Source organism: Rhineura floridana, chromosome 1, assembly GCF_030035675.1.
Source record: "Rhineura floridana isolate rRhiFlo1 chromosome 1, rRhiFlo1.hap2, whole genome shotgun sequence".
In the NCBI taxonomy this organism is placed as follows: Eukaryota; Metazoa; Chordata; class Lepidosauria; order Squamata; family Rhineuridae; genus Rhineura; species Rhineura floridana.
This window is the reverse complement of record NC_084480.1, coordinates 13,549,876-13,694,054: the sequence shown is the minus strand read 5'-3', so window position 1 is coordinate 13,694,054 and position 144,179 is coordinate 13,549,876. Positions and strand designations below refer to the sequence as shown.

The window sequence follows — 144,179 nt, the reverse complement described above, 5'->3', positions numbered from 1 at the left end:
GAACTAGACTGTCTTTCCTATCAACTACATATTTCTATAAATAAAGTAGTTTTTCTTTATTTTCAACCAGGTCTGACATCTCAGTAATTTCTTGTAGGGTAAAAGCCTGCTCTCTGTGTGTGTGTGTGTGTGTGTGTGTGTGTGTGTGTGTGTGTGTGTGTGTGTGTGTGTGTGTGTGTGTGTGTGTGTGTGTGTGTGTGTGTGTGTGTGTGTGTGTGTGTGTGTGTGTGTGTGTGTGTGTGTGTGTGTGTGTGTGTGTGTGTGTGTGTGTGTGTGTGTGTGTGTGTGTGTGTGTGTGTGTGTGTGTGTGTGTGTGTGTGTGTGTGTGTGTGTGTGTGTGTGTGTGTGTGTGTGTGTGTGTGTGTGTGTGTGTGTGTGTGTGTGTGTGTGTGTGTGTGTGTGTGTGTGTGTGTGTGTGTGTGTGTGTGTGTGTGTGTGTGTGTGTGTGTGTGTGTGTGTGTGTGTGTGTGTGTGTGTGTGTGTGTGTGTGTGTGTGTGTGTGTGTGTGTGTTGGAAGGACTGCAGACTTTAACCCCCACACCATTTCTTTTTCAAGCAGGATCTCTACCTTGGAAAAGTTTCCAGGTCAGGACCCAATCCACCAGGAGACTTTTCTCCATACCTTCCATAGGGAATAAGTGGAAGCAGCTGCTAGATAAGGACACCTGCACAGAACTTGCTCAGGAGGGCTTTGCAGGTAGATTCCTACCCCACCATCAACTGGAAGGATCACCCAGCCAGGCTGTGATTCTAGTACACGCATACCTGGAAGCAAGCTCTGGTAACGTGGATGGGGCAGAGGAGACATGCATAGGATTGTGTGGTTAGCATCACAAGATGGTGCTAGACCAGATGGACTGCAGCAGCGCATGCTGACCAATTGACCAGCAAGGGACATTTTGGGACTATGATTCTGATCTAAATACAAAGACGTCGGCAAGTTCTCACCAAAGGACAGGAGAGAGTCCCATGAAAGTTGTGTAAGAGGGTTAGGATCAGTGTTCTACTTACAACCTACAAACAAACTGATCTTGTGCATCTTTACTCAGGAGTAAGCTCCACTATGTTTGGGGCCCCTTACTCCCCAAGCTAAGTGTATATACAGCATTGCTGCCTAAAGCTTAGGCTGCATACAGGCCCATAGTGGGGGGAGGGGACTAGGTAGCCTGTTCCTGCATTTTTCTGCCCCCTGAATTTTTTTCCACAAATATTTATTACAGATTTTTTCTGGGGGGCCCTACTGTTCTGGTTCCCCCCACCTCAAACTTTCAGACTGGCTATGGGCCTGGGCTGCAATCCTGTACATACTTAGGCTGTAACAAACCTTTGCATGCTTACCTGGTAGTAAGGACATAAGAAGAGCCTGCTGGATCAGGCCAACAGCCCACTGAGCCCAGCATCCTGTTGTCCCAGTGGCCACCTGCGCACAAGAGCACTCTTCCCTCCTGCAGTTCCCAGCAACCGGGATTCGAGACCATACCGCCTCCGACTATGGAGACAGAGCACAGCCATCATGGCTAGTAGCCTTTTCTTCCATGAATTTGTCTAATCCTCTTTTAAATCCTTCCAAGTTGGTGGCCATCACTCCCTCTTGCGGGAGCGAATTCCATAGTTTTGACCATGGGCGCTGTGTGAAGAAATGCTTTCCTTTGTCTGTAAGCCTCATTGAACACAGCGGGGACTTGCTTCTGAGTAAACATGCACGGGATTGGGCTCTATGGCTGCAATCAGCCCCGGGTGTCAGCCCCAGTAAAATGAAATAGACTGGTAGGGGATTGGCCTGAAACCTTACATACACACGTTCTCGGGAGAGTCAGTCTCCGCTGAACACAGTGGTGCTTACTTCAGAGTAGGCCAGGCTGTAAATAGGAGTCCAGACGTTTTATCCGGCCAAACCAGGATCGCTGCAAGTGTCCACCGGAACGAAACGCAGGTTTGGCCTAATTTCTAGGCGCTAAAGTTCCACGAGAAAGACGTATTGGGAGCGAGAAACGTCAGAAAAGTGTCGCTTTCTCCCGGTACGTTCTTCTAAATCTCTTTGGTATTTGTTTGCAAATCCTCCTTTCGACTTCTCTGTGTTCAAACAGGGCATCATCATACAGCTTTCTTGGCCACACACACGTTTCAGTGTTTAAGGCTCAACAAACAGGAGCCAAATTAAAGGTGCTTTAAATTTTGTGGGAAATACAATCGGGCAGCAAACGGAATTTCGAACGAGCTGTATTTTAGTCTCAGAGCGAATTCTGCCTCTTACACTTTCTCACGTGTCTACATGCAGGAACGAATAGCGGGTGTCTGGGCTTGATCCTCCCTTTTATTGTCGTGGTATGATGTGTTTTCGAGTGCAACACGGGAAGAAAAAGGCAAATCCCTGCCCCGAGATGTCTACAATCTGTGTGGGGTGCTCAGGTGCAAAGACGGATAAATGTCATTGTACTTTATTTACAATTTGTACAGAAGGAATTGGGCAAATGTATCCTTTCCGGGGAAGGGGGCGCAAAATCACATAGATTTCATCCTTATATACCATTATTAAAGGTGTACAAGACTAATCCATTAATTACATGCACCATTCAGCATCGGGAGGGAGGGAGGGAGGGAAAAAGCAATCATCGCATTGGAAGGGATCCTGGAGATCATCTGCTCCAGCCCCCTGTGATCAGTGCAGGATCTGCAATGCAAGACGCAACCACAGCAACCCTGACAGATGGCTGTCCGGCTTTTAGGAAAGGTAGGGAGCATTTGCCTCATCTAGCTCGGTATTGTCTGCACTGATTGGCAGTGGCTCCCCAGAGTTTCAGGCAGGACTCTGTCCTTCCTGGCCTTACCTGGAGGTGCCATTGGGGGTTGAACTTGGGACCTTCCCCATGCAATGTTGGAAGTGGGGCAAGAGCAACTCCTGTTTTGTTCTTTTGTTTGTGCTCCAGAAGGGAGATAGAGCTAGGGTCCTCCAGATGGGTAGGCTCGTTTACCTTTACCTGTGATGCTCTGACTGACTTCCTTCTGTTACTAGACTGTGACGTCTTTAGGGAAGCTTACCTGCCCCTCCTCCTTGCGCCCTTTCCACTTCCTTTATTCTCTGACTGTCCAGGAGAGAGGAGATATCCCTTTGTCTCTGCTCTCTCCAAGCATGGGGCTAACTCCCGCACCTGGGCGTTACACCTCCAACTTAGCTAGTTAGTTAAAACTAGGTATGCCTTTCAATCTACTATGTATTTCTATAAATAAAGTAGCTTTTCTTAATTTACTAAGTCTCCAGTCTCAGTGATGCTGATACAGGGTAAAAGCCTGCTTTCTGAGGTAAACGCACGCACACGCTGGCGCACTCGCATTTCAACATCTGCTGTTATTCTGTTGCTGTGGCAAGCACACAAATTACACACAGCGCAACAGAAAATACAGAAGGACTGCTTCTGTTTAGTGAAGTTTTAGCCAGCATCATGGCCAACAGCTGTTGGTGATAAGCGCGCGAACACACACTCACCATGAAAGTGCGAGATCCTTTTTCAGCCTACCTAACGTGGCAGTAATACAATGAATCCCATAATTTAATATGCGCTGCGTGGAGAAGCACTTGCTCTTTCGGATCGTTCTCACCTCCAGTCAAGTCGACCGCAGCTCCAGTTTTACCTTTGCCATATCCTCCTCAGGTGGTTTTAAAGGAAGTCGGGCTCATGTAGCCTTCCTCTCACGCCCCATCTACCATGGGATAGTAACACTGGCCTACCTTCCTGGGTTGTTGTAAGGATGGCGGAGATAACGTGATGTGGAGTGCTTTGAAAACTCCGAAGGGCTATCTCAATGCTAAGGGCGTTATCTGTACTGGAAGCCAAAGCCTCCACATGTCTAATCAGAGGGAAGTCCCACCGAGTTCAAGGGGGCTTATTATTCCTAAGTAAATGAGGCTAGAACTGCAGACTTAAAACTCATTCTCTTTTCACGAGGAACCGTCGCGGGGGGGGGGGAGTTGGGGAGGGGTTCTTACAAGAGTCGCTGGGCACCCTTATCAAAAGAGAAATCTAGGAAGTGGGGGCATGTGACTAGGACAGATTTGTCGTGTAGATTTGGCAGTGATTATGATGATGTGTGTATTTGAGTATTATTAGAACCATAGGAAGTTACCTTTTACCGAGTCAGTGTATGGTCAGTTTAGCTCAGTATTACCGACACTGACTGGCAGCGTCTCTCCAGGGTTTCAGACCATACCTGGAAATGTTGGGCATTGCTCCTGGGGCCTAGACACTCTGACACGAAACTATGTCCCTTCCCTGTCAGTGATATCGATGCACAGTTACCTTTAGTGACATAGAAGCAAGGGTGTAGTGGTCCTGGGCCTCGGGGGTCTTTTGGGGAGCAGGGTCCCAGCGGGTTCCCTATGTCTCCAGCTCCAGCATCCCACAAGCCACTCAAGCACGAAAGGGGAGTGTGTTAGCCACAGAGAAGAGTCTTCTAAAATGCTTTCTTGTCCTTTCCTGCTGATTGGAGCCAATCAGAGTGAGAGGAGGTGAGTCAGCCACTGGGAAGACTCTTTTCAGCAGCTAACACTCTCCCCTTTCATGCTTATTGGCTCCTAGGGACGTCTGTTGCGTGGGAGAAGGCATTAACAAGAATCTCATTCTCAACCCCACAGCAAAAAAAAAGAGGAGGCGTCGCTGTGACAATCATGAAGAGAGCCTGCACTTCTGAATTTGCCACTACGCTCCTGCATACAATTCAACTTGACCTGGAAGTCAAAGGCCACCCACCCACTTCGAAGAAGAGCGTGGAGGCGGTATGGGGCTGCGCCCCCTTTGTTCAACAGGCTTGTGGACCCCTACCCCCCTCCGACTCTTGCTGTGGCCGCGGCGCCAATCCCCCGGGGATCTGCGGTTAATGCAACCCCCCCAATCTGCGCCCAGCCAGCTAAGGGCTGTTCTCTTAATGAATTACTAATGAGTTAAAATTGGACAGCAGGCTTAATTAAAGCGTAGAGGCAATGTGTTTACCACATTGTAATTGAACTCATTAGGGCTACGAGGCTTGGTGCGTTGTGTGTTCTTTATTCTTCGGCTTTTTTCCCCCTCGTCTATTTTGTTAGGGGTTCCCCCCCCCCATTCCTTTTTTTAAACAGCCGCCCGTTTCGCTTCGGGTTTTTGCCTCTCCCACTGCAGAGTGGCAAATCATGCACAGAAAGAGTTCGTTGGGAAATGGGGGGGGGAGAGAGAAAGAATATACATCAATTGTTTGAATGAAAAACACGGCGGAGGGGGAAGGGATGAAATTGCAGCCGTTTGTCCAGGTAGCGTCTGGATGTGATCTGAGACGGGGATTTATAGGTGGAATCGGGAATCTATTTCTTTTAAGGGGTTGTGGCTGCCGAAACGAAAGGGCAGGAACAGGACTGGAGAGCTCCAGGTTATGTAAAAAGGAGGGTGCTTATCCTTTAAATTCCCCGCCCAATTCGGGGAAATCCGGGGTACTTCAAGAGGGTTGTAAAAATGAGTTAATTTCAGCCGTCTTGTCAACCGCTGGTTATGAGCGTCTGGTGCATTCTAACCCTGAAGCTGAACAATGAACCGGGTATGAAAAGTATCCCTGTCAGACGAAGGGCGGAGTAAAAACATGTAGCCTTGCGTATGTACCCCAAGTAAGGAAGCGAGGTTAAGCGCCTGTGTAAATGTTCTCGCTGGTGCCACTTCCAAGCCGTTTCTCCTTTACGTTTACATCTCACCTTTTTCCCCGAGGACCTTCGGAGAACCCTACACGAGTTTCCCAACCCAGGTGCATGCATCATTTTATCCTCACAACAACCTTGTGAGGTGGGTTAGGCTGAGAGAGGGGGAGTGACTGGTCCAAACAAGGTCACCTGGTGAGCTTCATGGCTAAGGCTGAGGTCCTAACCACCACTTAACATAGGCATAAGCCCTATTGAATTCCATAGGACTTAGTTCTGTATAGGTAGGGCTAGGATGGCGCTGCCGGTGGAGTCTCTGCAGTCCTAACCAACACCCCAAGCACTGTGCCAGGCTGGCTCTTCTCCTGAGTCTTTCCGGGAGCATAATGTGCTGTGGTGCACAACACATTGTCAAGAAGGGTCTGCTCCCCCGCCTGTACAGCGCGACCCACCGAGTTCAATAGGACTTATTCCTTAGGATAGTATTTTTAAGCACTTTCAAAATGTAGCCTTGAGGTTTCCGAGGAAAGCTTATGGATCGCAGGAATACGAATCAGTTACGCCAAAGAATTTACCCTATTAAAGAGACCAAGTGGATGAAACAGTACTTGGATTTAACCGGTTTAGGAACTGGCCTACCATTGGGGTTCTCAGAAATGCAGCCAGATCCGAGGCATGATGGTGGCAGCGAGGGAGGGGTCAACCTAAGCTCACTTAGTCGGACGTAAGGCCAAAATGGGCTTCACACTTTAGGGAAACACCCGTCTAAAGTTTGAACCCCTTTCATTTCAGCGGGCCTTGCGGGATCCAGTCCTCAGCTCACGAAGAAGGAGGCCCCGCTGCATTCCTGGGTCGTACTTCTGAGCAAACGTGTTCAGGATTGTGTCACCAATCAGCTTCAACTCAACCAGTTCAGTTTCACGGCTGCATGCCTACTTCAGTTCCAAGTAGCTAAAGATGGCGAGGCTCCGGGTTGGGTGCGTGTGGGTGGAGAAGGTTCTTCTAAAAACCTAAGAACGGAAGGCTAAATCGGGGAGGGTGAATTACAGTAGTAATTCTGCAGTCAACCTGTCTAAAGCTGCAGTCCTAATCCCAATTACCTGGGGGGAAGCTCTGTTGAATTCAATAGGACTTCCTTAGACGATGGCTAGGATTGCGTTGTGAGCTGCAGTCCTAAACGCACTAACAGCGCGATCCTATGAACGTCTCCGCTGAGTTTAATGAAACTTAACTCCCAGGGAAGCGTATACTGGATCTCGGCCTAAATATCTCGCAGAGGCTTGCTTCTGTGGAAAAACCAAGGTTAGGATCGCGCTCTAAGGCTGCAATCCTAAACCCGGTTACTGAAGGGGATCTGCACGTTTTACTGGGTGCTGAGGTCCCATTCCACTCTGCGAGGGTAGCTGAGGTGTAAAAAAAGGCAGAGGGTCGCACTACAAGCGATTCCCTCGTCCTGCGGTTTCTTAGAGGCTTACTAAAGTCGAGCCAATTCGCTTGAAGGGCCAGCAGATTCTCCAAGTGCATCCCGATTCAACCAGGAGGGGAGAGAAAGAGGGAAGGGGGGGGAAGAGAGGAGTCTAGTTTGGTTGGCTGGTTCCAGTAGCTGCAGAGCCCTCCAGGAGGCGGCTGCGTGCTGGCTGGCTGGCGGCTGGCTGCCTAGGAGAGGGCAATCGCGTCCCCCCCCCAGCCCACAAGAGGGAGGGCGAGAGCCACGGCCTGCCTCCAAAGTTCCCCTGCAAGAGACGGCTGCAAACTCGCCGCCTGGAAGGGAAGCTCCGTCGAGGCTCCACCGCGCCGCTCGCATGGCCCGCGCGCTGAGAGACGCTTGGCCGGGCCTGGGCAAGCACAGTCCGCGGGGGTGAGGCAGGTAAGCAGCCGCCGCCGCGCGGGGCTTGGCTTCCCTTGGCTCTCTTCGAGTCTCAAGGAAGGGAGAGAAAACAGGCAGTTCGCTTGAAACAGTCTGCTTTTTATGAGATTTTCTTTCAGGCTATTATCTGGCGCGGAGCCACACACGACCTCTTGATTTCACAGCAGGCTAGTAACTGAGGGGTCATCTGCCTCGCTCTATTGGTCTTGGGTGCCTGCCCGTCTTTCCGCCTCTCCTGCCTCGGGATTTTCTTTCTTTAGGCTTCACGGTCTTCCATTGTTGTTGTTCTGTTTCTATATTCACCCAACACCCACCCACACACACACACACTCGCCAACCAACCAAATCACTCGCCAACCAATCGCCCTGCCAACTCCACGCTATTATAATTGTCCTGTAATTTGTTGCTGGCGACGTCTTAATTTGCTGAGGGTGGATCTATTTGATTAAGACAATTAATCTTTGATTACAGGACTCTGATGTCATTTGACAATATAAAGGCTTTCCCGGTGTTTATTTGACGTTGATGCTTCCTCCCTTCCCCCCCCCCCAAAAAAAATTGAGTTTCCTTTCCTGCAAATGAAGCTTGCCGTCATTTAAACTGAACCAAAAACAAAAAGGATGCTTAAGTGGATGGATTTGGATGACTGCTAGGAAAGGCTTGTCTAGGAAGAGAAGGGAAAGGGACGTTATTTGGGCTTAAACTTTTATTTGCAAATGACCATAGAAAGGATCGGATATGCTCCAATAACATCTGGTTTGTCTGTGTGTTTGGGGAGGAGTGGTGTTGGGTTGTCTTTCTATCCCTGAATAATCTGCGTTGCTGAAGCTGGGCCTGGAAGGTAACGGGGAATATTCGTTTCTTCCTGCTGTAGAAAAGATACTGCTTTGAGGTCTGAAATCCTTCAAAAGAAGTCAGCTTTGACTCCAGCAGTCGGTCTGATTTTAATGTATACAACAGTATAGAAATCGGGGCTCACAGTACTTGATAATTGCATTCTCTGGCCTAGAACCGCAGGCACTTGGGGGCTGGCTGTGCTTACTCTGCGGTGAGGAAATAGCCACTGTACATGCCCAGAGGCACTCTTATTAACGTTAGAGAACTAAGCCTCTGCCGGCACAAATTAAGCGTTGAGAAGTTAAGGACAGAGGAGGGAACCAAAAGATTTCTCATTCGTTTCTCGGCTCCTGCTTGGCCTGATTCTCGTCTCAGAGAATGCCAAGGAAAGCAGAAAGACGAGAGTTCCAAAAATCCACGTCGCCTTTTTGTTTGCGTTAAAATTAATTATTGAAAGTAGAGGAGGAGACCCGGAGGCCGCTCGGGTAGGGAGCTGTCCCTTCAGCACCACAAAACTCTGCTGTCCGTTCAGCACCTTCAGGGTAGGCATTCAAAGCGCGTTGAGATTCTACCCCAATCGCAGACACTGGACTGGACTGGACTCTAAACCGTCTCAGAAATGGAAACTATTAATAGTTATCATCTGTATTAGGGATTCCGTAAGAGTTGCTGTAGCAAGCTTGTATGTAACTTATTGTTCTGCCTGATCCGCAAAACCTTTAAGCCCCACTAGTTCCACTTAACTGTGGACGGACGTCTGGCTCCTAAACAGGCTTAAATTGGGAGGCATCCCATTGATTTCTGTAGGATTTATTGTGCTTAAGATCGCTGCCGTAGGGCTGAAAGCGATTTACGGGCTCTTCGGCACAAATCTCTAGCACTCAGGCGGGATTCTTCATAAACCAGCTGGATCTCCAAGGGAAGTATTTCATTTGAGCTTTTCTAGCCCCGTTGGCTTCAGCGGGACCGAAAAAGTAGGTTCAGTTCAAAGCTTTTAAGTTAATTTCTAGGTGATTCTTAGATGAAAGACTACCCTTACACCTTCCGAGGGCGGGGGGGCAGGAGTCTTAAAGAACCGCAATCTCTTGCATTTCCGTGCAGGGAAAATGCGGGATGATACAGAAAGCCTGATCTTACAAGAGAGTTTGTGTAAGGTTTGGGGTTTTTTTGAGCCATGTCATTTGGTATGGTTGTACATCCATATCTGGGACTAACATCTCCCTTTTAAAAATGAAATGAAATTTCTTGAAATGTATTCCCCCCATACAAAAGATTAATTGCCTCACATTTCTCCTCCCCACCCCCCAGTGTTGCAAATTCCCTTTAAGAGAGTTGCTTTAGGCCTTTAACTCTCGCTGCCTCTTTGAAATGCAATTCAGAATCGGTGTGCCTTAGGAGGTTGGATTTGAAAATAGCCCTAACGTCCAGATGAGGTGAGCCAGGGTGCAGTGCAGGTGTGAAAGAGGTAAAGCAAGAGTGGGCAAAAGAAGAAGGTCCTCCCCTTGAGTTCTGGGAGTGGTAACTGGGTGAGAAATGACCTGGTGCGGTCCCCAGAGGCTAAACGTGATTGTTCCAGCTTTGTGACAAGATGTCCGTATTCTTTTCTTGCATCGCACCCCCACCTACGACTCCACTTTCCACCCAATCTAGCTTACATGAATCCACCTCTGAGCCCAATCACGTACACATTTCCTCTCGGGAGTATTCCTAAGTAAGTATGCATAGGACTGCAGCTCCAAAGGGGAACCACAACTATTCTCACCAGGCGTGTTTCCTAAAATGCGCAAACGTGTGCCCCAAGGAGAAGAATGTTGACCTTTCCTGCGGCAGACAGAAAGTCGAAAGATGTGTAGACTATGAAAACCCAAGGCTGCGATCCTAAACATCGCTGGACGCCTTCCGATCTTCAGCGTGTTTAAAATTCTCAAAGGAATGTGTGCGGCACGATGTTAGGATATTACATTTATTCACTTCAACCAGGCGCATAATTCTTTGTAAAATATTACATCCTTCCCTTGTTTTGTAAAACACACACATACACAAAATGCAGGGCGGCTTACAAAATATAATCATTAAAACAAAACAAGCCATACTCCCAAGTGCGGATACAGGATTACAGTGTTTAGTTCCACTCATTGGCATGGGACATACTATAAATGCTTAAGAGGTTGGATCTCTCCCCCCCCCTTGACTGTTCTGTCTTCAAAACGCCTGCGCGGAATTTGATGTGACTTCTGAGCCGGGGAGGTTAATTAACCGTCCTTAAACTTTACAGCATCCGGTAACAGCCTGATCACATACCGGTTAAGCCATGGAGGCTATCTTCGAACCTACCTATGTATTACTGGTTTCCACGGAAGTATATTTGAATAAAAGGATTTGATATTTAAAGAGCTGCTCAGCAACAAAAACACAGCTTACGGTCGTAGGTATGTTTTCGCTGAAATAAATCCCACAGAGTTCAATCAGGCTTAATCCCGCCCCATAAAGCTGCAGCTATAGGGTCTCATAGATATATAGATACACTATATGTGTCCCTAAGGGTACAATGCGCTGGTTAACACGCGCAAAACATTTTGGAGATTAAACTTTAAAAATAGGGAGGGCAAAGGAGCCCGATCCACAGCTTCTGCAAGGCTGAAAACCGATATATCTGAGACCCAGCCTCACTGAACACACTCTGCTTTCAACCAACCTGCATAGAAAAGACGAAATATTTGGATTTAATCCGGTTCACGCTTCGAAGGGCAAGTGGTTTCTTTAGGGTCGAAGTAAGTCCCAAGGGGTCTTAATTTCTTTTAAATATTGCTGTGGTTTATGGGCTGGATTTGACGGCGCTGGCCTTGGCAACCAGGTAAATGGAAACGATTTGGTTAGGGAGCACATCGGCCCTCCCCTTGTTTAGGGATCCAAATACTTCGGGTTAACTGGTTCGTGGATCTGCGTAAGTAGTTGCTTGCGACCTACTGAAGAAGGAGTTGGGTTTTGTTTTTTTCAGCGAAATGGAGGCCTTGCTAGTTTATTCGTCAGAAGAAGTTTTTTTTTTTAAGTGTGTGCTGTGGGAGGGGGTAGAGACTCTCCCCAAAGCAGGAAGCTACTGCAAACGTTTATCAATAATGAATGAATCTCCTGCAATAAAATATGTACATCATTGACTACATGAAAGTTCGTGCTCTGTTGCGAGGGCCGCGGCTCCTCTCGAGCTGAAAGCGCCACCACCAACGTGCGGAATCCTTCATCCGAGAAATCAGGCGAGGGACAGGGTTGAAGTTACCTCCGATGCAGGTAAAACCTCCTTAGGGAAGCATTAGAGAGAGCCATTAGGCCGAATGACAAGCTGATTCCCCAGTCCGGCCCGCCTCTATTTGTTTGTTTGTTTATATCCCGCCCTTCCTCTCAGAAGGAGCCCAGGGTGGCTAATGCTACCCATTTAGACCCCCTCATAGGAGTTCTCCTTTGCCCCATAGGTTTGGAATGTCTACACGTATAACTTAATATTTATATAGTGCCAGCAATATGCTTTGCAATATTTTCAAAGTATAACCTCCCCCCGCCCGGCCAAAGAAAACCGGATGAGTCCCTGCCTTTATTTAGATGCTGGGGAGAAACAAGGAAGAGGGAGGGGTCATATAAGAAGAGACGATTTCGAGATATGCGTGCATGGCTGTGAATCGATTAAAGAACGTCGTTGATCGTCCTCTGCTCTTCAACATATATTCTGTATACGCACGTACATACAAATCACTCTCGCAGGCACGGACGGGGCCCGAAACCGAACGAGGACAAGGTCGCTCGTGTGCATAGCTAGCGCTGCAACCCTGATCCAAGGGGTCCTCCTGGCCTCTGAACGCTCAGGGAACACTGTCGTCCGCTCTGGTTACATTTTTCCCTGTGATCGTCAAAACTAGAAAGTGGGGTTGGAATAAATGTTGGAATACTCGCAGAGGGTAGGTAGATCATATGCTTGGCATGCAGAAGGGCCCAGGTTCAGTCCCCAGCAGCTGCAGGTACGGCTTGGAAATATTCCGTGCCTGAAACCTTGGAGACCCGCTGCCAGTCCGTGTACCCCATACTGAGCTAGATGGACCAATAGTCTGATGCAGTATAAGGCAGCTTTCTATGTTCCTAGGGTACCGTCCTTCATGATGCCTTTTTAAGTTAACCAGGGAAAGTTTGTAATGGTTTGCTGCGTGTAGTAGGACCCACAACAGAATGCTTGCCGCTGTTCTGCTTTCTAACTCTGCCTACCATGCCTACCTCCACAATACTCCATTCCATCCCCCTTCCCACTCGGTTTTCAAACCCACCCACCCGTTAGGCAGTCTTCTAGGAGCAGGGATGCGCTAAGCCTCTAGAGAGGCGCCTTTTCTTAAGATATTGGAGGATGTGTGAGGATTTAAAACGTGATTGAGAGGGAATTTAGGACGTAGCAATGACTGCTATTCGATGTTCAGGTGAAAGGATTTTTATTTTTTAAAAATCTGTTTCATTACTCTAACACATCCGAACCGAACAGCACACCCCAAACCCACTTTTAAAAAACGGGACTGTCACACCAAACTAACCGCGTAACGCTTCTGTCAAATCATCTGCCGATTAAAGGTTAGGCGTGTGTGTGCGCGTGGGTCAACAACCGCGATTCCCTTGGAGCTTCCAACCTAAATGGACGATCCAGCAAGAGTTAAACACTGAAACATCCCAATGATGTTCTCTAGTGACGGCAGCGAAATCAATAGCACTTTAAAGTGTTTAAAGCGCATTCCAAGCACATGGTCTCCCCCTCCCTCCAAAAAATCCTGGGAACTATAGTTTGTTATGGGTGCTGAGAAATGTACCTCTGTGACGGCTAACCAGTTCCTAGGAGTCTTTGAGGTGCTTTGAATGTATGGTGTGTAGATAGCCTTAGATAAGTTCGGTTCCTAAATTTTGACAGTGGAGGTGACAAGAGAAGATAACAATGGTAGACGCGTGGGTGGGTGGCTATCTCTGCGTGGTCAATCACTTCCTAGTTTTGTTTGTTAGGTTACGTTAAGGTGTTGACCCCCTTTTCAATAAGAATTCAAACACTAGAGAAATTCTTAACTCAGGATCTAGGTCCACCTCCGATTGCCTAAGATAGTTAGGGCTGGTTTCTTTCTTTCTCTCTCTCCCTCAGTTAAGTTCTTCTGAAATAGGCTAAAACGGGGTGTGTGTGTGTGTGTGTGTGTGAGAGAGAGAGAGAGAGAGAGAGAGAGAGAGAGAGAGAGATCAGAAAACTCTCTTTGGTGGATTCCGAAGCGTCATTAACATCCCGCTTTAAGTGAATGTTAACAGTAAATAAAGAATTCTCTTGATTGTAATAGTTGGAACAAAGCGACCATAAACCAGTAGGTGGTCATCAGGCAAGATAGATGCTGCCTTATTATCACCATGTGGTTGAGCGAGCGGCTTTTGCCAAAGAGTTTTAATCAGGATTCGGGGGCGGCGGCGGCTAATTGGCTAGTCAAAACGAATCCCGTTCGGGCAGCCCGATCCTAGGACACTTTTACGCCGAAGGGAATTCCACTGTGTCCAATCGGGCTTCCTCGGAAGAAAGCGGATTGCGGTCTTAATCCTCTGTGAATTGAAGAGGAAGGAAAGGAGGTTACATTTAAACCGGGTTATGATATTTTAGTTTTTCTGATCTGAATTAAGGCGGAGGTCGTTATCGCTTCTCCTTGGAAGGCCTCTAACAAAGCTGCTCCAGGGGAAGTGTGTGTGGCAGGAAAGCCCATTGAAAGCAAGGGGCCTTACACCCCTGGGCTCCTACTGGGAGGAAGGGCGGGATGTAAATTTAATAAATAGATAATAAATAAATAATAAAAATTAATGAGTTCAGAACCAGAGAGCACGCCGCTTTTACTTCGTAGCCAGATCCTCCTTTTAAACTGTAATCCTAAACACACTGTTAGAGCAATCTTATGCATGTCCACTCCGTAGTAAGTACTTCTGAATTCACTGGGGCTTTCTTCCAACTAAGTTCGTCTAGGGCGGCAGCCTTCATAGGGAATAACTCTCCTAAGGGGAAATTACTTCTTATCAAAGGAACTGTTGGCTGGGCCAAAACGTGTTTGGTTTAGGTCGAGGTGCCGCCCGATCCGAGGCTCCTCCATATTTGGGAGGGAGTCCCAAGTAAAGCGTGCACAGGAGAACTGGGAGATCCTAAACCTCCAATCCGAAGTCTCCTTGGATTCCACGGGGCTTCCTTCCGACCAGACGCTCGCAGGGCTCGGACTTCGTCCAGTCCCACCGACCCCGCCGCAATTTGCTTCCAAGGAAGCCCGGCTCGCGTTAGACTCGGGCTGCCCCTCCCTAGAAAGACTGCAGCCTCGAGTTAGCTCGCGGGGCCGACCCTAAAAGCGAACCCGGAGAGGCCCATTTCTCTCTCGGAGATGTCTGCAAGCTCTTCAGCTGTTCCAGAAACAAAGCCAAGCGGCTGAGAACCTGCACATGTCGGTTCCTGTCGCCCTGCAACGGGTTAAACCTGCCCCTCCCTTCCCCCCTCTTTTTTGCAGCAGACCATTCCTCAACATCCGTTCTCCTTCCCCTCCCCCAGCTGATGCTTTCTCTCCCCACCCCACGCCTTCCTCAAATGCCTACGGGCTGGACTCCAGAGAGAGCGAGAGCGCCCACAGCATTAGAAAACTGGAGCAGGAACCAGTGTAGGGTTTTCCCCGTCCTACTGCTTGCGAAGAGCAGGTTGGCTCCCTTCGGAGAGCTGCCGGCTGACCGTGGAAGTCCCAGCTGCATCGTGGAGGCGCCTATTATTTCCTTGATGTATATATTCCCGACTACCTAGTCTTGCAAAAACGAGGCCGGGCCCTTAAGGAAAGGATGCCTTGGGCCACTGGAAAATGGGGAGAGGTCGCCACCCCTTCGCCCAAGGCCGCCACCACCCTCCCCACAACCCAAAGTCAACCCCCAGCTCGGGCCCTTCGCGCTTCTCCCCCCCCGCGCATAAAACAAGGGAGGGATCCGCCTTGGAATCCTCTCTGTTCTTTGCAGAAATCAGACTCGGTCGCCTCTAAATCTGGCTCTTTTTTTCAAAGGGAGAGAGAAACGGCTCTGGCAAACGGGTCCTCTCCCGCGGTTGCGTCTTCCTCCTCCGCCTCCTCTCCCAGATCTCTCTCTCTCTCCCTCTCTCTCTCTCTCTCTCTCTCTTCCGCGGAGGCTTTGGAGCTCGCCTGCCCAGTTTTGCGTCGTCTTGCCTGGAAGGTTATTCAGGAGACGAGACGGGGGAGGGGGGAAGGGGAGACGGCACCCTGAAGTGATGCGATCTAATTGAAGGGCGAGCGTTTCCAGATGGGACCTCGCTCCTTTTCAAAAGAGTCGCCTTCCCTTTCAAATTCAAATGATCTTCGGAATTATAAGGGGGGGTGTGAGAGAGAGAATTTCACACGCATCTTTTAAAAAAGGGATGAAAGCAGGGAAACCATTATATTTATTTATTTATTTATTAAAAATTCCCAAAGCCATACTTGTACTGGAAAGAGGAATGGGCAGCATCCCAGAAATCGAAACTCTTTAAAAAAACCCAGCTCAATCCTGCCCATGTCTATTCAGAAGTAAGTCCTGGTGAGTTCAGTGGGATTTACTCCCGTGTTAGTGGCCACAGGATCGCGCTCTTACACAATTGCTTAACTCACCCACTGAAATCAATGGGATTTTGCAAAGTGCTGGGCATTAGACGGATTGTTACGAAATGCTCAGTATTAGACGGATTGAGGTTGATTTTTTTTCAGGCCTGTGTCTGAACAGGTTCCTAATTAAGCCAATGGGTTAATGCGCACGTCCGATCAAGAAGGCATTTAGAACGAACTACATTGTGATGCTGTTCAGGAAATCCCATTTTATCCATTTCTGTGAGTGGTACCTCGATTCAAGAAACCCGGAATAAACGCTCGAATGAAAATCCGTGGACCACAGTAACATTTGGACGTGGGGTGTGGGAAACATCTTCAAAACCCTCTTCGACTCTCATCAGGTTGCTGCTGAAGCACCTCAAAGGCCTTTTGGGGATAAAAAGGATGAGGAGTCGAGGCTGTTTGGAAACTGAGCCACCATCTAGCTAAGGTTGCATTGCTGGGATCACTTAGCTGAGAATATCTCTGTTGAATACAGTGGGGCTTGCTTCAGAATAAGCATGCAATAGGGTCAGACTGCGAGCAGGCACACTTTGGCCAAGGCTTGATTAAGGTGTAGTTGGTTCACCATTTGATGTGTCTGGGGAGCCTTTTCACATTTCCTTGTAAGTAAGTCCCACTGAATTCTATTGAGATTACTTTCTGAGTAAGTATACTGCATGGAATTCGTTTGGCCATAAATGTATCCCAAATCGGTGGGGTCCACTTTCAAAAAATATCATAGAATCATACAGTTGGGAGGGATTTTGGAGGTCATATAGTCCAACCTCCTCTGCTCAGTGTGCAATGCAGAATACAGCAGGGGTAGCTAAGGTGGTGCCCTCCAGATGTTGTTAGACTACAATTCCCATCTTTCCTGAGCATTGGTCTTACTGTCTGGGGCTGATGGGAGCTGTAGTCCAATGACATGAAGGACACCAGGTTGGTTGTCCCTGAGATACAGCAGCATCCCTGACAGATGGTCCTCCAGTGTAGGAGAGCCAACCACCTCCCAAGGTAGACTCTGCTCCTGTTGACCAGTCCTTACCATTAAAGCAGGAGTGGGGTACCTTTGACCCTTTAAATGTTGCTGAACTACAACTCCCATGAGCCCCAGCAAGCATGGCCAATAGCCAGGAATGATGGGAGTTGTGGCTCAGCAAGAATTGGAGGGTCATAGCATCCCCGCACCAGTCCTAATACTTAGCTGAAATCTGGCTCCCTGAAATTTCCTCCCCTTGGTCCTAGATCAGCCCTCTAGAGTCTGAGACAAGCTTTGCACCACCTCAGCTCCTCAGACAGCTATCATGCCTTCCTCTCTTAATCTTCTCTTCTTCAGGCTAAAAGTATTCAGTTCCTTCAACCGATCCTCTTAGGACTTGCCTTCCCAGACTCCTCACCAACCTGGTTCCCATCCAGATTAGGAAAAGGCATCAGGCGCATAAATGTTAATGAGAAACCCTTAAGTGGCCTTAAAATCCAAATATGCATTTGCCTAAAGCTCTGAAGGAAGAGTCAGCACAGAACCACTACGACCTGGGAGACTAGGGTTCAAATCCCCACACAGCCATTTATTTAATTTATTTATTTTATTGTACATATATACAGCCCCATAGCCGAAGCTCTCTGGGCGGTTTACAGTAACTAAAAACATTAAAACAAATATACAAATTTAAAAACACATCTTCTAAAAACAATTTAAAACACAATTTAAATTTAAAACCAATTTAAAACATGAAGCTCACTGGGTGACCTGGGGCCAGTCACTGCCTCTTAGCCTCAGAGGAAGGCAATGGTAAACCCCCTCTGAATACCACTTACCATGAAAACTGTATTCATAGGGTCACCATAAGTCTGAATCGACTTGAAGGCAGTCCATTTCCATTTCAAAGCTCTGGAGAAGACAGCCAGCCCCACCCCACCCTCACCCCAAAAAGCCTCAGAGGTGCAAATGGATCTTCTGTCTAAACCAATACGTTGAAACCCTGCTCTGAAGTCAAGTCCCTTTGGTTTCTGGGGAATTCGCATCTGCCCCACAAAGGTGGGGCTCAATCCAGATAAAAGTCTCCCTTGGCTTCAGAGGGAGAGAGCTTTCCGTATACTTAGATGATGAGCGTTGGGCCCAAATGCCTTTTATCTGTGAACATCGATGATTGTTGTAGCATCCCTGATGATCGCAGAAAATGAAAAATGAAATGGATTGCCTTAAAGTCGATTCTGATTTATGGGCGACCCTATGAATAGGTTTTCATGGTAAGCGGTTTCAGAGGGATTTTTACCATCGCCTTCCTCTGAGGCTGAGAGGCGGTGACTGGCCCAAGGTCACCCAGTGAGCTTCATGGCTGTGTGAGGATTCGAATTCTGGTCTCCCAGGTTGTACTCCATCACCTTAACCACTACACCACACTGGCTCTCATTTGAAATATATGGAATGCAAATTGTAACACAATAGAAAGCAATACAAGAAATGAACCAACTCTTCAACTGTATGATTCTATGGACTGCCTTCAATTCAATCCCGACTTATGGTGACCCTATGAATAGGGTTTTCATGGTAAGCGGTATTCAGGGGAGGGTTTACCATTGCCTCCCTCTGAGGCTGAGAGGCAGCAACTGGCCCAAGGTCACCCAGTGAGCTTCATGGCTGTGTGGGAATTAGAACCCTGGTCTCCCAGGTCATAGTCCAACACCTTAACCACCAACAAAATCCATTCCACTAGTAACACTAAGAACCTGCCTTTGAAGTGCTATCCCGTTCTTTATGGCACATTGAAGTGTTGTTAATGCAGGGCAGGCCGTCTCTGAGCCACTATTCTGTGGCTGCTGAGCACGCTCATTCCTCAGTGGGCTGTCTTTGAGGTTCCCCCCGCCCACGATTGTTGGTACTTCTGAAAACCTCCCTCAAACCTGCTGATGCCTCTCTCTCTTGTGTGTGGATGGTGCCACCATTTTATTTACTGTTTATTTGTCTGTTACATTTATATCCCACCTTTTCCTCCAAGGAGCTCCAGGTGGTGTATATGGTGCTCCTTCCCCATTTTATCCTCCCAACAACCCCGTGAGGTAGACTAGCCTGAGTGACCGTGCCTGGCCCAAGGTCCCCAGCAACGCTCATGGCTGAGTAGGGATTTGAACTCTGCTCTCCCAGGTCATAATCCAACACTCTAACCACTATGCCACATTTTGGTTATATAAGCAACGCCAGTCACACCCTAAACATTGGAAATAGAAGGAATGATGATATACACATACACACACAGCCCTGAGACTTATAATTATGGATGACAGTGTCAAGGGTCCCAGTAATAAATACCCAGAGAAAAGGCTTGGATGAGATCAAAACGTGACCAATGCTGGAAGTTTTCACTGTTCCTTTTGAAAGCAGGTCCATACTTGGGGCGGGATGGGGGGGCATAAAAAATTAGAGATCAATCCATCCCAATCGCTTTGTGCTCTTCTTAACCCATCTCCCATTTTTTTGCTCCCTGATTGCTAAACACAGTCTGTCTCTACACATATCTAAAAAGGAAGCAAGGCTTCAAGCATACTTAGATGGTGCAGGGCTTCCTGTTAGGTAAATGTTCCTCCTTTCAAATGCCCTTGTGAGCAAGCATCATTTTCTACATTTCAGAATCTGTGGTCAAAATATATTTAATAACCATGTCAATTTGCGCACAGGATTAGGATACTTTTTTGGGGGGAAGAGAGGGGGTCCTTTAAATGCGTTCTAGCAATAACCCTCTTGCTCTGTTTCCTAATCATGAACTAAACACAGTTGGTCGTTCAACTTAATGCAGACAACTTAAGTATTCTTGATCCAATTGGCAATGAAGGGTCGGTCTGCACTTCCCTCTTGCGGATTAAGTGCTTATTGATCCTTTAAGGCTGCAATCTTTTTAGAACTGATAGTCTGGTTCTCATGTGCATGCAGTGCATAGTCAGGGTCCCAGGGAGGTCTTAGACCCCTTACTTTTTTGGGAGCCGGATCCCAGCAGGGTCCCTATGTCTCCAGCATCCTATGAGCCAATCAGCATGAAAGGGGAGTGTGTTGGCCACTGAAAAGAGTCATCTAACTTGCTTCTTAGTTGTTTCCTGCTGATTATAGTCAATCAGAGTGAAAGGAGTTCCTACTAGTTCCTACTTCAAAAAGCCAAGTTACTGAGAGCAAGAATTGTGTGGTTGAAGAAGAAGAGACCGTGAATCCTGATTATAGTATCCTAGCTACTTTATCAAGCAGTTTGGTAGCATAGGAAATAAATGTGTAGACAATGAATCCAGTAATTCAAGCAATATCTAAGAGTGAGAAAGGCCAGTCAAATGGTGACAGTGATAGAGAAGCAGAAAGCAGTGTTCAAGCCTGGCCAGATTATTCTATAATCTTAGAATGCAGTGTGGCTGTGGCTATTATGAAGGGACCTTGTACTTCTGAATTTGCCACCACACTACTGAGGGCACATACATCGCAAGATTCTTCTCACTTGATTAAATGCAGGTGAATGTGTGAATAACACTCTGCCCCACCCTAATCCCCAGAGAAACTGCTGTGTATGGGGAAATGCTGGTGATATGAGTGTTCTATGCAGACAGCTGAGATGTGCCATTGTCTTGTGCATGTGACCACTTAATGCTAGTCATTTAGAGCTGCTTTTTAAAAATTCTGTACAAGTTAACCCTACACTTGAACTGGGCTGGACCACTTCACACCAGGGTGGGCCCTGCTTGATTGAATGCTCCCTCATACCAAAAAGAACAAATCCCCCCATGCACCTAGAAAACTAATGTGTCAGGGAGGAAGCTTATCTGGAGTCTTCTCTCTGACATGCTACTTTTCGGGAGGGGGTGGAGATGGAGGAGGAGGAGGCATTCAACAGACCTAACATGGGTTTACTACCTCAGTGAGAGCTAGGTCTATGTCTCACAGAATGACAAACAGTGTGGTATAGCGGTTAGAGTGTCCAACAACCAGGGTTCATCCCCACTTAGCCATGAAGCTCACTGGGTGACCTTTGGCCAGTCTCTCAGTTTCACCTACCTCACCAGGTACGTGTGGGAAGAGGAGAGATCTTGTATACCCCCTTGAGCTACTTGTGTGAGAAGCGGGATATGAATGTAATAATAAATAAGAGACAAAATGAGGTGATCAACTTTGCAGGCAGCTTCCTGTAGATCGCATGGTATTCTTCATCAGTCTTCTGTATTTAGAGCAAAAACGTAAAATGAGGTGTTAGATGGAGGCTTCCTCGTAACATTTTAAAACTTGGAAGGGATGGCATTCTAGATGGATTACTGCAGGAAAACTAATTTTGTGTAGGCAGCAGAGATGGCATTCTGTCAAGTCACTACCAGCTTGCATTTCAGCATCAATAATACCTTTAGGGAAACCTTTGATGGGGATGGTGAGTTGAGAGAGAGAAAGGTCCAATAAAAATATAAATGACAAAATATTTGGTTTTTGCAGTCCTCAAGCAGGTATGGCATATTGATCTGGAAAACATAGCACTGGCTGGCATATGACTATCTATTACAGCCTCTCCCAACTAGTGGGCCACCAGATGTTGTTGGACCACAACTCCCATCAGCCTCAGCCTGCATTGCCAATGGTCAGGAAAGATGGGAATTGTGGTCCAACAACATCTGGTGGCCCACTAGTTGGGAAAGGCTGATCTATTACTTGATCCTTCAGCACAATTGCTTAGCATTATGTGATTAGCCATTAAATCAGGATGGGAAACCTGTAGCCCTTCAGATGTTGCTGGATTCCATCAACCACAGCCAACATGGCCAATGTCCAGGACCTGTAGTCCAAAGGCATCAGGAGGGCCATACGTTCACCTATCCCTGCATTAAATGTATGAATGGACTCATCTGAGAAGCTTTGTGTTGTAAGCGAAGCGAAGCAATATGAGAGTTCTATCTGTGGTGTTAAATCTGTGAGGTCCCTTCAGCACAAGGATGTGTGGTATTTGTGTCTGGTGACAGCTCAACACCATTGAATAGCATTGTGTTTTTTGATGCAATATGAAGCAATATACAAGTTCCATCTGCAATGTTGTTTCCATCATAACCTATTTATGTGTGCAAGTCATCAGCTGATGTTGCACAATTATTAAGTGGTTATCATAGATGGCTCTGAACCAGCCTTAGAGTACTTTTCACACACTTGGCCAAGATCGTGTTTATGCACTGGAGGAGATAGTATGTAATAACTCCATGACCAGCATGTGTGACAGCACCCAGCTCCATATATAGAACCATACTTTAGAGCTGGAAGGGAGCTTTAAGGTCATCTAGTCCAACCCCCTGCACAACAGAGAATCTACAAATACGTAAGTCCAATCTGTGCAACCTGCTCAGAGTGGAAGTGTAATGCAGATTTGGCCTATGAACACATATTCACATTTGTGCAGTAAGACTGGCAGTCAACTAGGAGAAAAATGGCCCAGCCGTAATTTTTGGCTTTCAGACTAGAAAAGCAACCCCACCTCCATTGTTGGAATTGTGGTATTTGCATGTCCCAGAGGAGATAGAGAGGAGTCCTCCAGGATGCTAGGATGCACCTCTCCTTTGCTCATCTGCTAGTCTTCCTTTCTGTAAACAGATACTCCGAGGGGAGCTGACCACACATTCCAAACTTTCCTTCCTGCTGTTTCTCCAGCTTTCCAGAGGAGATCTTTTCTTTGTCTCTCTCATCTGCAGCATGAAGGCAATTGACCACATCTGGTCTTTATTCCTCCAAAGTAGCTATTTAGGCTGCAATCCAATACACACTTCTCTGGGAGTAAGTCCCATTGAACCCCATGGAGCTTACATATGGGTAGACATGTACTGGATTGCAGCCGTAGTTAGAACTAGAATCCTTTCCAAACTACTGTGTTTTTCTTTCAATAAAGTCAGCTTTTCTTATTTCACCAAAATCTGAAGCCTCAGTGATTGCAGCAGGGTACAAGTCTGCTTCCTTACCAGTAAAGTCTCACACACATGTACACTCAATCCGTTGCACTATTGCTGATCCATGGTCTAACTCTGCCAACACAAATCAGAGCCAGCCAAGGCCTTTTGCTGCTTGAGGCAAAGAACAAGATGGCATAAACACTTCACTTAGTGTCAGAATTCAGCCAGGCTGGCCATGGAATCTTATTGAACACTGACAATTGGAAACATCCTCCACCGTAGTTGAGGACAGCAGGCTGGCTCAGGGAACTTGAGGGCAACCAGGGACTGCAGCTGCCCCTGGCATCTGCAACCTGAGGTTGCTGCTTCACTCTTCCTAAACGTAGGACCTACCCTGTTACCAAGAGAGAGAGAGAGTGATCCCTGAGGACCTTCAGCTTCATGTCTGCATGAACCTGCCCTTGATGTCCCTCTTCCAAATGCCTGAATTGCCTCTGTTGAAAAATATTGCATTTTGAGTAGGTGCTTGGCGGTGGAAAAGCTCTATCCATGGTGATAAAGCTATAGTGGCTAATTCACACATGCAACTTATTACTTGATGGTACAGCCAACAAGTGATGGACATGAATGTGTGAACCAGCTCAGAATGTGAATGAGAAATTGTCGAAACATATTGCATTTTGAGTTGATGCTTGATGATAGGAAAGATCTAGCCATGGTGATCAATGCTGTGGTAGCTCATTCACACATGCAAGTTATCAAGTTGATTATACCACTGACGAGTGATGGACATGCATGTGTGAATCAGCTCAGAAGCTCAGATGTTAAAAAAAACTGACCATCTCTTTCAAAGACAACAAGCTTTGCTGTACCATTAAAAATAAATGACAGTATGATTACATATAGAACTGATGTCCTGCCTATCTTCAGTGATGGATTCAGTTCAGAAAGAAAGACAGCAACACCAAAGCCAGTGTATATTACCGTAGCGGTTAGAGTGTTGGACTAGGACCTCGGAGACCAGGGTTCAAATCCCCAGTCAGCCATGAGGCTTGCTGGTGACCTTGAGCCAGTCACAGTCTCTCAGCCTAACCTGCCATGGAGAGGGTGGAGAACCACGTACACCACTTTGAGCTCTTTGGATGAAAATGGGAAATGGAAATGGACTGCCTTCAAGTCTATTCCAATTTATGGCTACCCTATGGATAGGGATTTCATAGTAAGCGGTATTCAGAGGGGGTTTACCATTGCCTCCCTCTGAGGCTAGTCCTCCCCAGCTGGTTAGAGCCTGCTCAGCTTGCCACAGCTGCACAAGCCAGCCCCTTCCTTGTCTGCAACTGCCAGCTGGGGGGCAATAGGGCTTCTTGGGACTGTGCAGCTTGCCCCCGGCTGCACAGGTGACAGGGCACATAACCCCTGAGCCATTCGCTGTGGGGGGTGAACTTTAGCTGGCCCTTTATACCCAGGAGACATGAGCAGGGATTTGAACTCACAGAATAAGTCTTTCAATTGATAAAAATGACCTTAAAAAAACCCAGTGTCTAATCACAATCACTCAGTTGCACATGATTTTACATCTTATATCTTTATCCAATCCTGTACCTGTAGGTGGGGCATGGATCATCCTTTCTGACAAGGGCTACATTCCCTTGGAGTTAAAACCTGGCCAGTCCAAAGGCCACATGCCAGTAGTGGGCAGGGGCTGGCTGGAGTTTATAGTGGGTGGGACCTCCCCTCCTTTTCATATCCATGACATTAGGATGAAGAGCACATGAAATTAGGGTGCAGGTTGCCCACCCCTGCTCTAAAAGAGTTGCCTCCTATTTTACCCTCCCAACAACCCTGTGAGGTGGGTCAGGCTGGGAGAGCATGACTCACCCAGTGATTTTCATGGCTGAGCTCCAGGCTCTATTGGCTACGTTACCATCATATTCACTCTAATCTGGGATTAGGGAGAAGAGCATAAGAGGCTCTCGGTGACCCCCATGTTAAATGAGGTGTGCAGTATGGAGGGTGCTGGAGAAGAGCAAGTGGTGGTGGCTCCATGTATGTAGAATGACCTTCCCAGTGAAGTACATCTTGCCCTAACTTTGTTCTTTCAGATGCCTGGTAAAAACTCACATTTTTTTTTTGCCAGCCTTTTAGGGGCTGATGAGCTATGGCATTTTATGATACTGCTAACCATATAATTTATGAGAATGCTTGTTAATGTTTTTGCTTATTATGTATTTTGATTTATATCACCTTCATTTTTTGCAAACTGTCCTGTGTCCATTTTGTTTACCTCTAAATAAAGAATTTTCTTAATTGTTTGAGAGCTCTTTCCCTCTGGGTTTGTAACTCTCGAAATATTGAGATGGAGGTTTGGGGTCAAAGCCCATGCTTGGATCAGCCTGAGAGGGTGTGCTTAGAACTTGGTAGATCTAGAACATTATTAATTAATGATGCCATATGTTAACAACTAAATAAGCTTTGATTTTCAGCAACTTCAATCCACTCGTCTACTTCAAGCTTTGGTTCATTAACAGGTGCTAGTTTTCAAGGCACCTGTATTTAGGTTTGGGTATTATAAAAAAAATTTTTTTTTTAAGTTATTATTCAATGAATGGTCTGCCATCTAACCAATCAACTAAACATTACTCAGTTGTAGAAGGGGCACACCCTTTCCTCTGAATCACACCCTTTCTCCTGGATATAATCACACCAAGACTCTAAATTTAGGGAGACAAGAAAGCTTAGTTTATTACAGGAAATACATACTTGATAGAAAAGAGTTCCTAGTTCTTATCTCAGTTGGAGATGCAAAGAGCCATGCCTGCTGTTTGACCTCTACTGCATGAAAGAGAGAGACAAAGGGAAGGCATCTCCTCTCTGGAGGTGGGACAAAAAAGGGAGGAGTCAGGAAATGAGGTCAGCAACCCTAAGAGTACCAGTCTAGCACCTGAAGGAACGTCAGCACAGGTTAAGTCAAAAAGACAGTATAGGAAGCTTGGAGGTTCCCCTGTCTATCTACTTTAACTTTATAATTTAACTTTATTTAATTAAGGTGCGCCTGGCGCCAACATTGTTATCTTTTCGGCACCAGGTCAAGACTTTCCTCTTCTCCCAGGCATTTTAGCATGTGTTTTTAGATTGTTTTTATATTGTTTTGAATTTTAAAATTGTGTTTTAAATTGTTTTTAAAATATGTTTTTAAATTGTGTATTTGTTTTAATGTTTTTGATTGCTGTAAACCGCCCAGAGAGCTTCGGCTATGGGGAGGTATACAAGTGTAATAAATAAATAAATACTTTAACCCATTCAAACCCACCCAAGTTGAGTTGCATCCCAACACTTCCAACATTTAATTGGCTGACAAACAGTATTGGAATTGTGTGCCTAGTGGCCTAGAAGCTGGTGTCAGTTACCTCTAGTTAAACTTCATTTTACTGCATCGAGATCCTTCCTAGCCAGCGAAGCCATAATATAAGGGCAGAGCTGGAGGTGGCTTAAGGTTTATGTAGTTCAGGGATGAGGAACCTTTTTCAGCCTATGGGCCTCCTTTCCTTGTAGGACACATTCTGGGGGCTGCATGCCAGTGGTGGGTGGAGCCATTCCACTGTTGGGCTAATGCCCACTCACATAGTGGTAGTGGAGACTGGTCCATTAGGGTGACTGGGGCACTGCTCCACCAGCTGCCCTCAACCTTCCACCACCTGTCTGTCTTCCTACTTACAACCAGTCCAGCGGCCCTGTCTGTCAGCTTCCTGCTCCTCCACAGTCTCAGTTTTGCCCTTGCAGAATTCAGCAAAGAGGTGGATGGGGATAAAACTAGAATTAATTGGTTCTGCCTCTGCCTGTGATTGGCTCTGGCTCCAACTACCATTGTCCTCCCAGCCTTCTGGCCTACCAGCTTCAATGGGCATCAGCTACCATTGCATACACAGGACTATCCTATATTACTTCTTAATATCTTTTACATCCTGATCTTTTGCATATTTAGTTGGAAATTATTGTTATTATTTATTTATTTATTTATTTATTAAATTTATACCCCGTCTTTCTTTTCATGATAGAAACCCAAGGCAGCTTACATATGGTTCCCAGGAGGTCTCCCATCCAGGCACTGACCAGAGCTGACCTTGCTTAGCTTCAGTAGGGTGCTGGCCTCATGTGCCTTCAGACCCTTAGCTTGGGCCGTCTCCTTTACTCAGTGGTCTGTTCCTAGCTAAAGCTAGGATCAAAGCATTAACTATCTTAGATGACTTTTCTTTGTGACTCTTTCAGTTAGGCTTATATCATGTGGCTAATTTATTGAACAGGTTATAAACTAATTAAAAATACCTTAATCCGCTAAAAGGGTGCCTTTGTTGACCATTCAGCAAATTTTAAAAAACTTTTTAAAAGAATTGTAAATAATTATAAATGTATGTACTTACTATGCTTCACCCCCCTTTAGAATATTTTATGTTTGCATTCACAAATTTATGCAGGGGCCACTGGTTAATTGACTAATAGATCAATTAATTTATCAACGTAGGATGTAATCCTGTACCTACTTTCCTGGAAGTAAGCAGTAGTTTAGTGGCAAATTCAGAAGTGCAGGGTCCCTTTGTGATAGTCACAGCTATGCCCCCTTCTAAGATTATACAAGCTTTGAAGATTACAGAATGATCTGGCCAGGTTTGAATATGGCTTTCTGCTTCACCATCACTGTTGCCATTTTACTGTCCTTTCTCACTGTCAGAGATATTGCTTGAATTACTGGATTCAGCGTCTACAGGTTTATTTCCTACTACTACCCGACTACTTAATGATGTAGATGGGATGCTGTCATCAGGATTCACTGTCTCTAATTCTGCAGTTACAGAATTCTCACTTTCCACAACTTGTCTTGGCTTTTTGAAGTAGGAACTAATAAAGACTGGCTTGCTATTGACACTCATTGGGGCCTGCATAACTGACACAGAAAGCCCTACAACAAAGAAAGACAAACTTAAAAAAAAAAAAACCTGCTGTATACACAGGTTCCCCCACCATCTCCACTCTTGCTCTGGGGGCTTCTTGCTGCTGGGTTGAGACAAAGCTTGTTTTTCCTGAATGAAGGAATTCACACTCTCTAAGAAAGCCAGGCGCTCATTTTGAATAGGAATTTGTAACCTTTGGAATTTTGCCCTCTTCTAGAGGTAGGAAGGGATTTTTCCACCCCTTTCTCTGATCTCGTTGTGACACTCCCTCCTCCTTCCGCACATACCCAGCATGTTAGAAAAAGAGAGAGGCTTTGGCCCATTCAGGCAGTTTTTTTTATCATCCTCCTCGTTATTATTATGCTGTAAGGTGAGAAATTTCCTTTGCTGACTTTTCCTTTTGGGCTGCCATATTAATACTCAGATTAACTTCATTTGGGCGGAGCTTATGAATTTTAGGAGGAAACTTAAGCATGTAATCCTAACCTCTGGTGTTGGCTGCGCCACACACACACACATTCTTAGGAGTATAGCATGTTAGAAAACTCTTCTCAATCGAGAGGGACTTCTATTATCAACAGCAATAATTGTAAAAGAATTTAGTATACTCCATTACCTGTAAGCAGTATATCCTGTGAATTTTTTTCTTTTCTTTTTTTCATAAGCTGCCGGGCGATCCACAGCGCACTTATGCCGGAACCGAAAAGGGTTGGGGTTCCTCCTCAGTTTTCAGTGGCTCCCGTCGCAAGGCTTTCCACGTTTACTCAAAAGTAAATCCTACTCCCATCCATGTGGTATGCTTCTTTAGAAAATGACGTGCTTAAGAAAGGTCTAGCCCGGTTCCATCGGCCTGCATAGGTTGCAATCCTGTGCGTACTTGATGGCAGCCAAACCAATGGGGCTTACTTCTGAGTAGCCATTTATGGGGTTGGATCAGTTAGATGCCACACTCCCCGCTTATTACATTTCTTTACTTGCAGTCCAGGGAAGGAGCCGCTCAGAGACCTGCGCCTGCGTCCTCAAGGACACTTGATGCGAACTAGTTGCGGGTGTCTGTGCGTATTAAGTAAAATGTGTCTCTGTCAGGGCTATTTCAGAGAGCTGATGCAGTGGAGGGATTCTGCCTTTTCCATGCATGCTGACTGGCTGAAGTTTTCCCAACTATGTTGATGACTAACTGTAGAAAACTGGGCAATTGTCACAGAATAATTAATACAATGGACTGGGGTGGATTTATTGGTTTGTGTGTTTGTTTTATTGCATTCCTATCCACCTCCCCTCCAAGGAGCTCAAGACTATGTAGGTGGTTCTCCCCCCCCATTTTATCCTCACAACAACCCTGTGATGTAGTTTATGTTGCAGAGTAGCAAAAAGTACCTGAGTGAGCTTTGTGTGTTTGAATCCTTGCTAAATATTACACCCCTGGAATTAGTCACATGGAGACTTTAAGCTTCAAAATAAGAAAGAACTACTTTATTCTGGAAGTACACACTTGATAGGAAAGAGTTTTACATCTAGCTAACTAGGTAAGTTGGAGATGCAAACACTAGGCCTTGTGTTTGCCCTCATGCTGTGAGGAGAGAGACAAAGAGAAGATGTCTTTGTGATGATCCCACCAGCTGGCTCTACCTGTGATACTCTCACCAGGGCCACCACCTGTCAGGATCTTGGTTTTTATTTGTTCTGTCACACACTCTAGCACATATCTCACAAGATCCCACTGCTAGGCAGCACTACCAGCCACTTCCTGTAAATAATACTGCCTGAGACTTCGCCTTTAGTCTCCTTCTGGCTTCTTGTTACTATGTGTCTGAGTGCCCTTGCCGTCCACAACCCCCCTGTACTTTGTCTATAAAATATACAGCCCTGGGTTGCTCTATATGCTTGACGATGTTACAGTATCTCTCTCTTCACTGCTGCCATCATTTGATACTGTTTCTCTCCAGCCTTTGGTATTACCCTGCCCGCCCTTCTGGTCTGTATTAACCCCAGCCAAGGATCAGGCTTTTGGTAAACCAATAAAATATTTATTTATAAACACCAGGAAATAAGGTTATTTAAGGTAGATTTAACAAGCGTATGGTTTCATACAGTGTCACTCTTTATGTTTCTGGTCATATATAATTTGCCTAAATATCAGCCAAATACAATCCAAGCCTCCCTCAGAACTCTGCCAACCAACTCATCCAAATAACTCTCCACTAACTACTCTCACAACTTCCCCACAACTCCCCCCCAACTCAACTGTCATCCTCTCATTTATACCTTCAGCCATTCAAACACTCAGGCAATAATCATCCAACATTCTCCAGCATTCTAGCCCATGTACTCCCCCCTCTCACTCAGTCACTTACCATATATCACTTAATAAACCCGCACTTACCATATTTACAGATATTAAAATACAGGGACATCACAGTCTTCTCTCTTTCTCTCAAGAGAACAAAGAAGAAGCCAGAAGATGTGATCAGCATCCTAAGGATAAGTTTACACAGGAATCAGGAGGTCTCCTATCTACCATTTTTAACACCATGCAGACCCAACCCACCAGTTCAAGTTGGACCACACATTCCAATGTGTCAGGCTGAGAGACTGTGGCTGGCCCAAGGAAACTGAGTGGGTTTCATGGCTCTGTGGGGTACTGAACCCTGGTCCCCCAGGTTCAATACTCCACCCTAGCTCTTGACTGCATAGCATGTGTTAAGAATCTGGGAGGAAATCAATGAGATTTTTCATTCATCTGAGTTATAGATGGGAATTTAACATTAGAAAGATGAAGGGGAGATGCCTTTAATAGCCAAGGACATGCACACATTTTCTTACTCACAAGTAAACTCCATTCATATCAATAAGGCTCAGTCTGAAGGACCAAGGCTGCAAGCGGGCTGTGGTTTCACTATTGCTAATATATATTCCTGTATATAATACTGGAGAAATTGTCACACACATCTACACCCACACAGCATTCTTTGGAATAAAAGGACAGCATATACTAAATTCGGTTGAAAATTTGAAAATTCATTCACTCCCTGAAATATTGTAACATGAGTCTGTTTATGCAACCCATTTGTATCGTGAGTCCTTGAAGGGGAGGGATATAGTCATATGTACAATTAACAGTGCAACCCTACTATACATTTCAACTCAGGAGTAAGTCTCATTGAGTTCAATGAGGCTTTTCCCAGGTAATAGAGTACAGGACTGCAGCCTGAATAGCAGTGACATGACCCGAATCTTTGGGATAGGGTGGGCTATAAATCCAACATCATAATAACCTCCCAAAATGAGGAGCCTTAATCCAGAGCATAGCCCATGGGTGATCAAAGTCGCAGTCCTATACATGTCTATACTCAGAAGTAAGCCTCACTGACCTCAGTGGGACTTACCGGAAACCTCGCATGTATAGGCTTGCAGTCTTTTTCAGGAGTAACATATTACAACTACATGGAACTTACTTCGGAGTAAACTGGCCTGCCTTCTTAACACTGAGCATGGTGGATTAAGGCCTGCTAGACTGAAAAGTTGAAAAGCCATCTCAAAAAGTGGGAAGGAGCGCTTTTAAAAATAAATATTTTTGTTACTGTTATGAGTCACATGTTACAATATGGGCTGTAAGTCTTTCTGGGTATTTTTGTAATAGAATCCTTCCATTTAAGTGGAACTTCTTTTTAAAATTTGAAGAGGGTGGGCTACAAGTTAATGGGCACCCACTTCTACAACCTTGAATTTAACAATCCCAATAAGTCATTTGGATCCAAGTAGATTGGCAGCATTATCTTACAGGTTTACTTGGAAGAAAAGGCTCCCACCAGGCAGAGATAGATGCCCATCAAACATGTCTGCAGGTTAAGTGTATACCTCCCTTTGCATAAGCCCTGGGGCCTTTACAACAAAATCAAATCAGATTTTAAAAAAATAAAAGGACACCTTTAAAATAACACAAGTCATAACAAATCACTAAACAGCCTAATTACCCTAATTGCAGCAATGAATCCATTTGTCTAATCAGGTTTCCCCTCCTCCAAAGGGTTATGGGGGGGTCTTAACCAGCCACCTAAAACTATCAACAGATGGTGGGGCAGAAATACCTCAGTAAGGAAGAAATTCAATGTGCAAGGAGCCATCACTGAAAAGGTCCTTCCTCAACCCCCCTACCGTATTTCATCCTGCCTAGGGACAGCCAAAAAGTTTAGTTGGTATGCACAAGATTGCAGAACTTACTTCAGAATGAATATGTGTCCAGGAATCCAATGCAGGTTCCGTTTGCATTCCCATCTCCGGCTCGAACCCAAGGGCTCGGTCTCAGCCTGGGTCCTGTGAAAGTGTGGAGGGAGAATTGGCCAGGAAGGAAACAAAATATTTATTGAAAATGATGGACTATGTAAACAAACCCCAAACCACAAGCTGTTTCACACTCAGATCCTGTTTGGAATAGGTCCTGCTCTGGAGTAATGTACGAAGAGATTTATTTGTGTGTAGAGCCTTTCATGAAGGCTGGTATAGCACAGTAGGGAGGAGAGCCTGGCTGGGAGTCCAGAGTCTGTGAGTTCATATCCCCGCTCGTGTCTCCTGGGTGTCAAAGGCCAGCTAAAGATCACCCCCGCCGTGAGTGGCTCAGGGGTTAGTGACAAGGAAGGGGCTGTCTTGTGCAGCTGTGGCAAGCTGAGCAGGCCCTAGCCAGCTGGTGAGAACTAGCCTCAGAAGGAGACAATGGTAAACCCCCTCTGAATACTGCTTACAGTGAACACCGTATTCATTGGGTTGCCATAAGTCGAGATCAACTTGAAGGCAGTCCATTTCCATTTTCAGAGAATTTCTGCCCTGCCCTTTTCCCCAAAGGAGCCCAGGGCAGAGATCAGATTGGCCTGTGCTCAAGGCCTTCACGGGAAATAAAAGCCCCGCAGATTTCAGCTGACTTCCACAGCTTGAAAACTGACCTGTTATTATTTGCAGTTGAGGCTCTGGGTGTCAACGGACTCGCCTTCAGAGGAAGGCCGCGTGGCCCTCCAAACAGGTTGCCCATTGGTTGGTTTCTGGAGACTTCCTTCTGAGTAGGCCCGCACACGATGGCACTGTTGCTACTCAGGAGCCAGTCTCGTCGATTTCAAGGGTGTCGGGAAGAACCGCCAGGGTGCTTGCTTCTGAGAAAAGAAGCCCCAGTGGTTTCATTGGGTCTTACTCCCGTGTAAACGTGTATTGGCCTTTTAATCAAAAGACAATGGGGGGGGGGTCTGACTGAGGAAGCCACACGAATCACAAAGGCATTTTCAAGAGATTTTAACTGGCAAATATGCTCCCCCTCCCCCTCAAGACTCTGTTCTTTCAAAAGTCTGGCTTCTTTTCCAGTGGAAATATCACAATTTTTCACACACCGTGGAGCTTTAAAATTTACATGCCGCTACAGACCGCCCCCTCCTTAAAAAATCAGTACGCCTTGATCACTTTTTGGCCAGACGTTTACAAACGTTGGGTCCAATCCACTGGGAAACTCTCCTGCGCAAATGCGGAGACGTGTCCTCGGGCTGCAAATCTGCTTCACTCAAAAGAATGGCAGTTGCACTCATAACGCTGATCCCGCTGCGGCCCGATCCTCTACGCATGCTTACTCTGAAGCACATCCTGCTGGGTTAAATGTGCATGGATGGGATTGCCCTTTCAGGTTTCTCTATGATTGAGATCTATATCAGGATTCGGGGAGAGGGATTAACACAGATTGTCTTCATTTGTAGAGGGGGGAAGAGACCACCAATAAAAAGGTGCCAATCCTAATCACTTCCCCTAACCCCCCAAAACCAAAATCCGCTGGGGATTTGACCACAAGGCCAAAGTGTTCAGAGTTTGGCTGGAATTTAAATCGAAGCCTGCAGTCCTAACCATACTTGCTTGGAAGTTAGTCCCACTGGAATCAGGGTTACTTACGAGTAAGCATGGATGGGGTCGGCCTCCAACGCTTTCGTGCAATTTCCTTAGCACAAGTAGGAGGTTTACATGATTCTCCCAATCCTATGCACGCCTCCTCGGAAGTAAGCCCCGTTGAGATCAATGGGGATTGTTCCCTGGGAAGTCTCGTATAGGACCGCAGTCTAATAATTCTAATAATACCAACTACCATGATGCCTCCCCACGCCTCTTCATGTTGATTTGGCTGTAAGATCAGTAGGGTTTAATTCGGAGTAAGAGCGCATATTATTGTTGGTATGTGCGTTCACGTCGATTACGACTTATGGCGACCCTATGAATCAGTGACCTCCAAGAGCATCTGTCGTGAACCACCCTCTTCAGATCTTGTAAATTCAGGTCTGTGGCTTCCTTGATGGAATCAATCCATCTGTTGTTTGGCCTTCCTCTTTTTCTACTCCCTTCCGTTTTTCCCAGCATTATGGTCTTTTCTAGTGAATCATGTCTTCTCATGATGTGTCCAAAGAATGATAACCTCAGTTTCATCATTTTAGCTTCTAGAGACAGTTCTGGTTTGACTTGTTCCAACACCCACTTATACCCTTTAATAATTGCCCCTTAATAATTTTGCAAGCTCTGCTGTTTGAAAGTTGGGGGAGGCTCCTTTGTTATTAGAGCTAATGCTTACTTCTCTTATTTCTGCCCCCTAACACCTTACCCGCTGAAAGAAGAAGATATTGATTAGGCTAATTTCCTCCAAAACTCTCTCATAACAACTTTAGGGGCCCTCATTTCTTGTGGGAGGGGACTCTTTTGGAGAGAGAGGAGAATGCTCAGATACTCTCGCGTGAGAGCGTTTTGTAGCGTTGCACAAAGATGAATAGCAGCTTCTCCTGCTAAGATTTTTCCATCATATTTGAAAAGATTTCATTGCTTGTCTGCATTTCAGCGCTCTTATTTATTTTTATTTTATTTGTTTCATTTATAAACCTTGTGTTCTTATTGAATCTCTGTGTAGAAGAGGCCTGCATATTTGCATGCTTTGTCATTACTGAGATCAGAGATTGGGGGGGGGACAAAGTAGCCACACCTTGGAGTCAGTTGCGTCTTAAATGACTCTTATGCACAGTTATCCTTCGTTTCGGGTAACGGGGGTGTCACTGGGCCCTTGTAGGCATATGAGCAGGCATCACAAACCTTTTTGCTCAGGAGCTGAACTCAGTGAAACTTTACTCCCAAGTAAGTATATTCAAGAAATAGCGCACTCTCATCCTCCCTAGGTTGATTCATAATGTCTAGGAAGGCCAAGTCAGGGCTGCAGCCCTTTTATGCACACTGCCCCCTTGAACACAGGCCAGCTTACTTACATGCATAGGACTGGGCTACAGAAAGAAACCGGATCCGCCACATATTTACTCCTAAGTAAATTTTACCGAGTCCAGAGAGAGTTAACCTCCCAGGCATCTACGCACAGGAACGCAGCCAAGTAAATGGGATTTACTTGTGAGTAAATGTCCATAGGATCGGGCTCCACGTCTGCGGTGCTTCTGTTTTAACCAGATTGTGTTGTGAATCTGTCTTTACCTTGGTGAGATATGGTTTTTGCACACATTCAAAGTCATAATGTTGTACTAAACTGAATAATGGAGAAATGATCATTTACAGTTGCTCACAGAGTAAGAGGGGTGGGAGTTAGTTTCCTACACACGCAGTCAAACGAAACAGAAAGACCTCAGAAGAACCACAGCTGGGCAGCTGATATATGTATGATTTCCACATGGGCTACTCTGCATTGTAAACTCCCAGCAATTCCCCATCATTTAGATATCTATTTTCCCGGTTAAAATGCAATTTATTGATATATTGCAAATAGGAGGGGGTAGGGGAAAATCCTCCCCACTTCACCTAGTCGAGTAACACACACACACCACTTATAAAAGTATTGACTTGACCGCCAAGTCCCATTGATTTCTAGTGAAAATCACTTCCGAGGACTTGCATCTTATAAAAAGGTCCCCATCTGGCGTTTAGGCGGGATGGGCTCTAGCGCTGGAAGAACCGGAGGAGTCGAGGCCCAAAGCGAATGTCCTGTTCAGAGTGCACACAACCCGGCCTTGACACAGGCCCGGAGAGAGAGCCCCAGGACTCAAGCGCTTTGGGGCTCTCATCCCTGAATCCGCTCCGGGCAGCCTTCCTTTCCGCGAGGCTTCCCTTCCTTCTCTGAGGTTCGGGAGCCGGTGACGTCACCGTGCCCACTGGGTGTCCTCCTTTCTGTCCGCCTGTGAGTTCAGAGGCGGGGGGGGGGGCGCTCAGCCAAGCGCAGAGATTCAGCCTCGCTTCTGGCACAAGCAGGCAGGCGGAGAGTGCGCGCGCGCGCGTTCGGGCTCCTGGCAATTGACAAGCGCTCCCGTCCGCCCGGCTCCACAGCCGCGCAGGGAGTCCGAGCTCCTCGGCTGCGGCTCGCCTCGCGCCAGAGAATCCGCCTGCAGAGACCGAGAGTTTTGTCGGCCTGGATGTAAAAGGCGGCCGGTCCCCTTACCTAGAGGTGCTCCGCAAGATGCACGCGTGAGAAGCAGCCTGATTTAGGAGGTAAAGTTATGGGGGGAGGTCCTTTCTTGGCCCGGCTGTCCCTTCTGGATTTTTTTTTGGGGGGGGGGGAGAAATTCTCGCGTTTGTGCCCGTCTTTGCGGGGGCTCTTGTTTGTTGTTAAGCAAAGACCCGAGCCGAAGAGGATGGGAGAACTTTCCGGGAGTGAAATGGACCTTCCATGTTCAGAAGCAGTTTACATTTGAGTATCAGATATGGGGGGGGGCGAGGCGACTAACCCCTAGGCATGGTCCAGCGCCTTTGTGCCTTGCTGGAGCTCTCTCCGGAACTCTGATCCAGGAGACCCGCTATTCCGCAACTTCCTATTCCTGCTTTTTAAAAATTATTTTCCCAATTATAATTATAAATCTGTATTTATGTAAAGGCTCTGGGGGAGGGTGGCAAGCAATATTGCGGCGTGGAGAATGAAAACCTTATTTAGGGCCACGACTGCAGGGCAGTTCTAGTCCTTGCCTCTGCAGGTTTACTCTTGGGTAAGTCACGCTGAGTTTATTGGGGCGTCCTTCCATGTAAAGGTGGATACCATCGTCCTCTTCAAAAGATCCCTCGAGATCAAGTGGGGTCTTTGAGATCAGGATCGGGCTGGGAAGCAGCTCAGAATACCTGAGGAGAATTGGGGAAGGAAGCCGGTTAAACGGCAAGAGTCACGCGGATTCAGTCCCCCTGGAATTCAAGCAGAGTTTTAGTCGCCGATTTTGGAGAGGGGCCGTGGGATCGCGGCTGTTTCCCTGCCCAGCGGCTTCTAGTGCAGGCAGAGGGCTGTGCAAACCGGGCTCGAAGCAGTTCCGCTCCCAAGCTGCGTTGTGGATCTAGACGGAAAGGCTTGGCAGCGTCGTGTGTGTGTCTAGAAAACGGCCCTTGCCGGCCAGGATTGCGAAGCCACCTTCGTCCTCTTCCCCATCGCCCCCGCAGCTCAGCCGGGTTTGGGGTTTTCCTTTCCTGGCGAAGCGGAGCAGGGTCGGTGTCCTCTTTGGGGTTCAAGACCTGAAGGGTGGGGAGGTACAACCTGTCTTTGTCGCTGTGGTAGAAAAGCAGGAGGCAGCCGGGTTAGGATTCCCAAAGACTCTTCCGAGCGCCGGAGCTGCCCCTGGCGCTCCTCCGACGCCGCAGTTTGAGCTTCAGCCCGGCTGGTTTATCACAGAGGACCAGGCTAACCAAGCATCCGCACCTGAGGTGTCGTCAAAGTCTCCTTGGCAGGCTGATCCGCGACGGCTGGGATACTCCGGGGTAAGGGAGAGCAGACCCGGGGGTAGTTAGTCGCCCGCGCGGGCTCACTATGCCTCAGTCAAACCTCCCAAGGAAACTGCGCAGCGTCGGGGCTGCGGTCGCGGTCTGCTTAGCAAGAAGGAATCCTAAATGGGACGCTCCCCAGGTAAACTGGTTTAGGATGCCGTAGGATAAAAAGGGCGGATTAAAAACAAAAGGCAGCGCCAAAGCAGCGATTCACGAAACTGTTGCGCCGGAGACATCCTAGGCGTTTGGGGTTCTCACACTAGATACCCTGCTCCAGTCCTCAGCCGAACTAACGCTGGGTATCGGCTTCAAGTAGCTCGGTTTGTGGCGGCGGATCGCGCCCTAAGATGCAACAGGAGTCTCTCGCCCTTTCAGCCTAATGACATTTTAGGGTGCAATCCTGTACTCTCTTACCTGGGAGTAAGTCGCGTTGCATTCAAGGGGGCTTATTTCTGACCAGGCGTGTATAGCGCTGCTACTCGGACATAAGCTCCATTGACGCAATAGAAGCTTTGGAGCGTGTGCGTTGGATGCTTCAATCTGACAGTGGCACTCATTTCTTGAACTCGGGCTTAACTCTTCATGGATAAGGTTATTTGATCTCTTCTAATTTTTATTAGTGGTATACGTATTATTTCCCCGATCTCCTTCGTCAGGGTTTAGAATTTGGAAACAGCGAGACCATCTCGATGCAATGCGTCCTGTATTCGGTGGAACTGTCACCTCACTTGAAAAAGCCAAGAAACGGTCAGCAAAACCCGGCGAGTGCAATAATTAGTCGAAGGGGCTAGGATTTATTGAAAATCATAGGATCTACAGAGAAATGTTGGCTTATTGACAATCTCTAGCGAGCGTTCTTCAGTTCCCGAGAATTCAGGTTGGAAGGCATGGGCTTCGTCTCATATCCTAGCTAATCGGAATGTGTTGTTCTTTCCCTTTCCATGATCTTCGGTCCTCTCTCCACCGTAAGAAAAGTCGCAGGATCTTCTGAAACAAAACAGTGATTGGTTCTTAACCGTTACGATGTAATCTGGACGTCTTTCAAGTTACAAAGGACTTTTCCTCGAGTTGGATGGAGTTTTGTTTATTTTTTAAAAGGAAACTATGGCGCTGTCGGTTGTTGTTTTTTAATCCAAGCTTGCAAGAAGTAAGAGTGTGTCTATTCAAAATCCAGGTTATACACGTTTCTAATTTTGAAGTTCTTCCAGAGAAATAGTTGTGTTCATCACCTGAACTTTTCTTTGGCCAGTAGTTTCTCCAGAAGCCTTGCAAAATGTTCTTTTCTGCTGCCTGTTGTAACGTGAAACCTTTCCCGACTTTGCTAGTAACTTTCTTTTTTAAAACAAAAACTAAAAAACCCTTGAATAGTCGATTTCTGTGGGATTAGAAATTTGCACTGGATACATAGGTCTTAATATAGACATTATTTTACTAACTCTTGGTGTTGCGTCTATCGTCTCTCAGCCGTCTAAATATACTGGTAGCCTTAAGTGAAAAGCCTTAGCTTTTCACGTGTGTGCATAATCAATAGGTTTCTCCCTACACTTGGATTTGACTCACCCAGGTATTTTTTATCCCTTGAACGTGTGAATTGACAGCCACAGAGCGTTCCTATTTCCCAGCGCCTTAAATGCAATGCTCTGTCAGTGCAGGCTGTTCAGCTGCCATTTTATAAACACTTGAGGAGGCACTGAAGAATAGAGAAATCGCGAAGTGCAGGCACCTACGTGGCTCCCTCGCAACTGAATGTGTGAACCCCGTGACTTGGGGGAAAGCTGTATTTAAAGTTTTGTACTGCAGTGTGGATGGTCTTAACCCTGGACTTAGGTCTGTGGTGGCCCATTGATCCTGCAAGTCATCTCTTAATGGCGCAGAGATGAAGAGGAGAACATGCACGTGTGAATCAACCCTAAAAACCACGTCTGTTGCCTCTTTGGAAGCCTCTGCTTATTAGAACCCAACCTTTAAGAGGACTCCAGGAAGCTGGGCCCGTGCATCGTTTCTAGGATGGGGGGGGATGCTCAACCTTTTGACACTCCCCCTCAAGCCCTGCTAAATTCCTCCTCCTCTGTGATTACCGAAAGACGCTCTATCTATTTTCTGAGGCATCCCTTTTATGACTGCTCCACGGATTCCAACGCCCGTACCTGCCCTCAAGCTCCGTTGGAAGATAAATTCCGGGGTTAGGCCCTGGTGAGCTCCTTTGAGCTCTGGCTCAAATGAAAAGCGTGCTCTGTATTCTGAATCGGGGCCCATGGGGGGGGAGCAGTATTTTCCACTTCATGTAGTATCCAGGCTGAAATTGACCATATGCGAGGATCACTTTCTCCTCGTACTGACTACAGCAAACGAACCAACCTCAAACAGCAGGAATCATCCCTTAGGGATCGAGGGGAAACTGCTGATCTGGCCTGCGAGAGGCAAAGCGATCAATTATTGCAGAGGATATATTGTCCCTTAATGTAGACCTTCAGGGGAAATGTCTTCCTAATAACCTTTTCCGTCTGATACCGAAAGCATTTCCAGAGCAATCCTATTCATATCTGCTCAAAAGTATGCCCTATTGAGTTCAATGGGACTTAGTCCCAGGTAAGTGTGGCTATTAGGATTGCAGCCTCAGTTGGGAAGCCCAACAGAGGAATTGCTTTCAGACAGTGTATATAAAATGGAGGTGTCTGATTATCCTTACAGATTGGATTATCTTCCCTTCCCCGTGACGCACACATTTCGTTCCCTCTTTTATTTTGCTAGCCATTTAAAACCGTTTATGCACCTTCATTCATCGTCATCGACCATTCATTTCTCGACTGAGATTATAACAAGATGAAACCTCAGGGAATTCAATGGGGGGGAGAGAAATACATGTTCTTAGCTCAAGCTGAACTTGTGGGTTTACATTTAGGGGGGGATTGGGAGTTATTTTCGGTTCAGAAACGATCTACCTATTTTACAAGATCAGGAAACAGAATTATATAGACTGCGCTATTTCGGAATGCAGATGGGGATGTTTCATGTTTAATTTTATTGTTATTTATAAAATGATGCCTAAAAAGGTTATGTTAAATCTTTCTCTGTGATGGGTTAATTTACTAAATGCAAGCGGTGGTATTCAGTGCTAGTCCTACTCAAAGTAGACCCGTTGACATTAACAGACATGACTTAGGCTGCAATCCAGTACATGTCTACTCAGACGTAAGCTCCACTGAGTTCAATGGGACATACTCCCAGGTAAGTGTGTACTGGATTGCAGCCTAACTTAGGTTCAGCGGATCTACTTTGAGCAGGACATATGCATCTTTTCAGTTGAGTTTATCTTTTCCATGAGGGAGCCTTCCTAAATACAGCTCCCAGCTGAAGCTTGATTTAATGAACCCTAGAATTCTACAATCCTATTCTTGCAAAATAGTAAAAGGCAGCCACGTTGGCCTGTGAGGGGAAAATCCCTCTAATAATCCAAAAATCCACCCTGAGGCAATACCTGACTTAGGCCAAACACAATAGTATGCAAGCCTTCCTGTAGTCCACAACTCTTCATCAGCTTAGAGATGGTAAAGAGGAGGTGGGAAGAAAATGATGGGCAGACAGTGAAGCCATGGAGTCTGCATCTGGTCAGTCTTAGGATGGAATGTCGTTGGAGGTAACAGATATTCAAAGGCACCAGGCAGGTTTCTGGTTGCACCAGAGATGTTCAGAAGCCCAGCCACCCCCCTTTCCTCCCCTCCCTTACATATTTTTTGCAAAAAAAGAGAATAATTAGATTTATTACAGGGGGGAAATTATACCCTCCCTTCGTTGAAGTTTTCAGCTGGCTAAGGGCCTGCTCAGAAGGAGAAACATACAATGGTTGATTTCCCCCAGTTTTGAAAAAATAAAATCCACCTGTTATCCAGGAACAGGCCTGCAGCCAGCCTAAAAGTCCGGAGGGGGGACCAAAAAAGAAGGGGGGCAGAAAAAAATTTGTAATAAATTTTATCAATTTCTTGGGAAAAAATTAAAGGGGCATAAAAAATAAGGTGGCCTCAGACCCACCAACCCACCCAAGCTGTGGATCTGCCCAGGAACATAGAAAGCTATGTCATACTGCGACAGACCATTGGTCCATCTAGCTCAGTATTGTCAACACACACTGGCAGAAGCTCTCCAGAATTCTAGGCCAGGGTCTCTGCCAGTTGTATCTGGAGATGCTAGGGATGGAACCTCGGACCTTCTGCATTCATAGCAGGTGCTTGACCACCAAGCTACGGTCTGCTTCTATGCTTTGGCAAAATGCACAGGTTCCTTGATATGTGAAAAACAGGAATAAAGAGCACACACACACAAACATATATATGATTAATTTTAGGTGGTGGAGGCTCCTAAAACAGGTCTTTGCCTTTTTTTTAGCTTTTAAGAAAGGGGATACTAATGAGCTGATCCACAATTACAGGTAAATCCAGAGGAACTCTCAGGTTCAGTCCCCAGCATCTCCACTTAGAATGGGTCATCTTTCCCCAGATTCAGTGCCTTCCAGATGTTTTGGACTACAATTCCTATAATCCCTGACCATTGGCCAAGCGGCCAGGGGCTGTTGTAGTCCAGAACATCTGGAGAACTCCAGATGGGGGAAGACTAAATTAGGTTATTTTCTGAGTCCAAGTTACTGCCTACAGCAAGAGATGGCAAAATGAGGAGGTTGTACAATGGATTATCATCCTTCAGACTGAAGATGAGGGATGCCGTTTTTGAATACTTCCTCATGTTAAAAGCTTTTTGCAGACAGAAAACCAGTACAGCAGGAAAATGGACAGGTTCAAACCCTTCTCCCTGATGTGCTAGCTTTCTATCTACAGGGAGAGTGTTATTTGTTGGAAATGTGGTGCAACTAGAACTGGTGGGATGGGTCTGGATGGGGTCATAAAAGGCAGATAGAGAGGAGACCTTCAGGTTCCTAGGCTATATCTTTTCTCTTGCTAACACTTCCTTCCTGTCAACTGATACTCTTAGGGAACTGATCATGCTTTCCAGTTTCTCCCCTTCTCCTTCATTCTCTTGGGACAGAGAAAACATCTTTTCTTTTCCTATCTTTCCATCCAGCATGTGAGCAAACACTGAGCTTAGTGCCTGCACCTCCAACCTAGACAGAAAGCTAGATTAGAGCTCTTTACTATCCAAGTATGCATTTCCTGAATAAAGTACTTTTCTTATTTTTATCGCTTAAAGTCTCAGTGTGACTAAGTCCAGGGAAGGTGACTGCTTAATTAGGGGCCACACACACACAAAGCTGGCTCAGTAGCTTTCAAGCAAGCTGAATTCAAGTCAAAAACATTATTTTTAAATGTGGGGGGTCATTCCTACTGGTATGCTCCATCTGCAATGAGAAATGGAATTTTATCATGCTCAGCATTTTATGACCTCATTCTGCTGCATATGGAGATCCAGAGTTCAGTAGCAGGACTCATAAAGACTTCAGTTTAAGACTATAGACCGCCTTTGCCAACCTGATGCCCTGCTGATGTTTTGAACTGCAACTTCCATTACCTGATGGGAGTTGTGGTCCAAAACATCAGCAGGGCACCAGGTTGTGAAAGGCTGCTTAGGCAGCACTGGGCTAGGTGGAGCAATATTCTGGCACCACATGGGGCAGGTGTGGAGAACCTTTGGCCCTCCAGATATGGCTGAACTATAACTCCCACCATCCCTGGCCATATTTGCTGAGGTTGGAGGGAATTGTAGTTGAGCCACATCTGGAAGCCCAAAGGTTCTCCACCTCTAATATTAGGTTTCTTCATATATATACCATCAGGCCTTAAGGGTCGTGTGTGTCATTTCTGTTCAATTCGGTGCTTGTGTTAATATAGCCCTTCTCCATGTCTCCCCTCTGAGGGAGGCTCAAAGGATGATGAGAAGGGAGAGGGCCTTTTTAGTTGTGGCTCTCCTTCTGTGGAATGTGCTCTCCAGTGCGGTCCACCTGGCACCTTCACTGACAACTTTCTGGCAACAAAGACTTACCTTTTCCCCTAGGCATTTGATAGACTGAGATTATGTTGTTTTGTTATTAATGTGCTGCCAGCACTTCCCATGCATGTGGGGGGGGTTGTTGTTTTATTGTTATGTTTTATGATATATGTTTATTTTTGTTTTTAACAATGTTGTAAGTCGCTTGGAGACATTCAGGTAACAAGCGACTAACAAATCTAATAAATAGTAATCATGATAATAGTCAAGGATGTGTAAACAAATGTCTGCACAGGGATAACCTACAAAAAAACTAGATTCAGTGACACATAGAGCTTCCATAATTATGCATAATTTCTTGCATTGGAGAAATCATTTTGCTTCTTCGCTTAGTTGTGGGAAGAGGGAAGGAACAGGGAAACCTGCATGCCCATTGAAATTTCATGAATTGGTCTCCTCTAGCTTCTGCAGATTTCACCAAGCTTTCGCAGGACCGTCTGCAATTGCTCCCCTCCCCTCTCCCGACACACTCTTAAGGGCAGTGCCAGCTCCAGACCTTGTGCCACCTGAAGAGGAGGAGATGCCTCCCCTCCCTGTTCCACATACTAAATCTTACTTCAACACAGGTGATGGGATGGCATCTTCCACTACACTTAAGGGCAGCAGGTAGCTTAGGGGGCAAAGTGCAGCTCTGTCCTCCAACCCCTGGCAGTCGCACCCTGCCCCTCAGCGTCTGCTGCCTGAAGCAGCCCCCTCAACCTGCCCAAAGACAGGGATGCCCTTGCATTTTGCTGCCTGGAAAAAAACTTTGATGGTGCCACCCCTGATAGAGCCAACACTTTTGCTGCAACTTTCAGACACCAATTCATCTGTAATACACAGGTCCCTGCTGCACAGTGAAGGACTAGAAACTTGCTAAGAAAGCGAGATTCCTGAGATGTTGGATTCAGGCAGCCAGTGTCAAATGCCGTAATCTACATATGGTTCCACATAGGCACATACTTCTGAATAAAAATATGTTGAGGATAGTGCAAAGAGAGAGATGATGATGAAATAAGGATTGTCCTGTCATCCTTTTTTATGAAGCAGTTTTTATTGATATGTTACTGATGATTTTTCTGTTATTGTAGTATCATGTTTTAATGTTGCACACTGCTTTGTTGTATTTTCTATGAAAGTGCAGGAAGTTGTTTAGGTTGTTTTTAGCTGTTTTAATTATGTGTTTTAAAATTGATGTAACCTGCCCTGGGACATCTGAGTGAAGGGCAGGTTGATGATTTTATTATTATTATTATTATTATTACCAATAATAATAATAATAATAATAATATCCAAACAAACATTTTCCAGGATCTGATTCACAATTCATTCAGAATTAAGTAACTGCCACATTTTTCTTGGTCAATTGATTTGTGCCTTTTCATCAGGTGACAGCACAGGCAAAAATGTTTCAACTGAAAAGTATTTGATTTAAGCTCTAGAGGTAGGAAAGTTCTGTCTGTGGCAATTGCTTTCTGACAAGTGTGACCTGCAAGAAAATGTTGCAGCATGGAATCCTCCTGTCCAAGGTTGCAGACAGTGAACCATGCCCCTCCTTTCAGGATACTCCATTCCATTGCCCTGTTTGCTGTCCCCCCAACTGCCCTCGGCCATGTAGCCAACATGCTCAGTCCTCATTGGGCATTTTTTGGGTTAGGGGGGTTAGATTTATTTTCTTATTTTATTTCATTACTTCTGGGAACCTCGGGGCTCCTCCAAGCCTGCTAATATTGCTTTCTTGTGTGTTGATGGCAGAAGCAGCTGGCCCAGTGTGGTGAAGCAGCAATGGAAGCATCTTGTTGCTGCCACTTACCAAGAAGGGGACTGGCAAGGTGACAGGGATGTTTGGGCTTTACAGGCACACCTGCAGATGGTGCTGTTTTCCTTACAGAAAGATCTACATATCGATAACTGAATTCACCATTACATAGGATGGCTGGTTCACACATTTAAGCCACTGTTTGATGCAACAGTCAATGAGTGCTTTACTGGCAGAGCATCAGGACAGCACCAGTAGCTGAGCTATGTGTGAATCTTACCTGAAGCAGCGCACCTTTTCCCTGGATGTAATCTCACCCAGACCCTAGACTTCAGAAAATAAGAAAGTTTAGTTTATTACAGTAAATACACACTTGATAGAAAAGAGTTCTTGGTTCTTATCTCAGTTCTTATCTCTAAAGGGGGGGAGGTGTCTCCTCTCTGGAGGTGGGATGAAGAAGAAGGAAGGAGTCAGGAAATGAGGTCAGCAACCCTACCAGCCTAGCACCTGAAGGAAGATCAGCAAGTTAGGTCAGAAAGACAGTCTAGGAAGCTTGGAGGTTCCCCTCTCTGTCTACTTTACCCCCAACCCGTGCAAACGCACCAAGTTGAGTTGCCTTCCAGCACTTCCAACATGGTTAGCATGTATGTGTGTACTGGAATTCAGTGTAACCTTTGTGTGGGTTTAGCAGTTCTCCTGATTGAGGCACTGCTGCAGGTTACCTGGGTGGGGCTGGGGCAGGGCAGTGACAAGGCCAGGCCTGCACAGGTGCACCAGTGAAGAGGAATGTAGTCATCCAGGGTCTCAGGGGGTCTCAGACCCCTTACTTTTTTGGGAGCCAGGTCCAATCAGGGTCCCTATGAGCCAATCAGCATGAAAGGGGAGGGTGTTGGCCACTGAGAAGAGTCTTGTAACTTGCTTGCTTATCGTTTCCTGCTGATTGGAGCCAATCAGAGTGAAAGGAGTTCCTACTTCAATAAGCCAAGGTGTAGAGAGGGAGAATTCTGTAATTGTAGAAGAAGAGACAATGAATCCTGATGGTAGTATCCCATCTATATCATCAAGCAGTTTGTGGCAACAGTGTTGTGCTGTGTGTAGTTGTGTTGCTTAATTTTGTTTAAAAGCAGCAGCGCAGCAGCAGAGAGTAACAGCAGATGCTGAAATCCGAGTGTGCCTGCGTGTGTGTGCGTTTGCCTAAGAAAGCAGGCTTTTACCCTGCATCAGTGTCACTGAGACTGGAGACTTAGTAAAATAAGAAAAACTACTTTATTTATAGAAATACATAGTAGATAGAAAAAGGCAAACCTAGTTCTAACTAACTAGCTAAGTTGGAGGCATAACTCCCAGGTGTAGGAGTCAGCCCCATGCTCGGAGAGAGAGCAGAGACAAAGGGAGTCTCCTCTCTCCTGGACAGCCGGAGGACAAAGGAGTGGAAAGGGCAGAAGGAGGAGGGGCAGGTAAGCTTCCGTAAAGGTGTCACAGTCTAGCAACAGAAGGAAGTCAGTCAGAGCATCACAGGTAAAAGGTAAACAAAGCCTATCCATCTGGAGGACCCTAGCCCTATCTTCCTTCTGGAGCTTAAACAAAAGAACAAAACAGGAGTTGCTCTTGCCCCACTTCCAACAAACAGGAGATAAATGTGCAGACACTGAATTCAGTAATTCAAGCAAACTCTCTTGACATTGAGAAAGGACAATCAAATGGCGACAGTGACAGAGATGCAGAAAGCAGTTTTCAAGCCTTGCCAGGTTATTCTATAATCTGAGAAGGGGGTGTGGCTGTGACTATCATGAAGGGACCCTGCCCTTCTGCTTTTGCCCCTACGCTACTACCGGTGAAGCCAATCCACAATTCCCACAAGTGTGCACCCACCCAACCCCATCCTCATTGCCTGCTCCACCATCCAGATAAGGTGCTGTAACACCGGTGTTGGGAGAGGAACTTCATTGCTCAACTCCACTACACTGGCTGTTCGTGGGCTTGACATATTAGCCTGTTCACATTCTGCCATGTTCTCCACTTGAATTTTCATCACTTGATGACACGTCAGTTGACGACTTGCAGCAGAATGTGTGAACCAACTGCATTGTTGTGTGCGCTGTAGAGATGTGGGTATTGATCTGTGGAGTTTGGTGATGGCTCATTATCCTCCCTCCCTGCCTCCCTCCCCTCCCTCCCTGCCTCCCTCCCTCTCTCACACACACACACACCATTGGTCCTTGGCATTCAAATGACAAACATACATGTGTGAACTGCCCTTAGTGAATTGGTTAGCACTGAAACCTGTTGCTCGGCAGAGCACACCTTGCAGCCTGTTTTGTTGGCTGTAACATTATGCTTCTTTCAAGCTTAGTTTCAGCAGGAGGAGGTGTAGAGTAGAAGGCCCTATGGGCACCACATCAATGGCACCCCATCAGTGACCTCTGGCCTGTTCTTTTCACCTTGGGGAAGGGGTGTAGCACCATGGTGTAGCATCTACTTTGCATACAAAAGGTCCCAGGTTCAGTCTCCGGGTAGGGCTGGGAATATACCCTACCACCTGAAACCCTGATGAGCTGCTGCCTGTCAGTGCCAACAATACTAAGCTAGATTGACTAATGGTCTAACTTGGTATAAGGGAGAGCGGAGAGAGAGGCACGCCAAATGCACCTCAGACAAAGAGAGGGAGACCCTTGAAGTGCCTAGCCAGCAACCAGCCAAACATGAAAGTGATAATTGTTTATTGCAGCCCAAGCCGTTTTGCGTATCAAAAAACCCTTTATCAAGGGCAATCTTGTGCAAGTAACATGTTAGTGTAAAAAACTGGCTAAGTTCTTAAAAACAGCTGGCTCTTAAAGGAAGGGAGATGAACAGCAACCCTGTCTTTTCCAATACAATCTTAACTATGTCTGCTCAGAAGTAGGTCCTATTGAATTCAATAGGGCTTACTCCAATGGGGTTAGGATTGCAGATGAAGGGTGGAGAACGAGCCCATGACCCTCCCGATGTTGTTGGGCTTCAACCTTTATCAGCCAGACCCAGAATGGCCAGTGGCCAGGGATGATGGGAGTTGTAGTCCAGCGATGGTGGGAGTTGTAGTCCACAGGTTCCTGGCCCCTGCTATACAAATTCATTGAGGAGCAAGTCTCATTGAACTCAATGGGACTTCTGCATGGACATGTGTAGGGTTGTGCTGTTTGTTGTTCTGTGTGGCAATAGGGGTCAGGTACACTTCATGGAGGCAAATAATTAGGAAGATTCTGCTCCAGCCCTGAGACATTCTCCTGGTGCCTCTAGATATGAACATAGTAGATAGTGGCATGAAGATTGCCAGTTGTGTCTCCATCAAAATGTCAATTTCTAGTGATTTATTATTAGATCTTTCTTGCATATGTAAAGTCCTTTAAAGCTGCATTAGGTTTTAATCCACAGCTAGCTTAAATGGACAATTTTATTTGTTCATGATTTTTTCCCATTTATATCCTGCCTTTCTTCCAACATGGAACCTAAGCAGCTTAGATGTAGTTCTCAGTTGGCCATCCATCCAGGCACTAGACCAGGCCAGACCTAGACCTGGAAGGGGTAGAGTTGTGTGCATTTAGACCATACTCTGGGGAAGCCACAAAGGAACTCAAGGTAGCAGTATCTTAGGAGCACTGATGAAGGAGGGTGTGATCCAAGAGGCCTGTCCAAGAATCCCTTGCAATGTTGCAGAGGATGTTGAGAGGGGCACACTTCTTACATTGGGTGGGACTGTGGCTAGGGATTGCCTTTGCCCCATACACAGAAGTCATTCTCATTCCCCTGTTAAAGATGACAGACTGAAGACCAAAAATGAGTGTGACTACCAGATAAAATCTAGTTAGCCATTAATAGAAACACAACACTGGATGGACCTTTGGTCTGATCCAGAGAATAATTTTCTCATATAGCCAAAGTGGGAGCTGAACTAAGATTTTTCAATATGGAAGTGGTTCACACTCCATTAGCAGAGCAACTCCGTTCATTTCCCAGACTCTCTAGTTAAAAGGATAGCAGACCTGCAAACTGTTGCCTGAGACCCTGGAGAGCAACTGCCCGTCATATTAGACCATGGTGAGTTAGATTGACCAATGGCCTATGTGCGTGTATCAGAAATGTCTCTTGGTAGTCCAGATCTGCCATCTCCAAAGTTACATTATGTGGTCTTCAGTAGCAGTAGCAAATTTTACTCACAGCATCATTGAAAATGTGGCCCACTGGCTCAGTTCCTAAGGTGGAAAGTGACGAGTCTCCATTTGTATTTCATTCACTTTTTCCCTCTTATCATATTGCCGTCTCATTAGCTTTCTGGAAAAGCAACAGCCAATCTGGCTCTTAAGGGGAACCTTGAGGGAACGAGTGGTCCATTGTTTTCTTTCTTGTTCATTTCTTTAACAGCTTACAGAAAGGTGATTCTCAAATGGGAAAATGGAGTAAATTACACTATTGGTCCGCAGCCCCAATCACCATCACCTCTTAGTCCATGATTTCACAGTATCTGAAAGCATCAGTTGTATTCAACTAACTTTTACTCAGAGTAATTAGTCATTAATTTCAGTGGGTCTACTTTGAGTAAAAGTTAGTTGCATACAACCCCATATGTCCCAGAGATGCTGCCAACTATATTGTTGCACACCACACCAATCTCCAAAAAGTAAGAGATCTCCAGGGGTTCCTGCATTTACCTAGGGTTTGGTTTCCTGGGAAAGAAGGTCAGCAGAGACTGTGGTGTCTTTTAGGAAATATGGTTTTTATTTATACACATTCCAACCTGAGCTTAAGAGGGAGGGGTTCACAGCATTAACAGTCCAATAGATGTTGCTTTTCCATCAGGCTTGTAGGAGGCACCCCAAGCCATGGTGCAGAAAGCAGGCCTCTCTGCATCTTTCTAGCTTTACCCCCAAGGCGTGACTAAAAGACACAAGCCTCTCTTTGGCTCCAGGATAGCGGGGGAGGAGGGACCTTCTCCTGAACAGAGTTCCAATAGTTACAGGATCTCTCCTGGCCACATCCCTTTGTATTAGGGTTGCCAGGTTCAATCCCTGAGACTGATCCTGTATCTTTAGGAGAAAAGAAAGTCAGCCAAGTCCAGGTGTTCTTGCAACACTGTAATGGGAAAAACCACAAGGTGGAATTCTCCCTTCCCCCTGCACAACTTTTAAAGATACAGAAGACCTTTTGGTTGCCAGGCCCGGCCTCCAACAGGTCTTCTGTGTCTTTAAAAGTTGTGCATGGGGAAGGGAGAATTCCACCTTGTGGTTTTTCTTATTACAGGGCTGCAAGAACACCTGCACTTGGTTGACTTTCTTTTCTCCTAAAGATACAAGATCAGTCTCAGGGATTGAACCTGGCAACCCTACTTTGTATATGCAGATCGATCACTCAGTAAGGCATTAGCTCACAGGCTAAGTTGGCTAAACTATTAGCTTATGCAAAGAAAACTGGTTTGACCAGTGGAGCAAGTTTCTTCTTTTGCAGATTCCAAATCAGATGCTCACAAGGAGATTCATAGAAATCATCGATCTCACCCCCCAAATCCCATAACAGTATTGTATAGCCTGGCTATCTGTGGAAGGGTTGAATTATCCCTGCTCCCAGACGAGGGTTCTTCAAATCTGTAATTTAAAGCACAAATCTATTAATTAACTCAGAGACCACCGACATGGTGCCCTTGAGGTCTTCCCCTGGCACAAAGCCTCTGTGCCCCTGCTTACTGCCCTCACCTGGTCACTGTTGGGCAGAGCTAGCTTTCAAAGCCAGCAGAAGTGGTAGTGGAGCAGTTTGTGCGTGTACGTTTACCTGTAAAGAAGCAGGCTTTTACCCTGCTGAGAAATCACGGAGACTTCAGACTTGGTTGAAGATAAGAAAAGCTACTTTATTTATGGAAATATATAATTGATAGGAAAGGCAGTAGTTCTAACTAACTAAGTTGGAAGTGCAAATACCAGGCTTGGTCTTTGCCCTCATACTCCAGGAGAGAGAGTCAAAGGCAAGATGTCTCCTCTCCCTTCAGTGATCAGAGAAGAAGCTTCCCTAGGAGTGTCAGTTTACATGGAAAGTAGATGAGTACAGGTCAGGCACAGCCTAGCCATCTTGGAGTACTCTCTTTCTCTCTCAGGCATGCAAACGACCCAAACTGAAGTTGCAAGACTACTTGAAAAGTACACAGAGAGCTGAAGGAGGAAGTGTGACACTCTTTTCCACTTCCACTTTCAGCTCTATTTACTTTTCAAGGCTCAGACTAATCCTACTAGATCTGACTTTTACGCAGATCCCTTGGAAAAGTGAAGAGTGTGCATGCACCTTTTCTCTCGTTTTGTCTCTTGAGAGGGGGGGCATCTGATTTGGGGAGGGACAGAGATGTGACCAGAGGGAGTTGTGCTCACAGCACTTGCTCAAAAATCCAAATGTGATAAAGGTGTTGGCGGCTCTGAATTAACAAATCATGCCTATCCATTTTACTTAACACTTTCTGCCTTATAAGGGTGATTTTAACCAGAAAAACAGTGAGAAAGATGCATTTTTATTTTTAAAAAGGCTTTCCTGCAGTTCTGTGGTCCTAATTAAATTTGGGGCCCTCTGGAGGCTTTGCTTTTATTTCTGTTTTTAACTAAAAAGTCCAAGGGGAGGGGGGAATGCTGGGGTCTCAACATTTCATCTAGTTTGTTTCTTTAAACAGGAGTGGGAAACCAGATTGTGTTGGACTACAGCTCCCATCATCCCTGACAATTAGCCACGCTGGCTGGAGCTGATGGCCTCCAACAACATCCGGAGGACAACAGCTTCCCCCATCCCTGCTTTTAAAAGAGATCATGTTTCGGTCATTTTTTCTATGCACAAAATCAGAATGGTACATTCCTCCCCCAACTCTTTCAGATTACATTTATTTGCCAGAGAGGGGTTTTCATTTCTCTGAATGACTGTGAGTCCAGAACCAGGGAGTAGTAGCTATTCCACATTCAGCAATCAATGAAAAGGGGGGGGGGATCTTCAAGGATGAGGCTCAATGTCTAGAACCAGCTGGTTAGAGAAAACAGCCCCTCCTTCCATTGCCTCCCTGGACTGAACATACATTTCCACCATTGACAAGAGGGATGTATCATTTGTTTCCTGACAGTGTGTTTGTGCATTTAGAGCGCTACATGATGGACAGAAAATTGAGTAGCCGCGGCGTCTTCATCACCATGCCAGGAAGAGAAAAATAGTCCTTAAGGGGACAGGAATCTCTGCAAGGAATTTTTAAAAAGTGATGAGAACATAAGAAGAGCCTGCTGGATCAGGCCAGTGGCCCATCTAGTCCAGCATCCTAATCTCACAGTTGCCAACCAGATGCCTTTGGGAAACCTGCAAGCAGGACCTGAGAGCAAGGGCACTATCCCCTCCTGTGGTTTCCAGCAACTGGTATTCAGAAGCACGCTGCCTCTGACCATGGAGACAGAGCATAGCCATCATGGCTAGTAGCCTTGGATAGCCCTGTCCTCCATGAATTCGTCTAATCCTCTTTTAAAGCCATCCAAGTTGGTGGACATCGCTGCCTCTTGGGAGAGCAAATTCCATAGTTTAACTATGCGCTGAGTAAAGAAGTACTTCCTTTTGTCTGTCCTGAATCTTCCAACATTCAGCTTCATTGGATGTCCACAAGTTCTAGCGCTATGAAAGAGGGAGAAAAACTTTCCTCTATCTGCTTTCTCCATGCCATGCATAATTTTATGCATTTCGATCATGTCACCTCTTACTTGCCTTTTCTCTAAACTAAAAAGCCCCCAATGCTGCAACCTTTCCTCATAGGGGAGTTCCTGATTGCGCTATACAAATATGATGGAGTAAGCTATGACACATCTGCCTGCTCTATCAGTGCTTTGCCTTCATTTAATGTTAGTAATCATATGTTAGAGGACGTCCCTCCAGTCTTTCCTAGTTCTCATCGAGCCTCACCAAACAATTAAAGAGCAAAACAACATTACAATAAAAAATCAGCTATTCTTATTAAAAATAAATAGAAATGGCAGAGAGAGGTCCTGTCCCCATATGAGCATATACACACACCCTTCTCTTTTAAGATCCTCAGAGTTCCCTCTTTATTGCATGGAGCTGGGCATTTCTGGTGATAAAAGAAGTAGCCCAAGCCATTGCCCTCACATTGCCTAATGGTCGGGCCGGCCTTTGATTGCTCCATAATCTCCCAGAGGACATTGTTGTTGTCTATCCCTTTAGAACTTCAGGGAAGAAAATACAAGTTGAGACATGAAAATTCATAGAAAGAATACTTCCGGGAAGGGTGACTTCGCTTGTGCCTGCTTTTGAGACGGGCTCCCGCCTCAAAAGAAGCTTATTCAGATATAAATCAGTCAGAACATTTTTTTTTTGACTGATGAAATTTCTCCCGGGCAGGGAGAAACGTAGAGATCAACCTCAAAAGCCTGTTTTTGTTGGGAGGACTGGATTTCATTAATTTATGAGAAAAGGTCCAGCCAGCAATGCCGGACGGACTTCCGAACAAGCTCTATCTGATTAATGCGATACGTTTATCTTTTCTTCAAAGAGAAAACGGACTAACAGGCAAGCACCCTTCTTTCTATTATTTTTTTTTACTTGGTTTAAATTGTTGCAGCAAAAAGAGATTTGTCAAATGAATCAGCTTTAAAGAACTTCCGGGTGAGCTATAACTCTTCTCTGTTATTCACGAAATTAACAGCTTATCTCTGTTTCTATTGCAAAAAGCTGTCCTGGAAGTGCATTCTAAAGATATAAACAGAAGAGGGATTTCTATTCCGAGGAACATTATATTGTCTGGGACTATTCTCTTTTTGGTCTATTTTATTTTGACGAATCTGCTTCTTCACGATGCCACTAACTGTTTTGATGCTGAGAACTAAATTTGTTTTGTATTCTTGAACATAGAGAGATAAGGCAGGCTGCTCTTTTTATACTGTGATGTCATCAAGCCTGGAATATTAACCCAATTGTTGCTGAAATAAGAAGTGGTTCTTCTTTATTTTTGTTTTGTTTTGTTTTCGTGGTTTTAAAAATGGCAATCAAGAAAGTGGCTGAGAATCTGGAAGTAATTATGTTTCAGAAAATAATGGATGAGATTGAGATAATGAAACAAACCCTGCGACAGGGCAGTAAGGAGCTGAAAATTGAACTGAGCAAAATGACGCAGGAGCTTAAAGAAATAGGGGATCCTGTGAGAGAGGAGAATGAGATCAGAGATGAGAAAAGAAAAAATAAAGGGAAGATACAAGCCCTGGAGATTGGAACAAATGTGGAATTGGAAAAAGATCTGGAGTTTATGGATATTAGAAATAAAATCTACTGTTTGGAATTTAACGTTATCTCTGAAGAAATTAATGAAGATATTAGAGATAAAGTTATCAATGGCTTGGATAATCTTCTGGACTGGAATGACGTGATGGAGCTTGATATAGAGAAAATCTATGGAATTAACTGCAGCCATGTGACAATGGAAAACTCTCAAGAGATGAGCCACTGCATTTTGTAAAAAAGAAGAACAGAGATATGACTTTACAACAATATTTCAGCAACTTATTCAGAATTGATGGCAAGAAAATATTTGGGATAGAGGAAATTCCCATCAGACTCTTATTATATGACTATGGCTATGACAGCAAGATTATTATGGAATACCGATAATGGAAGATTGGACACTGAAATTACTGGACTTAACAGGACTATTGAAGATGGAAGATGGAATTAATAGGGATAATGGAATAATGGCTATTGAAATTATTGGACCTAACAGATTTTGATGAGATGGATTAATCGATATGTTTATTTGGACTATGGTTATGACAATAAGATTATTATTATTATTAATGAGATGGATTAATTGACATGTTTATTTGGAGAAAAATTGATAGATATATTTCTTAAAGAATTGAAACCTCTCTTTGACTTTTTGTGGAAAGAATAAAGTAATGTTTATGAGATTTGATGATTAATTAAGATAACTACTGGAGGAAAGTGATTTTATAATATAATTTAAGAGACAAGATTGTTATATATTGTAGACCCATAACTGATTTGATCTGCGACAAATGGGAAGTCAACATTTTATTTTTTTGTTTAATCATTTTTGTTTTGTTTTGTTTTTTGTCTTTGAATGTTTTATGATTTTGTTTTGTATGTTTTATGAAAATTTGAATAAAAATTATTGTAAAAAAAAAAAGAAAATTCATAGAAAGAATACAGGTACTGACCCCAGAGAAAGTGTCGTTGAAGCAAATTACAAACACACTCTGAGCAGGCAATCCCTGCTTCCACTGAAAGGATCATCTGGTGTGGACTGCACTCAGAAGAATATGACCTGTGGCCCCTGCCTCCACTCACAATCCCTCTTGCTATGTAAGACATTTCATAATTAACCCATAACTAGGTTATTGAATTGTTGCTGGTGTTGATTTTCAGTCTTTTATATTGCTGCAGTTACCTGGCATTTCATGCAAACCAAACCATGTATACAAACTGAGTTGTGCTGGGTTCAATTTGGCTTCAGCCTACTTGGTAGTCTTAGGCTGCAAACCCATATCTACCTTCCTGGGAGTAAGCCCTATTGAATTCAGTGAGACTTACCTCTTGTTACCAGATGGAGCTAATGGGTATAGTGGAATTGTGAGCAAGTGTGTGACTTTACCTGCAAGAACAGACTTTTACTTTCCACATGATCACTGGGGCTTTAAGCTCTGGTAAAATAAGAACACCTTGTTTATTGGAATTACATAACTGACAGTAAAGAGTTTATATCCATAGCTAACTAGCTATGTTGGAGGTGTAAAGACCTGCCATGGTCTTTGACCTCACGCTTCAGGTGATAGAGACAAAAGTAAATATGTCCTTTGTCCTCAAGAGAGCAAAAATAAACAGGAAACAGGACTTTCCCTTTTAAGGTATTTTATTTTATATATTCAAATTTTGATTCATTGTGATTGCTTGTTATCTGAATTTTTATTTCATTTCGTTGTCTATTAGTTATTAACTGATGGCTGCAGATATGGAGTTTACACCGAGAGATTTGTATATTGTAAAATTACAATAAAAGTTATGACCAGAGGAGGAGGAAGGAGTCAGAAAGAGCAACTCAGCATCCCTAAGAAGTATCAGTTTACAGGAAGGAAGATTAGCCGAAGACCAAAGGACAGGTACAGCCTAGGAACCTGGAGTGCTCCTCTCTATCTCCCTTCAAACATACAAACCCCAGCACAGTTTGAGTTGCATTCCCACAATTCTGAGCAGAAATGTGTAAGAATAGTAGTAGTAGGTGTAATCATCATCATAGGAACAAAATAGAGAAGCCTGGCAAATCTTCAAGGGGAAATCATTCCCAGAGATAGGAAACTTTTGCAATGTTATAGGATTGTAGGTCTTTTTAAATTAATGTGGGGGGTTTTTGGTAGTGTAACTTGCTTAGAACACAAGAAAAGGCAGGATACAGATGATGTAGCAATAAATATCAAAAACTGTCCTCTACACAACCTTTTATTACTTCCATTCTGCTTTTCTCTTAAAGAACACCTAAAGGTGCTTATAAAATGGTTTTAAAACTAGACAATTAAAACTACAGAACATTCGATTGAGCTACAGGCCTTTCAGGAAGGAGGGGTAGAGTGTGTCCAAAAGCTCCCAGGTTCAACCTCCTCACATCTAGGAAAGGCAGGGAAAGACTAGAGCTGAGGAAGCGAACCTGTGGCTCTCTGGATGTTGTTGGATACTAACTCCCATCAGCCCCAGCCAGTGTGGACAATGGTAAAAAGTAATGGGAGGTGTAGCCCAACAAGGCCTGTAGGACCACAGGTTTCCCTTCCCTGTCCTAGAAGTTGCTTGCATGCCAGTGTACAATACTGGACCTATATGAATCAATGCCTTGGTTCACTATATGGCAGCTTCCTATATTTCTAAACTAGACCATAATTTAAAAACATTAGATGGTGGCACTCAAATATTGCATTTATTAAAACGGAGCAATAAAAAAAAAGAATATTACACATTAAACGTTTATCAAATGAAAGAGTTGTTCAATGCATGCCTAAAACATCTGATCTTTCCCCCCCAGGCTTTTGATAGACTAGGAGGAGGATGTTTTGTTACTTGTGTGCTGCCAAAACATGCTGTGGCTATTATGAGAGTTGTTGTTTTTAAATGGTATTATGTATTTATGTTTTAAATGTGTTTTAAGTAGCTTGGAGACCTTCCAATAACAAGCAGTAACAAGTCTAAACAATAAAAATAGTAGTAGTAGTAGTAGTAATCATCATCATCATCATCACAGCAGCAAAAAAGAGAAGCCTGGCTAATCTTCAAGGGGAAATCATCCTAGATATCGGCTTTACGTTTTGTTCCTAAAACTTATTGCCACGCTGCTTCAAGGAGCTGATTCCAATGTCTTGGGTCTAACATGAAAATAGTCCTGTTCCACCCGCTATTGCAGCTAGTAGGGTTTTGCAGTTTTCATTCCCACTGTACTTTTTCAGTATACAAAGCACTTTGCAGTTTTTGGGTTCTTTAACAGAAAATAACTTTGTCCCTCCTTCCTCTCCCTCCTTTTTTGCAAGACAAACTGAATAGTGAAAGAATTGTGTAAACATCAAGGCCACATTCACACCATGCATTTGGAAACGGCTACCCTATGAATAGGGTTTTCATGGTAAGCGGTATTCAGAGGGGGTTTACTATTGCCTCCCTCTGAGGCTAGTCCTCCACAGCTGGCCACAGCTGCACAAGCCAGCCCCTTCCTTGTCTGCAATTGCCAGCTGGGGGTTAACTGGGCTCCTTGGGACTATGCAGCTTGCCCACGGCTGCACAGGTGGCAGGGCATGTAACCCCTGAGCCAGAGCTTGGAAAAGTTACTTTTTTGAACTACAGCTCCCATCAGCCTAATCCAGTGGCCATGTTGCCTAGGGCTGATGGGAGTTGTAGTTCAGAAAAGTAACTTTTCCAAGCTCTGCCCTGAGCCACTCACTGGGGGGGGGTGATCTTTAGCTGGCCCTTTACACCCAGGAGACACAAGCAGGGATTTGAACTCACAGTCTCTGGACTCCTGCCAGGCTCTCCTCCCCACTGTGAATGCGTTTATTCCACTATTATTCCACTTTAAGCAGTCATGGCTTCCCCCAAAGAATCCTGGGAAGTGTACTTTGTGAAGGGTGAAGAGAGTTGCTAGGAGACCCTCCTTTCACCTCACAGAACTACAATGCTCAGAATTCTCTGGGAAAAACAACTGTCTGTTAAACCAATCAGGGAACTGTAGCTCTGTGAGGAGAATAGGAGTCTCCTAACAACTCTTAGAACCCTTCACAAACTATATTGCCCAGGATTCTTTGGAGGAAGCCATGACTGTTTAAAGTGGAATCATAGTGGAAAAAATGTATGGTGTGAATGTGGCTCAAAATGCCATCCACTCTGTCATTGCATGTTTATGTCTGATGACTATGCTACTACAGCTAGCATTTTGTTTATCTGTGATATTTTTATGCCATCCTTCAACACATATTTCTGAGGTGGTATGGACAGCCAAAAATCAAATCAACCAAATCAATGGATAAAATATATATGAAACCCAGACAATATGACATAAAAATGGAACTAATAAATAAATGATCAGAGAAGAAAACATTTTTAAACTCAACTTTTGAAGCATAACACAATCTCAAGCCATCTCTGGCAGGGTGATGGGAAGGGAATCATGTGAGTGCCCCACAAGAGGGCATTTCAGAGTTCTGTAACAGAAGGCTTGTGATTTGCAGGCCTCCATGCATTGTTTTCAAAAGGGTCTCATTGGTAGAGTTGAAACATTATATCAGGGATAGCCAATATAGTTCCCTCCTAAAGTTTTGAACTAAAATGCCCATCAGCCCCAGCCAGCAGGGATTATGGGAGTTGTATTTCACAATATTTGGAGAGCACCATATACTGGCTATCTCTGAGTTGCATGTGTGATTGGTATTACTGCTTCTGCTACTTAACTTTCATGTAATGTTGAGAGCCAGTGCGGTATAGTGGTTAAGGTGTTGTACTACAACCTGGGAGACCAGGGTTCGAATCCCCACATAGCCATGAAGCTCACTGGGTGACCTTGGGCTAGTCACTGCCTCTCGGACTCATGAAAACCCTATTCATAGGGTTGCCATAAGTCGAAATCGTCTTGAGAACAGTACATCTACATCTATTGTTGGGCTGGCTCCTACATGGGGCAGAGCAGATAACATTTGAGCTGAGAACTACAATACTGCCGGTTGTGTAGTGGCAAATTCAGAAGTGCAGGGTTCCTTTGTCATAGTCACAGCCACAACCCCTCACAGCCACACCCCCATCTAAGAACCTTCTAAAATTATGGAATAATCTGGTCAGGTTTAAATACTGCTTTCTGCTTCTCTATCACTGTTGCAATTTGACTGTCCTTTCTCACTGTCAGAGATATTGCTTGAATTACTGGATTTAGTGTCTACACATTTATCTCCTGCTGATGTCAAACTGATGGTGCAGATGGGATGCTACTGTCAGGATTCACTGTCTCTTCTGCAATTAGAGAATTCTCACTCTCCACAACTAATTAACTAAGCTGGAGGTGCAGTGGCCGGGCTTGATCATTGCCCTCGTGATTCAGGGGAGAGGAAAGGCGTCTGCTGTCCCTTGGCTGGTCAAAGGAGGATGAGAAAGGAGAGGATGGAAGTGAGGTCAGTTCCCCAAGAGTATCAGTTTACAATGGAAGGAAGACAGGTAGAGGAACACAGATGAGGACAGGCAGTCTAGCCAGCTAGAGGACCTTCTCTCTATCTCAAGTATGCAAAAAGAACCAGATAGGAGTTGCTGTTGCCACATTTCCAACCACATGTACATATAGTGGGAACACGGGAGAGGGCCTTCTTGGTGGCTGCCCCAAGGCTCTGGAACTCCTTTCTTAGGGAGGTTAGACTGGCTCCCTCCTTGTTGTCCTTCTACCGGCAAGTGAAAACATTTCTAATTCCGCCAGGCTTTTGGGAACTGACGTGAATGGCTTTTAATAGTGTGCTGTTCTGCTTATCTTTCACTTTGGTTTTTAATATATATGTTTTAAATAGTGTTAATTCTATAGATAGTTTACTTACATTTTAACAACATCTGTGTTTTTATCTGTGTTTGATTTCATTTTTGTAAGCCACCTTGAGTCCCAGTTTTGAGGGAAAGGTGGGATATAAATGAAATAAACACCAAACAAATATTCTGGGGACCAAATGCCAGTGGTGGGCAGGACCAGAGGCAAACACAGGTGGAGCAATGAATGCAAATGTTACTTTTGTACAGGAGGTCAGTTTCTACACACACTCACATACCCTCTTTCTATCCTCCACCCAGGCAAGTGTTGGAAGTGGGGCAAGAGCAACTCCCATTTGGGTTCTTTTGTGTGTATTCCAGAAGGAAGGTTTGTGCTCCAGCTGGTCTGCAAAGCCATGTTACAGCAGCATTGTTACACACCTTCTGAAAGCAGAAGAAGAGCCTGCGGGTGGCCCATCTAGTCCAGCATCCTGTTCTCCCAGTGGCCAACCAGATGCCTGTGGGCAGTCTGCTGAGGGTACAGAGCACATGATATAATTCAGCTCATTAGTATTTACAACATCCCTGTAAGGCAGGTTTGCATTATCATATCTATATTGCAAACTGAGATTGAGACTTCATGCTTGTGTAAGGCTACATAGTGAGTTTGTAATGGATGTGAGATTTGAACCGGGGACTTGCCAGTTCATAGCTTACTAGCTGCACCACTACCTTACCCTAACTCTTATCCCCTTGCTGCCGCTACCCCTGATACCTTTTATACTTTTCACTTGTAAGGAGAAGAAAATTGGTTTCAGACTTATGTCCTACTCATAGAGCTGAGCTGGGCAGAAAGTGGATTAATATCTACCTGTAGATTTCTGGGTGATTTGCAGTAGATCAGTAAGGGTTTCTGACTCCAAATTGTTTAACTAGAGCAACAGTAAAAAAGCCCTTTATAAATTTGATTGCTGAAATGAAGAAAGCTTGGGGGAATTTGATGAAAAGATTGCATGAGCACAGTTCAGCTACTGAGAAAACCTTCCTAGGCTGAGCAGGTTCACAATAGGCATCTTGTCCCTTAATTCTGTGTGCATGCCCCCCCACGGGGGGCACTATTTTGTACCTGGCTCCAGTAGGCAAATCTCAGGGTGTTGTATGAAAACAATCCCAAGAATAGATCCTGCAGTCCTGAAGTCTGTCCACCCCTGTCATAGAGCTTTCATTCTTCAACGGGGCATTTCTCAATGTATGACTTATGCATGGAATGTTCATGCTCAGTGCTCAATTGCATGTGCAATGCAACTGTCATGCTCTTAGTGCTAAGTGGTGCCTAACCACTCATGACGTGACCAGACAATGAAGCAAGGAGGCATTTGCAATCCAGAACACCATCCAGAGAATAAAATGCCCTCTGATAATATAAAAGTGAAGTTGGCCATCTCTAGTAAATGGTATAACATCCATTCAGTCTTGGCCCTTATCTCCTCCCCCACAAACTGTTGATTTCCCCCCCCCATTTTTACCTAGAAATCAGCTTAGAAGTGTCAAGGTCCCTGCCCCATAGGGTGACAGTGTGCAACTAGAAAGCAAATCCCAGTGGTGGCTGTGCCCATTGGGACTGGCAGGGCAGAAGTCTGTTATGCGCTAGCAAAGGATTTAGTTAAGCTCAGTGGAGCTAAGCCGCTGTGCACTATGCAATTTCCCTTAAAGGAGCAGGCTTTCACCCTGCATTCAAATCACTGAGACTTTCGACTTTGTAAAATAAGAAAAGCTATTTTGTTAACAGAAATACGTAGCTGATAGGAAAGGCATAATTAGTTACAACAAATTTTCTAAGCTGGAGACGCAATGGCCAAGCTTGGACATTGCCCTCGTGGTTCTGAAGAGAGGAACAAAGACAAAGATGTCTCCTGTCTCTCAGCTGGATGGAGAAGAAGTAAACAGGAAGGAGAATGAGAGGTGAGGTCAGGTCCCTGAGAGTATCAGTTTACAATGGAAGTAAGACAGGTGGAGGAACACAGGTAAAGAGAGGCAATCTAACAATCTGGAGGACCCTCTCTCTATCTCCCCTCAGGCATGCAAAGAGAACCAAGCAGGAGTTGCTCTTGCCACACTTCCAACAAAGCCCACCATAAGTGGAACCCACACCAATGACAGGAAGAGAAAGGAGACATCTCTGTCTTTGCTCTCTCTCCTGAGCCATGAGGGCAATACCCATGTCTGGGCATTGCGCCTCCAACTTAGTTAGTTAGAACAAGGTATGCCTTTCCTATCTACTCTGTATTTCTATAAATAAAGTAGCTTTTCTTATTTTACTACATCTTAAGTCTCCGTGATCCTAATGCAGGGTAAAAGCCTGCCACTTAAGTAAACACACACACTGGCACACACACATCTCTGCATATATATACAAATTTCCATAACAAGATTAAGGAAAAGGAAGCTGAAAGCCAGGGCCACCTCCTGGACTGGTTGTAAGCAAGACGACAGGCAGGTGCGGGCTGGCTGAGTGCAGACTGAAGTTGGTGGTGCAGTGTCCATTCACCCTAAAGGACAACCCTCCACTGCCAAGTCCATGGATGAGAGAGCTAGATGAGAGACTCAACATGTAACCTGGGCACAATGGAGTTCACTTGGATTTAATGCTAGTTCAGGATACACCTGAAAGACTGTCGAGCTGAAAGCTTTAGTCCATTAATTCTAGAACAGGGCCTGCATGTGGTATTTTTAATATATATTAGCAACCTTATTTAATGATGTTGGGCAACAGCTTGGTTAGTGGGGTGAGCGAGGTGAAGCCTCGAGCTGATCAAAGCAGTGTGAGACTGTAGAAAGCATCTGTCAGTTTGTCCGATAGGTAACATTGCTGATTCTGATAACTGACATTAAACACAAGGGGGGCGTCACAAGGCATGGGATATATGAGCTCATCCCTCCAGATGTAATACGCTAAGCCTGGAGTCATTTGCTGGCCTAGTTTTCGCTGCAGTGGCAAATCTGTGTCTTGCTGTATGTCTTTAGACCACAGGTGACTGAATGCACCTCTGTACACAACAATTCCCTGAGTGTGAAAAAGTTAGCTGGAATCCTCCTGGGAATTCTGTTTGTGGGGGGTGGGGGAAGGGTAGGGAGGTACGGTGGAGCATTCAGTCTGCAAGTCTGAACGCTCCACCAATTGCTGAAAACTGCAGAGGGGAGAGAGCTGTTGCACTCAATTTCTGCTTGTGGGCTTCCCATGGGCATCTGATTGGCCACTGTGAGAACAGGATGCTGGACTAGATGGGCCACCGGCCTGACTCTTGTGAGTCTCAGCTTGCCACTTGAAGTGGCATAGTCCTGATACAGGTTTCCCACCTGAAGTAAACCACTGTTACCTCTACCAGTACAAACCGCCATGCATTGGTGGCCATTATCATTAACTCCCTCCCTGCTCCCCGCCTGCATGCCATTACATATTATTTATTTATTACAACAATTCTACTATTATGTGTAAGGTTAGATCTGAGTACAGGGTTCAGAATGTGTGTGTGTCCCCTTTTAAAATCTAGTTTCCAGTCCTTATGATTGTAAGGATAAGCAGAAAAGGTGGCTGGATAATGTTCCCTTGCAGAGGAGGAGGGGCAGCTTCAGTGCCCTGCATAATCCTTTGCTTAAACCCAGGATTAACAGAAGCAGGGGAGGTGGGGATCTTTACAGATTAGAGATCATGGGGATGCACCTTTGGGAGTATGCAGTGCATGCACTCAAGGTGGTTAGGAAAGCCAGTGACACTGCACATCTGTTAGTCTTGAAGGTCCCACAAGGATCTGCATTGTTTTGATGTGACAACGCTCGTCTGAAACATGTCCTGCAGAAGGCTACAAACTTTAGGTACACTTGCCTGTGAGTAAGGCCCACTGAATACAGCAACCAGCCTCACTCTTCCTGAATAACCAGGCTGCGTAGGGTTGTCTGCACATCGATTTCATCAGCAGATTGATAGAAGAGCAGTGCAATCCTGTGCATGTCTGCTCAGAAGCCCCACTGTTCAATTGGGTTCATTCCAAGGTAAATGTGTGTATAAATAACACTTACTTGAGAGTAAATCTCACTGAGCTCCATATGTCTTACTTTTGAGTAGACCTATAGGATTGCTGCTGCACGGCTGCATATATATTTGTTGTTATGTGCCTTCAGGTTGATTTCAACTTATGGCGACCCTATGAATCAGCGACCTCCAACAGCAACTGTTATAAACCACCCTTCTCACTGGGTGACCTTGGGCCAGTCACTGCCTCTCAGCCTCAGAGGAAGGCAATGGTAAACCACCTCTGAATACCACTTACCATGAAAACCCTATTCATAGGGTTGCCATAAGTCAGGATTGACTTGACGGCAGGCCAGTTCCATATCTCGTAAATTCAGGTCTGTGGCTTCCACATATCTATCTATATATGGGAGTAAATCCCATTGAACCACTTGGATCTTTCTTCTGAGTAAATGGGCATAGCTGTACAGCTTTGACTAAGGAATGGTGCAACAGGGCAATTTATATGCAGTGTGGCTGCAAGCAAGTGGCTCTCCTGTTTATTTTCTGAAGGTCTTCTGAGGCTGGTGTATTACTGTGATAATAAGTAGCACACAGGCATGAAAACAAAACCTTAAAGGCGGCCTCTTCCTGCTAACAATGAAGGGCAGCTTGGGCTCCTCAAATGTTAGAGTATCTTACCCTTCCTTCAGCAACTTTTTCAAAGGGCCCCTATACGGAGATTTTGCTCATTTACCCATTCATTAAAACGGAAAGCAATTAAGGAATCGATTTAGAGGCATCAACTCGGCCGGCTGATGGCTCTAGTCCTCATTGCCTGCTCTCTTTCTCTCCCCTGCAGCTTGCCGAGGAGCCTGCCGGGGCCCAGGACCATGGCCAGCAGCCCTTTGCCAGGCCCCACGGACCTCCTCCTGGCCGCCCCGTCCAACGCCTTCCCGGCGGAATCCCTGAGCCAAGGGCAGCCCCCTCCGCAGCGCGGCTCTTCCCATTCCGGCGGCGCCATGAAGCCCAACCAGGTGGGCCAAGTGATCCTCTATGGCATCCCCATCGTGTCGCTGGTGATCGACGGGCAGGAGCGGCTGTGCCTGGCGCAGATCTCCAACACGCTGCTCAAGAATTTCAGCTACAACGAGATCCACAACCGCCGGGTGGCGCTGGGCATCACCTGCGTGCAGTGCACCCCGGTGCAGCTGGAGATCCTGCGGCGGGCCGGGGCCATGCCCATCTCTTCGCGGCGCTGCGGCATGATCACCAAAAGGGAAGCCGAGCGCCTCTGCAAGTCCTTCCTGGGCGAGAACCGGCCGCCCAAGCTACCCGACAACTTCGCCTTCGACGTCTCGCACGAGTGCGCCTGGGGCTGCCGGGGGAGCTTCATCCCGGCCCGCTACAACAGCTCGCGGGCCAAGTGCATCAAGTGCAGCTACTGCAGCATGTACTTTTCGCCCAACAAGTTCATCTTCCACTCCCACCGCACGCCCGAGGCCAAGTACACGCAGCCCGACGCCGCCAACTTCAACTCCTGGCGGCGCCATCTCAAGCTCACCGACAAGACCCCGCAGGACGAGCTGGTCTTCGCCTGGGAGGACGTCAAGGCCATGTTCAACGGCGGGAGCCGCAAGCGGGCCCTCCCGCACTCGACGCCGGCGCATCAGCCCGGCGGGGGCGCCGCCGCCCCGCACTGCCACCCGCTGGGCTCCGTCAAGGCGGCGGTGGTGGGCGTCGGAGGAGGCCTGCTCAGCCCCCACCTCCTGGGAGCGCCGCCCCCGCCGCCCCCGGACCTCCACCAGAAGCGAGGCCGCTTCGACGACGACGAGGAGCTGCAGGAAGCGGTGGCGGCTGCCGCAGCTGCGGCCGCCGCGGTAGTACACGGCGGAGCCGGCAAAGCCCAGCGGAACTACCCGGTCATCCCGGTGCCCAGCAAAGGCTCCTCCTTCGGGGGTGTCCTGCAGAAATTTCCCGGCTGCGGGGGCCTCTTTCCTCACCCGTACGGCTTCCCTGCCGCCGCCTTCAGCCTCTGCCACAAGAAGGAGGACTCGGAGGGGCTGGGCGTCGGGGGCCAAGGGGGCCCCGCGGGACACAAGGCGGCGGCTGGGGCCTCGCCAGCGGCTGGAGCCGGCCTCTCGGGGCTCTTCTGGCCGGGGACCAGGAAGGACGCTGCCGCCGCCGCCGCCGCCGCCGCTTTCTACCCGCCTTTCTGCATGTTTTGGCCCCCGCGTGCCCCGGGGGGGCTCCCGGGGCTGCCCACTTACTTGCAGCCCCCTCCACAGCCGCCCACCTGCACCGCCCTGGGCGGGGAGAACCCCAGCTTGCTGCGCCAAGCCTTTCTGGACCTCGCCGAGCCCAGCAGCGAAGGAGGAGCCGCCGGGCTGGGCACTCCTCCGGCTGCAGCCGCCCCTCAGGCCAGCGGCGGCGCCAGCCGGGACCCGCGGGCTTTCGACGGCGGAGATGCCGCCTGTTCTCCCGGGGCCGAGGGAGGCGGCGGCGGGGCCCGCAGCTCTGCGGCTCACCAGCCCCACCTGCTGGAAGGGCAGCCCCGGGGCAAAGGGGGCGCCTCTTACCACCACTCCAGCGCCTTCCGTCCGGTGGGGGGCAAAGAGGACTCGGAAAGCCTGGCGAAGCTCCACCATCACCATCCGCCCCGCTCCTCCGCCTCCCCGCCGCCTCTCTTGCTGCTGCCCCCGGAGCGGGAGCAAGGGGCCTGCGACCGTCCCCTGCACCCCCCGGGCCACCGCCTCCTCTCCCCGGGGGGCACCAGCTGCAGCTACCCCAGCGAGGACAGCAGCGATGAAGAGGAGGAGGAAGAGGAGGAGGAGGAGGAGGAAGAAGAAGAAGAAGAGCCCGAGGTGGACGTGGAGAGCCACAAACTGCCCGAGGAGGAAGGAGAGGAACCGGAGGAGGAGGCGGAAGAGCAGGATGTGGTGGATCCCGTCGGGGGAGCCAGCCGCTACCCCTCGAGACGGGGCTTGACGGACAAGGGCGCCGCTGCCGCTGTTGCCGCTCCCCCGACGGGGCCTTTCCCTGCGGCTTCCTGCAGGCCGGCTCAAGAGGAGGAGAAATCGGGGGGGCTCAACTCCGAGCAGCTGCTGCAGCCGCCGCCTCTTCCTCCTTCTCTGCCCACCTGCCCCTCAAAGGGGGGGAGCAGCGACGAGAGCAGCCCAGCGCACCATCCATCAGCCGAGGAACAGCCGCCGCCGCCGCCGCCGCCCTACAAAGATGTAAATACCCCCCTCTAGGCTTCTCCAAGCCAATTATTTTTATTGAAATGCACCTCTAGGCTCAGTCGCTTCCAGATGCGGGAAGAGAAAGATGGATCGCGGAGGTCTCTTCTGAGGGGGGGCACCCCCTCCTCCCTCTCTTTTTATGTAAAGAAATGAAATCAGCCGGGCGCAGAGAAAGCGCAACCGTTTTCCCTTCCGCAAAGGCCAGTTTCCCGTGTCAGGTTCAGGCGGTTCTCCCGCTGGAAAGGCAAACCTCGCCTCTTTCCCCCCCCCATGTCTTCCTCCCTACACACCACTTTTCTAAGGGTGGGGGCGAGAGGCAGGGCGCAAGGGCCACAATCCGGACAAAGTCCAGCCCCATTGATTGAGCTTTAAAACTGGCCTTTAAACACCTGCTTAGTCGCTACGCGCTCACAGGGACGCTCGCAACTGGGTTTCTCAGTCGACGACGCCTAGTCGGGAGTGTCGCCCTCTTAAGGGAGAAATCCCAACCGCTCCCCCGACTTGAATGCCGCTCCTCCAGAATAGGCTGGTCGGTGTGCTTTCCCTTTTCTGAGGGTTGCAGAGAAGCCAGTGGGGAGCAGTCTTCCATACAGATTTCAGAGGCCGCAGGGGCTTAAAGACGGATCTATGCACCCATTACCTCGGACTTAAAATGGTTTGGTTGCTCCTCCTTTGCATTCACTCTTTGCTCTCACCAGGAGTGTAGTCGTCCAGGGTCTGGGTGGGTGGGTTATCCCCTCCTTTTTTGGGAGCAGGGTCGCTATTTTTCTAGCATCCTACAAGCCAATCAGCATGAAAGGGAAGTGTTAGCCACTGAGAAGAGTCTTCTAACATGCTTTCTTGTCTTTTCCTGATAATTTCAAACCATCAGAGTAAAAGGAGGTGAGTCAGCCACTGAGAAGATTGTTTAATGTAATGAATACTCCTCCCTTTTATGCTTATTGGCTACTAGGGACATCTGTTGTTGTGGGAAAAGAGATTAATAAGGATGGCATTCTCAACCCCACAGCAAAAGAAGAGGGGAGAAGCATAGCTGTGACTAACACCAAGGGACCCTGCACGTCTGAATATGCCACTGTGCTACTGGTCACCGACAGCAGATGGGAGGACAAATCGGTTTCTGGACTGTACCGATCAGGCTGCAGGTGTAAGGGATCACATGACGGAGTGCTGCAGCATATAACACAAACAAATGGATGAATCAACTCTTCACGTAGAAAGCTAGCATGTCAAGGAGGAAACTAGGACAGAATCTTTCTCCTTGAAATGTTACTTTTCTATATGCAGATGAGAATGATCCACCTGAGAACAAGCAGAGGCTAGACACTGCTTTACTGCCTCGTCCATTGTCCCTAAGAATTATGACCACTAGTTCCGTTGGAATCCTGGAAGATCCTAACCAATGGGTTTTAGGGTACTTAAGTTATACTCAGAGTAGACCCGTTGAAATTAACGGACCGAAGTTAGTCTGGCCCATTGATTTCAATGGGTTTACTCTGAGTAGGACTAAGGCCATAAGGAGAGCCCTACAGTTGGATCAGGTCAATAGCCCATCTAGTCCAACGCCCTGTTCTCACAGCCGCCAAGCAGATGCCGGAAAGGGCGGCCCTTAAGCAGGACCTGAGCGCAAGGGCCCTCGCCCTTCCTGCCGTTCCCAGCAACTGGTCTTCGGAAGCCTCCCGCCTCTGATCCAGGAGGCAGAGCCAAGCCGGCGTGGCTAGTAGCCAGGGATACAACTCCGTGTCCAGCACTGATGTTGCTTGCGGGGCAGAGACAGCATTTGGAACGCTATACGGAGACGCTTCTGATCGCCACGTCTTCAAAAATAGATACATATATATGTATATTTCTAGAGCTGGAAAATGCGCAGAGAAGCGCAACCAAAATAATCACGGGGCTGGAGCAACTCCGTTAGGAAGAAAGATCACAACGTCTGGGACTTTTTAGTTTAGGAAAAGGGAGCAAAGAAAATGGAGCCTGATCGAGGTTTGGGAAAGGACATTTGGCGTGGAACAGTTGCTTGGAGCGACGCTGTTCTTCCGGTTTCATTACGCCGGCAGGGAAGGGCCGCGGCTCAGGGGCGGGGTATCTGCTTTAAGTCCAGAAGGCGCCAGGTTCAGTTCTTGGCATCTGCGCTTTAGGCTGAGAGCGATCCCGGGAGAGTTGCTCTCAGTCTGCACCGTAGCCGATAGTGAGTTAGACGGACCAGAGGCCTGGCTCTGTAAAAGGCAGGGGACCTTGAGATCAAACCGACTGGCAGGATTTTCAGGGCAGATAAAATGGAATAGTAATGCGTCGCTGGAACTCGCTGCCACAAGATGCCGCGATGGCCGTGGACTTAGGTGGTAATTAGACCAGTTGGGGAGAGGGATGTCTCTAAATAGGTATATGCAACCTCGTGGTTTAGAAGTAACGTGCCTGTTAAGTATCCTTTGCTGAGAATCAACCAGGGGCAGGGATTCCTGCCTTCATGTCCAGCTCGTGAGCTTCAGGAAGGGATCTGGTTGGTCGCTTTGGAAAACACAACCCTCAGTTTTATGGGCCTGAAGAGATGCAAATGGGACCCGACAGTTACTCTCACACAGAGCATCTTAAGCACTTTGACTTTATTTTAAAAAATGCCCTGCTAGTAGCCCGGGGAGACAAGTGTCCCCTTAACGTCTTTCCAGTGGAAATCAAGGAGGCCTGCAGCAGATCCAATGCACATTTACGCAGAAAGAAGTTCTGCTGTGTTCAGTGGGGCCCACTCGCAGGAAAAGTGTAAGACCGCGGGGCCCTAAGCAATGCTCCCTGGGACTTCAGGCTGTGATCCTGCACGCTCTTAACTGGGGGGGGGAGAGTCCCATTGAACTCAGCGCAGGTTATCTCTGCATTGACATATATAGGATTGCGCTGTGAATGTGTTTCTGGTGGAGGTGCTATGGGTCTCGAGAGGTGCAAGCGGGTTTTACTGGACAGCAGCCCCACCAGTGCTGCCCAGTGCATGGCATGCTGTTTCTGAAACAAAGGGGAGTTTTCAAAGCAATTTTTGACATGTCATGGAAGTGCCTGTTGCTCAAAATCCAACTTGGTGCACACGCAAGTGTCCAGGCGCTGAAAGTTGTGGCGATGCCTAATCCCAAGACTATAAAGGCTCTCTCTGTCTTTGTTACTCTTACCAAAAAGAGGGTTAGTCTTAAGCAGGTCTTAAGCCCTTTGACTTTTTTTTTTAAATGACCTGCTAGTAGGGACTGGCCCCCTTTCGTTTGTTCTCGGATTTAAGGGGGGGCGGGTTCTACCTACCAGCCTGTAGCCCCTAACCCTAGACACATTTTCTCGAGAGCAAGATTTCAATGGCACTTCTTCCGAGTAAGCTCCTTCAAGAGCCCAGACCTGGGAACACCGGGACTTCGGCAGCTGCCTTGTGCCGAGTTCAGACCATTAAAGCCCAGGACGGATTGGACCTGGGACCCTCTGCATGCCACACAGATGCTCTCCCACCGAGCTGTGGCTCTTCCCCAAGGAAATCTGCCGTACTGGAGCAGCCCCTCTTGGGCCCGCGAAGGCCAGCCTTCAGTTGCCGAGCAGTGGCAAGACAGATGCTCTCCCCAAAGCCTACAAATGAGGCAGCTTCTCCGCGTTTTGCCTCTCTTCACCCACCCAGGGAGGCATCTGGGAGCCAGAGGTATACTGCCACTGCGTAAGGAGGCTCCCACTGAGCTGGCGAACAGCCTCCGTCTCTACCGTCGGCCACCAATACTACTAGAAACCCATCTTCAACTGGTGGCCATGGCCTTCAGCGGAGGGAGACTGAAGTCCGCGTTTGGCACGCGCGGGACTTTAACTCGCAGAGCAAGCATGGTGTAATGATCCAGCCGAACGCAAGCCCACGCTCAGCCCCCACCAATTTCAGCTGCCGTTCATGGGCAACTTCCCCCATTGACATCTATGGGGCTTCATGGCTCTTGAATAGGCTTGGATGGTGCCCAGGGCTAGGAGCTGCCTAACCCGAGCTCAGGCATGCTGCTTACTCGGAAGTATGGCCCTCGGAGTCCAAAGAGACCTCCTCCTAAGGAACGTAGGCTGGGCAGGGTGCAGCTCTGCAGTCAATGGGCCCTTTTGCAAATGCGGTTTTATCAGCCGCAACAACCATGCTTAAATGCACCCCCCCCTTCATACAGGAGCCCTGTTTGGGGATGTTATTAATCTGACCCCCTTAAATAACACCCGGAGGAAACATCTTAGCGTCACCTGTCTTAATGGTTCTCTCTCCCCCCTCCCATTCCCCACCCCACGCTTTCTATTTTCTTGCTGGCTGCAACTGTTTCACTTTCCTGTTAATTGCTCATCGATTGAATTGCCTTTGCTTTGGTTCTTAATTTGTGTTTGTTTGTTTCTCATTCCGGTAGATCCAGAAAAGTAAGGAAGGGAGCCCTGGTGTTCTCTCCACGAAGGAAGACGGCTTCTCAGGCAAGACTCCGCAGAGTCATTTGGTCAACCTGTCTTCTCCAGGGTGGATCCCCGAGTGCGGATGAAACTTAGGAGCAGCCCGTAGATCCCATTGTGTCCTTGAGAATGTTTATTATTCATTTATTCATTACATTTTTACCCCACCTTTTCTCCAAGGAGCTCAAGGCGGCATACAAACATGGCTCTCCCCCTACTCATTTTATTCTCACAACAACCCTGTGAGGTAGGTTAGGCTGAAAGACAATAACTGACCCAAGGTCACCCAGTAAGCTTCATGGCTGGGCCGGAATTTGAACCCTAGTCTCCCAGGTCCCAGTCCGACACTCTAACCACTACACCACACTGGGGTTGAGCCACAAAGCCTTTATGATACACTGTATGTGTGTGTGTGGATGAGTGAGAGACTGTGACACACCCAGAAAGAGAGAAAGACTGGTATTTGGCATAGTTAATTAGCCAAGTTAACACCACAATTTGTGACTAACAGTTTAGCAATGCAATATAACGCATCTCCCTTTTTATCTGTTCAAATCCTTTCCTACTGCTCATGAATCATGAAAAAGTAGAATTGGAAGGGCCCTATAAGGCCATCCAGTCCAACCCCCTGCTCAGTGCAAGAACCCAACTGCGTTGGTTGTATCTACTCCCACCCACCCCCTTACAGATTTATGAGGGGGAGGTATTTCATGGAGTTTGGGGATCCTGCAAATAAATAACAACAATACTAATTGCTTGCTTGTTTGTTTTTAGATAAGAACAAGGAACACAATTTTTTCATCACAGACTCAGAACATCCAGGAGGGGACTTCTGGAGAAATATAGCAGGTAGGCACGGAAAGGAGGGGAGAGAGGGAACCGGTAGATATATCTGCAGCCTGATCCTGTGGATTTTGACTCAGAAGTAAGCCCCACTGGGTGCAGTGGGACCTGCTCACAAGTCTGTGTGCCTTCAGACTCCTAATCAAATGACTGAATATTTTGTAGAAGGATAGAAAATAATAATAATAATGGTAATAATAAAAATACGAGCAATCCCACATTGATATAATAACTAAGGAAAAATGCAAAGGGGAGGGGCAGAGAGGTGTTAACAGCAATAAGATTATTAATTGCTGGGCAGATTTCAGCAAGAAATTTCGGGAATATATCAGGTTGCACAATGGAGCAGTCTGGTTGGGGTGGGGAAACATAAAATGACAATAATTGAAATGTTCTCTTTGAAACCTTCCATTAAAAAGGATCACAGCTTATTGCTTTTAATATCTGTCAGAGAGACATTAAAGGTGTTTTATGAGATCCATGGCAACATTTATATTATCTCCGTGATAATGATCTCTACACAAAATGTATAATACATTGACAAAAATTACATTATACAAATTAAATGGAGCCACCTTTTACTGATTGCTAAATGTCTCCAAGGGGTTTGCCCCCCCAAAAAACTGGGGAGGGAAAGACGTGATTAGAAGTTTTGATACTAAGTTGTCTATTGCCAGGGAGGGTTATAAGGAAAAAGGTTTTTGTTTCTTGGGAGAGAGAGAGGGGGGAAAAAAAGGGAATCTAATTTTCCATTTATGTAATGCAAACTGTCTTGGCTTTGACTATTCACGGTTAATTGACTGTCAAACGAGGTTGTTATCCTGGGGCTATGTCTGCAAATTTGCCTGTCAAATGAGAGAGAGAGAGAGCGAGAGAGCGAGAGAGTGAGAGAGAGATGAAAGTGGTAGAGAAAATGGGATCCTCAAGAAATCTTATATAACAACAGCAAGCACAGGTCTGAAAATATTTTTAAAACAGAAACAAAACCCAAAGTGATCCAGCATGGTTATACAGTTGCCCCCCTCCGCTGCAACCCCCTTACCTTCCCATGAAAGATTTTACATGGATGTAAAGCCCAATTTGGAAGGGGTGGCGTGACGAGGGAGGGGAAACAATATCCTTTTAAATAAAGTGAATACGAGATGGTAAAAAGGGAAAATGATATTAGAGTGGGACAGAGGATAATCTAGCTTGATTATTTCCAGGGTGTTATGAAATGGTCCATCAGGGAGCCAAATATCAGCAGGACTTCATTTTTGAGTAAATGATTAAGGAGGCTCTATAGGGTTTCTTGGCTTCCTGGGCTGAAGCACATTCAGATAACTGAAACTACATATAGTACACATAGGCATGTGTGTGTGCATGCATGAGTGAGCAAGAGCGAGGCAGACAGAGAATTCCTGTATATTTACTGTATATATTTACACACATGAATATATGTCTTCCATGTGTTTGTTTGTTTTCCGGCTCCAACCTACTACAAAGAACAGCTGCTAGCCATTTCCAGAGAAGCAACTGGGTTAGATAGTTGCAGTGAAAAACTATAAAGAATTTCGTACTGCCTTAAACCCTATCAAAGCCTAAGCTTTCATGAACTAGAGTTCATTCTCTAAGCAGTTAGACATGGCAGCTAAGTGAATCCTCCATATTCAAAAGCAGTATGCTTCACAATGCCAGATGATGGGGATATACAGTGAGAGGGGAGACTGATGACTTTGTCCTGTTTGTGAGCATCCCAGAAGCATCATTAGCCACTGGACTAAATGGACCATTGATCTGATCAAGAGGGCTCTTATGTTTATATTTTAGGTTGGGGTAACCAACATAATGCCTTCCAGATGTGGTTGGACTCCAAATCCCATCATCCCTAGCCAGAATAACCAATGGTCAGGACTGATGGCAGTTGGGAGCCCAAAAACATCTGACAGGCAACATATTGGTTACTACTTAAGCAGTGGCGGCAGGTGGCTCCATGTCAGTGGGGCAGTGGAATCTGCTCCGGGTTTTAGACCAGACTATCAAGGAGCTGTTCAAGGTGTTTCAGCTACGACAGGTGCTTGAAAGTTTGGCCTAAAACCCACTGACATGAAGCCACCAGCCACCACTGTGCTAAAAACTCTTGATTTCAGTGAGATTGTTAACTTTATTTGTCACATCTTTGGCCCACCTCACATCTGTCTAGAATATTGCTGCCAGAATCATTCACCTCCCCGGTCACTCTTGTTGGAGTATTGGTCAAATTAGCAGTGTTTAGCTGAGCGTAGCTTGCTTAGCGTTTCTGCGCAGTGTGTGTGTGTGTGGTTTACCTGAGAGAAAGCAAGTTTTTGCCTTGCTTTACAACACTGAGACTTTAGATTTTGTAAAATAAGAAAAGGCTAGAAATACACCCTTGATGGGAAAGACTCTAGTTCTAGCTAATTAACTAAGTTGGAGGCACAATGACATTGCCCTCAGGCTTCAGGGGAGACAAAAGAAAGAGGACTCTTCTCCCTCAGCTGGTCTGAGAAGAAGGAAGGAAGGAGAGGATGGACTTGAGATCAGCTCCCTGAGAGTATCGGTTGACAATGGAAGGAAGACAGGTAGAGGAACACAGACGAGGACAGGCAGTCTAGCCAGCTAAAGGACCTTCTCTCTATCTCAAGTATGCAAACAGAACCAAACGTGAGTTGCTCTTGCCACACTTTCTGTCGGAATTGCTCTCTATTGAGATGCGTAGCAAAGTTGCGTAGCGCTGCGGAACGGAGAGTGTTGAGCGAGCTGTGTGTGTGTGTTTGAATCTTTGCTAAGATTCTACCTTCCCTGCAAATTAGTCAGACGGAGACTTTAAGCTTCAAAATAAGAAACAACTACTTTATTCTGGAAGTACATGCTTGATAGGAAAGAGTTCTATATCTAGCTTAACTGGTTATGCTGGAGCAGTGAGCACTGGTCCCAGTACTCGCCCTCATCCTGGTTGAGAGGAGAGACAAAGAGAAGATGTCTGCTCCCCTCTCGAGAGAAAGAGAACACTGAGAAAGGCGGGAAGGAACTGGGATTCAACATTCCTTTGCTTATCAGTCTAGCAGGAAGGGAAGAGACGGCAGGATCAAAGGGATAGGTATAGCCTTAACCAGCAAGAGGTCTAGCTCTCTAGCTACCCTTATTAACCCCCATACAGCCTCAACCCACCAAGTTGGAGTTGAACCTCATACATTCCAACACACCTTCTCAACGAGAACTTGGTTCATTCTACAAGGTGCATCTTGCTTCATAGTTTCTGGTGTCGGACTTTGCCCAATGGTTTGGTCAAAGCATCAGCTGTCATCTGTTAGACAGTAGGTCATCTCTAGAAGTCCTTTCTCCCTTATGTCCTTTAGGTAGTGGAACTTCACATCAGTGTGCTTCATGCGAGAGCTTTGCCCTTCTGATTCTGCGAGTCTTATGCAGGCTTGATTGTCCTCAAGTATTCTGATAGGCTCTGGTTCAGAGATGCCCAAGTCTCCTAGAAGCTTGCGTAGCCACAGCATTTCTTTGCATGCCTCATCAGCTGATATGTACTCAGCCTCAGTAGATGAATGTGCTACAGTCTCTTGCTTTCAACTTGTCCAGCAGATAAGTGACTGTCCATAGTAGAACAAGTTTCCACTGGTTAACTTACGATCTTTGGTGTCTCCAGCCCAGTCAGCATCAGCATATCCTAGAAGTTTAGTATCTCGAGTAGCTGATAGCTTTAGTTTCAAGTTTGCAGTGCCTTTCAGATATCTTGCCACTCTCTTGACTGCTTCCCAGTCTTTCTTGTTTGGCAAGCTGGTTTTTCTGCAAAGGTATCCCACTGCTATCGCCACATCTGGTCTGGTTATTGTGCTGATGTACAGGAGTTTCCCTATAGCTTGTCTGTACCTTTTGTTGTCTTCCCAGGGTTGATTGTTCTGGTCTGGTTTCAAGTATCCTACTTCCATTGGTGTAGGTGCTGGATGTGCATCCTTCAGTCCTAGGCTCTCAAGTAGGTCTTGAATCTTTTGTTTTTCATTTAGAAGAAAGGATCCATCGCCCTCTCTTTCAATATATATTCCAAAGTAGTACATGATGTCGCCTGGACAGTTCACTTCAACTTCCTTGCTTAGATTATTTACTAACTCTTGCTTGTCTTGTGGATTCTCATAAACCAGTAGAATATCATCTGCATAAATCAAAATATAAGTCCATTTGTTGTTCTTGAATCTGCTATATAGGCATTTGTTTGCTTCGCCTCTTTTATAGCCTTGTTTCAACAGCATTTGGTTCAGTTTGTCAATCCATGCTCTAGCAGCTTGTTTTATTTCTAGTTACTGTACTTGCATCTTCTTGTTGGCAGTGACACTCAGGAGTGTCCTGATTGTTGTATACTTGACTACAGTTTCAGTATCTTTCCAGGTCTCTGGCTCTGGAAGTTCACCAGCTCTTGCAAGGTAGGACAGTCTCAGTGGAGGTAAACCTCTGTCGGTGCAGGACTCTCTGCTGCCCCTTCTGGCTGTGCAGGTTCCCCTTCTTGCTCTGATTCCTCACTGTCCTCCAGTGCTGGCATGTTGCTGTAATCTGTAGTACTGTATGGTATTTCTACTTCATCTTCTTCACTGTTGTGGTCTTGGAATGGTGCCTCTTCTGGTCGGAATGCACCATGACCTTCATCAAAGTAGACAGCTCTTTGGATTTCAATCCTTTCTGTTTTGGGATTTAGGATTCTGTATCCCTTTTGCTTTGAAGAATATCCAACGAAGATTCCTTCCTTTGTAGTGTTGTCCAATTTGGTTCTCTTCTGGTGTGGAAGGTGACCATACACTTTTGATCCAAACACCTTTATATGAGCCAAACTGGGTATGCGCCCATACCATAATTCGAATGGAGTCTTGCTGCCATTCACCTTTGTTGGCAAACAATTTTGTAGATAGGTGGCAGTATACACTACCTCTCCCCAATGCTTCTGTGGGAGATTGGCATCTTCCAGCATGGATCTCACCATCTCAGTTAGGGTTCTGAATTTTCTCTCCGAGACTCTGTTCTGCTCTGGGTTGTGGGGTACAGTGGTTTGATGCTCAATCCCATTTTCAAGCAGAAACTGCTGGGTAGCATGTGACATGTACTCTCCCCCATTATCAGAATGTAGAATCTGTGGTTTTCTCTGAAATTTAGTGGTCACCATTGCCACATATTCTTTGAGTTTCTGAAGCATTTGCCCCTTCTCCTTCAACATATATATCACAGTGAATCTTGAATAATCATCAATAAAGCTGACAATACATTTGTTTCCACCAGTTGAAGTGATTGGCATTTCACAAATGTCGCTGTGAATCAACTCTAGGGGGCGTGTAGTCTTCCTTTCTCTTTGCTCAGAAAAACTTGGTCTTATTCCTTTAGCTTTAACACAGCAAGTACATCTCCCCTTTTCTTGGCAGGGTTCAACTTTTATGCCTCTTACTAAATCATTCTTTTGAAGGGTTTTTATCTTTGCAATGTCTCTATGCCCTAATCTCTGATGCCATAAATGTAAACAAGACTTGTTACAGCATTCTTTTACGACATTAGCTTGTGGACTTTCCTGAAACACTTCATACATGCCTTTTCGCTTGGTAGCTGTGCATAAAATTTCACCATCTCTAGAAATTATGCAAGAATCTTGTTCAAATAGCACTTTGCATCCATTGTTTGTAGCTTCACTAACGATTCCTGGGGTCCAGAGCGCATTCCTGAGATAAATTTCCTCAGTGCCGCTTGGAGTCTGGCAAAACAGCTTAGCATCTCCTGCCCCTTTTATGGGCACCTCCCTCGAATCCGCCACTGTGATGGATCCTCCACGTGGGGTTAATTCCTCAAACAAACGTTTTTCTTTTATTAAATGAGCACTTGCTCCACTGTCAATATAGAATTTATTTTTATTGTAACATTTTTCAACATGGGTTACTTGAAAGCCCTTTGCATTTTTCTTTTCTGTCCCTTTAAATTCTTGTCTTTGTCCTTCAGACCTCTCTCTCTTATCACACTGGTCTTTAAGGTGTTTTTCTGAATTGCATAGATAGCTTGGCTTTCACACCTTTGGATTCCCTTTGTTCCTGAAATCTGCATCTGATTGCCTCTCAGCCAGCAGCTCTTTCTTTACTTAGGAAAGAGGAGAAACTGTCCTTTTCCGTTGCTTATTTTTGAGAGAACTGCTCTCTCACTTCTGAAATAATCTCGTTTAGAGTTTTGTTTTGTTGTTGCATTATAAGTATGAAAGTCTCCATATATTTTGGAAGAGAATCCAGAAATAATGCAACCTGTACATTTTGGTCCAGCTGCGTTCCTGCCTCTTCTATCCCTTGGATTAACACCATAAATTTAGTAAGATGTTCCTCAAAAGAACCATCCCTCATTTGCAGATTAATAAGACTTCTTAACATTGCAATCAGATGTCCCTGGCTTTTCGGATTATGATGGGGCTCAAGAGTTTTCCACATCTCTCTGGCATTTTTAGAATTCATAATCAGAGGAATCTGCACATTACTCACAGATTTAGTGATGAGGTCTTGTACCATTTCTTCCTTCTCAGTCCAAATTCTTTGTTCCTCCCGAGAAGCACCTTCTCCTGGTTCCGATCCTGTAATAACTTCTAACAGCTTCTGTTGTTTCAGATGTTTCTTCATGCGAAACTCCCAGAGTTTCCACTCTCTGGGCTTGAGTTTCTCCAGACCTAGCCGCTCCATCACACTGGCCATCCTGAAGTAAAAGTCTCAACTCTTCACTGACTAAAAACTCTGAAGGTCTCTATTTTAGCTTCCTTGATTCAAACACAATAGCTCCTTTAGTTCTATATCTAGCTTAACTGGCTATGCTGGAGCAGCGAGCACTGGTCCCAGTACTCGCCCTCATCCTGGTTGAGAGGAGAGACAAAGAGAAGATGTCTGCTCCCCTCTCGAGAGAAAGAGAACACAGAGAAAGGCGGGAAGGAACTGAGATCAAACATCCGGTTGCTTATCAGTCTAGCAGGAAGGGAAGAGATGGCAGGATCAAAGGGATAGGTATAGCCTCAACCAGCAAGAGGTCTAGCTCTCTAGCTACCCTTATTAACTCCCACCAAGTTGGAGTTGAACCTCATACATTCCAACACTTCCAACAACTCTTAGTGCCTGATGACACTCCTTGAATCCTTGTGTTGTTTTCTTGCTTGCTCCCAGTGCCACTCATCTCCCTCAACCTTCTAAACCAGTCTCAACTGAGGCTGGTGGGGAGTTGTAGTCCAAAGCATTTGGAGGGCACCAGGTTCATGAAGGCTGCTGTAAACACTCCCGGCCTTGCCTCCTCCTTACCTCTCCACTCTCGTAGCCCAAAACATCCTTGCCGGTGATTCTTGCTCCTCAGCATCATGGCCCTCAACCATCCATAGGTCTCCTGTGCCCATAACTGACTCCGCCTTTGCTATCCCTTTTGCCTGGCACTGCCTCTGAAAGCACTTGCATGATTTTGACCTCTCATTTCCTTCTAGTGGTGGCTGGTGACCGTTGGGACCGGTGGGCAGAAGGCCTGGAGGCCAACAGCAGGTGGAGCTGGAGCCAATGACAGGCAAAGCCAACGAAGTCTGGTTTTGCCTCCTCCCCCTCCCTGCTGAGTTCTGCAAGGGCAACACTGAAACTGAATTAGGGCAAAGTTGACAGCCAATGCTACCCTGTAGACTGGTTGCAAGTCTACAGGCAGGCAGGTGGGGGTTTGATTGAGGGCAACTGAGATTAGTAGATTGAGGGCAACTGAGATTAGTGGGCAGTGCCGCATATGCCCACTGGACCAGCCTCCACTGTTTCCTTCAGATCCTCAAAACCCACCTTTTGCATTAAAACTTTGGCATAACGCTTTAATCTACATACCCTAATGAGTAATGGAAATAAATGCATGCCCCCTATATATATATATAGGCAGGGACCTTTCCTCTCATACTCTCCAAAACAGCATGCACATTGGTGATGCTGCGTAAATAACAATACCTGTTTGAACTCTCCTTTGCTGCAGCATAAACTGCTTTCTGAGGCTCCCCTCAGATGCAGTTGTCGTTTGCCATGTGATGTGGTTGTGGTGATGCTGTTCAGGATGTTGAATATCTGTTAGCAGAGATCAGCTGCAGTATAGCAGCTTGTACAGCAGAACTGAAGCAGCGTGTGCAAGTGTGATTTACCTGAAAGCAGCAGGCTGGCTCCCGGCTTCAAACCACTGAGATTTCAGATTTGATAGAAAATAAGAAAAGCTACTTTATTTATAGAAATATGTAGATAGCAAAGGCAGTCCAGTTCTAACTAACTTGGAGGTGCAATTGCCAGGCTTTGTGATTGCCCCCTTGCTACAAGAGAGTGAGACACAGGCAAGATGTCTCCTCTCCCTTGGCTGGTCAGAGAAAAAGAGGAAGGAGAGTCTGGGAGTGGTCAGCTTCCCTAAGAGTATCAGTTTACAGTGGAAGACAGGTAGATGAGCATAGGAAAAGTGACAGTCTAGCCAGCTGGAGGACCCTCTCTCTGTCTCCCCTCAGGCACGCACTCATTACTCAAACAAAATGCATATTACCTAACCTTCAATATAAGTAACTTTCTGCATATTAAAGTAAAGGCAATGTGAAATAATTTTAGAACAAAAATTGCCATCCTTTGAGAGAAGGAAAGGCAATATTTAATATTTTTCTCTTTCATTCCCTATAATAGTAACACACCAGAACCAAAAATAGCTTCTAAAATATAAACTAGTCTGCTCATAGCTCACAGCCCCAATAACTGAAATAGGCCTCCAACAGTTATTCAGCTCAAACTTTATTTGATTTATCCAGCAATTAAATTGAATAAAAACTATGGTGTTAATATTGGTATATTTGGAAGGGGTGGGCATTGGCTGTGTGTGTACCTCGAATAATGAGGCAAATTGGGGCGATTTGCACTGTGATTTCACGTTCTCGGGTCAGATCATGCTGTTAAGGGACTGACCTCGGACTTTGAGGCTTCTGAGTCACTCTGTGGCCTTGGCTTGTTCTGAAAAGTTAAGCATACAACTCCTCTCCCCCTGTAGTTTTTGAGAAATGAAACCAAGCTGATTGGGGAAATGCTCAGAACATGAGAGAAGGGAGAGGGGTGGGATCTTTCGTTTTGAAGGACAGGTCTAACTTTTAATCACAGTGAATTGTTTTCTCATTGTACTCCATTCACAGTGATATGAGGAGAGGAATAAAGAGAGTTGTTCTTCCTGTGTCAGCTGTTAGTGGAGCTGGGTTTCGAAGGCAGCGGCAGAAGCAGAGTGGACTGAGAGCATGTTTACTTGTAAAGAGCAGATTTTACTCTGCTATAAAATCACGGAGGCTTCAAACTTGGTTCGAAAGAAGAGAGCTTATTTATTGATCTAACTATCAACTATGTATTTCTAACTAGACTGACTTTCCTAACTAACTTAAGGTGTAATACATCTCACCTTTCCACTGGGCTGGGGTGAATTGGATGCTGCAAGCCTGGGCTCTGCTGGCAGCAGCCCTCTGCCATGGCTGAGCCGCGGTACCACTGGGGGGTCCAGCAGGGACAGCCAGCCCAGTGGATGGAGGGCTGGTGGAAGCCAGCAGAAGCTCCCAAAATGGGGCATTCTGGGGGCATGGCTGGGGAGGAGCCATAGGGGGGACTTATGTGAGATCCTCCTCACATTCAGAGCCCTTCCCTATGTCCTAATTCCCTCGCAAACTCTGCCAGCCAAAAGTCCGGCACAGTAAAAGAATTTTAATTGTCTCTCATTGTGGCCTCTGGGGAGGGCTTATTCCCTGGGAGCCCTGTTTGTCAGAGCTGGCACTCCCCCATGGAGTTGATGTTCAGCCGGGCCGTTGGCACCTGAGCAGGAGAAGATCCCGCGGAGCATCCTGCCAGCTCGTCCTCAGCCGCCCCCCCCCTCCACTGGCTTTGTTAGGCTGTAATCCAATACACACAACTGGGAGTAAGTCCCATTGAACTCAGTGGAGTTTACTTCTGAGCTGACACATGCTGGATTGCAGCTGAAGATGGAGGTGCAAAGACCAGGCTTGGGCATTGCCCTCATGCGCCAGGAAAGAGAGAGAGAGACACAAGCAACTTGTCTCCTCTCCCTTGGCTGGTCAGAGAAAAAGAGGAAGGAAAGTTTGGAAGGAGCGGCCAGCTTCCCTATCTGAAAGCTCCTCCATACAAATTATTATTATTATTGTTATTATTGTTATTATTATTATTATTATTGGTGGTAGTAGTAGTAGTAGAACTACTAGTATTGTTATCCTCCCTGCACACAGACAACTAGCATGTCAAGGAGAAAGGCTCTAAGCTAGCCTTCTCCTTGACATCCTGGCCTTTTACATGCAGAGATTTTTTTTAATACGGAGGAGCATTCAGTTGTGTGAGCCACACACACACTGCAATCCAAAGTGTCGCAGGACAGACAAGGTTTACCCCTAGGCCTCAGGAAGCTGGAACTTCCTCAAGGAGTCACAATACTTGTGAAAGCCAAACATTCCCATGCAAATATCCCTCTGTGTGTGTGTTTACAGTAGCTCCTATCTGGCGTCCTTCAGACAAACCCACAGTGCTAGCCTGAAAAAAGAATCTCACAGTGGTAGGCAATTGGGATGAGAGACTGGAAGGTTATAGGGAAAGGCAAAATCCAAGATGAAGTGTCTTTGGAATGCTACGCCTAGTTTCCTGTTCAGGCTGCCAACTTTTAGCTAGCTTTTGCTCCTGTCCTACTTCAACAGGATCTTGACTTTCAGGCCATTGAAGGTGAGCTGCTATCTCTGTGCCTGATGATTTCTGGACAATGGTGAAAACTGAAGCAAGGCTATCTTTATTCTGGGTTAGTTAATCCAGAACACTTGCGTCTCTGGCTCTGTTTATCATCTGCTCTGCTTCTGCCCTATTCCTGGCACGCAGTCCTTGTCAGAATATCCCAGAAGGAAGTACCCCAAACGTATGTCCATGTCAGTGGGGCAGCTGATGACTCCATGTCAGTGGAATCCACTCCAGCACCTTGGACAGCTCCTTGAAAGTTTGAACTAAAACCAGGAGCGGATTCCAGTGTCCCGCTGACAAGAAGCCACCAGCTGCCACTGAATAGCACTAACTTATCTTTTCTGCTTGTTTTAAGAATTCAGTGGTAATGTATGAAGAAAGCATTACATAGTTCTAAGACAATGTCATTATGATGTCACAGATTTAGCCAAAAGTCTGTCTCTGCATAGCAGAGTCCATTGAAATAGGGTTTGGCTAGAGCTGTCCAGCACCACCAGTCTGCAAGGATCACACAGCAGATACCTTGGGTCAAGGACTTGTAGAGAGGGCAGGACCAGGACAGCTCTCAATGAGAAGAGCTGAACTCAGGTGAGCACCTAAACTGCACAGGCCTAGTGCCAAGGGCCATCCTTTACATGAGAGCTAGCATGGATTTAAATGAGTAGAGTTCTGGCTTCTGGTCTCACACTCCAAAAGTGCTGGGTGCCTTCAGATGTTACTGTCTGTACTCTCTGCCAAGAGCTCAATGTTTGAATTACCAGGGAGGGAGCAGCAGATGCCTTCTGAAATGGTCCTCAGCTACTGTTTAGAAGGCTACAGGGCAAGCACTATTTTAATAAAATGTACGGTGGGGAAATCAGAGCTTGGATGCTTCTGTATTTCATTAAGGGTCTCTCTACCTTACCCCCCTCTAATAATTCAAGCACTGCAGAAGCGTCTGCTGGAATGAAGGTCCTTAAGTGGTTGGCAAGGGAGACTCACTTTAGATGGTGTTTCCTTGATGGAGACTTCTGAGCCCCCAGCCTCAGGGCAAAGTCAGGTGTCCTGTTTGGCAAGAATTGATTTAGCTGTAAATTCCAGACTAAAGCCGGATGTTTTTTGTGGATCTTTCTCTTCCATTCCCCCCAATGCCTCTTTGATCATAATATAAAGCTGTCTTATGCTGTCAGATCCTTGGTGCAACCTAAGTCCCATTGTGGTTCTCCAGGGCAGCCTTCCGTGACGGGGCTAAGCCATGCTAGCCAAAGATGATGGGAGTTGTAGTCCAACGCATCTGGAGGGCACCACATTGGAGAATGCTGCCCAGGGTCTCAGGCCATAGGTCTTCCTCATTACCTGCTATATGAGATCTTTTCAAATTGGATACACTGTTTTATATCTTTCTAGATAAATTTCATTTCATTTCTTTCTTGGTGGAAACCCTAGAGTTCCAGAGCTCAGTCTGTTTCCCTTTTAATGATGCTGTTTGGCCATTAACAAAAGTCACAGGTGATGGGGTGGGTTGCTATTCATTTCATTCACCTCTCAGCCCAAAATAATATACACTGGCCAGCTAAACTGGAAAACTCAGGAAAATAGAACATGAGGACATAGGAGGCTGCCTTGCACTGAGTCAGACTATTGGCTCAATACTAATACTTTGGACACATCATGAGAAGACATGATTCACTAGAAAAGATGATAATGCTGGGAAAAACAGACGGGAGTAGAAAAAGAGGAAGGCCAAACAAGAGATGGATTGATTCCATAAAGGAAGCCACAGACCTGAACTTACAAGATCTGAGCAGGGTGGTTCATGACAGATGCTACTGGAGGTCGCTGATTCATAGGGTCGCTGTAAGTCGTGATCAACTTGAAGGCACATAACAACAAAAGCTCAATATTGTCTACACTGACTGGCAGTGGCTCTCCAGGGTTTCAGGCAGGAGTCTCTCCCAACCCTATCTGGAGATGTCAGGGATTGAACCTGAGATCTTCTGCATACAAAGCAGATGCCCTACCACTGATCTACAGTCCTGTTCCAATTCAGCTGCTTTTATAAATGTGCTTTTTAAAAAAAACCAGGAGTATTGATTCTTTATTTTATTTTTATTTTGAATGAACAATTGCTCTGGACACTGACCTTGTGTTCTTCACACAACATCCTGGAATGAATTTTTGCAACCGTGTTTCTGAGTATAATGGAAAGGCTGGCACTAGGTTTGCTACATCTGGTTTTACATTTGCATTACTACAATAAATATCGAGAAGAGATCACAAATGTCAGTATTGAATATGCTTCATATGCAATAATATGATTTCTATAGAGTCTGGACGTAAGTGTGCATTGATCAGTGGAAACTAGGAATAAACTCTTCACTGTAAATATTCCGAAAATCAACAAGCCTAAAGTTCATGTTTTAATAATATCTCATCATATAATATTCTAGAATGACATTTTGCTTATTTTTATCTCGCCCTTCCTCCAAAGAGCTCAGAAATGGGCATATGGAGTCTTCTCATTTTATCTTCACAACCACCCTATAAGTTAGTTAGCCTGAGAGTTGGTGGCTAGCTCAAGGTCACCTGGTGAGCTTCATGGCTAAGCAGGGATTTGAACCCAGGTCTCCACAGCCAAAGCAGAATACGCTAATATCTTTACTACACTGGCTTTAATTTCAGACAGTTATTGAACAAAGAGTTGATTTAAATCCATTTCTTTCAATGAGTTCAATGTGGCCTGTGGTGCTTCCATTTTTTGAAGCAATGTTTTGCGACTTGGATTTCATTATGATCTAAACCAGGCACAGGGTATCTTTTCCAGCCAGCAAGCAAGAGCCAGTTTTCCCCCAACCCCTACAGGGCATTTTGACAAGTGGGTGGGGTGACGCACCTGAAGTCAGATGAACTATTTTCCTTTGTCTGTATCATTTGAAATCAAACCACACAGGCAAAGGCTCAGGGGTTTGCAGGTGCTGTGGATCAGCTGATCGGTTGTACCTGCAAATGCCACTTCCTTTCCCATCCAGTTTGATTTCAAGCTATGTGGGCAAAAGCACATGTTTTTGCAGGCTTAAACTCAGCTTTTGGCAAGGAGCTGCATCTTTACCTGCCTCTAACCTGACATCATGTATGGCATCCAGTGTAGGGCAGGTGGATGTGGCGTGGGAAAAATTGCCTTGTGGGCCAATCTAAGAGCCCTGATGGGTCTAATTAAGTCTGTGGGCTGGAGGTTCCTCACCACTGATCTAGACTATAGGTGTTTTATTTATTATTGATCTGTTTGTTTTCATAATGTGTATACTACTTAATTATGATAGTGTCTTGAGAGCCAGTGTGGTGTAGTGGTTAAGGTGTAGGACTTCGATTCCCCACTCAGCCATGAAGCTCACTGGGTGACCTTGGGCCAGTCACTGCCTCTCAGCCTCAGAGAAAGGCAGTGGTAAACCCTCTCTGAATACCCCTTACCATGAAAACCCTATTCATAGGGTCGCCCATAAGTCGGAATCAACTTTAAGGCAATCCATTTCATTTTTCACTTTCTGCGATCATCAGGGATGCTACAACAATCATTGATGTTCACGGATACAAGGCATCGACTTGAAGGCAGTCCATTTCATTTTTTCTAAGCAGTGTTCAAGTAACTAAACAATATAATAAAGATAAAAATCAGTTAAAATCAGAATTCATTGCCTGCTGAAATTAAAGGTAAAGGTGTCCCTGCACTTGTAGTGCGAGTCGTTTCCAACTCTTAGGGTGATGTCTTGCGATGTTTACTAAGCAGACCATATATATGGGGTGGGATTGCCAGTTCCTTCCCCGGCCTTTCTTTACCCCCCAGCACCTCTTACCACTCTGCGCCACGGAGGATCTTGCTGAAATTAGCAGTACATATATTGAAGAGAGCATCTGTATATACACAATATGGGGTTTCAACGTTTGTTTGACGATTATTGTGCAACAACTCTTTTGTACGTGAATAAGTGCATAGGAAGCTGCCACATACCGAGTCAGACTATTGTTCCATCTCCTTCAGTATTGTCTACACTGACAGGCAGCAGCTCTCCAGTATTTCAGGCAGAGAGTCTTTCCCAGCCCTACTTGGAGATGCTGGAGATTGACCCTGAGATCTTCTGCATGCATAACAGATGCTCTGCCGTTGAGCTATGGCCCTACCCCATATACAGGGTATATGATTTTATAGACCTATTTTAGATGGACACAGAACAGTGGCCCACCTGACTTGATGTAACGAAGAATAAGTTCAGTGGCACAGTTAGGAAATTTTAGATTCTGAACTTAATAGACTTATCCCTCATCCCTTGTTGAGACTGGAATATATTTCTTCACTTATATCAAAATGTGGTAAGCCAGGCCTGCTGTGTTTGGGGACTTACCACTCATTCTGCTGAGTAGGGCCCTGGGCATCTGCCCTAAAGTCCTGTCCTGACAGCACCAATCACATGACTGTACAGGGTTTCAGGCCAGTGGTGACTGGTGGCTCCGTGTCAATGGGGCAGTGGAATCTTCTCCAGGTTTTAGTTTGAACTTTCAAGGAACTGCCCAAGGTGCAGACTAAAACCTGGAGTGGATTCCACTGTCCCGCTGACATGGAGCAACCAGCCGCCACTGTTTCAGGCAAAGATCTTTGCAGACTCTGCCACTTGAAAGATTTGGATGTAAATTTCAGAGCTGGATCATGGGGGCCTTCAATCAGTCACTCTATCAAGTGACCTGAGTGAAGGCATAGTATCCAGTAAGTCAAGAACCAAAGGAAGTAATAGATGCAATCTTAGAATTTCCTTTGGATCTTGACACTGTAGCTATGAATGATGCAGTACAACATTCTAGATTTCTTGCTGGGCAAAAGTCATTCCAAAATTTCCATTTGTTATCTGGAGTTGCTCCTGATAAAGTTGCTTTGAATGAACATAGACAGTTTATGAAAACTAGCTTGACTGCAAGAGTGAAAAGATAAAAAGCAACAGTTTTATCATTTCAACAAAGCAGTTAGGCTGGCTGGATCCAGCTAAGGTCCAGTCAGCCCTTACCAGGGACAGGGCCTTTGGATGTGGCAAGCCCTGCTTTGTGGAACTCCTTGCGAATGGAAATCTGGCAGGACTCACCCCTGCTTTCATTTAGATCTCATTTTAAAATTCTATTGTTTGGACAGGCCTTCCAAATTTGGAACTTTTGTACCAACTGGTTTTTACCAATGTTGTTATTATATTAAGTTTTGATGTTGTATACCATTTTGCTGTATTTCCTGTAAAAGGAAATCCCAGTCTGCATTGGAATTGCTTTTTGATACATTCTTAAACCTTATTTTTTAAAAAAATGTTTTTAATCTTAGACGATGTTTTGAAAGCTGTTTTTAAGAAACATTTTTAAAGGTGTTTTGTTTTAATGTGTTTTAAAATTTGCTTTTATGATGTTTTAAAGTTTTTAGTGCTTTTGTTTGCCACCCTGGGCTCCTGCCGGGAGGAAGGGAGGAATATAAATCAAATAATAAATAAATAATAAAATAATAAATAAAAGTGCAGTTAATAAACATTGAAATAAACTAAACATACAAATGAATATAAAACTGCATTTAAAATAAGGATGTGAGGCTAGATCAACTTCATCTTGCTTCTAGCATTGGGATTGTTTCCTGAGTGTCTTCAACAAAGGAGGCTGAACAGATGTTTTCTTTTAAAAAAGGAGTAAAAGTGGCGTTTCTGCTCATCAAGACTTAATACTTCTGTCACAAACCAAAACTGGCTAAGTTTGAATGAACAAAGGCAGGTGGGTGAGGCATTCACTGTTGCTGTACAACCATTTTCACAATATCTCTCCACCGCCGCAGCTCTTTGATGGTTGCAAAATAAAACTCTGTATCTGATAAGAAGCAGCATATGTGTAAATCAATAACTTTATATTCCTCTCTTCATTAAGGCGAACCCATACAGGAAACCAATTCACCTCATTCTCTGAAAAAGGATGTAGAAAACATGGGAAAAGGTAAGAGAGAGAGAGAAATATAGATAAATAGCTCTAGATCTTTTGTTGCAATGTAACTCTTTGTTTTAGCAGAATACAAAGATAATTGAAGGGTAATATATATATATTCCCCACCATATTTTAAGCTTGACAAGTAACACATGAATAATATATGGACCTTTTGTGTGGCTATAATTGAGATTAATGCATATGTATCAATCAATACATGACACTGTACTATAATACTTTAAAATAATATATTGCATTGATTTATATTCATGGATTTCTGCACAAAATCTATCCTAGGCCTAAGCAAGACTTTTCACCACTGCCACCCTTAAATTGCCAAAAAAAACCCGCCCACGTCTTTGAAATAATGAATTGCATGGATAAGCACACTCTCAATTTTTTTTCCGGCTGATTAGAAGAAAATTTCTCCTTTCCTCTTGGTCTAGAAGAACTACAGAAGGTCTTGTTCGAGCAGATAGACCTGCGGCGAAGACTAGAACAGGAGTTCCAAGTCCTAAAAGGAACTGCTTCTTTCCCAGTGTTCAGTAAGAGAAGCATTTCTATTATAACGTCTCTTATTCCATTTTTTTTAAACAGTATCTATGTAATGTTCAAGAGCATTGGTTCGTAACAATGGAGGCTGGCCCTTTAAGGCACGTGGGGCCCTGTCCCACAAACCCCAATCTGCCCCCCCACTTGCCTGTCTTTTTACTGATAACAAGTCCAAGAGGTGGCCCTGGCTGTCAGCTTCCTCCTTCTTAGTCTCAGTGTTGCTCCTTGTCATCAGGGAGGAAGATGGGGGCAAAACTATAATTAGCTGGCTCTGTGTGTCATTGGCTCTGGCCACTCTGCCTTCTGCCTTGCCAGTCCCAATGGACACCAGCCATCAGTGGTTGGTACAAAAACTGCCCGAGGTTTCACAAATCAAAGAAATGTCTCTCACAAATGTAAGAAGGTTCCTAATGTCACATAGCAAACTTTCTGCGCACACAAGCCACAATCATGTCAGCAGTTAACATCTGACCTTCAGCCAGGATTGCAGTGCAATTCTTGCATGTGCAGCAAGGTAGCCAGATGCAAAAGAAGGCAGGGTTCCTCTTGCACCTTTAATTGTTGTGTAGAAGAGGTATTTCAGCAGGTGTCGCTTGAACGGCAAAGCTTTCAGGGCCAACATCTCCACAACGAACTGGAGCAAGTTGAGAATGCTTAAGCAATGGATAACCCTAGATGGAGCCTTAAATAACATGGAAGCACAATCTGAGGTGGTTAGGTCCAGCCGCCAGTGAGAGAAATTGTTCTGGTTAAACGAGGATTGCCAGTTTCAGCAGCTGTAGACTCCTATGATACAAGGGCGATGGTGGTTCTCTTCAGTGCCCAAACTTACAAGGAGCTGTCCAAGGTGCTGAAGCGCCGTTGGACACCTCCTTGAAAGTTCAAAGTACAACCCAGAGTGGATTCCACTGCCCCACTGACATAGAGCCACTAGCTGCCACTGGTTCTGTTGGAGCATCTGGAGCGAGGTCCTCAGAGTTGGGGAATGGCAATGCAACCCCCTTGGGCTTAAACTACCCCAGGGATTGGGCTCATGGGAGTTGTAGTTCAAAAAAGTAACTTTTCCAAGCTCTGGATTCACGTGGTGGTGATGAAATGCCTTGTGCTACCATTTTACTACAGTAAATTTGTTAGTACTAGTTAATATACATTTGCCATTTATGAAGGAGTCGGAGTCAGTACATTTCTACCGACTCCGACTCCACCCAAAATTGCTCCCGACTCCGACTCCACGACTTCAACTCCACAGCCCTGCTTGATGCACAACAAACCAGTGGTCAATTTTGCTCCAGATTAAACTATAAACAATTATGGAGAACTTCGGGAAGGGGGACACTTAATGCTTGCACTGTGGTTTTGTACTCTGATCCTACATGTATTTATTAAGACACAAGCCTCAGAATTGAGTGGGACCTACTCCCAAGTAAAGATGCATAGGCTTAAGTGTGCAAAGATTGCATGTTCTTACAACCAGATGCTGTACACATTTACTCAGATATAAGCCCTGCTGCATTCAGGATGCAATTCTATACACACTTACCTGGGAGTAAACCCAACTGAACGGGATTACTTCTGAATAGGCAAGATGCATAGGATTGTGTTGTCACTGGGTCTTACTCTTGGGTTAATGTGCATAGGATTGTGGCTCCAGTCATAAAATAATGCATTTTTAATCCTCCCTTTAATACTAAGCATGGGTGAAGATAAGCATAACATTTTAAGTGCAGCTGTAGTTATTTAATAAGGGTGTCTTTGTTGCCCTGATATCACAATGGTATAACATCCAGATTTGAGTTTCTGGGAGTTTCTAACATATCATGGGAAAGCAACATATAGTGGGAGACCTATTGGCTAGCACCTGTAACATCACGGACATAGCACAGAAGTTTTGGAAAAAAAATAGAATGTTTGTGAATTTTGGGGACAAGATGAAGGAAGAACGCATATACTTCTAAATGCATAGATGTCACTTTAAAAGTTTTTTTAAAGGCAGAAAATGAACCTAGACCACAAGATAGGGAAAGAGAGGGATATCAGTATTTGATAGGATTCAGCATTTGATATGTACAGAGACAGAAAGACAGACTTAAGAGGCGGTGTGGTGTCCTTACCTTTGTGTCAATCCCTTTAAGCTACTGTTTTTAAGAAGACTATGTCAGGCATGATTTCAGTGAATCATGGGGTGTGTTTTTTTATCCTAGTCTGTATCGGTATTGAATTTGAAATTGTTTTCATATTTGCATATAGATATATTTGTTTTTATTGTTAAATTGCTTTGAGGTGTTTCATAGGAAGCAATTCATAAATAGAATGAAATAAATAAATTAGGAGGGTAATAGGGGGTGGGATTTGTGGTTTTCATTAAGGCTCCCCTACCTTTTCTCCCATAACTGAGCATTTCATAAAAGGCAGCTTTTGAAGCCAGATTCACACTGTTGCTAAAAAGCCCGCTGTGATGAGTGTTAACACTGTTATATCTGTCTTCAGCCTTTGCAAACTATAGGCCTAAGTTGTATCATTAAGCATGCTTAAAGCCATTGTTTGATCCTGTGGTTCTTTCCATCCATGGTCAAAATGTCAGACCTAGATCTGTTGCTCTGCCTTCCACATGAGGAAGCCTGCACCAACTCCCAGGTGCAGGGAATGGAGGAATCCCATGCAGAGATCTGCATATTGTTCCCACATGTGCAATGAACTGCACAGTTTTTAAAACAGGGTCAGCCTGTTTTAAGTTTTTTATTCTTATCTTTCAAGTTCTTTTATTCTCACTCCCTCATATGTGTATGCACATATATACATGTATGTATGCTTGTATGTATGTGTATGCATAATGCATTGTATGTATTTTAGTTGTATTCTGTGCATTTTACTGTAATGTTTGTGTTTTTATTGTGCATTTTATTATATATGTGTGTAATTTATTGTAGTCGCCCTGAGTGCCCTATTGTAGGGTAGAAGGGTGGGATAGAAATATTTTAAATAAATAAAAATTGAATTATTATTAATTTCAGTTGGTGTGGTTTCATATAGATTCCACCATCACCCCTGCCCCCGCTAATGATTCTTAATGGACCTTCCTTTCTTTTTCCCCGTGCAGATAATTTTCAAGATCAGATGAAGCGGGAATTGGCCTATAGAGAAGAAATGGTTCAACAGTTACAAATTGTAAGAGATGATCCTCTACTAAAAAATATTAAGCACTATGTGTTGTTGTTTTTTTAAAAAAACCAGTTTTTGACATTTCTTAAATAAGTTGGCAAGATGTCTAAGACAGAAGGCTGGTGAGAGTGTGAGGTGGACATATGAACCTGGGACCTTCTGCTGGCTGACTTTTAGAGTAGGGAAAATGAAAAATGGAAGAGGGAGGAGAATGGAATGGAGCGTCCTGGAAGGGGACATGGCTGGCTGGAACCCTAAACAGGAACTCTCCACTCTGTGACATTTTATTGCAGGTCCCACTTGTGTGATCTGTTACTGAGTGATGATTCTTTTCAACCTAAATCAGTTGCGCATGTTGGTGCGATACTGATTGTGCTGCCAGTGATCTTGTGCTTAAGTCACCATCCATGGCTGCTTGGGGGCAATGGAACTTGGCACTTAATACAGATGTGGTTTGGTGTCAAACAGCAACACAGGAAGATAGAAAGCTGCCTTACACAAAGTCAGGTTATTGGTCCACCTAGTTCAGCATTGTCGACACTAAGCACTTCCAGACTGTTGCTAAATTCCAGTTGCACAATTAAAGCTGAACTGGAGCTCTTGCTCAACAAGCCCGCCCTCCCCAAAAGGTCAGACTTTTTGTAATAAGGAAAATGCCATGGAAAGTGTCAGATCACACTTGCCTTGGCACAACATTGTCTCGTCTCCCCACAAGCAGATCAGAATGAACGCTCATTAAATAGCAAACATCATCTAATCTCTTGGCAAACAAATCAGGACGAATGCTCAATAAACAGATCACCTGGAAGCACCTGCCAACTGGTCATAGCTTTCCTGGGTTTCAGTCCAGACTCTTTCCCAGACCTACTTAGAGGGACCAGGGATTCAGCCTGGGATCTTCTACATGCAAAACAGGTGCTCTGCCACAAAACTTATGTCACTTTAAAGACGAGGACATTGAACTTGTCAAGGATTATCAATACCTTGGCACAGTCATTAACCAAAATGGAGACAATAGTCAAGAAATCAGAAGAAGGCTAGGACTGGGGAGGGCAGCTATGAGAGAACTAGAAAACGTCCTCAAATGAAAAGATGTATCACTGAACACTAAAGTCAGGATCATCCAGAACATGGTATTCCCGATCTCTATGTATGGATGTGAAAGTTGGACAGTGAAAAAAGCAGATAAGAGAAAAATCAACTCATTTGAAATGTGGTGTTGGAGGAGAGCTTTGCGGATACCATGGACTGCAAAAAAGACAAATAATTGGGTGTTAGAACAAATTAAACCAGAACTATCATTAGAAGTTGGGTGTTAGAACAAATTAAACCAGAACTATCATTAGAAGCTAAAATGATGAAGCTGAGGTTATCATACTTTGGACGCATAATGAGGAGACATGAGTCACTAGAAAAGACAATAATGCTGGGGAAAACAGAAGGGAGTAGAAAAAGAGGAAGGCCAAACAAGAGATGGATTGATTCCATAAAGAAAGCCACAGACCTGAACTTACAAGATCTGAGCAGGGTGGTTCATGACAGATGCTGTTGGAGGTCACTGATTCATAGGGTCGCCATAAGTCGTAATCAACTTGAAGGCACATAACAACAAGCCACCGAACTAGAGCTCTCTATCATTCAGAAAGTCCAAGCATTCAGAGTGGTCAAGGGTATAAGTAGTTTAGCAACTTTCAAACTGCCTTTCTGCAGCTGCATCTTTACCTGCAGCCTGATAGGCAGGATGTCAGCTTCACCGGCAGATTTTGACATATGTGGCTGCTGTTACAAGGAGCAAGCTGAGATGCCCTATCTACGCCAGCCAGCTGGAAAGCATAGGTTGTAGCCAACCAAGTTCTACTTAGAGTAGACCTGTTGAAATCAATGTTCTTACATTACTGGTTCATTAATTTTAATGGGTCTGCTCCAGAGAGGATATCCAATATTAGCCATACTCTGAGTAGACCCATTGAAATAAATGAACATCTGTAACATAAGAACATTGGTTTCAGTGGGTCTACTCTGAGTATGACTTAGCTGATCACCCCATGAATATAAGTTTCAGCAGGATCAGGGCCATCATAAAGTTGGTGCAACTTGTGGGAGAAATATAAAAAATAAAGTTAAATATTCTGCAAATGTCAATGAAATGCCAAGAGCTAGACTGGTCTTTGGGCAACCAGTCAGTCTTCAAGCGCCCCCTTATGCCTCCATCTTATTACTACACCTTCCAGCAGCCTGGTGGGGAAGACAGTTTAAAGCTTGCAATTAAAATAAGATTGGATCAATGAGGTTTCTTTTTCAGCTTTTGTCCACCATGGACTTGTAAAGATTTTTTTTTTTTTTACAATTTCCTAAACAACTTGCTTCCTTGGGCTTTCCCAATAATTGGCAAGACAGTCTTTCTCCTACTCTGCACATCCGTTGAATGATACGCTCTCAAGCAAAAGCAAATGATGAGTGTGAGGTGAGGCTGTATACAAGGATGACTTGTTGCAGGGAACACACTGTGACAATCTCTTCCTAGAGAGCCAGTGTGGTGCAGTGGTTAGAGTGTCAGACTTAGGAGACCAGGATTCAAACCTCCACTCAGCCATGAAGTTCACTGGGTGACCCTGAGACAGCCTAGTCTACTTCATAGGGCTGTTGTGAGAATAATATGTCAAGAGGGAGAACCATATACATCACCTTGAGCTCCCTGGAGGAAAGGGGGGGCTATACATGTACGAAATAACTAGTCATTTGTCTGTGCATATTTTAAGCAGTGCAGAGTCCTCAATGCAGAACACGGTTACAAGGGACTAAGTCTCTGTGGTGGAAGAGGAATAATGATTGACAACAGGGAAGTGGGGTGGAATGCTGGGCAGAGTTAGCATGAGTGGCAGGTAGAGAGTGTGTGTTGGGAAATGAGAGGGGTTAATAGGACGAGAGATCATGAAAGTACATGTAAAAGAATTAGGGCAGCTATTACGAAAGTTGGGATAGTAATGCCAGGTCAGGAAATCAGAACTCTTAAGAATTCTGTATAAAATGACAACTTGTTCTGGATATTAAGCAAATATGTTTTGTGTTTTAATAGTCCAGTGCACGCACACACACACACCACCACAGCCCCAAAAGCTGCTATTTCCAGTGAAAGGAAAGCTTCCGTGGATGCCAATGGAAGCTTTCTGTCTAATCCAAAAGGCAGCTTTTAGGAGGATTTTTCTTTAGGACTGCGGTAGGAAGAGGGGAAGGGCTGAATTCTCCCTTCTCACCTGCCATGGTCTCAGTCAGACCCTTTTGCAACTAATCTTTTGACTTTAAAAACATTAAATACAATAGTGTAGATAATATAACTTGCAGTTTGGCCCTCAGTGCAGGGTAAATGAAGGGTAAAAAGTGCAGAGTAAAAAATGCCCTTTTGGCAATTTGGAATAGTTGCAGTGGGGAGGGACTCACAGTAACCCTAGGTTTCAGGTGTGATTCATACACCCTGGAGGATTTTTATAGTGAAACATTGGCAGGTATGGTAGTTGTGTCCGTCTCTCCCCTGACATTTCCACAGGTGAAATAAAGCTCCCCTATGGAGATTTTAAGCTCAGCTGAGCCATTAATTCCCTGTTGTTTAGGCCAGTGGAGACTGGTGGCTCTCAGCACCTTGGATAGCTCCTTGAAAGTTTGGAGTAAAACCTGTAGCGGATTCACTGCCCCACTGACATCAGAGCCAACAGTTCACTGCTTTAGGCTGTACCTGGGAGCAAGCCCCACTGAATTCAGTGGGACTTCCTTCTGAATAAACATGCCTAGAACTGCATTTTTAGGAAGCTACTCTCTTTTAACCTCAGCCCTATATCTGTATATGGTGATGAAAATACTGGCCTACCTTACAGAGCTCCTGTAAGACTCACATTTGACCTTTGCTGCATTTAAAGTCCTGTCTTTGATTGACATCTTCTCAGTATCTCATCTTTACATGCAGGTTTTCTTTGTGCTTTTGCAGATTCCCTATGCAGCAAGCTTGATCAGGAAAGAAAAACTCGGGACACATCTCAGCAAAAGCTAAAAGGTGAGGTTGTGGGAGTGGCCAATGGACTAAGCCTTCATTGTTACTACCTGCCACTGTGGCAGTGGTTTAGTGGAACCAGAACAGGCAGGGACAAATCTCTACCACTAATTCCACAGCAGGGACAATGATGTGATTCCCTGGGGTGCTGTTTGCCAAGCCTCTGCTTATCAAGTGAGTGAGCTTTGCCCAGAGAAAAACCCACCAAATAGGCTGAGCAGAGGAAGGGTAAGGGTTAATTCCTGAAAAAGCAGATAAGAGAAAAATCAGCTGGTGTTGGAGGAGAGCTTTGTGCATACCATGGACTGTGAAAAAGACAAATAATTGGGTCATAGAACAAATTAAATCAGAACCATCATTGGAAGCTAAAATGATGAAACGGAGGTTATCATACTTTGGACACATCATGAGAAGTCATGATTCACTAGAAAAGACAATAATGCTGGGAAAAACAGACGGGAGTAGAAAAAGAGGAAGACTAAACAAGAGATGGATTGATTCCATGAAGGAAGCCACAGACCTGAACTTACAAGATCTGAACAGGGTGGTTCATGACAGATGCTCTTGGAGGTCGCTGATTCATAGGGTCATCATAAGCTGAAATCTACTTGAAGGCACATAACAACAATAGCATTTAAGGCCTGGTTCTAGGGGCTGCTGCTATGAGTTATTTCCCACACTGGGTAGGGGAGAAGGCTGAGGGTAATGTTCAGTGGAGGAGTAAAGTGGGAGATGGAGCAGCTGCCCCTTCCACTGACCACTTTGCAAGCTGGACTTTTCTGCACCAGAAAATAGCTCCATGCACACCCAAGGATGCAAAGGCAGCTTTGGATTCATTAGATCCTAATTTGTACAGCTGCATTAGCATCCTGAACCGACCCACTGTATTATGTTGAGTCAACATGGCTGCGCTGGCACCATGTGATATAAAGGTTTCACATTAAATTGGGGCATAATTCAGAGTTAGCTAGAGAGGGACCGAACAGGGTATCCGCATGACATTCCATGAAACCAACTTCATTAGTATAATCCTGCATACCTAAAATACATTTATTTAGATCAGGGATTAGATCCTCCAGATGCTACCGGAATACAGTTGCTATTGACCCTGATCAATAGCCATGCCGGCTGGGGCTAATGGCCACTGGGAATCCAGCAACATCTGGAGGACCAGAAGGTCCCATCCCCTGATTTAAGTCTTGTCCCAATCACTTCTCAGACTTTTGGCTGAGATCAAGTGTAGATTTTGTCCCAAAGGGTGTCATGTATCTGTTTGTACATGGACACATAGGAACATGACTTGTATAAGTCCAACTCTTTGCCCACCTAGACTGGTGTTGTCTACTCTGACTGGCAGCAGGTCTCCAGGAGAGGTTTTTCCCATCACCTAATCCTTTTAATGAGAGATTTCTTGGGATGAACTTAGTATCTTCTGCAAGCAATGCATGTGCTCTACCATTTAGTTAAGGTCCTTCACCACCTGCAGTACAATCAATCAATGTGCACGGTCATTTGCAATTTTTTGTTTCAAAAGCCAAGATCAAAACAAAACACCACCCTGCTCCAAATACAATCACTCACTATTCTAGGTAATAATCCCAACGGTTTTTCTGCTTGGATGATTTAGTTTAGCATTTAAGTGAACACTAATCTTTGAAAAGCCCGCAGTCTGCTTTTTTTCTAAAATCCAATTGTCTGAAGAGAAAGCATGTCGGTGACAACAGACACAGCATGAGAAATTTATCTGCTCTGCTGTTCACTCTCTGCATACCTAAGCATGCTACATTCATTATTTGCTCCAGTGGTTCTGTGGATGCTTTAGAGCAGGACTGTGCAACCGGTGAAACTTCATGCCAAATACAGTCTGCCAGCCTTGTATTAGAGCTTGGCAGAAGCATGACAGTCCCCTTGTCTTTGCAGTCCCAGGTAGTGTCAGTCCCTGGAGGATCTGGCTGGCAGGCAGTCATTTAGAAGGGCCAGAGTGGGCACAAGTCAAGGTCCATGGGTACGAGTCAGGTCAGGCAGATGGCTGCATTCTGTAAGGCAGTATTTAGAACAGCTGCTCTGACAAGTTCCTCGAACTAAGGTACCAAACCCATGATTACATAAGGCAGGGGTCACCAACCTGCCACCCACAGGTGCCATGGCACCCACAAAGGCCTTCAGTGTCACCCCAAGCAGGTAACCCAGAATCTGAGCTTTCATTTTTTTAAAAAAGTCTCTAGCCCTCCTAGAAAGAATGTTGTGGAGCAAAATGTGCAGGTGCCCTTCTAAGTGATTTATGTGAAATGAGCCAGCCTTGCTCCTCCTGCCTGTCAGTGTGTTTAACCAATGAGTGAAGTCAGAGTTGTGACTGATAAATGAGTTGTTTAGACACCAGGCAATAGGAATCCCTAGGGCCCTAAAGAGCTGCTGTTTTGCCCCCCTTTTCAGTACACTTTTCTTGCTTCTGTCTTTTTTTCTAGTCCTTGGCATCTCCATAGTTTGCCCTTCCTTTTACCCTAGAAACCAGGATGCATCTTTCCTGTGCTGGGTTTGTCTGAGATCAGGTAGTGCTAGACGTTACTTTCTGCAAACCCTGCTACACAATAAGTGTGGGTGAATGTTAAAGAATCCCCCTCTCTCCAAAAGGCAAATGTGAAACTGCAAAGAGGCTTCAGCATGTCTCCTGCTTTAAGAACATAAGAACATAAGAAGAGCCTGCTGGATCAGGCCAGTGGCCCATCTAGTCCAGCATCCTGTTCTCACAGTGGCCAACCAGGTGCCTGGGGGAAGGAGCCAAAGACCAGGGACTCCTTAAGAACAATTAATTTACAGTACAAGGGTTATGTACTCAGACATAAGTCTCTTTGTATTTAATGCAGCTTACTTCCAGGTAAGTGGGTAAAGGTCGGTAGCCTGGGCTTCAGTTTAGGGTTGGTCCTGGGGGAAAACGGAGTTCTTGTGTCTTAAATAGCTGCATGGCAGGCAGAATTTCAACAGGTCAAGCCTTTTCTAGTATGGAAATACAGATATGGGATAAGCTTTGCCATGAATACTCTCTAATTTTGTGTTGTGCCATGCCCCAAGGCAGCCATTTTATGACTGGTGCCCCTAGAACTGTCTCAAAATTTGAAATGTGCCCTCTGGTCCAAAAAGGTTGGCGACCCCTGACATCCCCTAATCACCTGAGCCAACTGGCCTCATGAACTGCAGTACTACTACTCTCTGGCCATGATCTGCGTAGCACTGCAGAGTAGTAAAGCTCAGGCTCATAACTTCTTTTGCCCGATTGCTTGAACAAAACAAGAAATTAAGTGAGCAATGGAGAGAAAGAGGCTTGCCTCTCACACAAATTATTCTGCATTAAATTTGCTTGGAGGAGATAAAATCAAGTTTATCAGCAGTGTGATGGCAAAGTCAGAAGTGCAGGTAGTCACAGCCATGCCCCTCCCTCCTTTTTTTGCTGTGGGGTTGAAAATGAGATGCTTGTTTTCCCCTTCTCCCGCAACAACAGACATCCCAAGGAGACAATAAGCATGAAAGGAGAGTTAGCTAATGAGAAGAGTCTTCTCAGTGGCTGACTCACCTCATTTCACTCTGATTGGCTCCAGTCAGCAGGAAAGGACAAGGAAGCATGTTAGAAGGCTCTTCTCAGTGGCCAGCACACTCCCCTTTCATGCTGATTGGCTCATAGGACACTGGAGACATAGGTACACAGCTGGTACCCTGCTCCCAAAAAAGTAAAGGGTCTAAGACCCCCCCAAGACCCCAAGCGACTACACCTCTGTTCAAGATTGTATATAAACTGAAAACGGAAATGTCACATTTTGAAATTCTGCCAAATGTTGAAGTTTGGCACACTTTTTATTTCAGCACTTAGCACACACCTCAGTCTATCTCGCAGCTCAATGCACACTTCCAAGGTCACCCCACTCTGGGCAGCTTTTGGCTGTGCAGCAGATCAGAACTGAGTTGCAAAACTGGACCACTTCCGTGCAGGATGACTGTTGATCGATTCAAGTTCCGCACTTGTATCCTGTGGATGATGGTTGTTTAGACCTAATAACCATCAGAGCAATTCTGTTTTTTGGACGGGGGCATCCTGTGGCACAGCTACCTCCGCTTCCTAAGCCTTGCCAGCTTGCTGCAGCCAGGGTAGAGGGGGGGAGCTTTTTCTACTTTTTTTTTTGCTGCTCCCCCACCCCACTACTACTGCTGTCAGTGGGAGAGAATTATTTACTCAGGAGCTGGCATACTTTATAGGGCCTGCCTGGAGAAAGGGGATCCTCCTCTGCCCTTGACACCTCCTACTCCCAGTGCTCCATTTGGGGACCTCCTTCCCATGGGACATCTATGCTCTCAGAGCTTTCTGCAGGTGTATGGGGCAGGGGTGGAGTTTGGCTCTGGTGGTGCGAGTATTATCCTGCCAGCACAACAGCACTTACGGCATGTCCAAGAGCCCCCTCATCCAGGCTTTGGGATAGTTCTGTTTAAAGGTAGCTAAACTGGCTTACTGCCAGGTGCACTGGCTTGGAGATGCCTTCAGTTCAGGACAGATTACCATGGAGGAGTGAGGCTGAAATGGAGCCGCCATCCCAGAATATCCTGTGGTTGGGCAAACCAACAGGAACCGGTTCCACGGTGATGGACATACAGTGGAGATTGGTGACCCCAATGGCAGTGGAGCAGTGAATCCACTCTGGGTTTTAGTCCGAACTTTCAAGGAGCTGCCCTTGAAAATTTGGACTAAACCCTGGAACGGATTCAGTGCCCCACTGACATTGGATCCACCAGTCTCCACTGTGAACATATGAAACTGTTAGAAGGCCAGACTTCTCTAGCCTGGTGCCCTCTGTATGTTTTTGACGGCAATTCTCATCAGCCCTAGACCCACAACCATAGGATTGATGGGAATTGTAGTCCAAAACATCTAAAGGGCACCCGATTAGCGAAGGCTGATTGAAGACATTGATTTGTCAAGTTCAGTACTTTCTCCAAGGCAGAGACTCTTTCCCAACACTTGCTATCCTAAATCTGTTGTCGGGGTTGATCCTGGGACTTTCTGTGTGCAAATCATGTACTCTCTTCTACAAAGCTGTGGCTACTCTTCAACAGGTGCTCTTGCTATTCCCCTATTCAGATGGCCCTGACCAGCACTTGAACTGCAAGCCCCAATGAAATGTAAGGGAGCCCTGTAACAGACCTACGGACAACTTAAAGAACAAAAGCTACCTCACCATTAGAAGGCTTTGTTGTTATGTGCCTTCAAGTCGACTACGACTTATGGTGACCCTATGAATCAGCGACCTCCAATAGCAAGTTAGAAGTCTATCTTTAAGATTTTCTTTTTCATTCTTTGTCATGGTATCACACCGGAACCAAGTACCCTCTAAATATAAAACAGTTTCCTTTATTAAAATTGTCCTCTATGAATTAATCAGCTAAAGCTGTAGTTGAATAATCTACATGTTAGGCTTACCATTCTACCTGGTATGCTTTGTCTGAATGAGCTGGTTTTTTCCTAGGCAACAACATATGATTTGTTGTTTTATAGCTTAGGGACCACCATCTAACATGATTCAAATGCCCACTGACTTCAGTACTGGATTGTGACTGTAAAGTTTTCAGTTATGATTTATGTAATTAAATTAAAATATGTTAATGATTTATAGCCTGCTCTAATATTTTCTTTTCTAACTTCTTACAGCAGGAGTACAGGATCCTCTTATAAGATACCATGCACCCATCACTCTGAATTCAGACTTATTTAAAGACTGAAAATGGAAGGGCTTTGGGTATTTAAAAAGAAAAGAAAAGAAGAAACAAAGATAAATCGGGTTCCATTGAACCCCAAGGACAAGTGACTTCAAAGCTTCATGGACAACCATGTAAATTAGAATGTAGCAGCCATTTATTAATTTTAAAAGAAGAAGAGGGGAAAATTGAGTAATTCAAGAATGCCTGTCTTGGATGTTTTTGGTGGTACCAAAGTTTGGTTTGGTGTTTTTAGAAGGACTCCTGAACTCGATAGATACTGTGAAAAGGCTGTGACCCAGTCGTGTGGATAAACCCATGCAAAAGACCCTAACAGCATCTCCCAGTCCAATGCCACAAAAGCACTTGGAGAGTTCAGCTTGTTTTGCTTTTTGAAGGGTGTTTGTTTCTTTTGTAGAAAGGAACATGATTCAGAAAAGAAAAAAACATGGGCTAGAATGTCATTGAGATGCGTTGATGGAAGAGCATTAGCCATATCCAGCGCTTCCTAAAAGCAGACTGGGAACTTCTAGGATCCTCATATGCTCAGTTGCCCACCCCAGAGTCTCTCCATTCCCTCCTGGTATTTTGCCTGCTGTATGAATGAAGATTGTAATCTTCTGGAAATATTTTACAATTTATTATTGAGTGTAATTAAAAATATAACCGCTGAGATTTAAAAAAAGGTATTTAACTCTGTTGTAGTTTCTTTAACATTCATGTGGATACCAAAAAAAGTCTATAATAAAAACAGAAAACTATATGATGTAATAGTTGGTGCTTTCCTGCAATTCAGTTGTTGCAATCATGTGCTTAACCTTTCTACCTTTCTCCTTGTCCTGTTTTTGTCAAGGCTGGTGAAAACTGTGTTGGTTGATAGGCTTTGATATGCATGAACAAATGAAGCCGCCCTATCCTGAGCAGGGGTATAGTTGTTCTGAGTCATGGGGGAGGGGTCTTAGACCCCTTACTTTTTTTGGGACCAGGGTCCCAGGATGGTGTTTCTGTTTCTCCAGCATCCTTTCCTGATGAGTGGAGCCAATCAGAGTGAAAGGAGGTGAGTTAGCCACTGAGAAGACTCTTCTCAGTAGCTAACACTCCCATTTCATGCTGTTGACTCCTAGGGATGTCTGTTGTTGTGGGAGAAGGCGTGAGTGGGAAGGACCAAGGAAAGTAGGGATGACAATGGAGAGTGAGCAAGCAAACAAGCAAGGGAAAGTAGAAAAGGGGGTAGGGAAGGAGAGAACTTGGGCTGAAGGGCTCTCTCTCTCTCTCTCTCTCTCTCTCTCTCTCTCTCTCTCTCTCTCTCTCTCTCTCTCTCTCTCTCTCCCTCTCCCTCCCTCCCTCCCTCCCTCCAGTTTGTTTGCTCTTCTCAGCCTACCAGCAAATAAAGGAGACTGGGAATATGTGTGGTTTTATTCCAGACGAAAGTCAGGAGTTGTAGGGGAAGAGGAGGGGAAGAGAGGAAACAATGTTCGGGGGAGGGGAGAGAGAGAGTGTAAAAGGGAGAGAGATGGTGTTTCATCCTTTATCGATGTTCTATCTATGTGTGTCATGCATGGTAAGGTTAAATGCAAATGAATATACCTGTATATGTGTGTGTGAGTGTGTTGCAGCCAAATCCTGAGGTTAGGATCAGGAATTTCAATGGTTAAGTTGCCTCCTAAAACTCATAAGTTCTGCCCCAATGAGTTGCTTTGAGTCTTAGTATGAAAACCAAGAAAGGAAACTCAGCAAAGGAGGTTCTTTACCTTACAGGATCTTAGTACATTTGCCCATGTACATGCATAGAAAATAGCAGACTGAAAGGCAACACAGGGAGATCTGCATTGATCATGGCAATGCATCACTAAGGGAAAGTACTCCAAAGAAATAAAGAAAATGAAAGCTAATGTTATTGTATAATCTTAGAAGGGGGCATGGGCATTGGGGGGCATGACTGTGAAGGGTGTGACATGACTATCATGAAGGGACCCCTGCACTTCTGGATTTGCTCCTACATTACTGATCCTGAATCAGGCCATTGGTACATTTAGCTTAGTGTTGTCTACGCAGACTGACAGCAATTCTTCAGGGCCTCAGGCAGAGTTGTTTTCTCAGCCCTACCTGGAGACGATGACAATTGTATCTGGGACCTTTCGCATGCAGTGTGTGTGCTCTGCCACACAGCTGCGGAACTTCCAGCTCTACCACTGCATGATTCTTTTATATCTCTCCAAAAACATGTGTGCTCTGCCTATCCTCCACCCAGCATCTCTTTACAAACGTTCTGAAACTGGAATAATCTTTCGTAATGATGTCTATCCACATCTCCATGAATCTGTTTGCCTGCCTTCTCTGCTGCCATCTCATGAACTGTTTTTGAAAATGGAGAGGAGGAAAAGAATATATGGTGTTTGGGGAACCTACCACCTTTCACCTGGGAGATACTCCCTCTCCCAGGGCCCCTTCCCATAATACGGGGATGGGGAAACTGTGGCCTTCCAGGTGTTGACTCCCATTCCTTTCAGCCCCAGGTAGCATGGCCAATGGTCAGGCACGATGGGAGTTGTAGTCTGTCAGGACCCTTCCTGTCAGGATCCCACCTGCTGGTTCCACCTGTCAGGCTCGCACCTGTGGTCACCACTTTGTCAGGGTCCCACCTCAGGGTCCTGGTCTTTAAACAGTTCTCTCACCAGCTCTAGCAAGGATCTCTCAAGATCCCACTGCTAGGCAGCACCACCAGACACTCCCTGTAAAACAATATTGCCTTGAGACTGTGCCTTAGTCTCCTCCTGACTTATTGCTACTTTGTGTCCGGGTTCACTTGCAGGCCACAACCTCCCTGTATCTTTGTGCCTATAAAGAATACAGCCCTGGGTTGCTTTGGATACCTGATGATGTTACACTATCTCTTCACCGCTGCCACCATTGATACTGTTTCCCAACCTTGGTATATGCCCTGCCCACCCTTCTGGTCTGTGTAAACCCAGCCAAGGATCAGGCGTTAGGTAAACCAAGAAATATTTATTTATACACACAGGGAATAACAAGATTACTTAAAGGTATTGTCAACAAGCATGTGGTTTCATAAGTTGCGTTGCTCTTTATGTTTCTAGTCTTCAGTAACCTGCCTCACTACCCACCTAATCCACCCAACAAAAGCCTCCCAAAACCAACCAACTTCCCTCAGCCAAAAACCTCCCCGAACCAACTGTCATCCTCTCATTTATACCTTCAGAAACTCAAAACCTCAGCCAATCATAATACAACACTCATCAACATTTCAACCCATGTACTCCCCCCTCTCACTCAGTCCACTTACCTCATTTACTCTAATAAACCCGCACTTACAATATTTACAGTATTATAAATACAGGGGCATCACATAGTCCAAGAACATCAGGAAGGACATAGGTTCTCAATCCCTAGTTTCCCTCCCTGCAAGACACTCCCTGCAAGATACCCATCCCCTGCAAAGGAGAAGAGTCCTTCTTTATAGTGCTAAGGGCTAGCTGCAGTTCAGTGGTCCTTGTACCCAATTGTGACAACTGTGACATAGAACTGACAACTTTCATGTGTGAGTGAGGAATCACAGACCTAACACCATAGGCAGAACTGTAATATCAGATCTCACCATAAGTGCAAATTTTCCATTCAAGAGAGACAGCAGTGTTAGTCTGTTGCACCAAAACCTGAGACATTTGGCACTAGTCTTGTTACTCTTCGAAGGTGATGCAAGACTCTTTAATGTGTTTTCAGTGGAGTCAGTTCAAACATTCAGCGGACACTTGTCAAGTTTTGAATAGTCAAGTTCTGAATAATTAAGTGGTGTACAGTAGGGCCCCACTTACCGGCGCTTCACTTCCCGGCGTTCCGCTAATGCGGCGGCTTTCGTTTTCCATTTTAAAGCTGATTTTTGCTCTTTTGCGATGTTTTGCGACGTTTCCACGTCATTTTTGCGCGACTGCCCCATTATAGTCTATGGGTTCCGCTTTACAGCGATTTCCGCTTTACGGCGGGGGCCTGGTCCCTAACCCGCCATATAAGTGGGGCCCTACTGTACAACTTATGTGTGAATCACTCTGTAGTGCACCCCAAGAAGACTGCAGAGGTAAGATGGGAAGTGGTTGTGCAACTCTGCCCCTTGAAAATAACCACATTTATGGGTATGTTCCAAGTCTACATGCTCTGTGTTCCAGCCACAGCTTCATGAGTCATTTACACCTTTGATTAGGTATTCTGAAATCTTCAGGTGAAACCCAGTGAGTCATTCACCATCTATGCAGAGAAACAACGTGTTTAAGTCCATTTTTACATCTTCAACTGTGAAACACATCTACTAAAAAAATCACTTTATGATCATGACCTCATTCTTATCTTACCATTGTACTAAATGATTTCAATCCTTTGTAAAATCTGTGGGAGTTTCTTTTTGAATAGTATATTCAGCGGGAAATATGGGTGTAGCCTACTGAATTTCCCATAAATTCCTTTTGATGACAACAAGCTGGAGGGCAGCTGGGTTCTTGGTGTATATAGTTGTCACCAGCCTCTACCGCAGCTTATCCTTCGAGGACATTAGTGCTGACAGTTTACAAAGTACCTGTTCAGAATAAGGGCTACTACTCCATGACTGCGTGAAGAACCAAATGATGGGAGGGAGAAGAACAGAAGCTGTAGGGAGATGAAATTGCCCTTCTTCTAGTAGTAGTATCTTAGTAAAAGGAGGGGAAACATGCAGAATTAATCCTGCAGGGGGAGCCTTGTTATTTTATAAAGGTGTGAAAGAAACTGCATGAGTGGCAAATTGTAAGACAGGAAGACCCACCTCTGGCTCATGATCATTCAATAAAAAGCTACGGGCAACTGAACTCCTCATACAAGCCAGGAACAGGAGAAGGTGCTTGCCAGAAGACAACAAGCTGAGGGCTCAGCATGACAAGATCTTCTTTCATCCAGAGTCCCACTGAGAGAAGTCCATGAAAGGAGATTATACATCCACAAGGTAATTAGTCCCTAGTTTCTTGTTTCATGTCCACATGGTGGCCATTCCACCTGCCCCATTTCGGGTGTAATTTGTTCCACCCAGAGACCAAGGGTCCTTTGATGCATCCTCAAAATAGCACCTTTGTAATCCAGATATCACCAACTCAGGCTGTGCAGCAATGCATTCACTGGGGCAACATGATGGCACAGGTTGATTAAAATCCTCTGGAGAATGTTCCACCAGTTGTTCTTATTAGTCATGACCACTAAGCAGAGATTCCATATTTAGAATAATATTGTTCTGCGGTGGCAGATGCTAGGGACTAGTTGCAGGGGATGGCTATTACCATTGGGCTCTTCCTGTCAGCTTTCCAAGAAAAAAGAAATCTGGTTGTCTGCTGTTAGAAGAAGAATGCTGGACCAGATGGACCAGGTGTGGGGAACCTTTGGCCCTCCAGATATTGCTGAACTACAGCTCCCATCATTCCTTGACATTGGCCATGCTTGCCAACATCTGGCGAGCCTAAGGTTCCCTACACCTGAGACAGACTTTCATTTGATCCAGAATAGAAAGCTTTATGTTTTTCAGTGGTTCCAACCAGGGCTGTGGAGTCGGAGTCATGGAGTCGGAGTCAGAGTCAGGAGCAATTTTGGGTGGAGTCGGAGTCGATAGAAATGTACCGACTCCGATTCCGACTCCGACTCCTTCATAAATGGCAAATGTATATTAACTAGTAATAACACATTTACTGTAGTAAAATGGTAGCACAAGGCATTTCATCACCACCACATGAATCCAGAGCTTGGAAAAGTTACTTTTTTAAACTACAACTCCCATCAGCCCCAGGGATTGGGCTCGTGGGAGTTGTAGTTCAAAAAAGTAAATATGTTAACCTTTTTTTAAAAGATGTCTTCAAAGCTTTTAAAAAAATGTTTTTAAAGATATTTTTAATGTATTTTAAAGTCTATTTTTATGATGCTTTAAAGTGTTTTTAGTGCTTTTGTTTGCCACCCTGGGCTCCTGCTGGGAGGAAGGGCAGGATATAAATCAAATAATAAATAAATCAGATGCAGCCTGCATTTTCCATAGCCATTTACTCAACCTGGGTAAATTGAAGCCATTGGCTACCTGGAACCTAAATGCATTCAGCTGGAAATAAATCCCAGTTATTTCAGTGAAATTTAGGCGCTGCTCAGAGTATTAGGGCTATGAACTTTAATTGGTTTAATCAATTAAATGTTCCATTTATTAATCTGTTTGGTCCAATTTGAATTGGTGAGGGAAAATCTTAATCAATGGGGCAGCATATTAAGAGCACACCTTTATTGCATGAGGCTTTTTTAATCCTGGTGTTATAATAGAGAATGAAAAATAAAATACTAAAGATGGTCCTTCCTTCTAACAGGAGCTCTTGTTTGTTACATTATTGTTTATTTGATGCTTCCTCCAATGTGTCGCAAAGGAACTTGGACTGAGGTACCAGAAGTGTGCAAATGTATTTCTATGTCACAGATAAATCTGTTAAATGGTTGATGACCGACCCAAATAAATAAAAGCACTTTAGGCTGCAATCTTCTCTATACACTTACCTAGGAGTAAGTCCCATTGAGCTCAATAGAGTTGAGTAGACATGTATGTATAGGATTGCACTGCTTAAACAATCCTTCTCACTGTAGTTACATTGAACTAAAGGCTGGACCTTTTGTCAAATTTGCTTTTACTCAAGAGGACCCTGTGAGCAGCACTCCACTTGTGGGATGCTCCACTGTGGTGGAACAGGAAGGAGGCAATTTTTCTAGATTCCTCCCTACTGTTCTGAAAATTGGCTCTGGAGATCTGGGTTGGGGGCCTCTGGAACGGCATGGAAGATGACATTGGGGGCTGCTGGGGTGGGGAAGGAATCATCAAAAACCACTCCCTTCCCTTACATCAACAGTAGCCTCACTAGATCAAAGGTCCTTAGGAACATAGGAAGCTGTCTTATACTGAGTAAGACCATTGGCCCATCTAGCTCAGTACTGTCCACTCTGACTGGCAGCAGCTCTCTATGGCAGCCTTTTCCAACCAGTGTGCCTCCAGATGTTGTTGGACCACAACTCCCATCAGCCTCAGCCAGCATTGCCAATGGTCAGGAAGATGGGAGTTGTGGTCCAACAACATCTGGAGGCACACTGGTTGGGAAAGGCTGTTCTAGGGTGTGAGGCAGGGTTCTCTCCCAGCCCTACCTATAGTGTCTGTCAGGCCCAGGATGTGACTCAGGAACCAGACCAACGGCTGTAGTTAATTCATGTTTTATTAGGGTAATGTCCAAACAAAGACTGCGTTTTCTCATGAAGCAATACAGGGATACAGGTCCTGCGGCATTGGGAGAAAGTTGACAGAGCAAGGGACTTCTTCCCGCCTGTTCTTTAAGAAGGGGCCAAACGGGCGCGCAATCTTTTGCTCCCCCTTAACTGCCCCTCAGGTACTGCCCACCTTCCCCCCCTTCTCTCCTGTCTTTTCAGCTGTCTGCGTGTGCGTGGTGAGGGGGGAAGCATCACCCCCTCCTCTTCTGAAGTTTCCGATTCCAGGATGGGGGATAGGGGAGGGGCTGATGGTAAACTGCCTCCCCGCTTTTCGGCTGTGAGCAGCCCTCCCTCTTTCCCCTCTTGCTCTGAGCCTGAAAGAGGGGGAGGCGTGAGAATGTCCAGGGAGGGCTCAGGCTCCCCGTCGCTAAGCGACCTTATCACTGGCAGTTCCTCTGTTTCGTCTTCGCTCGAAAGGGGGGAAGTTCCTCCCCCTTCCCTCTGCCATCCATCCGAATACTCTTCTCCCAACTCTCCGGGATCCAGCTCCCCGGGATTGGGACCCCAGCTCTGCCTTCCGACACCATCCCCCCTCCCAGGCTGTGCCCCCCTCCCCTTGTCTGGCTTGGGAAGGTGGGGAAAACGTTGATGGAAAAGTTTTACCAATTCTGGAGCATGCACATCAGCTGCATCTTCCCATGATCTGTCAGCCACCCCATAGCCTTTCCAGTGAATCAAGTACTGCAGCTTGTGGCGTCTGATCCTGGAATCTAAGATCTCCTCAACTTCAAACTCAAGCTGCTCATTTACCAGGAGTGGAGCTCCGGGAGGTTCCTCCGGCCGTAACTCACTGAGAGGGGCGGCTTTCGTTAAGAGGGATCGATGGAACACAGGATGTATTTTAAACGTGTCAGGCAGCTTCAGTCGGTACGCCACGGGATTGATTTGAGTTTCTATTTCGAAAGGACCCACCCTCTTGTCTTGTAATTTTCTACATTTGCCCGGCATCTGGAGGAAACGGGTGGACAGCCATACCTGGTCTCCCGGTTGAAGGGGGGGGGCCTCCTTCCTGTGCAGGTCAGCAACTCGCTTGTACTCCGTTTTGGCTTCGTTTAACTGCTGTTTCAGTGTCTGTTGCACCGCTTGCAATTCCTTAAGGAAGTTCTCAGCTGCCGGTACCAGCATTCCTTCTGAGCTGCTTGGAAAGACTTTAGGATGGAATCCATAATTAGCGAAGAACGGGGTTTGTTGAGTGCTGGAGTGCAGAGAATTGTTGTAGGCGAACTCTGCAAAATGCAAATATGATACCCAGTCAGTCTGTTGATAGGACCCATAACTTCGTAAATATCTTTCCAAAACGGCGTTCAAGCGTTCCGTCTGCCCATCTGTCTGGGGGTGATGGGCGGAGGAGAGTTTTAATTCCGTCTGCAACTGTTTCCACATTGCTCTCCAAAATTTGGCTGTGAACTGAGTTCCTCGGTCTGAGACTACACTGTTTGGCAATCCATGCAGCCGGTAGACTTCTTTTATGAATAACTTGGCCGTTTCTTTAGCCTCTAAGGCCCCTGCACAAGGAAGAAAGTGTGCCATTTTGGTAAGTAGATCCACCACTACTAAGATGGCTGTCATTCCTTGGGACTTGGGTAGATCAGTTATAAAATCCATGGAGAGGTCCTTCCAGGGTTCGTGTGGGACAGGCAACGGTTGTAACAGTCCTGCTGGTGTCCCTGTTTGTGTTTTTGTCCGCAGACAGACAGAGCAGGACTCTCAATATCCCGACGCATTTTAGGCCACCAGAAGTCCTTGGCCACGTTCTGAATGGTCTTGTAACAATAAAATGGTCTTTGAACAATAAAAGCATAAACGTTCCCGGCGTCGTCTTTCCTTTTCTTCTTCCGACAGTCTTGGCCTAGCCCCTCCCTGTCCCTCAGTTGCATTACCTGCCATCCCTGCAGTGGGAAGGGTCTTGTTGCGGGATGCCGAGGCTGAGTATCTCGGGACCTCCTGCTTCCTTTCCAGGCGCCTTCCTTCCATCCGGTGATCTATCTGTAAGCATAGCCGGATGAGCCCTGGTAGGTCAGCAGGGGGGGGGGAGGTCCTGGCCAACTCATCCAGGATTTCAGCATTTAATCCACTCCGGTACATAAACATCAGGGCGGCGTCATTGTAACCAGTTTCCTGGGACAGAATTTTAAAAGCGTTAGTGTACTCGGAAACAGTCCCTTTAGCTTGCTTCAGAGCGCCTAGTTGCCGCACTACTGTTTCAGCCCTTTGCGGGTCTTGAAACATCTCAGTCATCTCCTGTATAAATCCTCTGTACCTTCCTAAGACAGTATCCTTTCTCACGAGATACGGAGTCACCCATTTTGCAGCTTCTCCCTCCAGGAGGCTAATCACGAAAGCTACTTTAGCCCCATCGTCTGGAAATTCCGTGTGCCTGACATCCAGATATAACTCACATTGAGCCACGAAGGTTGCCAACTGATCACTTTGTCCCGCGTATTTTGGGGGCAATCCAATGGGAACCCTTACTACGGCAGCTGGAGGGGCTGTTTGCATCTGGTCTATCGTGGCCTTCAAGGTTTGATTATCCGTCTTCAGCGCCTTGACTGCTGCTAGCAGGGCTTGAACATCCGTCTGCAAATCAGCTACCTTAGTCCTCAAGAGTTCCACTTCTTCCGTCTCAGAAGTGGGGTTCGTCCCCCCCACTGCTCCCTTTGACATCTTGTCCCAGTCAAGTGAAGAGAGCGTTGAGGGTGATTTAGGTGGCTCTGTCAAGCTGTCAGGCCCAGGATGTGACTCAGGAACCAGACCAACGGCTGTAGTTAATTCGTGTTTTATTAGGGTAATGTCCAAACAAAGACTGCGTTTTCTCATGAAGCAATACAGGGATACAGGTCCTGCGGCATTGGGAGAAAGTTGACAGAGCAAGGGACTTCTTCCCGCCTGTTCTTTAAGAAGGGGCCAAACGGGCGCGCAATCTTTCGCTCCCCCTTAACTGCCCCTCAGGTACTGCCCGCCTTCCCCCCCTTCTCTCCTGTCTTTTCAGCTGTCTGCGTGTGCGTGGTGAGGGGGGAAGCATCACCCCCTCCTCTTCTGAAGTTTCCGATTCCAGGATGGGGGATAGGGGAGGAGCTGATGGTAAACTGCCTCCCCGCTTTTCGGCTGTGAGCAGCCCTCCCTCTTTCCCCTCTTGCTCTGAGCCTGAAAGAGGGGGAGGCGTGAGAATGTCCAGGGAGGGCTCAGGCTCCCCGTCGCTAAGTGACCTTATCACTGGCAGTTCCTCTGTTTCGTCTTCGCTCGAAAGGGGGGAAGTTCCTCCCCCTTCCCTCTGCCATCCATCCGAATACTCTTCTCCCAACTCTCCGGGATCCAGCTCCCCGGGATTGGGACCCCAGCTCTGCCTTCCGACAGTGTCTGGGATTGAACCAAGGGCCTTCTGCACACAAAGCAGATACTCTCCTACTTAGCCATGGCCCTTCCTATAGGGAAGGGCAACTTAGGACACACACACACACTATGAAAGGAAAAATGCAAGAAGAAAATGAGCAGAAAAATCCCACAGCCTAGGCTAACTACTTTAAAGAAAATCAATGACATAGCATAGCCAATAATTGCATCTTTCATTGTGTTGCATAAATCTTGATGACTGCCTTATTTATTTATTTCTTAAAAGTTCAAGGTGGCTAGGAAAAGGAGGGGGGAACCCAATACAATAAAACATTTTTTTAAAAAAATCAAATACCAAAAAATATTAAAAACATTGTTATAAAGAGAAGAAACAAAAAAAGCAGAAAATTGGAAAATAAAAACACAATAATCCATGAAATATCCATCACAACAAGCTGTCACAGATACAATGCCACAGGTAGAACTTCCAAATTACCTCAGATTAGGGTTGCCAGGTTCAGGGCCTGAGACTGATCCTGTATCTTTAGGAGAAGAGAAAGTCAGCCAAGTGCAAGTGTTCTTGCAAAACTGTAATGGGAAAAACCACAAGGTGGAATTCTCTCTTCCCCTTGCACAACTTTTAAAGATACAGAAGACCTCTTGGAGGCTGGGCCTGGCAACCACCCAGGGAAGTGGGGAAGGTCTGCCTTTTGGAAGCATCTAGTAGTGTTTGCACTCTTCTGTCATGTAAAGAGATCCTTAACAGACTTGGCTAGAGCCATTGATAAAGAGACTGGTTGACCTCTTCAGCAGCCTCCATCTTACAAGCCTTGGAAGGGACTCCAAGATGACATTCGGACCAATACCCCCCAACCCTATACCACCATGTGTGTCTATTCAGATATAAGTCCTATTAAGGTCAATAGGACGCTCCCTAGTAAGCATGCAATGGACTGCAGCTTCTCAATGGCTATTAATCTATTAATAGAGAACCTCTGTGCTCAAAGGTAGCATGGCACTGAATGCCTCTTGCTAGGCAACAACAATAGGAGAGGGCTATTGCTTTCAAGCCCTGCTTATGGGCTTCATGGAGGCCTCTGGCTGGCCAGAGCAGGAAGCGGGATGCTGGACTCGATGGTCTTTGGCTTGATCCAGCAGGACAACCTCATGCCCTTACACAATGGAGTCCAGGCTCTGTCAAAGGCACATCAAATCATGACAGTGAAGACATAGCCTCACCTACAATGCCATTATCTTCTTCTTCTTTTTCCTGAAGGAAGAAGCCACAACATAAATACAAAATGTCTTATCAGGAAAAATAATGTACGTGACAACAAAACTCCTGTTAAACATTATAGCAAATAATTTCGGCGCCCGATTCAGTTCTGAGCCTCCATTAAAGCCTTGGGATTTAAAGACCTTCCTTTCCTATAAATTCATCCCAAGGCATTTTCGTTTTGTCACTTGTGCGTTAATATAGTGGCTTCCTTGTGGCATTTACGCACTGACCCTGCCTGCCCCTTATTCCAGATTATAAATGAGGTGTGGAATTACAGAATGCATATCCTGATAGCACACCTTTAATAAATATGTTAATCAACTGTCTGCAGCATGTCCCCAGGTGCCAGGGAGTTTGTGCCTTGTGTTATGTATGGGACACTTTAAATTCTATTCTCTTTGCAGTGACAACCATAAGTTAAAGCAAATTTATTGGGTGGTGGGGTGGGGGAGAATCCATTAGCCAAGGGTTGTATGTATGAAGAATAACAGAGACAAGAAGCCCCCGGAAAGAGGGAGTGCAAGTTCTTTTCATGCCTAAGTAAAATCAGGAATGATGCCCCAGAACTGGACAGGAATCTAGGTGGTTAATCAGAGTGTGACCTGGAGACCTCCTGTTTCAAGCCTGTGCCACCTGACAGAGCTTCTCTTAGGGGATTTTTATTTGCCCAGGCCTTTTAGGGCTGCTTAAATTTGTTTTTCTTGCCTGCAAAGGGTTTTTAATTTGGTGGTCAGTGAATGTGGTTGTTTTACTGTTTAACATGATGGCTGATGCTTTCAGTTGCTGTTTTAAATTGTTAACCACTCTAGAAACCCTTTTAGAGCTGAAGGGTGGAGAGGAGAGCTTTGCAGATACCATGGACCGTGAAAAAGCCTAATAATTGGGTGTTAGAACAAATTAAACCAGAACTATCACTAGAAGCTAAAATTATGAAACTGAGGTTATCATACTTCTGGACACATCACGAGAAGACATGATTCACTAGAAAAGACAATAATGCTGGGGAAAACAGCAGGGAGTAGAAAAAGAGGAAGGCCAAACAACAGCTGGATTGATTCCATAAAGGAAGCCGCAGATGTGAATTTACAAGATCTGAACAGGGTGGTTCATGACAGATGCTCTTGGAGGTCGCCGATTCATAGGGTCGCCATAAGTCGTAATTGACTTGAAGGCACATAACAACAACAAATATTTTTCTCCTGTACATGCCAATAAAATAATTTTAATTATCACCTGGGAATCTTTCACAAACTGCGCTGAACACATAATGCAGTGTTCACACAAGATGCAGCTTACAAAGCCACTAAGCTTTTATTTGATTTGTAGAGGGGCCATAGCTCAGTAGTAAGAGCATCTGCCTTGCATGCAGAAGGTCCCAGGTTCAATCCTCGGTCTCTGAAACAGAGTTGGGAATATTCTGTGCCTGAAACCCTGGAGAGCTGCTGCCAGTCTGTGTAGACAATACTGAGCTAGGAAAAAACAATGGCCTGGTTCCGTATAAGGCAACTTCCTATGTTTCTATGTAAGTAGTAGTGGCCGGAGTGCTGCCGCTGGTGGGTCCATGCAGCCTCAGCCTTGCCATAACCTTGCCCCCTCCCAGAAAGCTGCAGCAATGCCAGTGTTGAGAGGACAACTCTGGAGCTCCACCACACCACATCGGCTGCTGTTGCATCTAAGACACAGCCATCTTGTGGCAGCAAACTCTATAAATGACGTGTGCAATACGTGAAGGAGTTCTTCCTTTGTCCATCCTGAAGACCTCAAGTTCTAGTGTTGTGGGAGAGGGAAAAAACATCTTTCTCCACCTGTCTATTCCTTGTTTAATTTTATAAACTTACAGTCATTTATTTTCTCCCTTGGTCACTTTTTTCCTACATTAAAAGCAAGCCCAAAATGGCTGTGCTCTGTTTCCTGATCATTTTGGTTGCCCCTTTCTGTATTTTTTCCACCTCTACAATACTTTGTTTTAGATCGGGTAACCAGAAGTGTACACAGTATTTCAAGGGTGGCCACATATGCAAGGGTCATGATCCAGTTGTAGTTGCAGACAACTGTGACACCTAACAGCTTGTAGACCCGAATGTGGTGGTATGTCCTCATGCGCATCAAAAGGCCAGCCAGCTAGTTCAACAAGGAGGGTCACTTGAGAAGTACTGGCATTTTGTTGTATTCGTGTTTTATTTACAAATATACAGGTTGAGCATAGGTAGAGCCACGGCTTAGGTTGTAAATACACCAGTTGCCAGAGCAAAGCTTTTCCATTTGCTACACCTGGAGGGGAAAATGGTTAATCCACGGAACAATTCTGAAATCTCTGTGAAGCTGAATTAAAAACAAACAAACACTCAAGCTGCTCCCACCAAGTTTTATGGTAAAAAGAGACAGGGTTTGACTAACATCCTGTGTTCCCATTTTTAGAAGAGAGAGGTGGAGATGCACTGGAACTGGCAGAACAGTGAGTGTGTTTCTACTCTTTAGCATTTCAATGGAGTTCCACAGTAGATCTCTAGGGTTGGGATGTTAGAGAATTTCAACAAAAACAGAAATGGGAGCTGAAATTGGTGATGTTCACTTATTCATCCCATATCCAGAACGAAAATCAATCCAGAGAATACAATTGGAATTTGCTACTGTTGTTGCTTTCAGTCCGCAAACAATATGCCATTAATTACTCCTCCCCCTGCCATTTGCATTGTGTTTTCCTTTGCATTGAAATGAATGGGGTAGAATAATGCAAGCCAGTGTGGGGTAGTGGTTAGAGTGTTGGACTACGATCTGGGAGATCAGGGCTTGAATCCCCACACAGCCATGAACCTCACTGGGTGACTTTGGACCAGTCACTGCCTCTCAGCCTCAGAGGAAGGCAATGGTAAACCACCTCTGCATACTGCTTATCACGAAAACCCTATTCATAGGGTTGCCATAAGTCGGAATCAACTTGAAGGCAGTACATTCACATTTTTAGAATAATGCAATGACAATATACGTTATGTAATTTCACCACAGAAGAGAGCGAGACAAATAATGTATGTTTTGGCAGAAATGAAACTGCAGTGAAACAGAAACAGTGCGGCATGCAATGAATACAGGGCGGAACAGAAATGATGCCTTCTTACATCCCTGCTCTAAGGAGACAGCCAGCATCCTTGGATGATTACAGAGCCCAAACTCGGCTCTTTGTGTCTCTCCGAACTACAGCCTCTGTTCATACAGACACCTGAATAACATCATCATCATCTGGAAGTGGGGGAAGCCTTTCCCCTTCTCTGATGGTTCCTTCTATTCCTGAAAATGTGCCATTATGAAGAAACAACTGCCTACTAGTTATTTAGTTTCTGTGGCTCCATCTGCACTATACATTTAAAGCAGCATCATGCCACATTAAATAGGCATGACTTCCCCCAAAGAATCCTGGGAACTGTAGTTTGTTAAGGGTGCTGAGACTTGTTAGGAATGACATCATTGGACTCCAACTCCCATCAGCCCTAGCTAGCATGGCAAATGGTCAGGATAATAGGAATTGCCCTTAGGAATTTCGGTCACCCTAATCTATTACGTTAATGTCCTTCATGTCTCTTCATTCTCTGTGCTCTGTTTTGGTTTGCAGCATGCCTGCTCCTGTGGAGGATCAATCTCATGGAACACTTTCCCACAAAGATTATCCAGGTACTCTACTCTGTAAACCTGTATTCAGTAAGGGTTATTTTTAGTTATGTATTAATTCCATTCATAACAAGCATTTGAAGGCCATTGACACCTCTTGTCCGAAACGATACAAAGTCATTGTCAATGTTTCTGTCCCTCACCCCCTGAAGATTATGCCACAACAGCTGTGGCACCACAGTCACAAATATACTACTGTCGCTATTTTTGGGTTGGATTCAGTCACATACTGGCCAATTCAGGTTATGAAGTTACAGTTGATTGTGAGCTCTTGTGCAACAAACCTGCTTCCCCCCAAAATCGGGCTTTTTGTGATACGTAAAGCAACAGGGAAATGTACTGGCAAGTGTATAGTAACACTTGCTTTTTCACAATGTCATCTAACCCAAAGCGTAGAAAAGTTACTTTTTTAAACTACAACTCCCATCAGTCCCAGTCAGCATGGCCAGTGAAGTGGGCTGATGGGAGTTGTAGTTCAAAAAAAGTAACTTTTCCAAGCTCTGATCTAACCTCCCTGGCAGCAAATCAGGATGAGTGCTTGATAAACAGGTTATCTGGAAGTGCCCAGAGGGTCATTCTCAATTAATACAACTTTTTTGTGGCTGTTATTATCTCCTGTGAATGTAGCACAAGAACTAGGGCAGATGTTCAGTCAGATGTTTGTTGGTGGGCCTGGGCTGCCTGCCACGGGGCCAGGTAGTAATGATAAGGAACAGTTTATTAGAGGTATTGTTTGCATGCTCTTAACGCTTGTTGATCAACAATTCTAGGGAACACTATTTGTTCTGTTACCCTGTGTGGCTTCCCTGCAAAGATTAGGATGGCGTTAGCTTCCATTTTATTTTAATTTATTTAATAGAATTTATACACACCACCTTAATATCTAAGCAGTTTACATAACACGTAATAATTTCTTCTTTTATTAGTATGCAAGGACCTTTCCATGAACAAAAGAAGCTGCCTCATACTGAGTCAGACGGCTGGTTGTTTGGACTACTCCAGCCTTCATCGCCCTGGGGTGCAACTCTGGCTAGCATGGCTGTGCTGAGTAGGGCTGACCAGAGTTGTGATCCAACAACATCTGGAGGGCACCGCAGGTTGGTGAAGGCTGGTTGGCAACAGGTCTCTGGGATCTTAGGCAAAGGTCTTTCCCATCAACTACTATCTGGCATTATTATTACTATTATTAATATTTCTCTGGATGTGAAAGTTGGACAGGGAGAAAAGTGGATAAGAGAAAAATCAACTCATTTGAAATGTGGTGTTGGAGGAGAGATTTGTGCATACCATGGACCGCGAAAAAGACAAATAATTGGGTGTTAGAACAAATTAAACCAGAACTATCACTTGAAGCTAAAATGATGAAACTGAGGTCATCATACTTTGGACACATCATGAGAAGACATGATTCACTAGAAAAGACAATAATGCTGGGAAAAACAGACGGGAGTAGAAAAAGAGGAAGGCCAAACAAGAGATGGATTGATTCCATAAAGGAAGCCACAGACCTGAACTTACAAGATCTGAGCAGGGTGGTTCACAACAGATGCTGTTGGAGATCACTGATTCATAGGGTCGCCATAAGTCGTAATCGACTTGAAAGCACATAACAAACACCACCACCACAACTAGTATTATCATTATCATAAACTGGAGATGGCTGGAATTGAATTTGGGATCTTCTCTATGCAAACCATGTGTTCTCCTGTTGAACCATAGAGAGAGGCTTTTCAAACCCATCTTGTCCAGAAAACGATTACAGTTCATGATAATGGCCTAGCAGCATGAGATTTTCATGTAAGGAATGGCTGCTGTTAGCAGAGCTTACTCATGTCTTTCATTCTCTGTGCTTTAGATCCTTCCTGTCAGACCTATGAGATTGTCATGGTATCTCTCTGCGGTAGTATCTTCTTGATAGCTGTGATGGTCATTGCAGTGAAGACAATCCAAAAGAGAGTCTTGCATCAGAGGTAGTGTATTTCTAGAGATTCCGTCAGACTCCGGCTCTGCTTTCAGGCTGACACCCAGAGCAAACTGAGAACATACGCCAGAATATGCTCCTGGATCCTCTACAACAGCCTTCACCAACCTGGTGCCTTCCAGATGTTTTAGACCCTAGTTCCAATGGCCAATGGTCAGATGTGATAGGAGTTGTACACCCTCTAGAGGGCACCAGATTGGAGAAGCAGTGTGGGCGTTTAACCGTCTGAGCTCTGGGTTTGCTACGCCAAGTCCAGCTGTATCTGTTTGCTGGTGGGCCTTTGGTATCTGCCTTTGGGCCAGTCTAGCCCACTCTTCTCCAAGGGAGACTGTCAGACCCCTACTCTAGGTCTGGTCTCGTAATGGATCTCTCGCACTGGCCCCAGCACAGGTCTCTCACGATCCCACTACTAGGCACCACCACCTGATACTCTGTAACGCAATACTGCCCTGAGACCAGTGATTCTCAAATGGTGCGCCGTGGCACACTGGCGCGCCGCAAGAGCTGACTAGGTGCGCCACGAATATTATGAAAGTATATTTTAAAAATGAGAAGAAACCCATATAGAGATTTATTACATCCATGATCAATTAATATACTAATATATATTAATATATTTTTAATTTTGTACACGAAGTGCACCAGAAAACCTGCTGCTGTTACACTATCCCTTCACCCCTGCCACCATTGAGACTGTTCCCAGCTTTGGTATTTGCTCTGCCTACCCTTCTGGTCTGTAATATCCCAGCCAAGGATCAGCTGTGCTGTTAAACCAAAACTATTGATTTAATAACAGAAGGAATAAACAAGATTACTTTAAGTTCAGCACACATGACCATTTCGTACACTTCATGCTAAATCCATTGACTGATGTCTTTCCATTGTGTAAATCTTTTACCATCCTGTCGTCCTCCACCCCTATGACTCATTGAATTTAAAATTTAATTTCGTTTAAAGTTAAACAAAAGAATATCAGACATATGACTCCTGGGAATTTTAAGCCAGGAGATCATCATCATCACCATCTAATAATAATAATAATAATAATAATAATAATAATAATAATAATAATAATAATAATAATAATAATTTATTACCCACCCTTCACCAGTAGGTCCCAGGGTGGGTCATCATCAGCTAATGAAAAGCCTCTCTTTCCTTCCTCACCACAGCAACTAGCCAAGAAGTTTCAGCAACCTGAGGCTTCTCCCAGAGAGGCCAAAAGGATTTGCTAACCTTTACCCACCCACCCACCTGAACAACAGGAAGGAGATACACATTTTGAAAGAGGTTTGGGATGAGCTCTTCCTCTGCACCATTTTAAAAACCTTAACTATCAGGAAACAGGAACCCCCCTATTGTGATTATTCTAATTATTAAGCTCAGATTTGGTCACAAAAGCTGCTATTGGTCAGCCCAGGATTTTAGGGCTTCTCTCTCCCAAGGATCCTTCTGAGAAGTTTATTATTTATTTATTATTACATTTATATTCCATATTTCCTCCAAGGAGCTCAAGGTGGCATACATGGTTCTCCCACCTCTCCATTTTATCTTCACAACAACCTTGTGAGGTAGATTAGGCTGAGAGACTGTGTCTGGCTCAAGGTCATTCAGCGACCTTCATGGCTGAGTCAGGATTTGAACCCTGGTCTCCCAGGTCCTAGCCCAACACTCTAACTGCTACACCTCTACAAATCTCTCCTCCCCCTGCTTTTTCTTACTACTGCTAGGACGATATGCCGCCCTGGGCTCCTGCTGGGAGGAAGGGCAGGATATAAATCAAATAATAAATAAATAAATAAATAAACATGCTGTAATCTCAGTAGAATGGCGCCCTTGACCAGTTCCAGCCTATTAATTTTGTTTCATTGTTTTTTGTTGTTCGTTCAGTGAGGGTAAACCAAGCAGTCCCACCAAAGATCTTGCTGCAGCTGAAACAGTGGTGGCAAATATTATTGTGAAGCACAACGAAGATGAACAGATCTTTACAGCCCAAGTTCCTGGTCCAGCATATATAAGATATATATCAGAGAAAGAAATGCCGCCCTTGGATGTTCTCACCTCTGAAGAGGAACCTGACAGCAATACGACAATTTCATTTGCTCCTTCTGTCACACCATTTGACACAGCTCCACAACAGTAATGGGCCGAAGGCTTCTTGTAACCATATAGTCATTTCGAAAAAAGCATGTTTGGAAAACCTGACCACATGTCACGTCAGTAAGCTGAAACCTCAATGTTTTCTGAAGCTGTTATTACTTAGATTTCTAGGGTGGAGAAAATAATAAGATCCAGGCAGTGGAGAGAAGGGAAAGGGACTTGAGCATCATGTAGGTTGCCACAGCAATTGAGATTGCCAGGAATCTCACAGCTTGTACGTACCAGAGTGGTGCCACAGAAGGGAGCGGCAAGAGGGAAACTTGTGTTTATGCCTAAAGGTCAATCAAAGGCTGATCTCATGCGTCTATGCAGTACTATGCTTGAGAAGGTGCTGATGGAGAAGGTGTCGGGCCCCTCCAGACATCCTTTTTATTGTGCATTCATTTATTATTTGTGCTTATAAAGGTGTTTTTTATGCTATCCCGCTTTCAATACAGTTCGCACCTGCAAAAGTTTCAGGGCAGACATACCGCTATGTTTCCAGTCAGTGCCATGTCCTGTAGCTTCCTGCTGAAATCCTGTTACATTTTATACCACAAATGCTCTGGTGTATCTTCTTTTGTCCTGCTTCTGTTGCACTGTAGTGCAAGAGTTTGCAGATGGCAAAAATGCAAACTGGGGGGAGCATTGCAGTACAACTAATAAAGGGGAATGACATGAAGATCTTCAGGTACATCCATGGTAAAAGACAGAGAAAGGAAATGGTGGTTCAGCTACTCAACGAGGATGGCAAAATGATGACAAAGAAAAGTCAGAAGTGCTCATTTCCTACTTTGGCTCAGTATTCTTCCAAAAAAGGTCTATAACTGTCCTGGCAAATGTGATGTACAAGCTGAAGGGGCTGGCTCACAGCTTGAGATTGCTAAACGAATGGTCAAAGAATACCTATTTACTATGAACATGCTCAAATCTCCAGGGCTCGATAAACTGCATCCTACAGTAATGAAGGAATTGGCTGAAGAACTCTCAGAACCACTGTCTATTATCTTCAACTACTTGAAAGGTTATCGCACAGAGGAGGGCCAGGATCTCTTCTCGATCACCCCAGAGTACAGGATACGGAATAATGGGCTCAAATAACAGGAAGCCAGATTTTGTCTGAACATCAGGAAAAACTTCCTGTTAGAGCAGGGCCCCAGCCTGCCCTGGGCCCCAGAACCCGCCTGCCCACTCCACCTACCTTTCCCTTGAATGCTGGCCATATTGTGCGCGCATGCCTGCCATTAACCAAGATGGCAGCAGGGGCATTAGCCCCTTAGAGAAGCCTCAGCTGCCATCTTGGTTGATGGCAGGCATGCGCCTGCAGTGTGGCCAACATTTACTTCAAGGGAAAGGTAGGTAGAGCATGCAGGCACATGTCATGGGCCTGCATGGTAGTAGGGGGGTGCTTGGGAGCTCCCTCTCTGCAATCTGCAGCAGGGTCGGGAGCCGATGCTGCTGTGGATCACAGAAGGGAGCACTATCCACCCACCCTAAGGAGGGGCCCTTCAGGGGCCCCTTGGCCAGAGCCCAGCCTGGCCACCCTTTGGCTCCAGCCCTGTGTTAAAGCAGTATGACAATGGAACCAATTACCTAGGGAGGCGGTGGACTCTCCAACTCTGCAGGCATTCAAGAGGCAGCTGGACAGCCACCTATTGGGTATGCTTTAAGTTGGATTCCTGCATTGAGCAGTGGGTTGGACTCAGTGGCCTTATAGGCCCCTTCCACTATTCTATGATTCTATGATCCAGTACAAATCCACTGTTATTCTGGCATGATCTTGCATGATTTTAGGCTGTTTTTTTTTCTCTTTACAATAATTTTTATTCAAATTTTCATAAAACATACAAAACAAAATCATAAAACATTCAAAGACAAAAAACAAAACAAAACAAAAATGATTAAACAAAAAAATAAAATGTTGACTTCCCATTTGTCGCAGATCAAATCAGTTATAGGTCTACAATATATAACAATCCTGTCTCTTAAATTATATTATAAAATCACTTTCCTCCAGTAGTTATCTTAATTAATCATCAAATCTCATAAACATTACTTTATTCTTTCCACAAAAAGTCAAAGAGAGGTTTCAATTCTTTAAGAAATATATCTATCAATTTTTCTCCAAATAAACATGTCGATTAATCCATCTCATTAATAATAATAATAATCTTATTGTCATAACCATAGTCCAAATAAACATATCGATTAATCCATCTCATCAAAATCTGTTAGGTCCAATAATTTCAATAGCCATTATTCCATTATCCCTGTTAATTCCATCTTCCATCTTCAATAGTCCTGTTAAATCCAGTAATTTCAGTGTCCAATCTTCCATTATCAGTATTCCATAATAATCTTGCTGTCATAGCCATAGTCATATAATAAGAGTCTGATGGGAATTTCCTCTATCCCAAATATTTTCTTGCCATCAATTTTGAATAAGTTGCTGAAATATTGTTGTAAAGTCATATCTCTGTTCTTCTTTTTTACAAAATGCACTGGCTCATCTCTTGAGAGTTTTTCCATTGTCACATGGCTGCAGTTAATTCCATAGATTTTCTCTATATCAAGCTCCATCACGTCATTCCAGTCCAGAAGATTATCCAAGCCATTGATAACTTTATCTCTAATATCTTCATTAATTTCTTCAGAGATAACGTTAAATTCCAAACAGTAGATTTTATTTCTAATATCCATAAACTCCAGATCTTTTTCCAATTCCACATTTGTTCCAATCTCCAGGGCTTGTATCTTCCCTTTATTTTTTCTTTTCTCATCTCTGATCTCCTTCTCCTCTCTCACAGGATCCCCTATTTCTTTAAGCTCCTGCGTCATTTTGCTCAGTTCAATTTTCAGCTCCTTACTGCCCTGTCGCAGGGTTTGTTTCGTTATCTCAATCTCATCCATTATTTTCTGAAACATAATTACTTCCAGATTCTCAGCCACTTTCTTGATTGCCATTTTTAAAACCATGAAAACAAAACAAAACAAAAATAAAGAAGAACCACTTCTTATTTCAGCAACAATTGGGTTAATATTCCAGGCTTGATGACATCACAGTATAAACAGAGCAGCCTGCCTTATCTCTCTATGTTCAAGAATACAAAACAAATTTAGTTCCCAGCATCAAAACAGTTAGTGGCGTCGTGAAGAAGCAGGTTCGTCAAAATAAAATAGACCAAAAAGAGAATAGTCCCAGACAATATAATGTTCCTCGGAATAGAAATCCCTCTTCTGTTTATATCTTTAGAATGCACTTCCAGGACAGCTTTTTGCAATAGAAACAGAGATAAGCTGTTAATTTCGTGAATAACAGAGAAGAGTTATAGCTCACCCAGAAGTTCTTTAAAGCTGATTCATTTGACAAATCTCTTTTTGCTGCAACAATTTAAACCAAGTAAAAAAAATAATAGAAAGAAGGGTGCTTGCCTGTTAGTCCGTTTTCTCTTTGAAGAAAAGATAAACGTATCGCATTAATCAGATAGAGCTTGTTCGGAAGTCCGTCCGGCATTGCTGGCTGGACCTTTTCTCATAAATTAATGAAATCCAGTCCTCCCAACAAAAACAGGCTTTTGAGGTTGATCTCTACGTTTCTCCCTGCCCGGGAGAAATTTCATCAGTCAAAAAAAAAATGTTCTGACTGATTTATATCTGAATAAGCTTCTTTTGAGGCGGGAGCCCGTCTCAAAAGCAGGCACAAGCGAAGTCACCCTTCCCGGAAGTCAATTTTAGGCTGTTTTGATGCTTGCTTGTTTTGCTACTGTATATTCATAATTATTTTATTGTTGGTCTATTGAAAGTATTGTGAACCACTTTGGATACATTTCATATTTTAAAAGTATATAAATATTTTAAAGAAAATAAATAAAGGCATCTAACACTGCAGACAGATACCAAATGTACTCTTTGGCAAAGTCTGTGATGAGTGTCTTAGAGGAAGGAGTTCCTAAGTGTTGAGAAGCTACAGTTACACCTCTCTGATGTATGGATTTGAAGGTGAGATAGAATGGATAAGCAAAACTCCCTCAACTATGGGACACTTGGGGTTGTATCTAACCAAATTCTATTCAGAGTAGTAGACCCATTGAAATTAGGAGACCTAAGTTACTCATTTCAAATGCAAAGATGTATCACTGAACACCAAAGTCAGGATCATTCAGACCATGGTATTCCTGATCTCTATGTATGGATGTGAAAGTTGGACAGTGAAAAAGGCGGATAAGAGAAAAATCAACTCATTTGAAATGTGGTGCTGGAGGAGAGCTTTGCGCATACCATGGACCACGAAAAAGACAAATAATTGGGTGTTAGAACAAATTAAACCAGAACTGTCACTAGAAGCTAAAATGATGAAACTGAGGTTATCATACTTTGGACAGATCATGAGAAGACATGATTCACTAGAAAAGACAATAGCGATGGGAAAAACAGAAGGGAGTAGAAAAAGAGGAAGGCCAAATAAGAGATGGATTGATTCCATAAAGGAAGCCACAGACCTGAACTTACAAGATCTGAGCAGGGTGGTTCATGACAGATGCTCTTGGAGGTCACTGATTCATAGGGTCGCCATAAGTCGTAATCGACTTGAAGGCACATAACAACAACAAGTTACGCATTTTCATGAATTTCAATAGGTGTATTCTGAGTATGACTAACACTGAATATCACCCTTGGAATTCAGATTTGCACCTATCCACATTCAAATTCCTTATGTGCGTGAACTCTGGGGGGACTTCTTGGTTTGGTAGTTTAGTGACACACTATAGATAAGGGAGAAGTTGCTTTAATAGGAATCTCTAGTCATTCTAATGCATTGAAGAAGAACCATACAACATTACTGCCTCGTGGGTCTTTCAGACTGCGTTGCCTAATCATAAGCAGCTCATGCTTTAATCCTGGACTACCATGTAACCACTTGAGAGGCAAATGTGAGCTCTGATCAGAGTGCATGTTGCTTACAAAGTTCAGATATTCTAGATGAAAAATGAGCCCTTTGCTCCTTTCAAAAGTCCCATACAGACATTCCCTTGTGAGCACCAACTGTTGCTTCATGGGCCTACAACTGCCACTGTCTAGTCATTTAGCTTTATCCTTTTGCCTGTTTGTACTTGAGTTCTCATGCTGGTTTGTCTGTTAATCTTTAAACAAAAAAGTGTCATCACTTTTAATGTATATATGAACTTGGACCAATACACACACACAGCTGCATAACTGGTAATGAAATAGAAGCTATGTCTGAGGGTACTTCAAGATGGTCATTATTTTCAGGAATCAATCACATACAGGCAAATTCAGGTTGCACAATTAAAGTTGACAACTGTTCAAGCGTCAAGGTTCTGTGCTATAAACATAATCCCGTTTTATAATGTTAAATCAATTCCAGCAATTAGGGATGGTTCCATTTGATACCCACATTCTGAGCTTGTGCTACCAGTTTCGGAAGCCTGCTTTGATGAATGCTGACCAGGCAGACACAAAATTAGCTCATAAGCTCATAATGTGACTTGATTTTAATTATGAACAGACTAAGAATTTTCAGCGAATCACAATACAGTTATGAATTTCAAGCTGGGAAAATTCTTATTGCAAGCATGTTAATTTTGGTCTTTCACAGCATCACTAGCCACAATATGAAATCACAAGAAAATCATATTGAGTTCTAAGGAATATCCTGTGTAACCAAAATATATTTGTAAACTTTGATAATACTATGTATCCTAATAATAGCTCAAGCTTTTAAAGCACAACATTGTCTAATTCTACACACATAGACACATGCACCATTTTCTAATGCTGTGTTTTCTAGAGAGATCAGATACCTGTCCATCTAGTCTTGCAAGTCTGCCTTACCATCAATATATAAACATTTATATCCCATTTACACTAATGGGATTCACACATGTGTATCGAGGAGAGCAAATATAACTTAGCTCTGTATGTGCCTGTGCCATCCTTTATGAATTCCTTAAAGTAGGGTCTCCCTGCACTGATGATTCTACAAAAGAGAAAATGGAAATGGACTGCCTTCAAGTCGATTCTGACTTATGGCAACCCTATGAATAGGGTTTTCATGGTAAGGGGTATTCAGAGGGGGTTTACCATTTCCTTCCTCTGAGGCTGAGAGGCAGGGACTGGCCCAAGGTCACCCAGTGAGCTTCATGGCTGTGTGGGGATTCGAACCCTGGTCTTCCAGGTCGTAGTCCAACACTCTTACCCAGCCTTTCCCAACCTTTGGGTCCCCAGATGTTGCTGGACTACAGTTCCCATAATTCCTGACCATTGGCCATGCTGACTGGGGCTGATGGGAGTTGTAGTCCAGCAACATATGGGGACTCAAAGGTTGGGAAAGGCTGCTCTAGCCACTACACCACACTGGCTCTCGCAAAAGAGAAGGAATGTACTTATCAGAGGCTGTAGAAAATAAAAACTTCATATCAGAGAAAGGAGGCTGCTCTCTGTAATATCGAGTACATCTTACCCCATATCCTGACATCATTATGTTGCTCATTTCCTCACCCTCATTCCACATCATGGGCTGCTGCTGGCAGAAGGAAGCAAAGGATAGCATAGTAATGTTAGGACACACAATAAGTTGTACTCAGTGTTACAAGGAGGAAGTACTGTGATTGAATACATTTATATCCTGCCCTTCCTCCATCAAGAACAAGGCAGCGAATATGGTCTTTTGCAGTCCCATTTGGTAAGTGGCGGTAATGTAGCCGAAGCTCTGCTCATGGCCAGAGTTCGATTCCAACGGAAAGAAGTCGAATCTCTGGTAAAAGGGGTTGAGGTCCACTCAGCCTTCCATCCATCCGTGGTCGGTAAAATGAGTACCCGGCATACGCTGGGGGGGGGTAAAGAAAGGCCAGGGAAGGAACTGGCAAACCCACCCCATATATACAGTCTGCCTAGTAAATGTCGCAAGACATCACCATAAGAGTCAGAAACAACTCGTACTATAAGTGCGGGGACACCTTTACCTTTAGACTTAAGAGAAAGTAACTGACCTCAGGTCACCCAATGTTCTAACAAGGAGATTTGAATTTGGGTCTCCCGTCTAACACACTAACCCAGAAGTAACCAACACTGTGTCCTCCAGATGATTTGGACTACAACTTCCATCAGCCCCAGCCAGCATAGTCAATGATTAAGGATGATGGAAGTTGTAGTCCAAAACATCTGGAGGTCACCACATTGGCTATTCCTGCACTAACCATTATACTGTTGGAATGGGATGTTTTAGTAAGTTACCTGAACAAGGGGGGGGGGGTAAGACAGGCACAGTAATAGTTGTTTTCCTCTCATTGACTATCTTCTAACTTTGTTTGTTTGAGCATCTCTTCCTTTTTATTTATTATTTTATTACACTTATATCCTGCCTTTCTTTCATCATAGAACCCAAGGTGGCATACATGTAGTTCCAAGGCGGTCTTCCATCCAGACACTGAACAGACCCAGACCTAATTAGCTTCAGCATGGCGGTGGCCTCATGTGCTTTCAGACCAGGGCCGGCGTCAGGCATGACTGGGCCCTTGGGCATCAGCCTTCCCTGGGCCCATGGCACCTGCCCACCTGCATCACCTACCTCTTCCGCTGCTATGAATGCTGTGCACACTGTGTGTGCACGCCTGCCATCAACCAAGATGGTGGCAGTGGCATCGGCTCCTTAGGGAAGCCTTGGCCGCCATCATGGTTGATGGCAGGTATGCGCAGGCAGTGCGCACAGTATTCACCATAAAGGGAGAGATAGGTGGGGCATGCAGGCAGGCATTGTGGGCATGCGCAGTTGTATGGGGGGGTGTCTGGGAGCTCCATCTCTGCGATCTGTGGCAGGGTTGGGAGCAGATGCTGCTGCAGATTGCAGAACAAGAGAGCTACTCTCCCACCCTAAGAAGGGGCCCCTCTGGGCTGCAGAGCCCTGTAATGTTCCTCCCCCTGGCACCACCTGTGATACTCCCACCCATGGCTACCACCCGGGAGAAACGTAGTTTTTATTTTTCTTTAGCTCACCCTAGCACAGATCTCACAAGATCCCACTGCTAGACAGCACCACCAGCCACTCCCTGTAAACAATACTGCTAGAGACTTCTCCTTGTCTCCCTATGGCTTATTGTTACTTTGTGTCTGGGTGCCCTTGTTGTCCACAACCCCCCTGTATCTTTGTCTATAAAGCATACAGCCCTGGGTTGCCCTGGATACTTGATGATACACTATCTCTTCACCGCTGCCACTATTTGATACTGTTTCTCCGCCTTGGTAAATATTTATTTATTTATTTATTTATCATTAATTAAACTTATATACCGCCCGACTAGCAATAGCTCTCTGGGCGGTGAACATCAAAAAAATACAATAAAATTACACAATCTCATAAAACGAAGTATATAAAAACTGTACAAACTGAAATCAGATTACAACAATTTAAAATTAAATTAACTTAAATTAAAATGCCTCAGAGAAGAGGAAGGTTTTAACTTGGTGCCGAAAAGATGATAGTGTCGGCGCCAAGCGCACCTCCTCGGGGAGACTATTCCATAGTTCGGGGGCCACCACTGAGAAGGCCCTAGATCTTGTCACCACCCTCCGGGCCTCCCTATGGGTCGGGACCCGGAGGAGGGCCTTCGTAGTAGACCGTAGTGAATGGGCGGGTTCATATCGGGAGAGGCGTTCCAACAGATATCGTGGTCCCGCGCCGTATAAGGCTTTATAGGTTAGTACCAACACTTTGAATCTTGTTCGGAAGCATATGGGAAGCCAGTGCAGGCGAGCCAGAACAGGTGTTATATGCTCAGACCGCTTGGTTCTTGTTAGCAGTCTGGCCGCCGCATTTTGCACTAGCTGTAGCTTCCGAACCGTCTTCAAAGGTAGCCCTACGTAAAGCGTGTTGCAGTAGTCCAGACGTGAGGTTACCAGAGCATGTACCACTGATGTGAGGTCTTCCTTACTCAGATAGGGACGTAGTTGGGCTACCAACCGAAGTTGGTAGAACGCATTCCGGGCCACCGAGGCTACATGAGCCTCAAGTGAGAGGGAAGAGTCTAAAACGACTCCCAGACTATGAATCTGCTCCTTTAGGGGGAGTGTAACCCCATCCAGGACAGGGTATATATCCACCATCCGATCAGAGAAACCATCCACCAACAGCATCTCAGTCTTATCAGGATTGAGTCTCAGTTTGTTAGTTCTCATCCAGTCCATTGTTGTGGCCAGGCAACAGTTCAGCACATCAACCGCCTCACCTGAAGAAGATGAGAAGGAGAAGTAGAGCTGCGTGTCATCAGCGTACTGATGACAACGCACTCCAAAACTCCTGATGACCGCACCCAGCGGCTTCATATAGATGTTAAAAAGCATGGGAGACAAACTGAACCCTGCGGGACCCCACATTAGAGGACCCACGGTGTCGAGCAATGTTCCCCAAGCACTATCTTCTGGAGACGACCCGCTAAGTAGGAGCAGAACCACTGCCAAGCAGTGCCTCCGACTCCCAACTCTGCAAGCCTCTCCAGAAGGATACCATGGTCAATGGTATCAAAAGCCGCTGAGAGATCAAGGAGAATCAGCAGAGTTACACTCCCTCTGTCTCTCTCCCGACATAGGTCATCAAACAGGGCGACCAAGGCCGTCTCAGTGCCGAAACCAGGCCTGAAACCCAATTGAAATGGATCTAGATAATTGGTTTCATCCAATAGCGCCTGGAGCTGGTCAGCAACCACTCGTTCCAAGATCTTGCCCAGGAATGGAACATTCGCCACTGGTCTGCAGCTGCTGAAATCCTCTGGGTCCAAGGAAGGTTTTTTCAGGAGTGGTCTCACCGCCGCCTCTTTCAGACAGCCAGGGACCACTCTCTCTCGTAAAGAGGCATTAATCACTTCCTTGGACCAGCCAACTGTTCCATCCCTGCTAGCTTTTATTAGCCAAGAGGGGCAAGGATCCAGTACCGAAGTGGTTGCACGAACCTGTCCAAGCACCTTGTCCACGTCCTCGAACTGAACCAACTGAAACTCATCCAACAAAACATGACGAGACTGTGCTCCGGACACCTCATTAGGATTAACTGCTATTAAGTGGGAGTCTAGGTCCCGGCGAATGCAGAAGATCTTATGCTGGAAGTGCTCAGCAAACTCATTACAGCGGGCCACCGATGTATCCACCATGTCCTGTAGGCCTGGATGGAGTAGGCCTCGAACCACTCTAAAAAGCTCCGCTGGGCGGGACAGAGATGACTGAATAGTGGCAGCGAAATGTTGTTTTTTCGCCACCCTTACCGCTCCTACATACAGCTTGGTAGAAGCACGAACCAGCTCATAATTGCATTCGTTGGGAGTTCGTCTCTATCTCCACTCAAGCCGCCTCCTATCTTGTTTCATCGCTCTCAGCTCTGGAGTATACCAAGGAGCTGTATGAGCTCTACAGAGGAGAGGGCGCGCAGGAGCAATCGTGTAAACAGCCCGGGTCATCTCTGCATTCCACAGATTAGCCAGAGCTGTGAATCCCCAGCCAAGGATCAGGCTTTTGGTAAACCAATAAAAGTATTTATTTGATAACACCAGGAAATAACAAGATTACTTTAGGAATGTTCAGCAAGCGTATGGTTTCATATAGTGTCACACTTTATGTTTCCAGTCTTATATATTCTGTCTAAATACCAGCCAAATATAATCCAACCCACAACCAACTCCAATCCACACTCCACAACCAACCGCCCACAACTTCCCCACGAAACAGAACCCTGAACCAACTGTCATCCTCTCATTTATACCTTCAGCCACTCAAACGCTCAGCCAATCATCATACAGCATTCTCCAGCATTCTAGCCCATGTACTCCCCCCTCTCACAGTCACTTACCATATATCATTTAATAAACCCGCACTTACCATATTTACAGATATTAAAATACAGGGACATCACAGGCCCCTTGGCCAGGGCCCAACCTGGCTGACCTCTGGCACCAGCCCTGCTTCAGACCATACGCTGGTACCTGCTTCTTCTTGGACCACACACTCTCCTTTGTTCTCCTTCCATGTTGTGAGGATGTGCTCTCTCTCTGAGCTCTTACTGAGACTATGTATGTTAGAACAGAAGTAAATAAACTTTCCATTTTCTTTCTCACCTTTGGCCAGTGGCCTTAACAGACTGATTTGTTGCAACTGCGGTGTAACTCTGTGACTTCCAATATATTCACATCTGAAAATATCCTAGGGCCCTTTTAATGAGCAATCCAAAATTTTTTCCTTCTGTTTCTCTCATATACCTAATAATACAACCTCTGCTCTATCCGAACTCATTTGTGTCTTTAGAAGTTGGAGGACCACCAATGCACGTCAGACAACAATGCACATTTAAAATGGAATGAAATAACACAATAAATACTTAACATGAATATTACTCCCTCAGACAATTAATTAAAAATGGGCCTCTGTTGGAGAATCAATCATACAACATGGGACTCAAGCATATAGGCACCTTTCTGCTGCAAAACAGGGCAAAATACATGTTTATTGTCACTTATGAAAATACCCTAGGAGCAAAGGTGTTATAGGGTTAAAATGCCCAAAGACATTTGAAGTGCTTTTAAATACCCCTGGAAACATGTAGAGTACCCTATTCAAGGTCCACAGGAGTCCTCTGACAGGAAACACAATTGAACTCATGTTTCCCTGACCTTTTCCCTGTCTTCACTGCTAAAGAAGTCTTCCTATCAGAACAGAAGGATTTCATAGTTGCTATCAAAGCACAGCAATACTGCCAGACATTGTGCTCTGATTGGGTAATAAAACCTGTCAACCATTCAGAATTAAGGCGTTCATATACTGTACGATTACTGCGAAATAAAATCACATTGATAATGCAAATCAGAACACTGCCACCAATCAAAATGGAAAATATAAGTGAGAAAAATGTCTGTTTATGCATCACTAGCTGTATAGTATCCCTGAGCTGCAGTTATTATTTGCTTTGTTATCTGCATTACAGTAGTGCCCAGAGGGCAGACACAGTTTTTATAACACAAAACATAATTGTTTTAGCTTGGAATCAGTTATTAATCTTGACACCTGTATTTTGGGTAAACAACAATTAGAACCTGATTAGTTTTTTAATTAGTATTTCCAACTCCATTTACATCACAAACAAAATTAAAATATTAAGAGAGTCAATAGTGAATTTAACCAGCTACAGAGCATGGTGATACTATGTAAAGCAGGTGGGTGGGGAACCTTTGGCCCTCCAGATGTTGCTGAACTATAACTCCCATCAGCCCCAGCAAGCATGGCCAATAGCCAGGGATGATAGGAGCTGTAGCTCAGGAACATTGGAAGGCTAGAGGTTCCCCACACCTAATGTACAGTAGGGCCCCACTCATACGGCGGGTTACGTTCCGGACCCCCACTATAAAGCAAAAACCGCTGTAAAGCGGAACCCATTGAATAGAATGGTGTGTGACGCCCGAAAACCGCTGTAAAAGCGGAACAAGCACCGTATGAGTGTGGTTTTAGTCTAATTGCGTCTAATTGGGACCGTTGTATTAGCGAATTACTGTAAAGCGCAGCACCGTAAAGCGGGGCCCTACTGTAAACAAAGTGGTTTTTTAAAAATAATAATAATCCTACACAAGCATTAAGCAATGAACACAGACACACTAATTAAGACATAATTTTACTTTCTCATTGAAGTGCTTACTGAAATGGCTCCCCAGTGTCTTCACTCCCAAAATAATACTGATAGTGAAAAGACAGGCTGTCTATATTTTGGACCTCTCACCTGTGTGTAGAGATCCATGAAAATAAAGATAGAAATCTCATGTCTTAGAGAACCAACCAAAAGTATCAAGGAAGTGGAGTACCTTCCCTATGGCCAGGCTCACACATGACACTAAGCCCAACTATGGCTAAGAATGAATGTATGCATGTGCAGGCAGTTTCAGTAAAAATCACGGTCACTTTTCTCTTCCCTCAGTTCTCCTGTTGCCCCCTACTTGGCGCTAAGCCATGGTTTGACTTAGAATTATGTCCAAACCTGGGCTCTGACAAAAAATGATGGCTAAGGTAGGACATGACAAAGGTTTATAATATTATGAATAGTTTAGAGAGAATGGAGGGGAATTCTCTCTGACTCATAATGTTAGAACTCTTAGTCATCCAATGAAACTGATTGACAGTAGGTTCTGGACAGACAAAAGATCTTCACACAAAATGTAATTAAGAAAGTACTTCACACATCACATAATTAATGTATGGAATTTGCTGCTATGTGGAGATGGTCACTTAGGGCCAAACTGGGTGTGTATGGGGTCTCTGGGGGGCAAGTCAGTTTTTAATGTTGTTTAGTGTAATGCTGTTTTTTTAATTTTTGTAATTCGGATTTGATATTGTATTCTGTTGTGGTAATGTACGTCGCCTAGAGTGGCCGTTTGGTCGGCCAGATAGGCGACTCACAAATAAAATTTTATTATTTATTATTATGTATGTTTGATCTGTATGTTTAAATAGGATCTACAATTGCATAGAAAGAGGAGACTGGGTAAGAAAAATGCTCTTGGGGAGAATGCCAGCATGGAGGTAAACTGTGAAAGAGAGAAAGGACTCAGCTTCCCTCAGCTATGCACCCTTTTTTCTCCTTGAACTGGACCTCCTCTTACCCATTTTCAATGTGATTGCACAGAATTATTATTATTATTATTATTATTTCAATTTATATACCACCCTTCTTCCCAAAGGAGTCTAGATCTGAGTTGAAACACCCATACTTGCTGCTGATGGCATTTCACATTTTGCCTTTAGATGGATGGATAAGAGACATTAGACAAACTCAGGATATACACAGGTATCAATCACTGTTAGCCAAGATATAGCTAAATGGAACCTTCATGTTCAGAAGAGACCTCTCTGCATGATACCAGTTCCTGTTGTGAAAACCATAGCAGAAGATTGTTGCTCTCATGCTCTACCTTGGATGCTCTTCAGGTGAGTCGCAGTTCTGAAAACCAAAATTTCTCCAACTAAGGGTGGGTTGCCCTAAAACAGCCTTTCCCAACTAGTGGGCCACCAGATGTTGTTGGACCACAACTCCCATCAGCCTCAGCCAGCATTGCCAATAGTCAGGAAATATGGGAATTGTGGTCTGTGATGTTCCTATATTAATGTATATATGGTAAGTGTTGGTTGTTTAGAAGATATATGGTAAGTAGTGAAAGAGGAGGGGGAGTGAATGGGCAGTAGAATGCTAGATGATTGGCTGAGTGTTTAAAATGGCTGAACGTATAAAAGGAAGAGTGAGAGTGGAATCAGGGGGGGAGAAGAGAACTGAGTGGGTTGCTTGGTGGGGTTTAGAGAGTTGTTTGACAGGAGAGAGTGGAGAAGGAGGGAGGTGGAGTTCGGATTAGTATTGAGTAAAACCATATGCTTATGTGCTTTAAGAAGAAATCTTGTTAATCTTGTTAGCTTTGTTATCTTTAATAAATACTTAATTTAGTTTACCAAAGGCCTGATCCTTGACTGGGGTTTCACAGACCAGAAGGGAGGGTAAGGTAATGACCAAGGCTGAAGGGGAACTGTAACAAATGGTGGCAGCGGTGAAGAGAATAACAATACCAGTATTCAGAGTCTCTGGGAATACTAGTATTGGGACGTTACTGGTGGTTGCCTAGCAGGGGGATCTGTTGAGATCTGTGCTAGAGCGGGGAGAGAAACCATAAGAGAGAGCGGTCCGGACTGGTGGAGTCCCTGGTGGTGCCTAGAGACAGGCAGTAACCACGAGCAGGTAGGAACCTGACAGGGAGAGCCAGGGAAGGACGCCTCACACGTGGTGGCAGTAGCGATGGGATACGAACAACAGAGAATCTAGATCCGAACAAAGGAGACTACGTCACAGGTGTTGGCTGTAGCAGTGAGATACGAATACTAGAGAATCCCTACCAGTGGTGTGGCAAACAGAAATAACAAAACAAGATTACTGTGAGAGTGACTGGCAAAGAGTGTGTGGCAAAGAGTGAGTGAACTCAAACACCATGGCTGAATATATAAAAATGAAAAGAGAGGAGCTGGTGGAGAAGTGCGTAACATTCAATTTACCTCACGAGGGTAAAGGGGTAGATGAATTGAGGGTAGCACTTATAGGATTTGCAACTGCCCAGCAAAAACAACCTGTCAGAGAAGAGACCCCAGAAGGATATTTAAGCAATCCCGCTTATATAGAGTACTTGAGAGAGAAGTTGAGGATGGAAACTGAGAGAATGAGGATGGAGGCTGAGGAAAAAGACAAACAGCGGGTCTTTGAGGCTGAGGAAAAAGACAAACAGAGGGAGTTGGAAACTGAGAAGTTGAGAATGGGGTTTGAGGAGAGGGAGAAGCAACGAGCAGTGGATGCCGAATTACAAGTAGAAAAGTTAAAATTTGAAAGAGAGAAGTTTCATTCTGATGAAACAAGAAAGGACAGAGATGGAGCAAAAATAAAAATTACTCCAAAGGACTTTGCTGTCTATGAGCCTGGTCAAGATCCTCAAATTTACCTCAGCACCTTTGAAAAAGCAGCTCAGTTGTGGGGGCTACCTGAAGATAAATACATGCAGTATTTATCAAACCTGATTAAAGGGGAATTGGCTGAGGTATACCAATATTTCCCCTCAGACAGGCCCGTCACCTATGCTGAATTCAAAGAAGCAGTGTTTAAAAGATTCAGACTGGGGCGTGATTATTTTAGAAAGCTTTTCAGAAATTGCCAGATACAGACAGGGAGGTCTTTTGTGGAGCTGGGGGCAAAACTGATGGACATATTTGGGAAATGGCTGACAAGTGCAAAAGCTCAGTCTGTGGAGGAGGTGAAAAACCTCATGATATTGGATCAATTATACCATCAGTTACCACCAGAAATAAGGCTCCTGGTCAAAGACCGTTCCCCTACATCGGTGCAGGAGGCCGCAGAGATGGCGGATCACTTCGCCTCCAACAGAACTGGCTGGGTGGGGAAAACATCAAGAGATTTTAAACCCAGACCATATAACGCTGGCAGAAGGGATGTGGTACCACAGCGAGTGAGTCCTCCAGTAAAATCTGAAGGGCACAGGACACCCCAGAGTGGATCTGTGTACCCTAAAAGTGAGGAGAAATTATGCTACAAATGTGGTAGACCGGGGCACCTACGTTTTCAATGTGAGGTTGCCAACCCCATTAGTAATCCTGCTCAGACAAGGGCAGTGAAAACAGAGCCCAAGGCTTTAGAAAAAGCAAAAAAGGTTCAGTTCTGCCAGATAAACTGGACAGAAGTAACAGACCTTGATTCAAGTCTGAGAGAGGAAGTAAGTGTACAAGGGGCAAATTATTGGGCATTGCTTGATACTGGTGCCGCTCAGACATTACTGAGGCCAGATTTAATAAAATCTGAGGTAATATTACCTCAGGAAACTGTGACTATCCAAGGAGTGAGGGGTCAACCAGAAAGTTTGCCTGTGGCCCTGGTGGAAATGACTTGGAGAGGCCGAGAGGGCCGATATAAAGTAGGCATTAATGCCCAGCAACAAGAACCAGTAATACTGGGAAGAGATGTAATGGGCGCCCAAGGAAATATCTATGTAGTGATCAGACAGCAAATTGGCAGAGAAAAAGAAGCCATATTAAGGGGGGCTGAAACAAACAGGGTGGAATCTGTTAACCAGCCTCAGGTCACCATAGCAACCACTAGCAGGCCTGCTGAAGGAGACAAACTGTATCAAGTGGTCTCTGATAATGATGAGGCAGATCAATTCAGGGAAGAGCTGCAAAAAGATATAAGTTTGAAGCAGATAAAGGAACAAGCTCTGACCCAACAGATTCCTTTCACTGACAAACTGAGGAATCAAGTTGTGTGTGAGAATGGGATTTTATATAGACTGTGGATGCCTGCTGAGAGAAAGGATGAATGTGAACCAGTGAAGCAATTGATAGTACCTAGCAAATACAGAACCAGATTGCTAGAGGTAGCCCACGATGTCCCATGTGCAGGACATCTGGGAATAAAAAAGACCAAGAGGGGATTGGCAGCACACTATTATTGGCCAAACATCTCCAAAGATGTAAAACAACATTGTCTATCTTGTGGAATATGCCAAAAGGTGGGAAAAAGTGGAGTAAAGACTAAGGCACCCTTAAAGCCCCTTCCTATAATTGGGCAACCCTTTTATAGAGTGGGGATAGATTTGGTGGGCCCTTTTTCCAAACCCACAAGGCATGGCAAGAAATATCTAGTGGTGGTGGTGGATTTTGCCACCAGGTACCCAGACGCAGAAACACTAAGATCCGTGGAAGCCCCTGTAGTGGCAGAGGCTTTATTAAAAATCTTTATGAGGCTGGGTTTCCCTCATGAAGTGCTGACGGATCAAGGCAGTGTATTCATGGGAAAAGTGATGCAATGTATGTGGAAATGTTGTGGTCTAAAACATCTAAAGACCACTACTTACCATCCCGCCACTAATGGGTTAACAGAGAGATTCAATGGCGTTTTGAAGGGCATGATAAGAAGCTATGTTCAAGATCACCCACAAGACTGGGATGAACGGTTGGGATGCTTCTTGTTTGCATACAGAGAAGTCCCTCAGGAGTCAACAGGCTTCTCACCCTTTGAACTCATGTTCACTAGAAAAGTGAGGGGACCTTTGGAACTATTAAAAAATTCATGGGAAGGAACCCTGGGAGAGTACAAAACATCTGTAGTAGATTTTGTATTGGAATTCCGCAATAAATTAACATCAATGATGGAGATGGTGAAAAAGAATTTGAGTCAAGCACAGGAGAAGCAACGTTACTGGTATGACAGAACAGCCAGGGAACGTGTGTATGATGTGGGAGATATGGTTATGGCGTTCATACCCAGGAAACATGACAAATTACAGGCTAACTGGGAAGGACCATATACCATCAGAGAAAGGCTTGACACAGTGACGTATGTAATCACCACAGACCAATTAAACAAAAGCAAAGTGGTTCATGCAAATATGTTGAAGTCTTACCATACCAGGGATGCACAGGTGTTGCAAGTTACCTTATTCCCTGAGGGAAGTGGGCCTGAACTTCCAGATTTGGAACAGGAAAGCAAAGACAAAGGAGGGGTAGATCAAGTGGAATGGTCAGAGGAGGTGAAGGAGGAAGTAAAAGAAGAGATTCTGAGAGTTTTGAAAACCTATAGGAATCTCTTTAGCAACAAACCTGGCCGAACCAGTATAGTTATACATTCCATTGATACTGGAGATCATGCCCCAATCAGATCTGTTCCGTACCGTGTGAATGGGAAAGTTTTGAATGAGATCAAAAAGGTGGAAGATATGCTGGAATTAGGAGTGATCAGGGAATCCATCAGTCCCTGGGCCTCAAGTATTGTCCTGGTTCCGAAAAAAGATGGAACGACCAGGTTTTGCATTGATTATCGGCTAATCAATAAAATTACTGTCCCAGATGCGTATCCTATGCCTAGGGTAGACGCAATGTTAGAGTTATTGGGGGCAGCAACCATTATCTCTACACTAGATCTCTGTAAAGGATTTTGGCAAATGGAACTAGACGAGCAATCCAGAGCCAAAACTGCCTTCAGTACGCCAGATGGGTTATATGAGTTTGTGACCTTACCCATGGGACTAAGGAACTCACCAAGTTCATTTCAGAGGCTAATCAATACTGTGTTGCGAGGCATGTCAGATTTTGCAGTGGCCTATATCGATGACGTGGCCATTTTTAGCAAGTCGGTGCCTGAGCATGTCCAACACCTGACAACAGTATTGGAGGCCTTAAGAAAAGCAGGCCTCACAATAAAAGCTAAGAAATGCCAGTTTGGACTAAAGGAAGTAATCTATTTAGGACATAAGGTGGGGAGTGGGAAAATCACCCCCTTATGGAGCAAGGTGGAGGCAATACAAGTGTGGCCGATCCCCTTAACCAAAAAACAAGTAAGGGCATTTCTGGGTGTGGCTGGATTTTATAGGAAGTTTGTGAGAAATTTTGGGGAAATAGCAACCCCCTTGCATGAATTAACAAAGAAGAAGTGTTCTGAGAGTGTGGTATGGACGGATGAATGTCAGAAGGCTTTTGATCTACTGAAGCAAGCCTTGTGTCAAGGACCCATATTAATAGCACCAGACTATGAGAAACCATTCATCGTGGCTACAGATGCGTCGGACCTGGCGCTGGGAGTCGTCTTGCTGCAGGAGAGAGAAGGCACCAGACATCCAGTGGCGTACCTGAGTCGCAAGCTGACGCCGAGGGAGAAAAACTATTCGTCGGTCCAGAAGGAGTGCCTAGCGGTCGTGTGGGGACTGAACAAGTTGCGCCCATACGTGTGGGGACGAAGATTCACAGTGACTACGGATCATCGGGCCTTGTTATAGTTGCAGACTATGAAAAACCATAACACTATGCTGCAGAGGTGCTCCTGGGCCCTACAGGACTATCAAGTGGACTTCCAGTTCATCAAAGGCAAGGACAATGTACTGGCCGATGGACTTTCCAGGCAAGTGGCTGGGACTGCAGTGACGTGACCAGACGGAGGAACAAAGAAAGACATTTTCCCCATAGAGACTTTTATTTGTTAACGTGACGTATAAATCCTGGAATAGGAATAATACTCTGCCGTTGTTTTAAGGGGGGGGAATGTGATGTTCCTATATTAATGTATATATGGTAAGTGTTGGTTGTTTAGAAGATATATGGTAAGTAGTGAAAGAGGAGGGGGAGTGAATGGGCAGTAGAATGCTAGATGATTGGCTGAGTGTTTAAAATGGCTGAACGTATAAAAGGAAGAGTGAGAGTGGAATCGGGGGGGGGGGAGAAGAGAAAGAGTGGGTTGCTTGGTGGAGTTTAGAGAGTTGTTTGACAGGAGAGAGTGGAGAAGGAGGGAGGTGGAGTTCGGATTAGTATTGAGTAAAACCATATGCTTATGTGCTTTAAGAAGAAATCTTGTTAATCTTGTTAGCTTTGTTATCTTTAATAAATACTTAATTTAGTTTACCAAAGGCCTGATCCTTGACTGGGGTTTCACAGACCAGAAGGGAGGGTAAGGTAATGACCAAGGCTGAAGGGGAACTGTAACAAATGGTGGCAGCGGTGAAGAGAATAACAATACCAGTATTCAGAGTCTCTGGGAATACTAGTATTGGGACGTTACTGGTGGTTGCCTAGCAGGGGGATCTGTTGAGATCTGTGCTAGAGCGGGGAGAGAAACCATAAGAGAGAGCGGTCCGGACTGGTGGAGTCCCTGGTGGTGCCTAGAGACAGGCAGTAACCACGAGCAGGTAGGAACCTGACAGGGAGAGCCAGGGAAGGACGCCTCACATGGTCCAACAACATCTGGTGGCCCACTAGCTGGAAAAGGCTACGCTAAAAGAAGGAAAGGGAACCTGTGGCCCTCCGGATGTTGCTGGAGTTCAGTTCCCATCATCCCTTACCACTGACTGTGCTGGTTGGGGCTGATGGGAACTGGAGTCCACCCACATCTGGCGAGCTCCAGATTATCTGTAGCCTAGAGCATTCATCTTCAAACTGATGGGTTGCACCTCACCCTTCTGGGCCCCATTTTGTCCTAAGGTGTGTTTCAAGAGCAGCACTGCCATCATACATGGTATAATGAAACATTAGTGAAATACTAATAAGCAGATGTCTGGGCCAAGGTTGAGCCAGAGGTATGATAATGTTAAAGAGTATTAGCCCCTCCAGGAAGGAAGGCACATGAAAGCAATTTTGCCTGTGCCGTCAAAGAAACAGACAAAGCAAAGGACAGAACTAGATGTAACATAGGAAATTTATTTATGATGTTTTTATCACACATTTCTTCCAAGGAATTCATGGTTTTCTCCTTCCTCCTTTTATCTTCACAATAAACTTGTGATATAAGTTAGGTTGATAGTGACTGGCCAAAGGTCACTGTGTACACTTCCAGACTGTTGAGTTTTCGAGTGGGATTGAGTCATATACCGCAAATTCAGGTCACACAATTAAAGCTGATTGGGAACTCTTGCACAATAAACCTGCTTCCCCAAAAGATCAGATTTTTTGCATTAAGGAAAGTGACAGGAAAATGCATTGAAAGTGTAGGATAACACTTGCTTTGACGCACCATTGTCTAACCTCCCCTCAAACAAATCAGAACGAAATGTTCATTAATCTCCTTGCAAACAAACCAGAGTGCTCAATCAACAGGTCATCTGAAAGCACCCCGTGAGCTTCATAGCTGTCTGGGATTAAAACTAGTCCAAATATGACTACACAGCATTTTTATTAAACATTACTAAAATCCAGTCTGGCAATGTTTTTATTAGCATCAAAATGTCACAAAGTAGCAAGCAAGCTTTTGAATTCTCTGAAAACTTTTCATCAGTCAAAATGTGAAGCAAAGTGAGTGGTAGGGCAGAAAGGCAGAGATAGAAAAGCTGGCATGCATTTTTATGCATTT

The 144,179-nt window shown here is 45.1% G+C and overlaps 1 protein-coding gene across 4 annotated transcripts; it reads left to right on the top strand.

Annotated features, from left to right (window-relative positions):
• Positions 1-35,719: 35,719 nt before the first annotated feature.
• Positions 35,720-103,779, top strand: SKOR2 (SKI family transcriptional corepressor 2). 4 transcript variants are annotated; one of them, XM_061614030.1, is made up of 9 exons: positions 35,720-36,322; positions 65,204-67,577; positions 71,972-72,032; positions 72,783-72,857; positions 89,519-89,584; positions 90,019-90,117; positions 93,222-93,289; positions 97,263-97,328; positions 103,018-103,779. In XM_061614030.1, exons 2-8 carry the CDS (start codon positions 65,235-65,237, stop codon positions 97,323-97,325), a joined length of 2,775 nt encoding a protein of 924 aa, XP_061470014.1. In that variant the 5' UTR covers positions 35,720-36,322; positions 65,204-65,234; the 3' UTR covers positions 97,326-97,328; positions 103,018-103,779. The 4 variants fall into 4 exon arrangements, with proteins under 4 accessions (XP_061470014.1, XP_061470004.1, XP_061470024.1 ...); XM_061614020.1 differs by having other exon boundaries at positions 103,015-103,779; XM_061614040.1 differs by lacking the exons at positions 89,519-89,584; positions 90,019-90,117; positions 93,222-93,289; positions 97,263-97,328; positions 103,018-103,779 and adding an exon at positions 82,021-82,134.
• The last annotated feature ends 40,400 nt before the right edge of the window (positions 103,780-144,179 follow it).

Coding starts and splice junctions, on each gene's coding strand:
- SKOR2 (XM_061614030.1), top strand. CDS start 65,235: ATGGCCAGCAGCCCTTTGCCAGGCCCCACGGACCTCCTCCTGGCCGCC. Junction 67,578..71,971: donor CGCCGCCGCCCTACAAAGAT/GTAAATACCCCC, acceptor TCATTCCGGTAG/ATCCAGAAAAGTAAGGAAGG. Junction 72,858..89,518: donor CTTCTGGAGAAATATAGCAG/GTAGGCACGGAA, acceptor CTCTTCATTAAG/GCGAACCCATACAGGAAACC.